We start from the raw sequence: 121,896 nt of genomic DNA, 5'->3' as shown, positions 1-121,896 counted from the left end.
AACGTGGCTCTACTGTGACAGCACCATGTTCAGTGAGGGGCAAGGTGGCCTCCGTCCCGATGCACTTCCACTTCCTCCCCAGGAGCCATCCTACCAAACGCTGCAGCCAACCAGGAATCCCCCACAGGAGCTCCTTTCCCGCTTGGTCCTGGGGCCAGCAAACTTGGCCTTTCATCTGTTCTTTATAAATGAAGTGCCCCCAGGTTTGGCCTCCCCTCACTGCAGTCTGTGGCTGTGTTCAGGCTCCAGCGCGGAGCTGTGGCTCACGACTAGCAGCCCACAGAGCACAAAGCGTATCGTGCATTCAACCGCACAGAGGCTCCCAACCAGAAACCCACCCTCCTAGCACCCCAACTACCACCCGGGCCGCAACGCGAGGTGAGGAGAGGACCCGGGGAAGGCCTTGCTCAAGGAGCAATGGTTCTAGCCCAGCCTGTTCTCACTGCAGCCGCTCAGCTCCGGCCCGGGTCACCCCTGCAGCCGTTTCTCCTTGGCGCCGCTATGCACCAAAGCCACACCAGCCAGCACGGCAGACTCGGTTTTAAAGCGTATTTGTTAGGCACGGCTACTTGCAGACACGACTGGAGACACGTGCCTCACTTCCAACGCATTGGACTTGACGCTCTTAGGGAAAGCCAGCAATCATTTCGAAGGTGGCCCCACGCTGGACGGGCAGACACTGCAGGTGCTCTGGGAACTGCTGTTAAACGGACGGCGGTGGCAGGCCCTGTCCTCACCTCGTGTGCTTTTAACATGAGCCTCTTCCGGCACACTGCTTGGTGTGCACGCGGTGGGCGCTTTCCTCTCACTGTGGGTGCCAGGGACCCAGCGTTCTAGGACTTGGTTCACCATCATGAGACAGCGACATCTTAGAGGGAGAGAGGATGGGCCGCCCTCGGGGGTCAGAGTCAGCTATCTGAAACGCAGTGTATCTCCATCCATGTCCCCGAAACTCAGTTTTATGAGCTCAGAAGACTCTTGATGCCATAAACTGGGAGTAGAGGGCAAAGGAAACACCCACATTGCAAAGTGTTTTTTTGTAAAAAGATTCATTTACTGACTTCGGTGAGAATTCTGTGACCTAAGACTATATAACCTACCTTAGCCAGAACCCCAAACAAACAAAAAAAAATCAACATGTTCTTTGGATGAAGGAGGGGCGATGCGATCCACACCCCGGCCCGGGGCAGCACTGGGTGTGAAAGCACACGTCCCAGCGCAGTCCGGAGAGGGACCACGGGGCACAGGCCACCGGGGGACCAGGATCAGTGCGCTGAGGCGGGCCGTGGCTGCTCTCATGCCGGCGGCCGGTTCCACCATCCCTATAATATTTCCATTCATCTTATTTGTACATGGTGCTCACCTGGAAAACCCTATTATTCCTTAAACTTAAATTAGTAAAAGGCAAAAAAAAGAAAAAGAAAAAAGAAGGCAGAACTATACAACAGCAATACTGAAATTTGGGGGTTGGGCAGTGGGGTGAGGGGGACGAGAGAGCTCTGTAAAACCTTATTATAAACGAAAAGGTTTTCCAAGCCCCTTTCTGGGGAGGCCAGAAAGCTTCCTCTACTTCCACATCACTCACTGGATTATTTTTATAGAAAATTTTATTCAACATACAACATTTTCCAGCAAAAAGGCAATATACAGGAAGAGTTGGTGTACACCGCTGCTACAGAAACAAACAAAAATACTGGAAAAGAATGGGGGGGAAAAGAAGTGTGATTGCTGATTCTATTTTACTGCACTCAAAACTAGACACGCAGCTGGCATTTAGCTCCAAAATAAAAGGTCGGGACTGAAATAAACTACACACAATGAATATCAACATCAGTGAGTCACCTGCAGATCCACCCAACAAAAAAGTCACCTCCTCCCAGCAGTAAATTGTACACGTTCATTCATTAAATATACAATTTCATTTTTCCTGTTTTGTTTTTTTTCTTTTAACTTTTATACAAAGTCAACAGCTTACTACCACTAGTGAGCATGCCCTCTTTGCTAAAAGGCTCTCTGTTCATCTGTTGTGTTTTAAGGAAATTCTATATAATTTTTCACCTGCTCATATGAACGCGAGATCACTGTCTGCCGACGGGCAGCGTAATACACCTTAATTGTACTTAACAGTGCTTTCCATCGAATAAAAGACCCCGGGACGGCTGTCGGACTGTGCTCCGTGCCCCCACTTTGCAATGGGCTGCAGAACAGTAGCGGCTGCCGGAAGTAGACAGTTTATTAAAAGACCCAGGCGGCTGGGGGAGGACTGAGGAAGGGGCGACAGGACACGCAGTGAAGGAAAGAGTGCTATTTATTAGCTTGTGAGTTTCTCTGTTTTGCCTTTACAGATGCACAAAAGGCCATTGAAATATAACTGAAGGAATACGTCAGACGAGCCTAACACAGGACTGCCTGGCTGCAGGTGGAGGCGGGACCCCAGCAGGCAGCCAGGCAGCCCCTGCCAACTAGACAGACTAAGACCTCTCGCCAGCGCCACGCATCCCACTAACCTCTTCTCCCCACAGGCTGACAGTTGCCTTGCATGTGGTTACAATAAAATAATTCTCATTGGCATCCAAGCTTTATAAAAACACCTTCATTTTGCTCAAAAAGGGCAGTCAATAGATACAGAGAAGCCAAACCGAACAGCCTCAACAAAATAAAATGAACACCAGCAGCAAATCCTCCTCGGAAGACTCGCTCGAGTGCACGTGTGCCAGAGTCCTCGCTGTTAAAGGGGCACACCCACACGCGGTCCTCGCCTTGCACGCACGGGTGAGGAAGTCAGTTATGGATTTTAATGGCCTTTTCAAGGTAAGTGTAGCGACTTCTCTTTGGGGCTTTGTTGAAGTGGTCGAGCCCTAGCCACGGCCGTGGGTGAGACATGTTACCTGGTGGGGAAAGAGGGGCGATGAGACCACAGAACAAGTACCAGGGCCCGTCCACCTGTGGTGGCCACACAAGCAGGTGTGGGTTCAGTGAGGCTGGGGCTGGAGCCAAAAAGGCGCCCACACTCTGCTGCCTGCCTCAGCGGCTTCCACGGGCAGCTCTGCTAGAGCCTGCCGACCACATGGAGCCTTCACACCTCGGCCTTGGAGCTTAGTTCTCTTAGCCACCACGTGACGCAAGACAGCTTTTAATCCTTAAGAGACTCGATGGGGTCAGGCTACTGTTCCTCCTATCACAGAGGAGGTCAGCAAGCCCAAGCCTCCCCGCGGTGGAAATGGACGGTGGACTCGACCCCGAGCTCTCCGCCTCCAGCTACTTACCGCTGGCCGGCTGGACCTCACCCACACAGAAGGAGAGCAGTGGGAGGGCTCTTACCAGGCTGAGGTTCAAAGTCTTTCAAGTTTACTTCGTACTCATCTTCATTAATGTATTGGTGCCGGCCCATCATCACAATGGCAAATTTAAACTACAAGACAAAAATGAACACTCCTCCATGAACTGGGCCGCCTCCGCGGAGTCTGGGCCGCTCTCCCAGGACGCCTCCAGCATGCCGCTCGCCGGGTACTCGTCCAGCACGCGCGTACCTTCTCAAACTCCTTCTCCTGGATGTCTAGCAGGCTCTGGATCCGCTTCATGACTTCTCTGAAATGCTCGCCCTGTGGACAGGAGAGGACACTGACCATGTGCCTATGTGCACCGTGACAGGGCTCACGGCCCACGGGGACGCCACCAAAGCCATGGTCTGCCCACCAAGGCAGGAAGCCAGAGTCACAACACTAATCCAAAAGGGGGGGTGGGGGCGAGGCTTCGCGTCTTGATGTGCAATGCTCAGCCTGTCAGCTGTAAAAGCTCACCTGGTGTATCCTCAGCAAAAAAGGGATTCCAAACGTCCCGAACACCTCCTTGTGGAAATGTGCCACTGTGATCAGCATCTCATTTTCCTTATCTATGTCTACCTGGTCCAAAGGTATTTCCTGGGGACACAGTTAAACACAGGGAGCAGAGTAAAGCACCTGGTGCAGATAACACACTTTAATTCTGACCTGCTCCTGCGATGAGGTAGTTAGGTCACTATTTTTGCCAAAATGCCATGTTTGGGGCTTGCTAGAATGGTAAGAATTCAGAATCAGAAAACACCCAAGTTTTTTAAGGAAAATTATGGGTTTTTCCAATTACTGTGGGAATTGAGCAACCCTAGAAACCAACAGGGACCCAGATTTGGAACAGATTTGTCTGGTGGCCCATATTTAAAATTAATGTGTATGTACAAAAACTATATATGATTCTACTTATATGAGGCACCTAGGGTAGTCAAATTCAGAGAGTGGGATGGTGGTTGCCAGGGACTGGCAGAGGGAGATGTAAGTGGGTATGGAGTTTTACTGAGGGAAGATGGGGATTGTGGCAATGGATGGTGGTGACGAATGCTCAACAGTGTGGATGGACTTAATGCCATTGAAATGTACATTTTAAATGGTACAGAGTACGTTATGGAGGTTTTACCACAGTAAGACAATCGGACAAGCGGCTGATAGCTGTCCCACCCACCAAGGACCCAGAACTCTCCCTGGTGCCAGGAACAGGGCAGTTACCTCTATTCGAAACGTTCTACTCGTTGCAGGAGATAAACATTCTAATAGCTCGTCTTCTTGGTGCACACCAATAATTTTGTAGCTTACAATTTCTAGCAGCCTGTACAAACAGGATGGGGGGAAAGATATAAATTCATGGTAAACACAGACAAATTGTTTTCTTATTATAAAGCTATCAAGATTTGCTTGTCTTCTTTCATTTTAAAAGGTTGGAGCTGTCGAAAGCAGCACCCATGGGAGAGGGGACAACACTGGCCAGGTGGCCTCTGGAGTGTGTGATTCAAGGGGAGTGACCTCAGGCCTCGGTGAGGCTGAGTCCCTGGAGCTAATGCATCTCCCTCTAAACCCACTCGAGGCAGGACTGGAGACGCTGTGCTCACCGAGCCTTTGGAGGACAAGGGGCTCCAAATACTAATATTAGAGAAAAACAAGCTGGGAGCCAATAGCCACAAGGGCAGTTTTGTGCTGACTGTGAGGTGACATAAGAAGAGCGCCCAGCCCTGTCCAGTTTGGCTCAGTGGTAGGCACTCGGATCAAAGGACGCATGCAGGAGACAACCAATTGATTCGTCTCTCCCAAATTAATGTTGCCCAATTTCACAAATGCAAGCCCAGCAGCTTTTCCAGTTTCAGTTATCGTTCTATTGTCATCGCATCCTTCCTCTGCTTGGCTTTCCCATCTGAAGCACACATTTTTACTCTAGGTAGTTAATGTCAGGAGACTGGAAGGAGAGGAGGGGGAAATGGCTTAACTGTGAATATTTAAAAACTGCTGTGAAAACCGGCTGAGAAGTGAGTCTGGCAACAGGCCAGGGCTCTGGCTGACTGTGTCCCCAGCACACTGCAGGTCTGGGACTGCTCCAGAAATACTTGCCTAAGTTTCCCTGATGCCTTCTCCCCGAGATCCACAGCCTTTTTACATTCTTCTAGCAGGTCCCGGACACACCCGTGCTTGTCTGGATATAGTGTTATTTCCTAAGAAATGACAAGATGAAATACACGCTTTAAAGAAAACATAAAGGATCTGCTACAGCAAACCAATTTTGCTTGAAGAAAGAAAACACAGCAACAGATGCCCCCAGCTGTCGCTAGCTCCCCAGGACTCTCTCTTACATTCCCACCATGAGGGCCCCTGGTATGAGACCTCACCCAGACCATCTGCCTAAACCTGGGCCCACCAAGTACTGCGGGGACTTTAAGAAGTGTCACTTTTGCCCTGTGATAGAGCATTGGTCCATGGACTGAAGGGTCCTGGGTTTGCTTCCCATCGAGGGCATTATGTAAGATACGGGCTTCATCCGCGGCCTTGGTCCAGGCATACGCAGGAAGCAACCAATCAATGTATCTCTCACATCAACATTTCTCTTTCTCTCTCTCTCTACATAACCCTCAACTCTCTCTAAAAATCAATAGAAAAATATCCACAAGTGAAGGTTAACAACAAAAATGCTACTTTCTGGTTATCTGAAAACTATATACTTAAAAACATATATATTGATTTCAGAGAGGAAGGAAGAGAGAGAAACATCAATGTGAGTCATTGATTGGCTGCCTCCTGCACAACTCCACTGGGGATGGAGCCCATAACCCGGGCATGTGCCCTTGACTGAAATTGAACCTTGGACCTTTCAGTCCTCAGGCTGACGCTTTATCCACTGAGCCAAAACAAGTAGGGCTGAAAACTATATACTTTTATTAACCAATGTTACCCCAATGAGTCCAATTAAAAAACAAAACAAAAATGCCACTATGAAGTGAAAAGTTTGCCATTTCCAGGGCAGCTTCTCAGGAAACGACCCCTGAAAGATCACCTACAAGCCTTTCGGATTCCAGCACAGTGAGAAAGAAGCTGATTAACCCAGGCCATGACCAGCAGGAGGCTTTCAAGTTAAGCTTGACTGATCAACTGCATATACTGCATATGTGAATGTCTGTGGCATGTAGCTCAGCTCAACTCTTTCCTCAAAACTGGCCAAGAAAGGTAAAAAAATTCTCGGAGCCCCCGCAGTCGAACTTCCTAAACCACCTAAAGTGTGGCTGGACATGCCTTCTGTATGCAACAAGCACACGCCACTGGAGCAGCCCACAGTCAGTGTCAGCTCACTTGCAGGCCGGCTCCCCACACTGTTGCCCAATTTCACAAATGAATTTCATGACGGGGTTCAAGGAAAATACTGCTCTGGCCAAGCAGCAGCGCATCAATTTAAGACGTCCAAATCGGTAAGAAAAGCAGTCCTGGAGGGTCGGGCGGATGACATTGCTATTCATCCCCCAGGGCTCAGAGGTGGTGGCAGGAGGACACAACCGGGTTCTCTACCTCTGGACCCAGGGGCCGCTAAAACACTATCACTCCTCTTGCTTTCTTTTGTTTGAGTTCTCAAGGTCTAGAGAGGCAGAAACCATAGACAAGCTCCAATAAAATTAAAGATTCATCCCATAAAAAAACTTACCTCTTCCCTAAATTGGCTGTTTAACCATATACACTTAAAACTTCGCCTGTTTTCAAAGTCTGTGATTTTCATCTTCAGCTATGAAGGAAAGAGAGAGACCCTTTAGATGTGCTTCCACAAAAACCCAAGGCTTCTCCTTATGACCCGCGGGCACATTAATTTGGACTCATACCTGCTGATAGTAAAGTTTCTTAGGTTGTCTAGGCTTGAAGAATTGTAGAAGATCTCTTAAAGTACCTTCATAATTATGTCTAAGAGGATTACCTGGGCCATCCCTATAACTACACAAGAAAACAGCATATAAATAAATGACTTGTTTATTCGCCTAAAACAAGCATCTATGACTGAGCAGAAAAGCAAACCACTAGCTTTGCACCTAGACTTGCAATTGGGACCTGGCACAGGGTTCCACTGCGTGTTCCTACATCCCGAGCCCTCTGCCCCGCTGGCCGCCACCCCCAAGTGCTCCCTGAGGTGGTGGCACACACAGCACACAGAGGTCTGGCTGGGACGGACCCAGCTGGATACATTTTGGGGGGGTGGAAAGGGGGTGTTTATTGATGATGGATCTAACTTGACTTGAGGTGAGGCTGCCAATTACTTTGACATCTTGGAGTAGTGTGGTCAAGATATGAGGGGTGACAATTCTATATCTGAAACTAAGCAGGAAATGGCATGTCAGGTGATGTGCCCAGCTACTTATTAAAATTAGTTCCAATATGTCTGGATGAACTATGGAAAGCATGCAGCAAGGACCAAACACGTGTGTGCACATGTAGCTCACCCTTGAGATTTGAAGAACTGGAGCAGCATTGGGTCGGTGTTGAGCCTCTGTGCAACTGTCTTTGCAACCTGGGGAGGGAAGAAGCCAGACATCAGAAGGCCCAAGGTGCACACTGCGGCAATGAACTAAATTTGCTCATAAGCTTCAATTTTACGTTAATGAGGCGCCTCGGGACCTTCAACCAATGTGGGATGAGCAACCCTGTCAGTGCCCTAGGAATTTACTACCTAACAGGAATAAGGCACAGTACAGTGAGCGTAACATAGCTGATGAAGATAAAACTTTTGGAGACTTTTTCACTTTTAAGGTGAAGACTATAGATTTTTAAATTTCCTGATGGCTTCCCACTTGGCATGTTCTAGCTGAAGCAATGGACCACCATCACCTCCAAAAGCACACTGAGCCAGGTAGAGAGGGTTTCGAGGGAGCAGAGTGCAGATGGACGTGGTAGCTGATGAGGAGGAGGCTGAGCTAAGAATGGCTCTGGCCCCATGGCCATCTTGGCACCAACTACTTTAGTTAGGCACTTCCTCGGACCAGCAGGACTAACCCCTCCTCCTGAACCAAGTCCTGCAACTTCATCAGCAAGCGTTTTTTTGTTTTGTTTTAAGAACAGGTCTTTCTGGTGCAAAATGTGAAGGAAGAAGAGCCTTTATCAAATACCTGAAAATAATTCATTCTATTTGATAACGTGACCACAAATCCAGGATCATTAGGGATTGTCTTATCACAGAAAATGACATCAACACGGTGATAGAGGTCTCTGAAATATTCTTTTGCGGTGGGTAATTCACTGTTATCATTCTCAGGGTCATCCCTGGGAGGAGAAAAAACACACAAACATTTGTAGACTGAATCAAAGCCCAGGCCAGAGGCCATCATCTCTCACACACAGTGACAGCAGGCATGGACAGAAGCTCAGGGTCCTATTTAGGGTGCTGGGGGGGGGGGGGGGGGGGGGTCTGCCAGTGGCCTTTCTAAGCAGGGACAGTGGGGAAAGACCACCACGTACAGAAGGTGTGCCTGAGCTAGCACAGTGCTGCTTTCCGTCCTGATCGCAATACAAACACCAGAGCCTTTTCTCCAGGGACAAGGGGAAGGGCTGCCTGCTCGCTGACCAGTAGCTGGCAGGAGGCACTTTCAAGCCAAGGCAGCAGGACACAATCAAAGTGGCCTGCCCACAACCTATGCCAGGGCCACCTCACCAGACTCTTTAACAGCAAGAAGAAGGCAACACCGGGCTGCTTTCAGACTAACACCTCAGACCTGCTGGTTTTACATGCAGGTTTAAATCAATGACCTACGTAGCCACATTCTAAGAAATGCCCTGTTTAAGGGAAGAAATACAATCTTGCTATTTCACAGACTTTTGCAGCTGTGCTAACAGTGCTCATGCTCACTGTAGACATTCTTAGGAAATCAGAGCATCGATGAAAACGCTCACCACCTAATTCCAAGACCCAGACACAGCCAGCACCTGTCAGCATTGTGAGGCGTTTCAAACAGCACCTGACTCGGGGTCTCAACACAATCTTGTCAGTGTTACAGGACTTGGGGAAAAAGGTCCTGCTACCAGCACAAAGTGATCAAATCCTTCAAAAAGTACCTACTTCTGAAACACTATAATATCACCATCCATTAGCTCATCCAGGGCTTTATCAAGAGACACGTCATAGTCCTGAATTCTCTCTGTTAAATTCGGTTTAACTTCCTAGAGTAAAAGAAATGAAATAGTTACCATGTAACGTTTGTCTAATGTTTTATATGGCCATACACTGTATTTTCTCTACACCCGTTCTATCAGCTATGTATTTTTAGTATGTTAAAAAGCTAACAGGAAATATTAATATCCATAAAGATATAATAATCACAGATAGATCCTCAATTGGTAAGAAAAATCACAAATCTACAAATATGATTCCAAACTCAAGGTCACCTCAACAGTAAACATTACCCATAATAAATACAGGGATAATAAACAAGCAAAAAAAATCCCTCTCCTATCTGCTAGCAATACACTGATTATAGAGAAATAAACTATCCAAACCTCATAGAGGATAAGGCTAGTATCTTGGATAAATCCTGCTCTCTCACACATAACCGGGAGTAAGTCACCTAGGAGAGAGAGAGAAAAGAACGCAAAGCTGTAATACACCACAACTGCAGCAGAATCAAGGCAGAGGTGAGCGCATCAGCACTTACGTATTTTACAGGATATTGGCGTGTAGATGTGCCCACAGTAGTTCAAGCTCCGTGTTTTGGGATCATACATCTTCAAAAATAACATCACATCATCTACAAGGTTCATAACAAGTTTTGTTAGGGTCTCACACTCAGTACACTGACCAGTAGCTGGCAATATTTGTTTGGTGGGCACAGTGATGGTGAACTTGGTGAGGCACTGAAATGACAGCTTACTGCACCCGAAATCATGTCAGACCAGGCCTGTGGCTGCTCCCTCCCTCAGAGCATCAAACCCCAGGGGAACATGCCATGTGACGCAGTGAAGATGGAATTGGGGCAGTGAGCTTAGAAATCCTAGTTTCAAGATCTGGTACTAACTAGATGGTTGGGTGCTATCATGGGTAGGGTTGTATGACTTAGCTACACTAGAGAGGTGACCACTTATAGCAATAAAAACAATCTTACAGCAAAATCTGATCCACCTGCTTTGTATGTAAAGTAGTGCTGCCACACAGCTAGACTGTCCATTTATACATCCTCTGTGGCCACATTCCTGCTATAATGCCAGGCAGAAACCATGTGGCCCACAAGGCAAGAAACACAGTTGACCCTTAACAACCTGGGAGTTAGGGAAACCCCCCAAGCACTTATAAATCCATACGTAATTTCTGACTTTCCAAAAACATAACTATTAATAGCCTCCTGTTGACTGGAAGTCTGACAGATGACATAAACTGCTGATTAGCACATATTTTATGTGTGCATTAGGAGCCCAGTGCACAAAATCATGTGGCCCAGCCACCCACTTGCCGGCCTGTCCACACAGAGCTCCAGTGCGTCTGGCCCAGCCCACAAACCCCCTGGCCTTCTCTGGCCGCTTCAAGCACCACCCTCAGTCCCTCAAGTTGCCTCGGGCTGGTCCCGCCTTCTCTGGGCGCCTCCCCGCTTCCACCCTGTCTCCAGAGCAACGTGGCGGCTCTGCCCCATCATGGCACCAAAGGAGAGCATAGAAGCCTTCTGCCTGCTGCGCTGTGCTCCTTCCCCTGGCAGGTGGGCCGCGGGCCACTCAGAGTGCCAGCAGTGGGTGGCAAAGTGGGCTCTCACCCCTTTCCTCCCTGGCATGGGATGGTCCCGCCTCCTCCAGGCACCTCCAGCTTCTGTCATCTCTGGAGCAATGCCCCAGCTAATATGCTAATGGTCTGGTCGTTACCCACTACAGTGTCCCGACCATTAGCAAATTAGCTCTTTATTAGTGTAAATTACATGCTGTATTCTCCCAATAAAGCAAGCTCGAGAAAGATTATTAAGGAAATCACGAGGAAAATACATACTGTACTTAAAGAAAAGAAATCCACATTATAAGCAGGCCGATGCAGCTCAAGCCCATGCTATGTCTGGCCCTTGAGAGAGGCTGCAATGCCTGCTGTGTGTGCTCTGCCGGTATATGAAGACCAATGTGATCAGCAAACATGGGGCCACGACTAAGGAACCTGATGCCTCAACACTGGGACCCCTCCTGTGCTCCCGGACACTACAGCCCATGGCCAGTCTTACTTGACTTCATCAGAAAGCCTTGACCAACGGGTTCAATGAGCATTTTTGGAATTACTAAGATTTTTTTGCAAGGGAGTAACAAGGCAATATTTGTTTGGCGGGCACTTACGATCTTTATCAAACTTGGGTAACGTTGTTCCAGTAGCGGCCAGCTCGGGATCAACTGTTTCCAGGAATATTGTCCAAGGGTTTTCATTATCACTGAGTTCAATCATCTATTTCCAAAAGAGATGACAATTTTAGAAAACTGTAATGCAGAGTGAGAGTGAAAAACTATACTCATGTACTGAAAACACATATCCAACTGGACCACAAGGAGGCATGCTGCAGCCCCAGCAGTGGAGCATGCTGAGGCGTGCAGCTGTCAACAACACTCACTGTTTTATTGCCATCGGCCTCATTATCTAACATCGCTGGTCGTTTGGTTCCATTGCTCCTCGCTTGCATGGGCCATAATCGAATTTGATCTTGTGGAAATCCCTGGAAAAAATTTAAAAGAAAACAAAGTTAATTCATTTCTGTATCACTGTAATCATTCTATGACTATAAGAAAAATAATCACAGATCTCCCTGCTTTCAGATCACTAGTATTCCAAGACTCAAGTGCCCATTTTACAAAAGGAAAAACAAATAAACAAACAAAAAAACACAGGAAGGGGTACAAAAGAGAAGATTCGAGTTCACATTCAGCTTTCCTTTAGCGCTGATTCAGTTGAGAGATTAGGTCACAGGGCAGACACAGGTACCACTCAGAAGGAAATGAGTACAGGTCAGTTACCTCTCTTCTCAGGCAGCCTAGACACAGCACCTACCCCAAAAGGTACTGTCTTGTCCAGGTATAAATAAGGAGGGTGGAGTGTGGAAGTCAAAATAAACCATCAGCAGAGCAGCCAGCACTCACCATGGTCTGCGAGAGGTTCTGGACAAACTCAGCAAGTGAAGAGTTTTTCAATACTTTGAACACAGTGTACTTGACTTTTTCTTCATCATACATATCATTTCCTTGGTGGCCACAAAACTGGTCCTCTGCAACTATCTGAAAATATGCACAAACATACAGAACAACTGACATACAAAATACAGTGAGACCATGCTGATCAAGAACAAGTTCAAATAGTCTTGGTGGGATGGCTCAGCTGGTTGGAGCATTGTCCTAGGCACCATGGGTTCGAGTCCTAGTCAGGGCATGTACCTAGGTTTCAAGTTCCATCCCAGTTGGGGTGCATAGGAGAGGCAACCCACTGATGTTCCTCTCTCTCTCTCTTCCTCACTCTAAAAGTCAATAAACACATCCTAGGATGAGGATTTAAAAAAAAAAAAAAAACAAACAGTAAGTTCAAATAGTAAATTGCTGAATACAACTAGTCTTGCTTCTTAAGACCCAAGGAGAAAAGTTTCAAAATGACTATGACTAAGAATGAAATCAAGGTATGTATTTTTTAGAAAAGACAAAAGCCTACATTTTCATGCCGCCATTCTTAACTCATCTGAAAGCATTAGCTAGAAATCAATCTATATGGTTATCACCAAGTAATATAAGGATATGCTATGCCCAGCAGGTGCCTCTCGGTTGAGTGTCATCCTATGCACCAAAAGGTTGCCAGTTGGATTCCTGGTCAAGGTACATGTCGAGTTGTGGGCTTAATCCCCAGTAGGAGGCATGGGGCAGGCAGTCAATTGAGGTTTCTCTCTCATCGATATTTCTCTCTCTCTCTCTCCCTCTTCCTTCTTCTCTAAAAAATCAATAACAACCTGTTACCCAAAAAAAAAAAAGAGGGTGAAACACCACAGCAATGACTCATGGAGCGACTACAAAACTCCCCACAGTGCAGAGTATGAAAGGCCACTCTACTCACTCAGCTTGGACTCCCTGATATAAACCAACATGTACGCGTTCGTGCAGTGCCGGACGGAGAGGTCGTCGTCGTGGCTCCCATGCACCTTTCCCAGGTAGGTAATTACAACTGAGTCACGAACCAGGACCACCTGGAACTCACCTCCCTGCTGGCCCTCTCCATATGTGTGAGGCTTTCCATGGCCTGGTATGCCACTGACCCACACCCCATCTGGGCTGTACTCATCTCCCGAATGGAGCCCTCCCTTCTCACACCTCCTTCCATCGAGGCCTTCTCCCCTCTAACCCCTTTCTACCCGTTTTATAAATACTCTAAGGTACTGGTGATCTGCGGTGGCCCAAGTATTTCTCATATCTATGTCTATACCCTGAACTGAATTGTATATTCCAGATGGTCAGGAAACTGGCCTACACAGTCACTCAGCCAATAACATTCAAGGGCTGCCCGGAGCAAACCCTGATCTGTCAGCAATAAGCCCAGGTCCATGCAGCCCTCGGAGCAGTGTGGCTCTCAGCAGCCTCCTCCCCATCGGGGCCCCAGAGGCTGAGGCTGACCTGCACTTGCATGTAGAGATGGGCTTCCTGACGCTCCTTCCTCTTCTGGGCTTCGATCCTTTTCTCTTCTTGTAATCGTTCCACCAGCTGCTGAGGAATGTCATTGTCGGTGACAGCTTGCAACACCTCACCTGCAGGACAAATGCATCTCATTCACCTCTGCCAGGTTCTCCTTTCCCCTTCTTAGAAGGTCCCGTTTTACATCATCACTGCTATAGCAATCTAGTAAAGGGAAACGACTAGGTGCCACGAGTCCACATCACAGCCCACAAGCCCAACTTGCCTGCCTCTAGATGTTGTAAACAAGGCAGACTAATAAGAGCATGGGTTTGCACAGGAGACACAGCTAAGGTCCCTGTAACGCGGCCTGAAACACCACAGCAATGACTCATGGAGCGACTACAAAACTCCCCACAGTGCAGAGTATGAAAGGCCACTCTACTCACTCAGCTTGGACTCCCTGATATAAACCAACATGTACGCGTTCGTGCAGTGCCGGACGGAGAGGTCGTCGTCGTGGCCCCCATAATTGTGCTCGATTGCTTCTTCTTTCGTACACCTCGACACCACATCATCGTCAAATTTACACCACTGGACAGGAGAGCAACAAGACATCAGCAGAGAGATAGTGCTCCGAGCACACAAGCTCTCACGTGGGGTTTTCCTATAACAGATAATCTATACGACATACTAGAGGCCCAGCACACAAATTCGTGCACAGATGGGGCCCCTCAGCCTGGCTGGCTGTGGGAGCACACTGACCACCAGCAGGGGCAGCTCCTGTGTTGAGTATCTGCTCCCTGGTGGGCAGTGCACATCATAGCAACAGTTCATTTGGTCAACCCATCGTAACGGTCACTTGGGCATTTATATATAGACTATAGGCCTGATACACAAAATTTGTGCAGGGGGCTCGGCCCTCACAGCCCTCACTTTGTCTGGAAGATCATCTGGAAGGATGTTTGGCTGTCTGGTCTAATTAGCATATTATACTCTTATTATTATAGATAATCATAGCAAGGGCCTGACTTTAAAAAAAAAAAAAAAAGCAATTTACGAAGCTATATCCCAGTCTCTTCATGATGGATTAAGTAATTTTAAATGGTACTCAGCCTCACGGTTAAAGATGCTATGAGGGTTCTCTCAGCATGGGCCAGGCAGGCTCCATCTTTGCCATCCTCCTAGGCCCTATGCTGCAGGACACAGACCCTGAGGGAATGCACCCCTTGGGGAAGATTATGTATGAGATCCATATGAACCGGGAAAGACAGAGCATTGCACAGTGTGGACAATGGGGCATGTGGAATACCATGCAATCAATGCTGCCTCCCCCGCCCGGATAGCAGAGAACTATTCTGTTATTCCTGCGTGGAAAATAAGTGCCTCTTTTTAGTTGTAAAGGAATTCTGTGAGTTCCAACATTCAATACTAACATAGATACAAACGTAAAGTATGATCACTAATTTACTATTGAGCTTTAGAGTACCAGCAATTAATACATATCAGAACATACAGATCAATCAGAGGCCAAGAAGGCTAGCAAGCGATCAGGAGGAATAGGAAAAGGCTGGGCTCAGGAGGAATAGGAAAAGGCTGGGCTGGCGTCAGAGTTAAGTCCCCTATAGGCAATCACACCCAACTCCACCCTCCTCCACAAACCCACCCTGCCCAGCCCAGCACTTACTTTCCCATCCCCTTTGGGGTTTAGATAAACCACGTAATGTCCACCATGATTATCTCCACTGTGAACCAGGACTGCATGAAGAATATAATTTGCAGGGTCCTTAGGATCTGTTTTTTGCAAAAATTCATCAAGTGGTAACTGTTCAGGGAATTCAAACCTATTAAAAAAACATTTTTAAAGAAATCCAGGTTTCATTTACATGTAAAACATTTCTCCCTTAGGCTTTACTTATTGCTAGACCTTCTAATTTATTTGGAAAGGGAAGTAAGAATATGACTAGGGAGGACCTATGACCTGCTTCTGAGGCAGCTCCTACTCATCAGAACAAAGTAATTGCTTATATGTCAACACAATATCTGAAGCTAGAGATGAGAAAAATGGCTACCTGACAGATGGATACCTGACAGAATGTTAAATGAAAGGGTACAACACAACAGTGAGTCCTGTGATAAATGTACACAGTGACTTTTCTAGGATGGAAATAATTCTGTGTTTGTGTTAATGAGTGATTCTGACAGTGCAAGACTGGGACCACTAAGGCTGAGAAATGTGGGTAAATCAAAGATGGAGGAGGTCATGTAAAAAAGAATCCCACCCCATGACTTTTAAAAACACCCTGGACTCTACTTATTTTCAAATTATTGGCTCCATAAGCTTTTATTTATTTATTTATTTAAAAATATATTTTATTGATTTTGTACAGAGAGGAAGGGAGAGAGATAGAGAGAAACATCGATGAGAGTCATCGATCAGCTGCCTCTTGCACACCCCCCACTGGGGATATGCCCGCAACCAAGGTACATGCCCTTGACCGGAATCGAACCCGGGACCCTTCAGTCCCCAAGCCGACACTCTATCCATTGAGCCAAACCGGTTTCGGCAATAAGCTTTTAAATTAAATGGTAATTGGGAGTGCTGTCAGAGGCAGGAAGGAAGTGAGCTGGGCAGCTGGGGCCCGAGGCAGAGCATGCATACTGACCCTAACAGGGCAGTGTCTGAGCCACGGGAATTCTGACTCAGTGTCACCAAATATTTTGAATTCCTAAAAGATGACAGAAATATGGACTTTTATATGAAGTCATATGAGTTCCAATAAAAATAGGAACAGAACCAAGGTAAGGACTCAACAAAACACACCAGCAGGTTGGATTTAGTCTGCAGACTGACTGCCAGTCTGTGGAGTCTGGTGGAGACAATTTCTTATATTCTCCACAGAAAAGAACAAGGGATAAGCAGGAGAGCAAAGACCCAGCTGGTGGCAAGCAATCTGACTGTTACATACATTTCCCTCTCGAGTCTGAAGGTTGGCTGACCAACCTGGAATGAGGCACACACACACCTAACATCAGGATTCCTGAAATTTGTACCACATTCTACAAATGGCCGAAACCAGTTTGGCTCAGTGGTACAGCGTCGGTCTCTGGACTGAAGGGTCCTGGGTTCGATTCCGGTCAAGGGCATGTACCTTGGTTGTGGGCACATTCCCGGTGGGGGGTGTGCAGGAGGCAGCTGGTCGATGTTTCTCTCTCATCGACGTTTCTAGCTCTCTCTCTCTCTCTCTCTCTCTCTCCCTTCCTCTTTGTAAAAAATCAATAAAATATATTTTAAAAATGTGTATTTTTTAAAAAAACAAAAAAACAAATGAACACCAACTGAGATATTACAATGTATCGGGGATTCCGGTTTAAACAAACCAACACTGCATTTGGTACTGCAGAGTCTGAGGAGTTGCGAGCACCCTCCTCACAGACGCCAACCTGCCATGTTGCAGAGTGGCTAGGGTTCCTTAAGCAGGAGATACAAAAGAGCAGCTCCAATTATAAGCAAAAGTATTCCTTTAAAATGATTGCTGGGCACCTAGGTAGAAGGGAAACCTAGATACAGAGATGAGACCAAAATACATATACAGACTTAAAAAAAAAAAAAAAAAAAAAAAAGCACTGAGATTACCACCACCCCCCCACCCCCCCCCCCAATATCCAGTGACAATTAACTCACAACTCCACATCCCACTTAGATTACCTATCATTGATCTTGATGTTTTGGTCCGTCTGAGGGTCATACATAAATCTCATCAGTTGTAGGTGTAACACTGGTGGCAATGTTAGAAACTTCACACCTTTCTCTGCTTCCTGAACATTGAAAAAGAAATGCAAATTTAGTTCAAAACTACTTGTTTCTCGAAGCTATGAAAACAGGAGTATCTCAGCAAGACTGGAACTTGCTGGGGGACTTGTGATAGGGAGCAGCGATGTGTAGGTATCCATCTAGGGTGCCATTAAAATATTTAGACCCAGCTCTGGCCGGTGTTCTCAGTGGTTAGAGTGTCGGCCTATGCACCAAAGGGTCATGATTTTGATTCCCAGTCAAGGACAGATACATGGGTTGCAGGCCCAATCCCTAACATCAGTCAGGGTTAAGTGCAAAGAGGCAACCAATGGGAGTGCCTTTCTCACCACCATATTTCTCAGTCTTCCTCCTCCCTTCCACTCTCTCTCTAAAAAAAATCTTGGGAAAAGTATCCTCAGGTGATGATTAACAAAAGCAAACAAAAAATATTTAAATCTATATTTATTGCGTGTGAGAGTTCCCTAAGGGTGATATTCTATCTTGATATCCAGCAATAAGGGAATAGCTGAGTAAATTAAGATCTGGTCACTTTCTGACATATTTTATGGTCATTAAACGATTAGGTGGAAAAGCCTAAGAGCAACAGCAATACCGCAAGCAAAGGAATGCTGGAAGACCTGGACAGAGCAGCACAGGCAGCGGTTATGGCGGGGGCTCTGTGAGCAGCGTCCTTGCCCCGGACGCTCATCTTACTGTGGAGCACACGCACAGCGCTTACTGCTCAACCTACCTCTGAAGAACATTCCGAGTCAGTGCCAGCAACACGGCCTCTCCCTGCTGCTGCCTGCGCTAGCCACCCCCAGCTCCCAGACTCGGCTCCTCCAGGGCCTGTGCCTGCACGGCTCTCTCGCCTCTCCCATCTCTGCTCCACTTCAGCCAATGTTTTTTCCTTCACAAAAGTAAGCCTTTGCCAACTCAACCACTTCCAGGCCACACCTGTGACCCTCCCTCATCAGGTTGACTTCCAACCCAGACTTTCCCTTGGCACTTGAAAGTCCACCCAAAGGACCGGGAGCTGTGACAGGCAGGCTACTTGGCAATGCTCTGTGATGTGCATCAGTGTATTTAAGGGGACAGGGCATCTGGAAGGAGAAACAAATCCCAGGAACCTACTTGCACACAAAGGAATGGCATGGTTTCAATACGCTCTGTAATAATAGGATCCCCGGAAACTGTTACCACCAGTAATGGGAGAAAAGGAATAACAAACGGGTGAACTGGAAGTCTTCAAACAAGGCACAGAGCCTCGGGTGTGCTGGGTGACAGCCCTATCTCTGGTAACAAACTGCTCCCTCTGACAGCCCTGCTGCCACCTTCGCTACCCCTTCCTGTTCAATCCCACCAGCCGCACAGTCGGAGCTCACTAATATGTACTGTCCAGGCTAAGAAATGAAATCCTTTGTGTTCTAAATACCAGCAGCATATGGAAAGTTACGAGGAAATTGTTAGTTCACAATTAGGAGAAAGGGAGAAGCTGCACAGACACTGTACAAACGTCCATGTTACCTGCAGGCCGTGCTCCCCGGCATCGTACTTGTTGTCGCCGTCTAGTTGTTCTACGGCCACATAATCCACAAAGGATTCAAATACTTAAAGAGAGAAAGGAGACAGTCAGCCGACATGATCAGTGAAGATTTGTTACAACAAAGCCAACGCCATACATTGAGGAACGCCAGGGAAGGGAACGTAACTGTGAGCAGCACCTCTCCGCCCCAAACAGCAGTTAGACCTGCCATGGTGCCTTCACTGACCCAGCAAAGGCATGGATGCTAAGGACATGGTTTCCTAAGTTCTTACCAAAATAACATGGAGTCAGTGTTCTAAGATTTTAACAAAAGCAAGTAACAAATTGAGACCTATACACTTACTATAAAGCTACAATCATTAAGAGCATGTAGAAAGTGAGGAGGAATGGAGGGGGGACGGGGGGTGAGTGGGGAGAGGGTAGTGAAGGGCACACACTTTCAGATATAACAAGAGTAAGGTCTGAGGATCTAGGGTAAAACACAGTGCCTATAGTTGTTAAAACCATATTGTACCATTGAAATGTGCTGAGAGTAGAACTTGTGTTCTCTGCAAAAGAAATACAAGAATGAAACATGTGAGGTGACAAATGTGTTCACTAATCAGATACAAGTAATCCCTACAAGGCATATCCATGTCAAATACGATGTGCACTTTAAATATCGTATAAGTGTCCGTTAAACTACATTGCAGAGCAATGAGGAGAACATGATGGGACCATTTGACAACCATGTGGAGGGGGTGCGGGGTGGCGATCAACCTTAATATGAAAAAAGAACTATTTTAGGTGGGTTGTAGGTAAACAGAAAAGATAGAACAATAACAGTTAGAGAAGATCTTAGGACTTCGGGCAGATGTTCTTAGGACACAAAAAGCAAAGACTGATAGACTGGCGCTCACTTAAGTTATAAAATTCTGTTACTCAAAAAGAGTGAAAAGGTGAGCCCCACTCTGGGGGTGACCCCACCCAGAACTGGCATGCAGCCGGGAAGACTTCCTGCGCTACTGGTGACTGTACCAGGAGCCAGGCCTCCTCTCCTGCTGCACCAGTAAAACCCTGGGCTGCGTGGAAAACACACCGCCCACACCCTGGACGGCAGCGATGCGGAGTGGTGACCTCTGAGAGAGCCCGCAAGTATCCCAACTGCACGTCCTTTCCAGGGGAGAGCAACTCAAACAGGCCTGAGGGGCCAGGGCCACTTGGACATGTAGGACAGGGAGCCCCAGAAAAGACACCGTGGAGGAAGAGCGTGCCAGTGCCGCACACGGGGTCCTGGGGCCTTCCGTAAGTGCAGGTCACGGCAGAGGGAGATTTTCTGGGGCCGGGACAAACCACTGCACCGACAGGGGCACAGGCCCCAGAGCTCACACCAGCCTGAGACTGGTCTGTGTTCCCTCCTGCCACAGAAGAAAGCTTCTACGACTTCAGGCTGAAACCCAGAAAGGTGTTGCCTCGGTTTTAAGGACAAATTAGCCTTGAACTAAAAACTAGTATGCTCCCACCTGACAAAGTTTAAAAGCAAAACTTGAAAAAAACAAAAACACAACTTAATTGTGCCCCAGAACAAAGGATAAGCATATGCAACACCCATCAAAATCACCATGGCTGGGATCCAATGAAAGATTACAAGGCATACCACAAAACACAGCCATGAAGATGACAAAGGTGATTCAAAAGAAATCACACAGGTGATAATAACTTAATGTCCTTGGCTGCAAGTTTTATTAACTGTACCCCATTGTGTTCAGAAAGATAGCCATATTACTAATAGGTACTGGAAAAGTACCTCATGATCATTAATGTGACCTAAAAACCCAGAGCACCATTCTCCAACCGAAACATTCACTCTGGTAAGTGACAGCTCCCACACATTGCTAGGGTGGGGGTGAAATGGATAAACTCTTTTGGGAAACTTGCTGGCTTCATCTATTAAGTGAACATATGTGTACCCTCTGAGTCAGCAATCCCACTCAACATAAATGTGAATATATACATGCCCCGGAGACAGAAATAAGCATGATTAAGGAGCTTATGTCTAACAGCTTCACATTGAAAACAGCCCAGACACCTATCAAGAAAAGATGGTTTCAAAACGCTTGTAATACATTTCCAAAGTGGAATGCTGTAAGCTAATGAAAATGACCAAATTATTGCTACTCACAACAGAGGTGAATTGCACAGAAATAATGCTGAGCAAAGTGAGAAAGGCATTACATCCTACATAAATATTTACCACATGCAAATACAACTTATAACAGGATTTTAGGAACTCAAGTAATAGTTTCCCCTTAGGAGGAGGCAGTGATGGGAAGGGCCGGGCAGGGCTGCATGTGCGTGTTCATGGGGTGAGCTGTGCACTCAGCGTTCGTGCACGTGGCGGTCTGTGCTACAGTTCAATGACAAGCACCTCTGTAAGGAAGCACTAAACCACAACAGAAATTACCAGACAGGCAGCGGGCCACTGCATGCATACAACTTACTGTTTTTCTTTCCTTTTATGCTCAGCTGGATGTCATAATAATCTTCTCTCCTATCAGATCGATAGTCCACCTCTTTACACTGGATATAGGACTACAAAGGAAGGGGACATGGCATTATTAATCAGAACACTGATAGCATTTTAAAGTATTTTAAAATTATTCTTGAAGAGAGAGAGCCACATACCACCATTTTGCCTCTGAATAATTTAGGTATGGTGCCTTCTACACACGTGCCTTTCATCTTATTTTCCACGTTATCAAGCAACTGGAAGAGAAAGTTTGGGCTTTAGGAAAATGTTACGTTTAATAAATATTCACTAATTTTGACTAGGAAATGTCAATGGTCAAAGAAATTCTAGACTATAAATATTATGATCTTTGGCATGCAATTATCAAAAACATACAAAATCTTCTTTCGTGGTTGGATATTTACAAAAATATCTACATGCAATAGTTGAGATTAACTCTCTATACAGCCTTTGGAATGAATTAGTAATCTGTAGTGCCTTTAGAAGCATTTTTTATATTCATTTTACCTCTGGGGAAAAGCATGTAATTGAGCACTAAACTTAACTCGTATTGGTCCACACCAAGAGATTAATGAGGTTGAGCCTGTCAACAGGATTGACTGGTTTGTCCATGGATATTTAATGACTGGATTCAACCCAGCTAGTGCTGCAAAAAAGAAAACACACCTTGCCCAGCCAATCACCTTGAATAGCCATGTCATGTTGTATGTTTGTGTGTCTTTCATCACAACTGGAAGAATGGGATTTGCTAGTGGCTAGAGCTGGTTTGGGGGAGAATCACCCACACAGAGCTCTGCCTCAGCCAGAACGTCTGTGCAAAGGAGGGGCTGGACGCTCAGGGCAGTAACAGAGTCACCCTTCTGAAGAGCAGCAGGGCAGTCAGGGCGGTCACATAGCCAACCTGTGATTTCTCTTCTAACAACTCATGTAGATACTCCAGGCTAACACATTAAACATATGCTACCTACTATTTAATTTAAATTTCCCCTCATACTTCCCTTTCAAATAACTTATTTTCATCCTTTTTGGATTTTTAACTAGATAGATACTGCTATTTCCTTCTGGTCTAATGTTGGTCCTGAACAAAGATGGGTATATCTGAATTATAGTGACATGAGGCAGGTCTGTCTGAGGTTCTACTTGAAAACAGCTGCAGACACAGTAGTATACAATGATAGCTTAATACTTACCACTCGACATAGCTCTTGAACATCATGTTGCATGAAGCTATCTAAAGTTTCCCACCTTGGAAAGAGAAAACGAACTTTTATATTGAAACTTTGAAATTTCAAATAAGAATAAATTAACAAGCAGCTTGGGTTTTAAAAACTACACAGTAAAATAATTGGCCACTATTCTCAAATTCATTTTCTGAGAAGATTATTTGGGGGGGAGGGGGGTGTTACAATTAAAAGATAAACTAAATTTTATCGGGACACCCAAATGTTCACAACTTTATCTTGTCCTAAACAACTTACTACAAGGAGAGGTCAAGTTTGCAAGTAAGTACACGTTCGCTTAAAAACTATACATTTCCTTTTCCTGACAGGTAAAGCTTTAGGTCGTGACTTATTCCTCAAGTCCCATTTTCTAAAGCCAAGCCCCTATTTTCCAAAGAAGTCAAATACTAAAATGCAATGATTAAAACACTCTGACATAATTAAATGCCAACACTCTGCTCCCTTTCTTCTAGCAACTCACTCATCCATAAGACAAGCCACAAAATGGAAAGGCCGATTTGAATACCTACCCAAATGACTTTGTTAGCTTTTTGGTTCCTACGGGCTTATCGCTGTGTTGCAGTTCGTAGAACACCCGCTGCAATGCTAAAGGGACACTTTTGGAGGAATCATCACCCTCTGTTGGCATCATGTACACGGCCTAAAACAAGTCATAAAAGTGAAATTTGATGTGAAAGTATACTTACTTTCTGATATCACAATGGCTACGGTAGTTTAATAAAGGCTTTTAATTATCCCCTAAACAGGCCAGAAAGTGTGTTTTTTAAATCACAAAAGTCTTTAAAAACAAACTAGAAAAAAAACAAGACAAAAAAATTTTAATTACCTATAGCTCACCATCCAAAAGAGAACCATACTTATGTCATACTTCTTGGAGCAACATTTTAAAACTTATTACTTGTAAACAAAGGATTTGATGAAAGAAATGCTACTGAAATTACCCATAGTCAGCTATCCCCAGGATAAAACCCTTCCGTGGTAATGAACTAGAAGAACAGTGCGAACATGAGAGAGAGCCAGCACGCCAGCCGTGGTGCCCCCCAACCAGGAGTCCATGTTGCCTGCACAGCTCCATGCTGCTCACGACACTCCTACGTTAGATTCAAAGGAGATTTGTTCTGGCTTAACTATCCTTACAAAAATAAGTTTTACCTATAATAGATGAAAATTGTATGTCACAGCCAGTAGTTTTCTAACTGAAGAATTTTTATAAAGAACTTTTCAAATGATGTTCATGGCTTTCCAATTTAAAACAAACCCGTATTACTTCTAGCTCAAAGTCAGGATTATTAGCTGTAGAGAACTTCTGATCACCCCAGTTAGCTTTGAAAGTGTCCAAACACCGAGGAATAAAAATATGCACAAGCATCACACAGGGGCTCTTTCTGGAGACAGCACTGTAGTACGGGAAGAGGTAAGACAAAGGCCGGCAAAAGAATTTCGATGTGCTTTAACACTTGAGAGAAAAGGGTGGGTGGAGGTTGGGGAGAGAAATACCATCCATTTACCTTTCGTAGTTGATTTGTGAAAAATAAAGTCTGCAGCAGGCTGTTCATGTAACAAGTCGCTCCCTGATTCTTTAAACCGACATAGCCCGTGTGCTTCTTTGAATCCCACCTACAAGATCAGTTTGAGGTTGAGGGAAAACTGCACAGGACACCCCCTTGCTTCTGCAATGTGTGTGGAGCGATTCGACTAGATGTCAACATGGTGGCCAACATTTCACTTCCCACCATTCTGACACAGGAATGAAGGCCAAGCATCCCTCCAAGGTACTAACTCATCAAGTAGGCTCGTGACACGGAGGACACCAAGGCCACGAGTTCTTATCACAGGGTTCCCTTCAATGGTCACTGACTGTCCGCCCAAGTGTGTGTGGACCTGAGCTAATTCAATCTCAGTGTTCAAGAAGCAGCTTAAAACACTGTCTGCTGATAGTAGCATTGCCATCATTTACCAAGATCAGCACTCACAGACACAGCTTAAATTCTACATACTTCTATCAAACTGACCCCACTGTGGCTCTATTACATTCACATTAGGTCATGTGTAGTCAGCAAGAGGTGGAAATAACTGAGACCCCACCCCTCTTTTCTGTAATCATATACACAAGAAAGATAAGCATGTATACTGGCAAGTTCTGATGCAGACTTTTAAACATCTATAGTTTTTTCTTTTAGTCTTTTCTTTTGGTGGTTGGTTAGAAGATAGATTTTTTTCTCTCTCAGAGTTAATAGTCCACCCCACCCCACCCCCGCCAAAGCAGGAAGCTGAAGAGGATACCACCTGAAAGCAGAACGGTCCCCCACCTCCATCTCCACCTTCCTGTGTGTGTGTGTGTGTGTGTTTGTACAGTACAAAGACATAAATGTGATCACCACTAAGTGTGACCAATCCTAGAGGAGATATTTATTATGGGGTCAAATGTCAATAGTACTTTTGAATTCCAGGGGTTAGTTCATGGCCTTGCAAACACACTCAGGTGTATCAAAATGGCCCAGTTAAAATTTGCACGTGTGTAAAAGTAATTTTTAATGTAAGAATCACAAATATAGACTGTTATTTTAAGAACTATAACCATAAAGGTGATAATGGTTGAATAAGTTTTGACAAGTGTGGCTAAGCCAATTAATGTTTTGATTAGTATGGCTGAAAACACCAATCTACTTTTTTTTTTAAAACAAGAGACATAGGGATAAGTGTTTTTAAATGAAGGGGGTGGGAAGGAGATGAAAAAAATTAATTAGCAACACCTTGTTTCAGCCCCCTCTTGGTATCAGAATACAGCATGTGTGTTTTGAAAAGGCTACTCAAAAAAAGCCTAATTCCTCCGGTACCAGTCCAATTAACATAAAACTAATTAATGTCATTTGCTTTTTAAAAAACTCCCAGTGCCACCCCCAGGCCACATTAGCCAGGACCTGGACTAAGGAACAGCTCCTTCAGGGCCACTCCACTGTTCTCTGTCCCATTCCATGGGGTCAACCAATGGTGCACTCTTGCCAAGAGGAGGGCCATATGGAAACAAAATATCACAAGCAAGACACGGGAATCTGTCTGTCATTAACTTCTTCCTGGACAAAGTATTATTATTTTGCTTTGTGCCTTAAAAAGTATGTTGGGCCCAGTTGATGTGGCTCAGTGGTTGAGTGTCGACCTAAGAACCAGGAGGTCACAATTCGATTCCTGATCAGGGTTGAGGGCTCAATACCAATCCCCAGTGAAGGGCAGGTAGGAAGCAGCTAATCAATGATTCTCTCATCATTGAAACATCATGAATGTTTCTCTCTCTCTCTCTCTTTCTCTCTCTCCCCCCTCCCTCTTCCTTCCTCTCTGAAATATATTTTTATTTTAAAAGTGTTTGTCTTCTATAACATGATCCCAATTTATCATCTCAGCCTTCAGTTCTACTCTTCACACTTTCCTGATAACTCTGCCCAATTCCAAACTTTCCTGCCGGTGTCTTCACTCACGTCATTCTCCCCACTACCAAATTCCACTGTCCCTCCTCATCACCCCGTCACCCAATCCACTCTTTAAGGCCAACACTTTCTCTTGGACACACACCTTCCTGGATGAGTGACAGAAGCATCTCCTAGCAGGCTCTCCTCTAAGCTCTGTGGCACCCTATTAACTACTTCACTGCTCAGTGGGCCGTGCCGTGCCCCCTTCAGCACATGCTGATGCTCCCAAAGCTGTACATCCCTGACCTCTTCAAAATAAAACAGAGCCGCTCCTGCTGTAGTTATTTACACACTGGTCTTACTCCTTAACCAGACCCAGCATGTACATTCTCTGAGGACAGAAACCCAAGGCGGTCTTGTTGACCCTAAATTGTATTCTTAGACATAAGGAAACTGCTCTATAAATCTACCAAACAAAGCAGGGAATGTGAAGCTGCATACATGTCTGTGTTCCATGAGTGCGGATGGGGCAGCACAGAGAGGGTGCTTATCTGTGGAATACATGCATCTCCGAAAGTATGCGAATGTTGCCCTCACTACAGCACAAAACATTTCTTAATAGCACCCAATTAAAGAAAAACTTACGCAACTCCATGGGGAGCATCCGCTTGTACAAAGACTTCAAAAGTCACTTTGTCATCATCTATAAATCCTTTCTCAGGATCAGTCACTTCCTATAAAAAGGAATTTTAAAAATAAGATCACACAAATGCTCCCTTCATTCCAGCAAAGAAATTATCCCAGTGTCCTGTGCTTAATAAATTAAAGTGCTACTTTTTCAAGCATCCCAATTACGCTTCCTGTAGTTCTTGGTTTATTTTAGACAGTGTTCTTTGATCAAGAGGAGGAATCCCACAGGCAATGGAGGTGCGATGCCAGAGCGCAAAGGATCATCCTCTGCTCATCAAAGCAGGGATGGAGGTTCCAGAGAAACCATGATAGGAGAGTATTTCCACGTCTGCAAAAAGCACCCACCATGAACTGACTTAAGAATTTAGGAAGCTACCTACAACACCCTGCACCATGTCTAACTCAGGAAAGGACCCAAACTGGTATTATTTCTTTTAAAGCAAATGTACCTATCAGAAAAGCTATTAACTAACTTATCAATTTTGACCAAATGTTGAGATTTGAGTCCTGCTAGCTGCTAAAAGCTTAGCTAAGAAACAAAACCACGTATAGATACCTGGCCAACTTACTCTAAAATAAATAGGAGGCCTTGAAAAATAGAGGATTTAGGGTAGCACGGAATGATGCTTAGGTTATTCAGGCAAAACACACTGTTACTTACACTCCAGGCCATAAAATTGGAAAATCCCCAATCATTTTCTTTATGGAAGAACAAATGACTAATACGACGACTGAATGACTTCTCGTCATCTCTGTAATTTATTATCTTCAGCACCGCTTGAGCGTGACAAGACCACGACCTGTTTAAAAAAAAAAAAATTATCTAAGACTTAGGTAACGTATTTCATTGATGTTTACATTTTTAAAAACACAGCACACAAAAATTCCCATACTTATTTTCTCTTTTGGAGCGGTTGGGAAGGACAAAAAAAGATTTACCTTTAACGGAGAAAAAAGCTCAAAGGGTTTGGGGTGCTTCTATGTACTGATAGGTTTTATTATTTTATTAATTTTTCAAAAGTTTACTTCCAGTTTCTTATAGGAATATTTATAAAATACAGGTTTAGATTTTCTAAGAGACTACAGCTTTGGGGTCAGATTACAGTTCTATTGATATTCTTTGAAAAGAACAGGAAAAGCCCTAGCTAGTTTGGCTCAGTGAATAGTGTTGGCCTGCGGACTGAAGGGTTCCAGGTTTGATTCCGTTCAGGGCACATGCCCAGATTGTGGACTCAATCCCCAGTAGGGGGCATGCAGGAGGCAGCCAATCAAGGATTCTCTCTCATCATTAATGTTCCTATCTCTCTCTCTCTCTCCCTTCCTCTCTGAAATCCATAAAAATGCATTTAAAAGAAAAGAATAGGAACAAAATGGTTCTACTAATAAAGGTGTCATCACTTCTACGCATCATTCCTGCCCCTGGTGGCTCAAAGGTGCTGTGGCTGTCAAGTTCTCAAGAGTACCTTCCACAGGGCTGCACCAGGGGCTCCAGAGAAACTCTAAGCATGGGTACACCAAATCACAACCAAGAAACATGACAACAGATGCTGTCAGTCACATTTTGGGCAGAACACAAAGGGCTTCTGGATCCATGCTTAAAAAGAAAAAAGATACCAGCAGGTATGACTCAGTGGTTGAACAAGGACCCATAAGCCAAGAGGTCTCTGGTTCAATTCCCAGTCAGGGCACATGCACAGGTTGGGGACTCCATCCCCAGTAGGGAGAGTGTGGGAGGCAGTAGATTGATGTTTCTATCTCTTCATCTCTCCCCCTTCTTCTCTCTGAAGAAATTCAATAAAAACGTTTTAAAAAACAAAAAGATATGCCACTTTACAAGTCCACCATAAGGTTTACAATGCAAGTAGAGCTTATAAAGGAACGTTATGAATGGACTCTGAACGGACTGCCAACTCACTGAAATACCTAGCACAGCGGGCTGTCCCCTCGGCACTTCCACTTGCTCTGATTCTTATGCTGGATGTGGATGGCTCACTGTGCTTCCCAACTGTTCAGGCTAAAGCTGTGAGACCAGAATCTAGCCCAATACTCATTAGATCTGATCACAATGTGAACATAGGGGGGGAAATCTTTCATCTGAATACAGCCCTGGCTGCACCATAAAATGGGCATGGCGCTTCCTAAAAATTCAAGTAAAATAAAAAATAAAATGAGCTGTGTTCCCTGGAGCTTCGGCAGAACTAGAACCAGTGCCCTATGGGGAACAACCTTCCCCAGGGGGGCACCAAAGAGCCACAATCAGGAGGTGACAGGGAGTCTATGCAGAAGTGGTCCAGGAAGCAGCTTGGTGACAAAGTGATTTGGAAACCCTTCAAACAGTGTCACAACTAGGGGAACTGATAAATGCTGAACAGTGACAGTTTTTATTAAAGGAAAGAAGAGTAAAAAAACTTTTTGGAAGTAGGCAGAAAATGTGAAACCTCTACTTTTTGGCTTCACCTAAATAGAGGGACCACCAAGGCACTTCTTATTTCTAAGGACATTTTATAGTATACCTCTTTTTAGAAATTACATGAATAATTTATACTCTAAAATAAGCCAATAGGCTCATGTTGTAGAACCCTCCAATGTTTTCATTTGAATTTTTTGAATGATCCATATGAACTGATTAACACAAAATGAGAAAGATGTCAGCCTAAATAATTTTTCTTAACCAAATTTTCCACTTGGAGACTTACTGCTGAAAAGAAATTAAACCTGGTAACCAGTATTCAGCTAATCCACTGGGCCTTGATTCCATGTTCATACAAACTTTAGTTTTGTAAATGCTAGAAAAATACCTATCTTTTTAGTTTGGATATAATACCTACCGGTGAGTTTTAAAGAAGGAAATGCATTTAATCTAATTTAAAATCAAAGGACTGTAAAGGCAGTAAGGAAATTAAAAAAATAAAAGAGGCCAATCAAATTTGACTTCCAATGTATTATAACTATCTGTGGATTTGTAATTGCATCATTTAAACTGTCTTACGTGGAGTCAGATTCAGCATTGCACTGGAGAAAGAATCCTACGCTTTTTTGGTGTGGTCTGTCTGGATAAAAGCGTGGCATCACCATAATCTTCCATGGCAGATTTCGCACAAAACACGGAGGGCTAAGGACCGACTCACTCAGTCTGCTGAAGCGCTCGACAGTGAACTGAAAGGTTGCCTCGGAGCGCCAACTCGTGTCTGCAAGAAAACATGTGACTGTCAATCAGAGCCCGTAAAACAGCCCTGAACGCACCAACAAACCGAAATAAACTATTCTACACAACATCAACTAGCTGCTAAAACCTAGCTCTCTGGAAAAATAACATCAGCCCAATTTACTAATAACCTAAAACAGCACAGTGATATGCAGCTTCTGTGTGAATGAAACCCCAAATTCAGGAGGCTAACAGCACACACCTGCCTTCCCTCCTAGATTTAAGAGTCCAGTGTGGTAAGAACAGCTATTCTACTTCTTCTCACATGATTCTTAGTGCATGGAGGAGCTTTGGAGAGAAGGGATGAAACATGTGACATCTGTCAAGGTCAGGGGTTGCAGAGGAAAAGAAAGAGCCTTGAGACGTGAGCTGAGCTGAAGAGGAACGAAGGGGGTGCTGAACTTGCAAACACAGGTGGCCTTTCGGGTAGAGGGCTATTCCCAAGGAAGCGCGGCACTGCTTAAAGACAAAATGATTGCTGAAAAGTTAGCCTACAAATAAAGGTTAAGTAACTTTATTAGTTCACAATTTTTGTGCAACATCAGTCTGGACTCCCTAGCAAAAAAAGAAAAAAAGGGGGGGGGGAGGGGGGTAATTCTTTATTACTCAATGAGACTAAAGGGCAATTTAAGGAATTAGGATTTTTTCCAATAAAAAGCAATGTGTTGTTGTAGTGCCTGATAGTAGACATTCAACTAATGTCACAAACTTTAAAATTCCAGCTTTTTACTGACGGTGGCTGGTCATTTACAATCGACACAAGCGCCAGATTAGCTCTGACAAACCCAGCAGTGTCCATATTGACACTTCTCAGACTCCCAAGGCCACCCGCCCATCTATCACTGCCAGCACTTCTTAATAGAGCATCGGAAAACTGCCACAGCAAGGTGCATGCTTCTCCATGCTTCCTCTCACTTTCTGTGCCATCCCCCTTGCAGACTGGGAACAGTTCACAGACGGGCAGGGGGCCACACCGTGAGGAGCCACAATTAGTTTACAGAATGAAGAGGCATGGAAGGTTTTTTAAGAATCGGGTGCTATTTTGACATCCTGCCCGATTGGCTCCTGAGGTACCCAATGAGACTGGAGGCTCAGGGGAAGAAGAGCGGGTTAAGAGAACACTTCCTCCCTTCATCCTTCAGTCTCCAAACTGCACCGAGAGAGCTCAGGACGCAGACTTCTCAGTGTACACAAACTGCCTGATTTGTGACTAACTGAATTTGTTCTTAGGAAAACATGTCCATCAGCCCTCATGAGAGGTTAATATTCTTCACCAAAGAAAGAAAAACCAAATGTACGTGTGACAGCATTTTTACCTTAAACTTTCTTCACCCCTAGTAATTTTTCCTACACATGACACTGCTCAGCAGTTTACAGTGAGTCCTTTAAAAGGAGAGTAGTTGAGCAAGGGTTAGTCACATCTAAGAGGTGACTGCATTCTGAATCCAGCCTCTCCTAGTGGCAGGCAACCCTAATCCTCTTAATGGATAATCAAGTCCACCGAAAAGGCAAGAAACTTGCTCAACAGAACGGTGTCAAGAATGGCTCAGGAGAAAAGCAGGCCACTTTTTCATAGACACATAGATCACATTTGAGTGGTATTTAAATTCTGCAAGGTGAGCAAGGACAGCTAGGACTTAATTCCCACTTTATAGACAGGGAAACTGAGGCTTCCCGAGGTTCACTGGCTCATCTTATCTAAGGCGTTTTACAAAGTGACCACGGGAGTTTAATTCTCAAGATCTGTCAACGCTGAGCACAATGACCCTGCTTCTGATTTGTAGGATGCCATTCCAACACTCCACCAAACACAGACCCCAATAAAGCTGACCTGCTGTATACGGATTGAAGAACTGAACAGAACCAAATGAAAGCACCCCAGGACACTCACTCCCAGGGCCTAAAGATTTCGAGGCTGTAAGATCTCACCTCTCTTCTAATTATGATTTTGTTTTCAGATACAATTCAGCTATTAGTGGGATTAAATTTGTTTTTTAAAACATATATATATATTATTGATTTTGTACAGAGAGGCAGGGAGAGAAACAGAGAGCTAGAAACATCAATGAGAGAGAAACATCTATCAGCTGCTTCCTGCACACCCCCTACTGGGGATGTGCCCGCAACCAAGGTACATGCTCTTGACTGGAATCAAACCCGGGACCCTTAAGTTCGCAGGCCAACACTCTATCCACTGAGCCAAACCGGTTAGGGCGAGGATTAGATTCTTATAATAGATTAAAAACTGACACATATCAGTGTTTGTCTGTTCTTCAGAATTTAAGTCAATTTCTAAACTCACCTTTAAATATTATTAAATAGGACCCAACAATAGTGAAGTCAGCGTGGCACTGAGTCCATGCGATGGCAGGCCTGGCCCGACAAAGGCTCAGTGCCCTGAGCCTGGTGCCAACCCGGCTCATGGTACTCAGTTCACTCATTGAATATACACTAGATCTGAGATTCTGCCTCACAATAAAGGCACATCCTTAGAACTTATCTTCCTAAACAGGAAATTTAACGTAAGATTTCAAGTAAATAGAAATCTTACTCTATCACTAAAAATTATTTATACTAATTTGATAATTCAAAATTATTTTGAATACAAAAAGATCAAAATAAGAAAAGCTTACTTGAAACCCATCTTTGACAGATAAGGCTGGCCTGATATAGCCCTTTAAGGAATTACAACAGGCTAATATAAGTGTTTGCCCAAGAAAATGGATGAAAGGTCCTTGAGATTCTGTGTACAATTTTTGCAACTTCCTGTGTGTATAACTACTTCAAAACTAAGAATGTTTTAAGAAAGCAATAAACCTGGAATTATGAAGGATACCCCACATCTTGCAGTATTAGTATTCCATCGAAACAAAGACTCTAAACGGCCAGGATGCCACAGAACTCCTATCACTCCAAGAATCTTTCTATTGTAAATAATAGAACAATGAGCTGTGTTAACTGCTGCCATCAGACATCCTCAATCAGAAAACTTGATAAAGGCCACTTTCCCATCCTGTCTCCGAAGACAGCAGCAGCAGCAGCAGCTCCCATCTAGTCCCCAGCTACCATTTTGCTTATTCTTACAACAATCTTATCTTTGCAGGTCAAAGGCCAGCGTACTGGCCTGGGGTTTAGTTTTGTGAAAAAGTAGAGGAGGATAAAATACTTGGGTTTTCTGAATCAGAAAGGTTAGAGTGAAGTTTTCCCAAATGGCACTCTTGCAGTTAATTGTATCAAGCCTCGAATACAAGTCTTCACAAAGCCCTAGTGAATTCCCAGAAGTTACTTGTTTCATGGGTACCAACAATCTCAATCTAGATCCCTCTAGATCTGCAGAGGCTGCACTTGCTCTAAAGCTTCTCATGATCATCTCAGGAAAGACAGTGACACTAACATCCAAGTACAGTACGTGTGCACAACTAGGAAATGATTGGATACTTGTCCACAACGCTGTTAACAGGATTTATGCTCTCTACCTCACAAACATTTTTCCAAACTGTGTATTAGCTACTTAACTTTTATATAGAAAATGTGCCTTATTAAGGCCTCTCTGCACAGTTATGGCATTGATCATTGAAATCCAGTGTTTTCCAGATTGAGGTGTTAAAGGAAATTCAGGGAAAAGGGGTTCTAAAGTCCAGAGTTTTTGGGGAATCATTAACAAAAACAGTCTTTCAGAGAAAGATGTTCAGATACTGAATGACTCAGAGACCTGTACTACAGAAACTTGTTTAACCTAGCACTCCTCAAACTTCCTAGATTCACAACACACTTATGTCCTGCAGAAGAGTGTTTTGAAATACACATGATGGCTGTCCGTAAGTAAGGAAAATGCTGCCCTTAAGTAAGGCTTCTGCGCCTAGAACAAGAACCACCTCCCTCCTGCTCCCTTTCCCATCAAATAGAAATTATGTGGGGGGTTTTTTTTTGTTTGTTTGTTTTTTCATTCTCTTACTCTTGGGTCTTTCAAAAAGCACTTAAAATCCAAACCAGGAAGACCATTATACTTTCTCCTATAATATGCTTCTTCCATGTGGTAATTCACAGCAGGAGTGTTTCCATTTTTAGGTTCTATGGCTCAGTATCATTACTTAGTACTAATAATTTAGTAAAATTGCCTTGAGAAAAAAGGGATTTTACATACATATGATCGCATATAAGTGATTCACAAATGAGGCCATTCCGGCTCTAAAGAGACAACTGGCAGTATCTAGACATTTGGTTGTCACAACTAAGGGGATGAGAGTGGTATAACACTAGTGCCCTTTAATGCACAGGACAGCCGCCTACAACAAAGAATCGCCCACCCAAAAAGGCAACAGAGTTGAGGCTGAGACACATGCCTTTTTTATCTACATCTGTGTCTCTCCCAAGCCCTCTGCCCATAAAAACACCAGTGGAAATATCAGATTGAAATTGCTCTGTGGAAACTGGACTGAGAGTGCTGTGACTGGGCTGGACCAGCTATTGCTCCACAAGTGGTTAGAATTGGTCCTTCACTCACACCTGCCACATCAGACCTGGCTGTGCCTTCCCACTACACTCTCTGAATTACTTTTGGCATCTCCGATGTCTAAAATAAAACCAAGAGCCCAGCAACCAGAGACCACACCCACACCGTTGCCCTTGATCTAGAGTGGAAAGCGCACTCCACAGGTAACAAAGCAGCGGGGTTTAGACCACTCTTCTTTACCTTCCTCAGATATTGCCTCAGCCAGCTGCCAGGGGGTAAACCGCACTGTCAGAGAAATCTCAACTACGGCTGCAGTTTCTCATGGAGGCTGAACTTTTGGCAGGAGGTCTGAACAGCAGTCCTTCTGGTGGTGCAGCCCGTGGCTGATGAAGTTTCTTTCAACTGCCCCGTTACACCCCTGGGAAGGACACAACCCTCATGAGGATTGATGGACATGCTTTTGACAGAACATGGTTTCATATTACACTGCAAGATTCCAGGGGCTGCATAGAGTGATGACTGGCTGCTACCTGCTCACGATTTTTGACCTTGCCAAAGTACAGATCACCTAATCTAATAAATTATATTTAAAAAAAAAAAAAAAAAAAGGAACTGCCTCAAAAGAAAACGATTCCCTAGGCATAAAATGTCCATGCATGTATATATGCATATGTTTTCTGCATAGAACATATAGACCTAAAGTTAGTGTGGGAGAATGAAGGCCAAAGCTTGGTCTGATTTCACACCTAACAGGAGTGGGATACAGACACTGATAGACATGCTGCACTAAGAATGCAATGGAAAGCCAAGTTCCAATGTCTGGAAGTATCTTGCTGCCAACAAGGAGGAAAGGAGAGTGACATGTAGTTAATCTGAATACTAACAGTGGCAGGAAAATTGCAGGCCTGTGTACGCGTTATAAAATCATAAACTTCTGCATTTAAACCTTCTCACCTAGGCTGGGGAGAATCAACTTACCTTGAAATTTGTAAGTAATCTTGATCTCAACACCAATTCAACGCCCGATTTTTCTTCAGGCACAAGCTCCTAAAAACTAGCTACTTTTAAGAAACTCAGAAGAACTTGAGGAAGAAATAGGCACCACATCTAGATACTTGTGTTTCTGACAGAGTTTCTGTCTGGTGCAAGTAAGCAAACCACAGGTACTTACCATCCTCCATGTCTTCTTCTGTGTTGTTGTGCCCATCACTCATGGCTACATTCCCGTTGATAACAGGGTTTTGAGTAATTCTTGGTGGGTCATCTGTATCTCCAGCTTTAAAGAAAACAAAGAAATTCCATGGTTTTTACCTTTTTGGCTTAAATAAAAATACATTGGTACTTTTGATTATTTCTAGGCACTAATAAGTTCCAACTGTGTAAAAATAAATGCACTCTAACCCAAAAGGCATCTACTAGTATGTTTACTAAATATGAACTTGGGTTGATTTCCAAAATGCTAAATGTACTTTAACATACACTATACCACATAGTAATCTGCTCCATCTGTAAAGATATCTACTTTGAAGTAGGTTTCCTATCCATTAAAACCAATAGATCCTAGAGAAAATGTTGAGGATTTTAAAAAACATTCCTTTTACCGTTGCTTAACTTGCTCAAACTCTGAAACATGTGTGCTTTTTGGGGGGCACAGGGAATTGGGAAGGAGGCTCCTGGGAGAATTGGCATGTATAGAGTCTAGAACAGACCAAGAAACTAATAAAATGATTTTGTCATTCTGAATGCTTGCTGAAAATATGTCTTGGAAAACATTTACATAGAATCAGAAGTATGGGTTCAAAACTTTTAAGCAATGGCTTGGAAACATAAGGTATCGATTCTAACTGTAACATTCTCATTACTATTTTTACCAATTAATTTAAAAACCATCTTCTTACACTGACATAGGTCCATGATGTAAAAGAAGAAGGGAGTGGAAAAAATGATGGAAAGCCGGCACTGAAATAGTATCTACTCGCCAAAAAGGCCATATTTCACATTCTTAGATCCTTGCCATCTTCCACATATCAGAATAGCTCACTGCAACTAATGCTGGTCCCATGTTGCCTGTGCACTGAGCTCTCCCTGGGGCATCAGGCACTTCTATAGAAATTAGACAGTCTCAGCTACAAACAAGATATTTGGTTGTGTGTGTGTGTGTGTGTGTGTGTGTGTGTGTGTGTGTTTAAAAATATATTTTATTTATTTATTTATTTTTATTTTTTTTACAGAGAGGAAGAGAGAGGGACAGAGAGTTAGAAACATCGATGAGAGAGAGTGTCATCGATCAGCCGCCTCTTGCACCACCACCCCCTCCGGGGACGTGCCCGCAACCAAGGTACATGCCCTTGACCGGAATCGAACCTGAGATCTTTCAGTCCGCAGGTGGATGCTCTATCCACTGAGACAAACCGGTCTTGGCCAAAATATTTGCTTTTAAAAATATGTACATAGGTGTGTCCTCAGCCCCCAATGTTTTAGTCTTTCCAGCATTTAGACCAGCACAGTTCAGTTCAGCACCACGGATAGCACCATCCCTTTCCCTCTCTAGACACTCCAAAACCCCAAATTATCAGGTTACATCTCTCAACCATATAAACTGTACTTTTACCCTTCTTAAGCATCACACACACATTAGAAATCACTGGAAGCCAAGAGACCAGCATTACCACCACATTTTGACAGACCAGTTCTGATCTTAACACTCTTAATTAAGTTGTTCTATTAAATTTCAATATATACATTTAAATTAACAAGTTAAAAACTATTGTTAAAAATAAACCTTTTTCTAAACTGGTCCCTTGACCACTACACCCTGACAGAAAAAAAATTGGTGGAGGGAAAATATGGCAAAGAGAAATTCCTTTTACCGATGCTTAACTAGCTCAAACTCTGAAACGTGCTTAAAAAGCAATAAAAAAATCAAGTACTGTGGCCAAAATGTCTTTCACCCACATTTATCCTAAAACATTAACTACATGAAAACACCACAGAAATATTGTATGAGGAAAAAGTAAGAAGTCCTGAGGAGGCTTATGAAATTAATAATACACAATCCACCGATAGAATATTGCACAGCTGGGTACCTATATGGAAAATTCAAGTTAAAATTCAAGTAAAGTTAAAAAAAAAAAAAGAACTAAGTAATAAATGCAGTAACTATTAAGAGGTTCTATAGAAGCTGAAGAGTATTTTTCACCATATGCACACACCCCCATCATGTGAATGTACTATAATTTTAAAGTAGTTTGTTTGACACATATCCTAATACTTTTAATTTAGTTCCTTGGTTTAAACCTCTGCGACTGCAACTGCTTTCAAGTATGGTTTCTAATGAGCAAATGCAAATATGACAAATAATTCTCTGTGCACAAAACAAAGCATTGCTCCTAAAAACAGGGTGTCATATAAAGGTAAGCAATATAAACTATGCAAGTGATAACTTGCCTGACCCATGATTCTGAGATCCAAGTGAATTCAGATTATTGTTGAAAGTATTTTTAAAGATTTGCTTTGGTGGCCTGAGATAGAGCACTTTTTCACCAGAAGTTACGATACTAATAAAAGATCGATTAAAGAGAACTTATGGATCACCATCCACAACACCTTAATGTGGGGTGGGAATGAATAAATTGGACCAGTTTTTCAGCAGCAGATTAACTGCAATGTGGCGAATGAAGAGAGCCTAATATTTTATGAAATGAGAGCTCCTGTTCTATTGTTAATGATATAGGATTTCTCTGAGTTGACCACAGAAGGCAGGTAGAATAAACAGTTGAATGGAGTTCTCCTGGGCAATACTCCATCTTTTACACACCAAGGTACACATTTCAGCAAGGCTGACCAACTTGCTCTTTCCCACCCTTCATAAGCATAAAGATGGGGGTCGGTGGATGTGAAATGGAACAAAGTTCTAATTGGTCCACCATGTACATGAGAATCCAGGACAACAGGCCCCATGAAGCTCCCAACCAACTGCCATGGGACCTTTGTAGAAAGTTGGTAACTCAAGTCTAGCTCTTGAGGGACTGAATATCCAGCTTTTAAAAGCACCTCATAAACGAGTTAGTTCAGCAAGAGGATTAAAAATTTAATTAAGACACAGTAAATCCCTGGACCAGAATTAAATGAAAGTCCCCGATAACCAAAAAGTCTGTGCGAGGCTTCCAGAAATATCCTAAATAATAAACTGCCTTCCTTATCATCAAAAGGGTGCAAGATTTGTGTATACATATATTTATTGCTATATATAGTGATCCTGCTCCTGAATTTTATGTACCGCACAGCTGGAATTTTCCCAGATTTGTCGATGCTTATTTAGCCCATATGAACAACACTAATTTTTTGATACACAACAATCTCAAATAATAAGGCTGGAGACATGTTTGGCAAACACTAATGAAATATGGAATGCCTCAAATAAACAGATTTACGTAAAAAAAAAAAAAAGTCAAATGTCTGCAGGGTGAAAGAAGCCAATTATTGATGCAAAATATACACTGACACTCAGCAAAACAACAGAAACCACTTCTGTTACTCATGGGTAAGCCTTGTGACAACAAATCCTGTGATAAGTATCAAAGGCATAATTTTAATGTATATGTAAAAAGACACCAAATACTTTTTTTAAAGAGTGAGTTTAGAAACACACAAAAGACTACCTTAGCTAGTTACAAATCCTCTATATCCTCCTCTTTTACTGAGGATGCCTATGGTTATGTAAGCTTTCCTTCCTGATGATTTTCATTTGTGATGTCATAACAGACCTACTAACCCAGAGAACATGGCCAATTGCTATGGAAATGATGCACCACTAATATGGCATCTGAATCTCCCAAATGAGCTAATAAATGAAATATAAAATTCCAATGTATTGGCTTTGACATTTTCTATCACTTCAAACCTCTACCAAAAAGGCTGGGTTTGGTGAAACCAAACACCACAATAAAACTTCCCAGCCTTTCATCTAAGATAGTTTCAAGACCACAAAGATCCTGGGGTACACAAAGAGCCAGGCATTCCTCAGATTCAGTCTCCACACGGTCCCCCAGAGTCCTCCTTGGATTTCCCACCTAGTGACACAACCCAGTGGGCAAAACCAGGTTAAAATAGATTACGATTAACAACTTAGTCCCTCAGCAAGCCTTTAACTGCACATCTTAATCCCAACTCTACCAGATCACCCTGAGTTCCAAGTCAAACCAACCTCCGTCCCAGCCATTCTGTTTGGTCTTCCTCCTCACATCTCTCCCAGCATTGAACCCATTTTAAAGAATATTACATAAAACAGAGGTTATCAAGATAAATTAAAACACTGATATCTTTCTGCATACTGATTTCTTAATTGTCAATCCCAAATACATTTCAGAAGGACAGCTCAGATACATCAGTACTCGTTCTGGAAACCTATCAAGCAGCATCAAGATTCCAATCTGAACTCCCGAGTCACCTTCTTGTCCAAGTCTGTGGTTTCCAGCCATGTCTGCATGGCTCTGCAGCAGAATCTACTGGGTTGGGGGAGGGGAGGGTTCTCTCACCCACATCAGAGTGACTGCATAGAATCTCTATGCCTCAACATTCTTTTTTCTTTCTTTCTTTTTTTTTTTTTTTAATTTCCCACAAAATAAGGACCAGAAACAGATTCAAGCAACTTCAACAATTTAAATAATCACCTTCAAAAGGCAAAATATCTGTCTCTATAGGGTGGCTTTTATGACACAATACTACCATGTTGGGTTCTCTATATGTATAGATAACCATGCCTATGTAAAATGTGTGTATGGTTGTGTGCATATATTCTTACTATGAACCCGTACATTGCAAAGAAGTAGTTTAGCAATCTGTAAAACACTAAAGCACAACCACAAAAGAAAATGGTGTGCAGTTATTAAACTTGATGTAGCTTAATTGTAACATGTAATTTATCAACCATTCTATTTTCTATGGCAAAGAGTTTGACACTAGAAAAACTGAAGCAATACTTGATATGTTTTTTAAACATTTAGGATAGTTAATAAATGACTGTCCAATATGATAACAGTACAAAAGAGGGTGTGTGTGTGGGGGGGGAGGGGGGCCATAATGGCCCAGAAATAGAATGAGGACGTTAACGGGGTTAAGTGGAGGGAGGGAGGGTGTGATCTGGTTGTGAGCATTTGAGATCTTGCTCCCCTGTACATGTTGTCAGCTTGATTCAAATAAACTCTTACAAAATTTTAAAAAATAAATTGGTTACTAGTTTCTTTGTTGTTGATTTAAGTTACTAACGACTAGAAACCGGGTGAGGAGTACATGGGGACACAGCAAATCTTCTTTTAAAAAGAAAACACAGCAAGCCTTCAAGCCTGAGAAGCAAGGAATATTAACATTAAATTTATATATGAAAAATTTTAGCATGAAGCATCCGCATAAACATATGTGAAATTCTCACATAATTAAAAGGAGAAAAAGTGGAAAGAGACTTGACTTTGGGTGGTGAATTCACAATGCACTATGCAGATGGCATTAAATAATGGCATATTGAAAACCTGTTTGATTTTTTTTAAGTGGGTAGCTTTATTATTTTTTAATATATGTTTGATTTTTTTATTTATTTTATTTATTTATTTTTACAGAGAAAAGGGGAGAGGGAGAGGGATAAAGAGTTAGAAACACTGAGAGAGAAACATCGATCAGCTGCCTCTTGAACACCCCGTACTGGGGATGTGCCCACAACCAAGGTACATGCCTTTGACTGGAATCAAACCCAGGACCCTTCAGTCTGCAGGCCAATGCTCTATGTACTGAGCCAAACAAGTTTCAGCAACTTGTTTGATTTTATTACCAATGTCACCCCAATAAATCTATATAATAATAGAGGAATATGCAAATCGTCCAGGATGCCATCATAGTAACAGTAACGATCGAACAGCAGGGGTTGAGGGATGACCAAACGACTGAACAGCAGGCTACGTGGGGAGATCAAGCTGGCGGGGGGGGGGGGGGGGGGGGGGAGTTGGGGGTGACCAGGTCGGCAGGAGGGGGCAGTAAGGGGTTACCAGGCCAGTGGGGGAGGGCAGTTAAGAGCAACCAGGCTGGCTGGGGGGCAGTTAGGGGCAATTAGGTCGGCAGGCAGAGGCAGTTCGGGGTGATCAGGCCAGCAGGCAGAGGCAGTTAGGGACCATCAGGGCAGGCAGGCAGATGAGCAGTTAGGAGCCAGTGGTTCCAGATTTTGAGAGGGATTTCCAACTATCGGTTTAGGCCCAATCCCCAGGATTAAGCCTAAACTAGCAGTCGGACATTCCCAGAGGGGTCCAGGATTTAGAGGGAGCAGGCTGGACAGAGTGGTGTCCCTTCCCCCCCGCCTGCACGAATTTCGTGCACCAGGCCTCTAGTTAAATAATAAATGAATGGATGAAGAAAAAGGGCAGCCTGGGAGCTGAGGCAAGAAAAGCTTCCATACAGATGCCTGGGTAGGCATACCGAACAAAGATCTTCAAGAAGATTGCTGGGAGGAGAGCTGTGGAGGAGAGCCTATGTCTGTTGTCCTGAGGCAATGCGAGCCCCACCTCAAGTTTGCTTGAAGTAGTTCATGAACCAGTAGCTCCCATTTACTGGCTCCCTACTGGGTTCTCAGGCAGTGATCACAGCCTCTGGGTGAGGCAAAGTGGGATGACAGAGAACATGTTACCAGAATGGGTCACACCCAGGCACTCTGAGGGCATTGCCACAGGACGAGTCCAGGTCTATAAAGCCATGGCAGCCCTTGCTCTTTCTCTACCTTCCTCCCTAATATACTATGTGCCATGTGGCCCTTTCCTCAAAGAGGCATGCTCACTCCTTAGATACAAGTTTGATGGAGCAGCCATAAAATCCAGAGGCCCTAGGCAGGAAGAAAATAAAGATGAAAGAAAGTTCTAAGCATAGAGACACAATGCTGTGAGATTCTTAACTCTATGAATATAGACTTATTACAACACCCACTCTTAACATAACCTGTAGTCCTGCACAACTTCTATATTCCTCAATTGCATGTTTCTATGAAACTCATTGTGATATCACGGGTTCACAATTACTATAGAAATAACAGAGATCCCTTTTTGCAAAGTATCATCACAACCAAGATACTGATGTTGACACAAGACACTAATCCAATTCCTATTCACTTGTACTTATTTTATGACATATATCTGTTTATGTGTTCACCAGTCATGATACTGAACAATCCCAACACAAGGACCCTCAAAGTGTACTTTTACAGCCATACCCACATCCCTTATGTGTGCCACACCCCCCCAAAAAAATAAACCCTGGCAATGACTAATCTCCACGTGTAATTTACCATTTCGTTGATGTTACAGAAATGGACATAGGTATGTAACCTTTTGGAAGGCCTTTCAACATTCAGTGTGACTCCCCTGAAACATACGTTGCCAAGTAGGGTTCCATGGCAAGGATACACCATTATCTGACCACTCACACCTGCTAACATCTGGGTTGTTTCCAGTTTTGGGGATAGTATGAATAAAGCTACTATAAATATTTTTGTACAGGTCCCGCTTTAGTATTTATTTTTACTTTTGGTTTACAAGAATGAAATGATCACTGCTCACAATGGCAAGACAAGGGCTGCAGAGATGCATTCCGGTAAACAATGACCTTCTCCCCTGTGAGTCAAATGGGAAGGAATCTGCTGTTGATATGTCACCTTCCAGGCTTTCTCAGTGTTCACATTCAGACATATGTGCATGAACATTTGTCTGGGAAAGGAAACAGTACACTAATCATAATACATGGATCAATTACAGCTATCCTGAGTCAATATACATGCACATATGCGTAAATATGCACATGGATACATGGATTTAATTTTGAACAGCACCATAGCATTATGTCATGATTACTCAAGTATTCCCTAATAGATGATTGTTTCCAGTTTGAGGGCTTTCCCTCCCTCACCCCACTTTCATGATGTACCGCAAGCAATTCTAAACTATGATTTTCACCCTGCTGCAAGTTTTGTTGCCAGTTCTTTCTCAAACAGATCTGGTCCCTAAGTAGCTCTTCACATCAAAGAACCAGAACTCTACAAAAATGGCTCCAAACAACTAAATCACAAGACCCACCTTCAGCACAAAGTTCACATACTGTGTTCAGGAGAACTCCTCCAGCTCTCAGAAACAGCTCTGTTACTATTTTTTGGAGGAATCCAAATACAATCAATTTCTTGATGGTCTGGCCCAGAACAATCTTCAATTTATGGAACCTAGTTCCAAGCTCACAAAGAGTGAAAAGCAGCTGACAAACAAGAGACACAGAAGGTGTACTGAACAGGACTAAGATGCAGGATGCTGAAACCAACCAATTATAAAGGGAAGATGTCCAGAAGCCAGGGCAGCACTGACCAGTCAGGGGGACACAGCAACCCAAAGGACGGTGGGCAGTCACGAGAGACACCCAGGCTGGGAGTTACCACACTCCCTAAGAAACCAGAGCCTCCTGAGAGCTGGGAAACAACTTCCTGCCACTTGGAGAGAACATGTGGTTCTGTGAGAAAACTCAGTAACTGAAGTCAACTCCACTTCCATCTGTGCAAGCCGTCTAAGGCAGTGGTCGCCAATCGGTGGTCCATGGATTGCTGGTGGTCCACGAGGTCCAAAAGGTTGGCAACTGCTGGTTTAAGGAAACCTTTGGAGCAGCGGTCGCCAACCAGTGATCCGTGGATTGCTGATGGCCTGTGAGGTCCGAAAGGTTGGCGACCGCTGGTCTAAGACAACATTATGCCTCTGATGAGACTATGGAATACAGCCAGTTCTTGGACAGAACCTGAGGTAACCAGGGACTGAAGTTCTCACCTCAAGTCAGTTATTTTCTCCCTTCCTTGAGTCAGTAGCTTCCAAAGTTTACCACCCTCATGGCCACTGGGTAGTGAGAAGCAGGTGCCAACAAGGCAACAAGGCCCCTGCTTGTCCAGTCACAGACAAAAACAACACTGCCCCCTGGCTCCAAGGAAACAACAACACTTTCCGGCCCTCACTCCCTCTGCCTGACTAGGGAAGTGAAGCCTCCCAGAAGTAGTCAATTTCTGAATGTGGTCCTATGTGGAAAACTTCAACTATGCTTCAAAAAGATCACTTCTAATCCATCACCATGCCATCACCATGCCATTACCAAGGACTTCAAGCATGCCCTATTTGCCTGTAATCACAGTAACAACGAAGAAGACATTCTAATTATTTCTAACACATCTTACCCAGACAGGAAGAACCTGGGAGGTGAAGGCAAGCATTTCTGCCCGGGACTGGGTAGAGCCCACACTCTTCTCTCAGAAATTAGTCAACCAACCACTTATCAATCGTCTTGTGTGTGCTGAGAGCTGGGAGAGGCTCTGGGGCTCAGGACGGAGCAGGCAGATAAGCTATGGGAGGAGACAAGAGGGGACAACTGCAATGCAGGGGAAAACAGTATTAACAGAGCCACGGGGCTTGGACATGCATCATCAGTCACAAAGAAAAGGGCATAGGTCGAAAACACGAATGTAAACGAGCCAGTTTGGCAGAGAACCTAGAGCACATGTGTCAAACACAAGGCCCGCGGGCCAAATCCAGCCCGCCAGGCCTTGCAATGTGGCCCACACCGCACTGTCATCACTGCACTCCGCTGTCAGTTTATGACATTGTCAGTTTATGACTGTTCAGTAAACCATTCGGCCCGCGATTTAGGCTGGATTTTAGATTTTGGCCCCTTCTCTGATTGAGTTCGACACCCCTAACCTAGAGAAACACATTCTAGATAGAGTGGCAATGCAGAAGAGGGGAGATGTAGTTCAGATACAGGTGGGCAGGGCCAAGGCTGTGAAGGCCCATGAAGGCCATGATAAGGACTCTGCATTTCGTTTCCAAATGTTCCCTCTGGGATAAGCTCCCACTGGGGAGAGGTGGTAAAGGGGTGATAAGATGGTAACAAAAGGAGAATTGACTTTGGATGATGAACATAATACAATATACAGATGATGTAGTATAGAATTATGCATCTGAAAGCTACATAATTAATAACCAATGTCACACCAATAAATTCAATAAAATTTTAATTTAAAAAGAAAAAAGAAAGAAAAGAAAGCCACCATGGCCTTGAAAGCACTACTCAAAGAAGAGCTTTCTGGTCCATTGGAACTAAGATGGTTCCAGTATTTGGAAATTAGCGGCCAACCCCATATACCCATGTAGTCAAGCCTGCCAGATAAGATGCCTCCCTTGGTGTGCTACAGAGGATGTGGTTGCCCCTCGCGGCTAGTCTGCCAGGCTAGCAGGGCAACCTCCAGAAGCTCTCAGAATTCCTTTGGTCATATTATTAAAAAAGAAATTATAGCTTAATACCACAACTCTAAGGTGTTCTGGTTTTAATTATTTTATGACTTTTACATGATTTGGCTATATGCACCTCCCATTTAAATGGCTTGCTAGCCTGACCAGCATGGCTCAGTAGTTTAGCATCGACCTATGAACCAGAAGGTCACGGTTCAATTCCTGGTTAGGGCACATGCCCACATTGTGGGCTCAATCCCCAGTGGGGGGCATGGAGGAGGCAGCCAATCAATGATTCTTTCTCATCACTAACGTTTCTATCTCCCTTTCCCTTCCTCTCTGAAATCAATAAAATATGTTTTTAAAATGGCTGGGAGTCCTGTCCTACGAAGCCAGGACTTCTTTGGCCTTCTGCCATTGGTGTGCCACCACAGGGCCTGATGCCGATGCCTGCCCAGCTACTAAGTAGTAGAGCCTGAAGGTTCAAAGGGGACCCACTCTATTGAAATCTGACAGTTCTATAACTCTGAAGTAATCCCAATTTAAATTAGTTAAATGAAAATAAGCCACAAAGAAGGCCACATACAAATTTGTGTTCCTTAAATAAAACTATTTGTTTAGGGCTTTCTGTTTGACTTGACTAGGTAAAAACCATCTGCTCCCTGGGGATCATCCTAACTGCCAATCATGTCTGTCCCACAAACCCTGACTGACGACTGAATGCTGGCTGGGCACTGAGACGGATGATCCACTGCTTATTTACACATCTGATCCTGTTCCACAGAAAAAGAGAACCAGCATTATCTGCTAAGTTGTGTAGCACAGGTCACCTGTGGAAAAGAAAGTCCCAGCATACCTAGCAGAAACACAGGTTCATGGAAGCTACATGATGAAGGTAGAAAATGTTTTCAATGCACAAGAACCAAAGGACTGACACTCAGAATGTAGAGTTTCTAAAAATTAGGAAGAAACTACCCAACTACAACAAAGGAGAAATTAATAAGAAACAGAAGACTGACAAATATGCTCAACTTCCCTAATTAACGCAATACCATTTTTCATCTACCATACTAACAATGGAAAATACTGGAAATGCCCACTGATACAGAGGGTCTCGCAAAATGTGTAGCATCAAATGGCTAGCTGGTGTGCATATTTACAGTCAAATCATTCTCCCCATAGGCAGTATTTAATAAAATCAGAAATCAAATATTTTCAAACAAAATGAATTCATTCCAAAGAAAACTAGAATATATACCCAAAGATGCACACAAGCAAATTTCTTACATTGAAATACCATTTCTTACAGAGAAAAATTAACACCTAAGTGCCCATTAACATCAAAGGCCATGTATTATATACTATAGCTCCATTTATATGAAGTGCTTTCGAGACAGAATGCCTCGGTTGAGGGAGAGTGGGTAGGTAAGGAATGAGGAGATTGGAAAGGTGATGGATAGGGGATACAGGGGCTTCTTTTGGTGAAATAAAAATCTTCCAAAATTGACTGGAGTTACGATTGCACTACTCTGAAACTATACTAAAAGCCACTGAACTGTACACTGCCGATAAGTGAATTGCAAGGTATGTTAATTATCCTATACTAGAGCAAATGGTTTTTACATAGTCAAGTCAAACAGAAAGCCCCCCAAAAAACTAGAATTTCGTGCACGGGAGGGGAGGTGTCCCTCAGCCCAGCCTGCACCCTCTCCAATCTGGGGACCCTCGAGGGATGTCCAATGGCCTTCTCACAATCCAGGACTGCTGGCTCCCAACTGCTCCCCTGCCTGCCTTCCTAATTGCCCCTAACCACTTCTGTCTGCCAACCTGATTCCCACTAACCACTCACCTGCTAGCCTGCTGTCTCCCCCCCCCCCCCCGCCCCCCAACTGCCCTCCCTTGCAGGCCTGGTCCCTCCCAACTGCCCTCCCCTGCAAGCCTGGTCCCTTCAACTGCCCTCTCCTGCTGGACATCTTATGGCAGCTGTCTTGTGTCCACATGGGGGCAGGATCTTTGACCACATAGGTGCAGCCATCTTTGTGTTGGAATGATGGTCAATTTGTATATTACTTTTTTATTAGATAGGATAGAGGCCTAGTGCACGTGTTGGGGTCAGCTGGTTTGCCCTGAAGGGTGTCCCAGATCAGGGTGGGGGTTACCTTGGGACATGGGCAACCTGGGCAAGGGGCCTGTGGTGGTTTGCAGGCTGGCCACGCCCTCTGGCAACCCAAGTGGAGGATTTGTTTATCTTCTATAATTGGAGCTTTATAGCCTTGAGTGGAGGCCAGGACAGGCCAGGAAGTTTGCCTTCCCCCATTGCTGGGGAAACCCAAGCCTCCTGCTCGCTCCCTGGCTGCAGCCATTTTTGTTGGGATTTATTTATCTTCTATAATTGAAAGTTTGTACCCTTGACTGGAGGCCAGGGCTGGCCAGAGCAGGTGGAAAGCTTGGATTCCTCCAGTGCTGGGAAAACCCAAGCCTCCTGCTCATTCCATAGTGGAAGCCATCTTAGTTGAGTTAATTTGCATACTGGCTCCTAACTGTCTGGTGGACGTGGTTTGTGGGTGTAGCAGAGTGGTGGTTAATTAGCATGTTTCTCTTTTATTAGTGTAGATAATAAAAGGCTAATATACAAATCAATCAAATGGTGGAATGACCGGTCGCTATGAAGTGCACCAACCACCAGGGGTAGGTGCTCAATGCAGGAGTTGCCCCCTGGTGGTCAGTGCACTCCTACAGGGAGAATGCCACTGAGCTAGAGTCCTGAGCAAAGGATGGCGAGCACAGTGGCAGGAGCATCTCCTGTTTCCGAGGCAGTTGGACATCCCCTGAGGGTTCATGGACTTAGAGAGGGCAGAGGCCAGGCTGAGGGGATCCCCCCCCGAGTGCATGCATTTCGTGCACTGGGCCTCAAGTATCTAAATAAAGCACTATTAAAAGGCGGGAGGCACAACAACTTAATAGAAACGGGCCATTTCACCTAGAGATAAGTAGTTCAACAAATCACACATTTCTGAGAGCTCTGCATAGTAAATGATGTGGATACTGAGCAACTGAGTCATGTATAAGTAATCCACTTTCAGCAGTATTTCTCTAAAAATAATATTAAAGTTTGGTGTTTAAAAATTCAATTATCTCAAAGTTTACTTATGTAATTTTACTCTACATTCATGTAGGTTTTTTTTTTAAAATATATTTTATTGATTTTCTAGAGAGAGAAAGAGAGAGGAATAGAGAGTAAGAAACATCAATGAGAGAGAATCATCGATCAGCTGCCTCTTGCACATCCCCTACTGGGGATATGCCCTTGACCAGAATCGAACCCGGGACCTTTCAGTCTGCAGGCCTACGCTCTATCCACTGAGCCAAACAGGTTTTGGCTACATTCATGTAGTTTTAAATAAAGTTTAAGAGGCATGTCCACCAATAGAGGAATCATTGAATAAATTATAAATTACAAGGACTTTTAATTAAGAAGGAGTGAACTTGCATATATGGACCTGTAACAAAGTCCAAATACATTAGGAATATAAATTAACTCTTGAGCAATGGAGACTTTCTTTCTAGCTTCTATGTTGTTTGAATGTTTTAGTGAATAAGTATTACCTTTACAATAAAAGTTAACACACACACACACAAACGCACAAAGGAAAGCAAATTGTGGTGTAAAAAGGCATAACCCAAATACTGCCCAAGCATGACACCACCCCAACAGCCATCAGGAGTTGTACCAGAGGAGGGTAAAGAGAGGCAGAAGGAAGTAGGCATTCGGAATAGAACCTAAAATAAAGGTATTAATTATCTAAACAATTTGTGGCCTAGAAGATCAGTTTCCATATTGGCAATTAAACACGTAGATTTTCCTTAAAAACTATTTTAAAAGACAGGGTACTTTAGGGGCTGTGGATGAGGTCAGAGATAGAGTTTTAAACAAGCTAGTTAAAACTAGTCAAACACAACCAATTTCAACTGAATTCCTTTATTTGAATAAAACCACAAACAGAATAATTCTAGAACAGAAGACTAAAATGTTTCTGGGTTGGTTTTGTGTGTGTGTGTGTGTGTGTGTGTGTGTGTGTGTGTTTAATGTGTTGGTGCAGGCAGAAAACCACTCAGGTTTTATCGTCCTTTTGAGAAGACCTTCCCTAGGTTTTAAAGGAACACCCCATTTATAAAATAAAAAAATAAAACACACACACACACACACACACACACACACACACACAAAAAAAAAAAAACTAGTGGCCAAAGAAATGGTTTAAAAGTTCCTGGAAGACAGAAGAGTTTCCCAGGAGTAGGAAATAAAATACAGTCTCTCCCTCCCCACCCCCCAAGAGGGGGAGGGGACCGTATAGTTCACAAACCAGGAGACCTGGAACATTGTTGATACATTAGCAATGTCCCCTGTGAAAACTGGACACCCAAGAAGTAACATCATTGGCACAGAAGATGTACTGCGTTCACAAACTGGGAATCTCACAGTAAAGACATCAGTTCTCTTCAAATTAAACTATATGTCTAAATACAGTTCCAAGCAAACCCCAGCAGGATTTTTTTCTACCTATAGACAAGCTGATTCTAAAATTTACAAGGAAAAATAAAGGAAATGAAGTAAAACAACCTGGAAAACTAAGGACATAGTTTGATGAATTAAACTACCTGATTTTATAATTTACCATAAAGCTTTAGTATCAAGACAGAATTGTACTAGCAAAGAGAGTTACACAGACCAATGAAACAGAAGAGTCAAAAACAGACCCACATAAGCACAATATTTGATTTTTTACAAAGGTATAAGCAATTCAGTGGAAAAGGAACAACTGCACACCCACAGGCCAAAACAAAGACCCTCAACCTCATACCTTAAGTATACATTAACTCAAAAAACTGAAAATGGAACTCCCATTCGACCCAGTAATCCCACTCCAAGGAATATATCCTAAGAAACCAGAAACACCAATCAGAAAGGAAATATGCACCCCTATGTTCATATCAGCACAATTTACAATAGCTAGGATTTGGAAACAGCCTAGATGCCCATCAGCAGATGAATGGATCCAAAAACTAAGGTGCATCTACACAATGGAATACTATGCTGCCATAAAAAACAAGGAATTCTCATCATTTGCAGCAACCTGGATGGAATTGGAGAACATCATGCTGAGTGAAATAAGCCAGTCAATGAAAGAGAAACACCACATGACCTCACTCATTTATAGATAATAAAGAACATTATAAACTGATGAACAAAAAGATAGATACAGAGACAGTAAAGCAACAAACAGACTGTCAAATTACAGTGGGGAGGATAGGGAGATATGGGGGAGATAAGAGATCAACAGAAGGACTTATATACATGCATATAAGCAAAACCAATGGACAAAAAACTCTGGGGGGAGAGGGCAATGGAAAGATATGTACACATATAATACATTAATAAAAAAATGTAAAGATAATGCCATTCCTCATTAAATTTTGGTTTGAAAAAGAATTATTTCCTATAAGTGTGTTCTTTGTGTTTTTCATGTATTGGTGTATATAATCTTTAAATAAAATGGCTGATCTTAGTTTGAACTTTTAATATGGCAAGTAATTATATAACCCACCTATCCAAAATCTCTCTGGGGTTTCTGTAACAGAATCCTGATAACAAAAAATTTTGTAGTGCAAAGATCAGACTGACTAGTGGATTTGTAGTGTGTCCCTTTAGTAAACTGGAATTACAAGCCTCTCCCTGCAGAGTTCCCACTTAGAGACAACCTGCTAGTAATTTGAGGATTAAGAGTGAAGAAACCCCACATTCTTTTATGCCTGGGGTTTCTCTGCCCTGTGGGCTCTTAGCTTTGTGAGATCTATGGGTACCAAGTTCTTCCCTTGCAGACTGCATGCCTTATAAACTTCAGCTCCAGCACCAGACCCAGACCCAGATTCAATGGCAGCTCCCACAACTATGCAAGGTAAAAATCTAGTAAGTTCCTTTATCCATCTCTGCTGCTACTCTGCTGCTCTGATTGGACTCTCAATGGACACTGATACCCTTATCTTACACCATCCATGTAATTTAGTGGTAAAGCACACTCATAACCACAAACAAAAAAATTAAAAAGTCCTTTTAAAAAATACTGAATAAGGTCTATTTTCTGATCCAATATGGTGAGGTTCCACAGATGAAATACTACCCTATCCTATCTAATAAAAAAGTAATATGAAATTAACCATCACTCTGCTACACCCACAAGCCACGTCCACCAGCCAATCAGGTGCGAGCAGGAGGCTTGGATTTCCCCAGCAATAGAGGAAGCCAAGCTTTCCACACACCCTGGGCAGGCCCAGGCCTCCACTCAAAGCTATAAAGTTTCGATTATAGAAGGTAAATAAATCCTAACAAAAATGGCAGCAGCCACAGAGCAGGAGAGAGCAGGAGGCTTGCCCCCGGTAATGGAGGTGGCCAAACTTCTGAAGCCCTGGCCTGCGCTGGCCACTACTCAAGGCTACAAAGTTTCAATTATAGAAGATAAATATATCTCAACAAAAATGGCTATGGCAGTAGGTGAACTCAAGGGTGGCTTTCTCTCAGAGGTGCTTGCAGCAATTACCACAGATTACTGAGACACAGGGGCCTATTAGGGCAGGGCTGATGGGAAAACAATGCTGTCTGCTCTGCTCTACCACGAGATTCCGCCCCATCCAAGCTGAGCACAGAGGCTTTTGCAAGTCTTGTCTCATAAGGGTGTCTCCAGCACAAAAGTTCTCTCAGCATAGACAGCTGATCCTCACAGCCAACTGGCCTGGAGGTCAATTCCTCCCAGTGATACCAACAACAATCAAAGCTTATCTACAACAAGACTGTGCACACAGCCCACAAAGGGGTTCACCAAGTGTGTCCACCTCAGGTAACTGGGAAGGCTGAGCCACTGGGCCCTATAGGACACCTAGCACACAAAGCCACTCTATCAATTCAGGGAAGCAGCCAAAATGCAGAGACAAAGAAACATGTCACAAATGAAAGAAATGGATGAAAGCAAATGACTGGATATAGAGTTCAAAACCACAGTTATAAGGTTTTTCAAGAATTTTCTAGAAAAGGCTGATAAATCTAGCGAGAACCTCAAGGCTATGAAAAAGGACCAACTAGAAATTAAGCATACATTGAAATAAAAAATATTATACAGAGATCTAACAGCAGAGTAGAGGATAGCAAGAATCAAGTCAAAGATTTGAAATACAAAAAAGCAAAAAACACTCAACCGGAAAAGAAAAAAGAATCCAAAAATACAGTTTAAGGAGGCTCCAGGACAACTTCAAGAGTACCAACATCAGCCAAGACCGGTTTGGCTCAATGGATAGAGCGTCGGCTTGGGGACTGAAGGGTCCCGGGTTTGATTCCGGTCAAGGGCATGTACCTTGGTTGCGGGCATATCCCCAGTAGGGGGTGTGCAAGAGGCAGCTGATCGATGACTCTCTCTCATCGATGTTTCTAACTCTCTATCTCTCTCCCTTCCTCTCTATACAAAATCAATAAAATATATTTAAAAAAAAAAAAAAAAAAAAAGAGTACCAACATCAGAATTATGGGGCTGCCAGAAGAAGAGAGAGAGCAAGATACTGAAAACCTATTTGAAGAAATAATGTCAGAAAACTTCCCCCACCTGGTGAAAGAAATAGACTTACAAATCCAGGAAGCGCACAGAACCCTAAACAAAAGGAATCCAAAGAGAACCACACCAAGACATATTGTAATTAAAATACCAAGAGCAAAAAACAAAGAGAAAATATTAAAAGCAGCAAGAGAAAAACAGTTAATTACCTACAAGGGAGCACCCATATGATTGTCAGCTGATTTTTCAACAGAAACTATGCAGGCCATATAGGAATAGCCCTGGGATCTAGAATTTATCTTTTATAATTGAAACTTTGTAGCCTTGAGTGGAGCCAAGCTTCCTGCTCGCTCAGTGGCCCCAGCCATTTTTTATTGTTTTTTAAAAATTTAATAAATCTTTATTGTTCATATTATTACAATTGTTCCTCTTTTTCCTCCCATAGCTACCCTCCACCCAATGTGTCAATTACAACATAATATATATGCCCAGGAAACACAAAAGAAGATACCTCTATTTTCATCTACCCAGAAGTCTTGCCTCTGGCAGTCTTACCTCAAATTCCCCTGAACTCAAATCCTAACCATCCCTTACAATCCATAGCAAGTACCATTTCATCAAACCTTCCAGCTTCCCCACAGCCTATCATGATCTCTCTTCTCAACTTCCAAAGTCCTACCTCTTCACCCCTCTTCACATTTATCCCTTTCTCTCCTGCATTAATTATGTATGCACATGACCCATCTATATATAACCTGACTTCCTTTAAGTAAAGACATCTCTTATCATTTCTACATCTTTGAATCACACCCACGCCTGAGCCTGAGCCTGAAGAGTGATTCAGTGATTGCCAAATTGCCAGCAAGAATGCTGAGCCCGTTTGGGGAACCTCTTCCTAGCTTATTACAGAAAGAAATGCTCAGTTTTCCATGATTCTAACCAAGGCAAAAGCCTGCCTAAAAGCAAAGCTAAACCAAGTTCACAGGCTGGGTCTAAGCAGCACTGGCAGCACAACTCTCTCTGACCACGTAGATGCTCTACAGCTGTGCTGTCCTATCTAGAAGCCTCAAGTCACGTGTGGCTACTAAGCCCCTGAAGTATGGCTAGTGAGGCTGAGGAACTGCTCATTTTACTTAATGTTCATTAAAATAAACCTAATCATCCAGGTCCAGAAATCACTTCATCCTTCAGAGCACATGTGTCAAACACAAGGCCGAGGGCCAAATCCAGCCCGCCAGGCCTTGCAATGTGGCCCGCACCGCGCTGTCATCACTGCACTCCTCTGTCAGTTTATGACATTGTCAGTTTATGACTGTTCAGTAAACCATTCGGCCCGCGATTTAGGCTGGATTTTAGATTTTGGCCCCTTCTCTGATTGAGTTCGACACCCCTACTTCAGAGCCTGGGTTTCTTCACCTGTAGAGTTGGAGGCATAATAGACACTTTCTACCCTAAAACAAAATCATACAACAAGTGCCCTCTGATATCGACAGACCAAAAATGAAAACAGTATTTTCTGAAACATATAGGGCTTCTTAAAAAAAAAAAAAAAAAAAAAAAATGACAGGACTGAACTCTGTCAAAAGAGAAATTAGGTGTTAATACTGACCTTAACAGAAAGCATTTAGATTTGCAGTAATTAATTCTCCCTCTCCTCATATTGTCCATTCCCAAGGTAATCCATCAGTAACAAACTTTAGAATAATCCTCAAGACATAAATCCGCGGGGACCACAATCCTGGTGAGCTGCGAGTGCTGAAGGCGGCTACAACCACCTGTCGCTAACTTGCATTGCTAAGACACAGAAGTTGTGCAGCTGGCTGCCATGTGTCTTGAAGCTGAACTAGTCACCTCAAAAACCATATGCAATTCTGTTCCCGAGGATGAGGTCCAAGGATTGCCTTACTTATTTGCATCCTCTCCAAACATCCCCAAAATCAATTTCTTTGAAGGTCTCAACTTTGCCAACCCACTGCTCAACACATTGGCAATTATGTGGTGCTGTCACTCATTCTGCAGACATATTCACTTCTGGCCCAGTTCCTTGAGGCTATCTTCGTTATCTTTTTTTCTGCAGAAACTCACACACATAATTGATAACCAATAAATATCCTAAATCTATCTGCACAACTGAAATCCCCCATCTGATGCAATGTCCAGTCTAAAAAGTGTATGCTTTCAGAAAAAATCACAGAAACTTAAGATCCCACTACTGATATACACTTCAAGAGATGGGTCCTACACTGCATTCTGAGAACAGAAGGGACATTTAGAAAAACTAAGAGCAAAAGGCCACATTTATTTAAGCTTTCTTCAATCAGAGACTTAACAGCTAAAGGCTGACATCAAACCAAGTGAAGCTTTCTGTATATTTAAAACTGTTTTTCTAGAGTTTTTGACTACTGCAATCACTTCACAAACTAAACATGCTTCCCAAAGTTACCTATGAAGATGGATATCCTGTTTTAAAATTCCATCAGGAAAAACCCCAAAGGAAAACATTCAAACTATGCCACAAAAGCAATTCCACGCAGTTAGCTGGAGGTTAGTGAGGCAAGCCTCTGAAGTCACCTCATTCCTTTCAACCACGACCCAGGTAAGGCAGCCCAGAACTGTGCCTCTGACCCACTGTCCTTTCCACCTTCTGAAAGCCGCCGTCCTAAGGGAGAAACTAGGGGATTTAAGAGGGAGAAGGGAAGCGCAGCTGGTCAGGGTTTCGAAACAGACGGTGGCCGGGGAGAGGGGAGAGCAGCCAGGTTCGTGCCATCTGTGTGGGCCTGCTCATCTGTAACGCTGCTCTGGGGACAGGACCTCAGTAGAGGTCTGCATCTTGGATTAAGGTGCCTCACCAGCTAACCCTGTAAGAATTGGGTACTCTGAAATGTAGCATACCTGTGACCTGAGCAGCAGCTGACAAGACTTGGGCCTTGTCCATATACCCAGAGCCCCGGCTGGTTTGCTTTAGGGATGATTCACTTCAACTCAGGATCATGTTACTGAATACCTGATTCAGTTACTGCAATTCTCAAAGGAGGGGAGGAGTCATCTACCTTTAAAACCTCACACTATTTTCTTCTGCCACCCTATTCCACTTGAACTGTAGGGGTGTGTAGGGGTGGCCCCAGCCAATTTTGGCAGTAGCTACTTTATTTTTTTTTCCTCTCTAAAAATATATCTTTATTGATATCAAAGAGGAAGGAAAAGATAGAAACATGAATGATAAGAGAGAATCACTGATTAGCTGCCTCCTATTGGGGATCAAGCTAGCAACCCAGACAGTACCCTGACCAGGAATTGAACCTTGACCTCCCTGGTTCATAGGTTAACACTCAACCACTTAGCCACACCAGCCAGGCATGAGCTACTTTCTATATTCAAAACATGTGGTGAACCACAAAAAAAACGTTCAGAGTAGGAAGCCCAACTACAATATACCAGTACGGGGTGGTGAGGGAAGAAACATAGGAGAAGGCAGCAATTGACTGTCCTGGCTAATGTCATCCTGTGTGCATGGAGTGCAGACACCTGTGTGCAAAGGGTCGCAGGTTCGATTCTGGGTTGGGGCACATAGCCAGGTTGTGGATTCCATCCCATCAGGACGCACACATACAAGAGGCAACCGATGGGTGTTTCGTACAGAGATGTTTCTCTCCCCTCTCCTTCCCTCCCTCTTTATAATCAATAAAACGCAAATGTGTGAAGCCAAACTGTGTGGGTTCTCATCCCATCACTGCCCCTGAGAAAAGTAACTTGATCAATGCCTTGTTGTCTGCTACAAAACAGGGATGCTGCTGCACCTATTTCAGTGTTGTAGTAAGGAGCAAAGGAGTTAGTTCAGGTACAATCACATGTCCTGGCAGAGGGAAGGTTAGTTTCCTAGTACTCACCAAGCCTTTCTGCAGTCTCTACAGTTCAAGGCCAGCTACATTTATTGGAAACCCACCTGCTTCTTTCCCACCTCCTTAGCTCCTGTATCAATTTCCAATTGCTGCTGAACAAATTACCACAACTTTGTAGCTTAAATAACACACACTATTCTTATATAGTTCTAGAGGTCAGAAGTCTGGAAATGAGGCTCCCTGGGCTAAATTTGAGGGGTCAGAAAGGCACGTCCTTTTGGAGGCTCAGGGGAAAATCTGTTTCCTTGCCTTTTCCAGCTTCTGGAGACATCTACATTCTGTGGCTCCCCTTCCATCTTCAACCAGCAATGGCCTTCTCCTACCACACCGCTCTGCCACGCCTCCCTCCCTCCTTCAGGTGTAAGGACTTCTGATTATAGTGGGCCCACCTGGGTAATGCTGAATCATCTCCCCTTAACTTAATCACACCTCTAATCAGAGCAGCAACCTTTCGGACCACCAGCTGGCGACCGCTGAATCAGAGACTTGAAGATCCCTGTCCCATCCTGTTACTCTGTACCTCCAGCCTCTGACCAATCCAGCCCCTCCCTCTTTGCAAACTCAGCTGTGAATCCTTCACTCACCCATTCCTTCCCCAAAGTAGGCCAGCCCTATGGCACAGCCACCTCCTCTGCACCATTCCACAAAAGCCCTTCCCTGAGGTCTCCCCTGCACTCCATGCTACCAAGGCCGGGCCAGGCAAGAGGGCTCCCACAAGTGTGTTTGATAAACAAAAGCCCGCAACAGGCTCTGAGCACCACAGCAAAGTCAGCTCTGCTGCCACTAGGGTGCAAAGAGTCAGGAGCAGGCCATGACCCCTGGTCCACATGAAAACCAAAAAGCAAAAGGGGTAGGGCTAAAAACAAGATGCTGTGGGTGCCCCTCTGTGGGCCTGTCAAAAAGAACAAGCATGACATTTTTTAGCAATCTTTCCTGCAATATCCAAGTATGGGCCCATTGGGGTTAGTTGGGGTGTTGTCGAACATATGTGGCACCTGTCTCATAGGAACACCTTACAGCTTGACAGACTTTAGGGTTCGTTAAACTGCAACCCGAAAGTAGATACAACCCAGAATCCATTTATTTCAATGGAAAATAATTTAACTTTTTATTGGGGGGAGAGGGAGGAAGAGGGATAGAAAAATAGAAACATCATTGGCTGCCTCCTGCATGCCCCCTACCTGGATGGAGATTGAGCCAGCATTTGCCCTGACCAGTAATGGAACCAGTGACCGTTCAACCACTGGACCACACCAGCTAACTTTAAGTTGGTAAGCTATAGTTGAAGCTGTCTACAGATAAACTTTGGAGAATCTCTTTAAAGATCTTTCCCATTCTCATTGCTACCTCTATAGCACTGAGTACATACGATTCACCCAACTATCAGTAAAACAAGGCAGCGGTCGGAACAAATACCATCTTCTCTGAGAAGCAAGGATGCTGTCCATCCAAGCAGGAAGCAAGATTGTTACTTCAACAACTATTTGTGTAACCCGCATTCTTCGAAGTGCGCATTGTAGGCTTCTAATATAGGGAATTGTGATAGTGTTTCTTTATATTAAGGGCCTATACAAATACTTTCAACAAACGTACAGTTTATGCAATACTTTCCTTTCTTCCTGTTTGTTCTAAGTATAACTGTCGAAATGAAACTTTGCCTTTGTTGAATTTTAATAAATTGCGGCTTGTATTCTGTATATTTTATTTTTCTTAAGTAATTTGTTTGCACTGAATTTCTACAAAACACAACTTAGAAATTGTCCACAATGAACTGGCAGTTAAAGGAAAAAACCTGGTTCTGTATCATAAGTAACTGGAGAAGCCACGCTCTAAATAACAGGTTTGCCCAAGAACTACTTATCCATAAGTTTCCACTGCTTTTACTCATTTTAACGTTACTTTTCCAGGACACACTGTAACACTTTCTATCATTCAGCATCACACTAATGCCACCAGAACACCTTCAAGCCGAGGAGCCAACCACACCGGTGCTGGCCATGACATAGTTTCACTGAGGGACAGGTTCATTTGCACTGTCCACCAAGGTGGACACGTAAAATGCAATTAATCACTTGAGGAATGAGATTTTAAATTTAAAATCACTTCCATGTGGCTGGTGGCTACCACACTACAGAGTATAATAAACCCTTAAGAGTTTTCTCATATATGTATCTCCTCATGCCCCTATATGAAAACAAGTGGCTTTCTGGACAAAGATTGGTCTAAAGTAGGAACACAACCTCAAAAATAGAAACATCATTGGCTGCCTCCTGCATGCTCCAGGAGACATGGAGTGCTTCAGAGAAAGGAGGACTTCTTCGGGCTAGGGTAGACACAACACACACCAACCAGGAGCAGCAGCCATAGCCACCACTGCTCCCAGGCTTGACAGGGAGGGAGAGCCCAGAGGCTGCAGCTCACAAAGAGCCACAGCAACCCTCACTCCACCAGCTACTTCTGAGGGCATCCTGCAGTCAGACACTCCAGCCCATTTCTGTTCACTCTCTAAGTCCTCACAAGCTCAAGACATAAGACGAAAAGGCTGAGATTCTTGGGGAGAATTCCAACAAATATAGTTATAAAACAACTAGAGGCCCGGGGCACGAAACTCTGAGGGGGTTCCTCGGCCTGGCCTGTGCCCTCTCCCAGTCCTGGAGCCCTGGGGGGATGTCCAACTGACGGCTTAGTGGGCCTAAGCTGTCAGTCAGACATCCTTAGCATTGCCAGGGAGGCAGGAGAGGCTCCCACCACTGCCGCTGTGCTCCCCAGCCGTGAGCCCTGCTTGTAGCTGAGTGGAGCTCCCCCTGTGGGAGCACACTGACCACCAGGGGGCAGCTCCTGCATTGAGTGTCTGCCCCCTGGTGGTCAATACACATCATAGTGACCAGTCATTCCATCGTTTGGTCATTTGCATATTAGCCTTTTATTATATAGGATTTATTATATGGGATATGCTATAGATGAGACCTCCTAGAACCATAATAAATGAAAAAATTCACTGTTAACTCATTCTCCAATTGCCCCACTTAAAATCAAATTGCGACCGATGAGGATATGAAAAGAGATCAACTAGAAACAAAGAATACATTGTCTGAAATAAAAAATATTATACAGAGTCCTAAAAACAGAATGGAAGATCACAAGAATCAAGTCAAAGATTTGGAACACAAAGAGCCGGAGGACACTCCTCCGCAGAAGCAAGAAGACAAGAGAATCCAGAAAGTTGAAGATAATGTAAGAAACCTCTGGGACAACTTCAAGCGAACCAACATCAGAATTATGGGGGTCCCAGTAGATGAGAGAGAGCAAGATACCAAAAACATATGGAAAGAAATAGTGACAGAAAACTTCCCCCACCTGGGGAAAGAAATAGACTTACAAGTCCAGGAAGCACACAGAACCCCAAACAAAAGGAACCTAAAGAGGACCACACCAAGACACATCATAATTAAAATTCCAAGAGCAAAAGACAAAGAGAGAATATTAAAAGCAGCAAGAGAAAAGCAGGTTGTTACCTATAAAGGAGCATCCATAAGATTGTCAGCTGATTTCTCAACAGAAACCATGCAGGCCAGACGGGAATGGCAAGAAATATTCAAGGCGATGAATAGCAAGAACCTACGCCAAAAATACTCTACCCAGCAAAGCTATCACTCAGAATCGAAGGCCAGATAAAGAGCTTCACAAATAAAAAAAAGCTAAAGGAGTTCATCACTGCCAAAACAGAATTATATGAATTGTTGAAGGGTGTCCTTTAGGGAGAGGAAGAAAATAAAGATAAAAATTATGAACAACAAATGTGTAACTATCAACAAGACAATCTAAAAACCAAGGGAATTTAAAAAACCTGATGAACAATATTAACTATTGAATTTAATAGAATCAGAGGTATAGAAGGAGAGTGGACTGACGATTCTTGGGGGGAAAGGAGTGGGGGAGCAGGAAAAGAATCTTAACATAAACTGTGCACCTATGGATGAGGACAATGGGGGTGGGGAAAGGGCAGAAGGTGGGGTGGGAACCTGGTGGAGGGGGTAAAAAATGAGGAACTTTTGTAATAATATGAGCAATAAAGATTTATTTTAAAAAATAAAATAATAAAATAAAATTGCACCCCCTGTGGGGCATGTGCTGCACGTTGGGAACCACTGGGCTTGACACTGTTCCTCTCTGAGCTTCGTTTCTGAATACACACACATATACCATGGGGACTGTACTCTCTTCTCCGCCTACCTCACTGGGTTGTCATGAGGAGGTTCTGAGCTAATAAACCTAGAAATGTTTCATTAGTAAGTGATGTCTAAACGGGAAGGGGTTGTTATTTTTAAGCTCACGGGTACCCTCCCAGGTAGCAGGTGCTGATGAGGGGAGAAGGGCATGATTGTTTCCTGGGACTGAAGCTATGGAAGCTTTGCAGAGGGTTCTGCAGGCCTCAGATGGGCAGGCTCTGGCCAGCAGCCTGGCAGGATGCTAGGCATTAGGAGGGAAGCAATAGGAGGGAGGCAATAGGGGGGCGGCAAGGCCGAAGGGGTAGTAACTGTTAAACCTGCCCCCTGGGCGCCATTCTTTAAGTTATACATGGCTTTTCTCAGCTGTACCTGCTCCAATCTCCTGCAACCAGTGGGGACCAGGCCAGGGGAGAGCCAGGTGGGCTACCCTGTTTCCCGGAAAATAAGACAGTGTCTTATATTAATTTTTTTTCTCCCAAAGTTGCACTAGGTCTTATTTTCAGGGGATGTCTTATCTTTCCATGCGCTAGGTCTTATTTTTTGAGGATGTCTTATTTTCGGGGAAACACAGTAGGTGGGCAGGTTTAACAGCACCCCCAGTGAGGTTCAGCGTGCTTCCACTGCGGAGATGGCACTGCTGCTGTCAGGGGGAATGGTCTGACCCTGAGGGACCGCTCAGGCCTGCCTCCACCCAGGTCTGGAGTTGTAGGGAGGAGAGGTGTGCCTGGCTCCAGTGGAGGGGCCCCGGCAGCAGTGGGTCCCAGGGCTCTGGGTGGGTGGCTCCGGGGCGCTGACTGATGGTCGCCAGCATGCTATTGTTGCGGGCACCCCTGCCTGGGGTGGCGGGGCAAGAGATCGGGAGTCAGAGGTGCAGATTGCAGCTACCCCCGAGGCTGGGTCTTCTCCCCGTCCGGTCAGCCTCCTCATTCCTCCGGAGTCCGGGATAGGGTGTCCGTGCAAGGGGATTGGAAGAGCTCCCCGTGGCCACTTCCTCTTCCTTCTTTGCAGTCCGGGCTCCTGTCATGCACTCTCCTCAGACCCCCAGGAACTTGGCTCCAGTCACCCACCCCCTGCTGCTCGCACAGCCTCCTGCTGGTCTGCCAATATGTAAATTGGTCTTACTGGGACACCATAACAGACAATTAGCATATTACCTCTTTATATGTATAAATGATCTGGGCTATGGGATGTTTCTAATGACTTCACATTTTATTTGAATGAATACTTTCTCCTCCAAGCTTATATAAACTACTAACTGTAAGAAGCAAGCACTTCAAAATTACCTACCCTACATTTTAAAAGGAGCTGAACTATGTAAACATGTTAAAGAGTTAACATGTGCTTGCTGTTTTTTTAATTGATTTCTTTTTGGGAGGGGGGAGAGAAAGAGAGAGAAACATCAACTTGCTGTTCCACTCACCCATGCACTCACTCACTGGTTGATTCCTGTTTGTGTCCAGACTGAGCATCAATCCTACAACCCTGGCGATCGGGATGATGCTTAACAAACTGCGCTACCGGGCCAGGACAGCACATGCTTCCAGCAAATGCAGGAAACATCTGAGATCTTGCTTCCTGGCACTGTCATCAGTTTGGTTCAAATAAACTTATAAAAATTAAAGAAAAATAAAACAGCAAGTGCACAAGGTCAATTAAGAGCCCTGAAATAATTCATTCTCTGAAGTCATATTGATTAAATGTATTTGCAACTCTAGGTAAATGGCCCATAGGCCTTTTTACAAGGAGCTTTTTTATAAGGGGCCACAGAGTGGCAAGGGTCTGCTCAAGCTGCCACATTAGAGCAATGCTACATTTTTTCCTTTGGAAATACTCTCAACTTTCTGAAAGTCCCAAGAGTACGATGGCAAGCGGGACAGCCAGGAGAAGCGAGATTACCACCCAGACTCCTGTGGCTACACCCTGGGTGTGAGAGCTCACTCTGCAATACAGGTCATCCTAACAAACGCATACTACAACCCGTTTCCAAACCAGAGACCAGTTGAACAACTTATTGCGATACCTAGACCTTCCCCTGGTCGATATTCTGGAGACTGGTACATAACACAGGACACTGCCTTCCCAGCATTAGGATGTCAAAAAACTAATTTAATCACTGGCGCGAAATCAAAACCGAGGGAGGACCTGGGTTTCGAATATTCTATGGCAGGCAGGAAAATCCAGTACAACCGTTGTGGTCACACAGGAGGTCTCCTTCTCCAGAACTTTTAGCGTCTCAGTGACCCAAAAAGATTACCACCTAGAGACTCAGACAATATTCACTCATATTTAAAACAGTAAGATAAGGCTCCTGTCCATCAGTAACTTGGGCTCCTTGAAAGGATATGTGGGCATCTCTGTGAATATTAACAGCTGTGACCTCACAACAGTGGTCCCCACACCCCAACGGTTGACCAAGAGCTAAACTTGCTACAATGTGGCATTTGCATAGCCCAGTGAGGGCGCAGCCAGCAGGCCATCCATCATTATAACCCCAGTGTGGCCTTCTACTCCCAGCTCCTGTCCACCCAACAACACAGTCAGTGACGCTATATCTCAGGGTGTGTTCTCCCAGAGGCCCCTCTTTCTTGCTGGTCCCACGTTCAACGAGTCATCAAGTTCTGGAAGCACTTGGCTCTTGCCCAGGTTGGTATATTTCCCTGCTTGGGAAACATTCTAATTACCTCCATTCCCAACTTCCAAACTTAAATCACCAACCCTCAGAAGCAAGCCTGCTTCTCTTTAAGAAAATTTCAACACACCTGACTTATTAGCCAAGGCATGTGTTAACCTACTAGGAAAATGGCATAACTAACTTCTGAACTATACATGGCACTAAAATCCTGCTTCCTCCAACTTTCTGAAGTTCAAATTAGTTCAGAACAAGAAGCTTATGAAGCAGGTGACACTTAACATTGAACTCTGTCACAATACATGTCAAGAAATACCTTGTTACAACTCTTGGTCTCGATTAAAATTGCATTGCTTTGGAAATTTGAGAACCAAGCTACCTATTGCTCATCCAAAAACCAGAAACAGCAATAAAAACAAATTTGAAAATATTCTAAAGAAACTTTCAGTAATTTATGAAGATCTCTATCAACGTTCTTATCTGGAAAACAAGCTTTCTTTCCAGAACCATAAAAAATGTCATTTGAAGCAAGTTCCGTTAAGTGACAAAACTGAATTTGCAGCTAATACAACAATATTGGTTTATGGCTTCAGCCAGTCAGGCAGCCAGCCATCTCCTGTACTACTTACTACCTATAGCCTTAGAATTGCTGTTTTCTGAAGAAATGTCTTCTACAGTACATTTACAAAAAAGGAAATAAGATGGTCACTTCAGCACAGATAGTCCAACAGTGAGAAAGATGAGTACACAAGTGGCAACCTCACAGGTAGCACATGGGGCAAAAGGTGGCAAAGAAAGTGGCTGAGGAGACCAGAAAGCTTTAGGAAAAAGGTGGCATCTGAATGGGTTTTGAACCTCCTTCCTGGAGTATCTGCCCTGTGCATTCCAGAAAGAGACACTGTCACATCACCATCTACACTACTGTGGGGTCCAGAACCTGGAGTTTACTCCATGCAACACAATGTGTGCCTGCTGGGAGCCTGAAGCACAGAGCAGGCCGAGGCCATCCTGAGGACTCTGATGGCCTAGCCTGTGTTGTGTGACTTACCCTCTACAGAAAAGGCAGCACGCTGTATCTTTTTAAAAACAGGACAGTGAAAGAATGAATGAATGAATGAATGAATGACATAAAAGCAGGACCATGACAGGGCGAGGCAGTCCTGTGGGCAGTTCATTTTCATAGATGTGTGGGAATCAGGAAGCCAAGACCAGTAAGAAGGCTATTGCAAAGTCCCGGCATGAAGCAACAGGGACCTTGCTTTAGGGTGGCAGTGCAGCTGGAAAACCAAAAGAGCTTGGTAACAGGACATGGGTATCCAGAGAGTTCAAGGCCAACTCCCAAAATCTGGAGACTTGGTGACCTGGCTTCCCTGCTACAACCTGAGTCTCAAGCTCCCATTAGATGATCTAACTAACACAAGTGCAAGAACAAGAACGTCCTTATCAGAGAAGGCTATGGAGCTGACCAAACTGCAGTACCAGTGTCACAACAAACATCCACTCATCTTCTCTATTATCCAGTTAATTTTTTAAACATATTTTTATTGATTTCAGAGAGGAAGGAAGAGGGAGAAGGAGAGGGAGAGGGAGAGGGGTCAATGATAACAGAGAATTATTGATCAGCTGACTCCTGAAGGTCCCACTCTGGGGATCGAGCCCGAAACCTGGGCATGTGCCCCGACTGGCAATCAAACTGTGACCTCCTGGATCATAGGTTAATGCTCAACCACTGAGCCATGCTGGCTGGGCTACCCATTTAATCTTTCTTAAAATATCTATACCAAGGACCTTAAGTACCTATTCAGGTACATCAAGTCCCAAATTTCATAAACAGTGTTGCTTAGATTGAGGCTGGTTATCTTTTCTTCCTGATCCACATTAGGATGTAATTACCCTAGGTCAGTGGTCGGCAAACTGCGGCTCTGTTGACTGAGTTTGCTGACCACTGTCATATATTACCCTTTACCTCTTTGCACACAGTATGCCACTACTGCCTAATTCTCACAGCTTCCAACTGTCTAGTCTAGCAGTGGTCGGCAAACTCAGTCAACAGAGTGGTGACTCTAGAGCCGCAGTTTGCCAACCACTGCCCTAGGACATTTCTGCATACCTCCAAAAACCAACTCATGCTGCCTGGATTTGGCAAACTTTATCCCTCGTCAGGTGCAAAGGTTCAACCAGAACAGCATTACCTCTGCCTACACATCACTTGCACTCCGAACGCTGTGCCTGGCACCTGACCTGTGCTTTGTGTTTTCTCCCTCACAATCTTGCAAAACAGAATTGACCTCTTTTTCAAGGACAAAGAAACTGAGGCACCAAGAGCTTTAGCAATGTATATGAGGCCCAAGAACAGTGAAACGGCAAAGTCTACATTCAAACTCAGGCTCAGCCCTATACCCGTACTCTCAAGTCACCCCACAGCCCCACTGTGAGTTTTCAGTGGCTTCTTCCCACAACACCAATTCAAAAAATAAATAAATGGAGGAGGAAAGTATAGCCTTTCTTCCCATATTTGCTGTATCAATTTTTTTGTTTACAGATAATCGGAATCAGCACCTTGAAAGAACAAGGCTGATGCCTCTGACAGTAACTTCCAATATGTTCAAAAATGGACAGGCTCACATCAGATGTTTCTGGTTTCGGCCTAATTTCATTTCTTCTATATATCTTTTGAGTTCTCCGAAATGATGTTCACTTTGTAGCTTTGCGTAGTTCTTTTTACCATACCAAGCTAAGTGAGGAGGAAAACAATATTCTTATTATTTGATTTGTCTTGTTACAATGCTATTTGAAAAGGATACCTTTTAGATATAAATAAAATGCACTAATTTGGTTTATCTGGGTGCATGTGTTCAACAGAATTCACTTCCTACTCCCAAACTCCATCTACCCACACAAGTTTGAAAGAAAAAACCCACCGCTGTTGTGCCCACCCCGCAAACAAAAAGAAGCATGGAAGGCAGTAGTCGATTCTTTTCAGAAACTGCAGGTGACTGACTCGTTGATTTGCTTGAAGCTTGGTGTCCCTGACAGCAGTGGTCTGAGTCAAACCAAACTGTCCCCTCAGAGATTACACTCTGAAACAGACTGCTCACAGCACAGGAGAAACACACAGGGAACAAACATAAGGATATTTACATTTTTGTGCTAGCCAGTCTGTGCGGCAGAAGCAAGGCCTTGGGAAAACTTCCTGTTGACAGGGCATAACCCAGAGCAGATTATCACCCTCCCAAAGTACTCACAGGACAGAAGCCTGTGCAAGTCATTCTCCCAGCCTCTCAGCCTGCGTTGCCTCTGAGTGAGCGTAAACTGCCAAGAACATTCAATCCTGGCCAGACCTAACAACACAACAGCACCACCTCCACAGCTCTATAATGACCCCAACTTCAAACGTGAGATTGGTTGATCCCGGAAGCCTGTGGTCCCAACCCCAATGAAATCCCATGTCCTCCACCTCTCCCCACTCTGCCTTCAGCCTTAACTTTCCTAACTGCTCAAAGCAAGGCTTTTTTTTTTTTTTTTTTATCATAACTAATCCAGGGCACTGTTATTCTCCAGCAGATGTGCAAGGACTGTGCAGAGTTCAGTCAGGAGCAAATTCAACCCCAAGAGAGTGGAGCAGGGGGACAGACAGCAAACTTAACTCTGACCTCGTTATAGGAAAAAAAACAACCCACCAATCTAGTCTCCCCGGCTAATTTGAAACCACCATGCCCAGGAGGGGCAGGCAGGATGCTCACTAACAAAGCTTCAAGCTGATCAGATCCCTGAGATTCCAGCTGTTAATTCTATTGGCATTAAGGCAAACAGGTGCAAGTCACTACCACAGCCTGACATATGGAGCCAACCAGACCTGATAGGAACCAAATCCCACCCTGCTGGCTTTTTAATAGGATTCTTTCACTCTGCCCAATCCTAAACTAGAACATAAACCTAGCACCACATTTTAAGAAGGGGAAGGCTAAGAAAAGCAGAAATAGACTGCTTAATACATAGGCAGCTTTTTTAACCACACACCTGTGGGTGCTCCAAGGTGTCAATCACAAGCCTGACAAAGAGGTACCTTCTGGGTGATGAATCTGGGACAGAGGCCCACTCAAGAGAAACAAGTTTCTTACACTTCCCCCCAAAGAGCACAGTTCTGTGCCAGAAACAGACTTCATTGATATCCATGTTTATTAATTATCACCAGCATTCCATAACACTTGACAACAGGTGAGGCAATGTAGGTGGAAAATCTATGCACTGAGCCCTGATTTGGTCCTGACGGGGTAATATCCGAAAAACAAAATGAAAAGCGCCCTTTTTTTGCTAGGTAGCATCAAAGGAACAGACAAAATTCTCTCAGCAATGTATTCCTTCACTAGCCGCTTGACTCACACTCTGCAAAGTGACTGCTTGCTGGGGCCCAGTGAAATAAGCCAGTCCTTGAGGAGACTCCACTCTCCAGGCCCCCATGCCTGCTACTGGGAAATGCTTTCTGCAGGCATCTCCACCGCTGGGCCTTCTGGAATCTGGCAGGCTAGTTTTTCAGTCAACACCCAATATACTGGCAGCAAGTTATTCACAGGGGAAGAACAGGCATGGTGAAGTACTTCCACCAACCAGTGCACAGCAGCCCACACGTGCAGCCAATGCCTATGCCAAATGCCTCCTCTCCCAGCTTCCTGAGGGTCTCCATTCATTTATGCAACTCAACATCTCTTGCTAGAAGCAAAGGAGAACCATTCGATGCCCGGCTCCTGCCAGGCTGACTCCTCCAGGTGTATGGGAAACTATCTTTGGATGAAGACAACTTTGACTTTGCCCTCTTAAGAGTTTGGATGTATCCAGGTAGCATATGAGAGATGAAAGATGCCTTCCAAGGACCAGCTTTGCTTGACTCGGTAAACCCAAGAGCTTTCCCTCGGTAAACCCAGCGGCTTTTACAAACCTAACCGAGAGCTCGCACCGCCAAGTACAGTGAGTTTACCCTGGAAAACTGCTGCCACATGGGCAGGAAATGCAATTACCTTCGGGGTCAGGTTGGATGCGGATGTAGGGTAGCCGAATGCGGCGGGGCATTCGCGGGGTTTCAAACACACACCTGGCCGGATGCTGGCCGCGCGGTACACAGTCGGGGGGCCCACACTTTCCCCCCGAAAAAAGCAGGAAACTTAAGAAACCCAGAGCACCTGGCTCACCGCTCTGAGCCAGTCCAAAGGCTGACAACATCTGCGTTCCTGGCAGGTGTTTCCAAAGGAAGCCCGACGCTGGCAAGTGCTGAGGATACACTGCGATCTGGGGGGGACGGACCGTCGCTGAGCCCGCGGGCTCCCCGGGGGAGCGCGCGGGAGGGAGGAGCAGGTGCCGGCACAGTCCCGCGTCCACGGAGACGAGGTCCCGAGCTATCGGCCCGAACCGGGCCAGCCCAGCGGGCCCCGGAGACACCCGACCAGGGGAGGGGGGCCGCCGGTCCCGGGAGCCCCGTTCCCCTCCGGGCCAGGCGGGAGGCCGCCCGGCAGCAGCGAAGAGAACGCCCCGCGTCCCCGCGCGGCCCAAGCGCCCCCATGTACACCCCGGGGCGCTTTATGCCCCGAGGGCGGGCGGCCGGCCGGGCCGGGACCATGAGCGGCGGCCGCATGACGGTGCAGCCGGGCCGGGCCGGCCGCCGCGGGCCTGCTTTAAAGATGGCGAGCCCCCCGCGTGGCTCCCGCGGCTCCCCCCCCCCCCCCCCCCGGCCACAATGGAAGGCGCCCGGCGCCGCCGCCGCCCGCGGGCCTCACCTTCCATCTCCATGTCCTCGGGCTCGCTCAGCTGCTGCTCGCCCGCTTTCTGCTGCTGCTGCTGCTGTTGCTGCTGGTGGTTCATGTCGGCCGCGGCCTGGGCCTCGCCTGCGGCCGGGGGCCCAGGCTGCGGGCCCGGCGGGCGGGGGGCGGCGAGCCGGGGCGGCGGCGGCGGCGGCGGCGGCGGCGGGACGGCCTCCTCCTCCTCCTCCCGCGCGTCGTCGGCGGCGGCCCCGGGGAGGCCGGCGGCGGGCGGCGGCGGCGGCGGCGGCAGGGAGACGCGCACGTACTTGCTCGCGATTCGCCCAATCTCGGCGCCGAGGCGGGCGGGCGGCCGGCGGGCCGGGCCGGGCGGCCTCGTCGCTCGCAGCAGAGGCCGCCGCCGCCGCCGCCGCTGCTGCTGCTGCTGCTGCGGCCGCCGCGGGGCCCGCCTCCCGCCGCCGCCCGGGCCGGGGCTGCGGGGCTGCGGGCCGGCCGGGGGCGGAGGGCGGCCGGGCGGGGGCCGCGGACTCAGCCCCGCCTCGGACCGGGCGCGGCGGGCGGGCGGCCTGGCCTGCGCGGCGGGCCTGCAGGGCCTGGGCCCGGCGGGAGCGGCGACGGCGGCGGCGGCGCGGGCGGGCGACGGGCCGGCCGCGCTCGGCGCGCTGCGGCCTCGGCCTCCTCGGCGGCGGCGGCGGCGGCGGCGGGGCTGCGGAGCGGACGCGGCGCCCGGCGGCTAGGCTCGGCTCGGCTGGCTCTCAAAATGGCGGCGGCCAGAAATGTCACATCCGCATGGGGGCCCGAGAGCGAGCGAGCGAGAAGGCGAGCGAGGAAAGCCAGCGGGCGGGCGGGCGACGCCGGTCCGGAGGGCGGAGCGGGAGGCGGAGCGGAGAGGCGGGGCCCGGCCGCAGCCACCGCCTCCCGGCCGCGGCGCCGCGCCCCCTCGCAGCCCGGCCCCCGCCGCCCGCCCGGCCCCCGCCTCCCGCCCGGCCCCCGCCTCCAAGCCCCGAGGTCCGCTCGGGCCCCGGACGCTCCAAGGCGGACGGCCTCGCTCCCCACCCTAAGGGGTGCCTCCCCCGGAATCGGCCCGGTCCCGGGATGTGGACACTCAGGAAGGCCCGGCGGCGGCTCGGGGCAGGGGCCTGCGGCCTGGGGCCGGGCCGGCCGGGCAGGGCGCTGGGTCCACGCCGGCGAGCAGCTGCTGGTCGTTATCTAGCGCCCTTCGCCCACCTGCCAGCGATCGGCTCACCCAATACCTCACTCACGTGAGAACTCACTTTCTCTAGTCCGAACGAGAAAAGGCAGCCCCTCAAAACCCGCCCGAAGAGCTTTCCGTTTGGCGTTGGTCTGCCCCCTTCCTGTCAGCCCAGCCTGGCTGCATTCCCTCCGATCGGCCCTCATTCCTGGAGGCACTCTCCGTGTGTCTGCCCCCGTCCCGGAGGCGGGCGATCAGGGCTTCAACTTTTCCACCGGGACCACGGCAGTGTAAGGGAGTGCGGACACACCTAAGCGGCCGTCTCCACTGAGGATGTCATTTTTCACTAAACACGACCAGGATAATTGCCCTGGCCAGTACCTCTCCCACACACACACACACACACCCTCCCCAAGCAAGATTGTGATTGTGAATTCTATCTCTCTCCCCCCCCCTCCGCCCCCCAGGCCGCATGCAAGATTCAACCAATGAATGTATAAAGAAGTGGAGCAACAAAAGGATATGAGGGATAAAAAGGATACCTTGCATGATGGATAATTACATGTTGTATACCCATAAAGGAAATGCTATTTGGCAATAGAAAACGAGGCTTTTCCCCGGGTCGTGTAGCTCAGTGGCTGAGCGTGGACCTATGAACCAGGAGATCACAGTTCAATTTCTGGTCAGTCTTGATTCCCAGAATCAAGTCAGGGTGTTCCGGAAGCAACTGATCAGTGATTCTCTCATCATTGATGTCTCTCTCTCTCTCTCTCTCTCTCTCTCTCTCTCCCTCCCTCCCTCCCTCTACCTCTACCTCTACCTCTACCTCTACCTCTACCTCTCCCTCGCCTCTGAAATCAATGAAAATATATTTTTTAAAAATGAGGTTCTGACAGTGGCTACAAGTGGATTAGCCTTGAAAACACTGTGCTGAGTGAAAGAAGCCAGAAACCAAATACCACGTAGTCTAGGATTCCAATTACATAAAATGCCCAGAATCGATTCAGAGAGAGAGAGAGAGAGAGAGAGAGAGAGAGAGAGAGAGAGAGAGAGAGAGAGAGAGAGAAGATTGGGGACTGGGGAGTTGGCATAGGATTTCTTTGGGGGCTGATGAAATTTTCCTGAAATTTGATTCTGGTGATAGTTGCACAGTTCTGTGAATATATCCAGAATTATTGAACACTTTAAGTGGGTGACTTTTACAGTACATGAATCATATTGCAATAAAATTAATTTTGTAAAAGGGTATCTTGCAAAGAAAAGAATGAGTGAGGAAGAACAGAGTCTAGACAAGAGATGGAGGCAGATTGGCCCAGGATGGTGGAGATGGAAAAAAAAAAAACGAGGACAGGTTTGGGTAAATTGACGGGTAGAATTTGCTGGACTTGCACATAGACTTGGAGTTGGGTAGGAGGGAAGGAGAAGAATCAAGCATTGCTCTCCTATTGTTTTGGCTTGGGCACAGAGTTCATTTCTAGGCCACAAGAGTCACTAGAAAAGCAAAAACTGGCACCCTTTGAGGCCTACTACGAAGGCCCAGGCTGGATTATTCCAGATATAATCTAGCCTATTTTCTTGTGGAATCAGGTCTGCATTAGCCATGAGGCCCATTTACCCACAGAAGGGGTGTGTGTTGAAGAACTCCACAGAAGATGTGAATTGGCTGAGCAATGCCGGCTTCATGAGAGGCGTTAAGCCAAGATGCCACCAGGGTCCTGGAGAGTTCCAAAGAGCGGGAGGACTGAGGACGCCATTTCTGACCATTGCCAGTTTTTAATAATTTTACACCCCCTTCCCTGGTTGAGAATCCAGGGATAAGGGAAACCTAAAAACCGGGAAGACAGGAACTGCTGGAGCAGCTGACTTGTCATTAAGTCCAGTCAGTCAAGTGTAGGGAGGGGCTACCCTATCATTACTCTCACAGCAAAACATATTTTGCTCCTCCCAGGGCCCGTGCCATGACTTGGCATAAACGGGGGGCTGGTTTTTCTTCTTGAGGACTAAATATTTACCTGGAAGTTATGTCGGTCGGGGTCTGAAACAATTTCATGGAAATGTCAGAGAAGGAATGAGCGTTAGTAAGTGTTTTCCCCACCACCACCCCGTTCTTTAAATTCTTAGATAATCCATACCTGGATGGAAGACCTAAAACCCCAACCACAAGTTTAGAGAAGGGTTTGGGTTTGAGATCAGGCATTTGCCAAGGCCATGCAGCTGGAAGCAGTTTTGAGACGACACGGGATTCAGAACCAGATGATATAGCTGGGAGTCCTGCAAATGTGCACTTGGGAGTTGATTTAACCTCTTACCAGACTTAACTTTCCCATCAGGGGAGTGGGGACAAAAGTTTCTACCTAAAGGGACTATTGTGGAAATCATATGAAATGCTAAAAACTTTATGGAAATACTTCACAATCCAGAGGTTGTGAAATCGTTATTGTAAGAGCAAGGGCAGAATGAGATGAGATCTCAGCCCCCAGTTTCTGACCCACCAGCGTTTCACTCAAAATTGCTCATAGGTGGCCCAGCTGGCATGGCTCAATGGTTGATCTTTGACCTATGAACCAGGAGGTCACAGTTCGATTCTTGGTCAGGGCACATGCCTGGATTGTCGGGGATGCAGGAAGTAGCCGATCAATGATTCTCTCATCATTGATGTGCCTCTCTCTCTCTCTCTCTCTCCCCCTCTCCCCCTCTCTCCCTCTCTCCCTCTCCCTCTCTCCCTCTCCCTCTCCCTCTCCCTTCCTTTCTGAAATCAATATATATCATATATTTTTTAAAAACTGTTTGTAGATAGAGTACCTATGTGCCAAGGACTGAGCTGCCCAATGTTAGATGAATGACAAAAATAGGCATTGAGTGATTAAACAAATTGGGTGATCACCAACATTTTCCCAGCTAATGCAAGTACTTTGCTACAATGATTGCTTATGGCTGGCCAGGTATGAGTACAGATGCTAGGTCTTGTGGGGTTTTTGTTTGTTTGTTTGTTTGTTTTTTTGTTTGTTTTTTCTTAAAGCTCACAAAAGATACTTTGGTAGTGTGACTCAATTGACTTAAATTTTTTTTAAAAAGATGCAGTAATGAGAGGTGTTGAGAACATGAGCAGCCAAGGGTGTCTTCTTTTCCTCTTTTTTTTTTTTTTAATAATTTATTTATCTCAGACAGAAAGGAATTGGGTGGAGAGAGAGAGAGAGGGAAATTTTTGTTCCACTTTATTCATTTATCAGTTGATTTTTGTGTGCCTGGACCCTAGGTCAGTAGTCGGCAAACTCATTAGTCAACAGAGCCAAATATCAACAGTACAATGATTGAAATTTCTTTTGAGAGCCAAATTTTTTAAACTTAAACTATTTAGATAGGTACATTGTTATTAACTTAATTAGGGTACTTGTAAGCTGTTCATTTGCACACGTGGTATTTTGTGGAAGAGCCACACTCAAGGTGCCAAAGAGCTGCATGTGGCTCACGAGCCACAGTTTGCTGACAACTGCCCTAGGTTGAATCCACAACCTTATCATATTGTGATGACACTAACTGAGCTGCCTGGCCAGACTTAATGAGACCATTTTAAAAGGGTAAGACTAGCCGAAACAGGTTTGGCTCAGTGGATAGAGCATCAGCCTTCGGACTGAAAACTCCCAGGTTCTATTCCGGTCAAGGGCATGTACCTTGGTTGCGGGCACATCCCTAGTAGGGGGTGTGCAAGAGGCAGCTGATGGATGATTCTCTCTCATCGATGTTTCTTGCTCTCTATCCCTCTCTCTTCCTCTCTGTAAAAAATCAATAAAATATATTTTAAAAAATAAAAATAAAAGGGTAAGACTATGGAACAGTGGGATCTTTTCAACTATATGGTTTTAGAAACACACACACACACACCAACTGCATTGTTCAGTTAAACAGAGATGGTAATGACCCAGGGGCTTTTTTAATTTTAATTTTTATTTTTTTAAGGATAAACCTTTTTTTTTTTTTTTTTTTTTTTTTAATGTACATGTCCTGGGACCCTTCAGTCTGCAGGCCGATGCTCTATCCACTGAACCAAAGTGGTTAGGGCTAGCCAGGGGTTTTTTAAAGCACTTTGCATACTAACTCATTTAATTCTCACCAACAACCCTATGAGGCAGGTGCTATTATCCCCATTTTATGGATGGGGTCACTGAGGCACAGTCTCCAGCCTAAATAACTAGCTCAAGATCACATAAGCTTGTAAAAAAGAGGCCCAGATTTTAACCCATGCAGTCTGGGTCCATACATTGCGATAGAATATTAATGAGACTTTATGCCCACTGTAAACCCCAAGTGGTAAATGCCCCTCCCCCATTAAGAGCATGAATCAGGAATCCCTTAATTTCACAACTGTCTCACACTATTTTCTATCTACATCAGCTGGATATAGGCCATCTTTCAGCAGTATTGCTCTGGAATCACACAAAACCTTCTTTAGGAACTACCCTTTGCTTAAAGACATCCATTCTGTATTTTTAATTGGCCAACATTAGCCTGGAAGTTTACCACATCACATACATTCTTGACAGAATTCTCTCAGCAAGAATTGTAAACCAAATAATAAGTAACTACTCGCAGAGCCAGGTAGCATGCTCTCTGTAGGTGTTGCTCTTAATCCTCACAACCAGCGAGAGCAGTAACTGCTAGTGCTTCCTTGTACTAGGCACGTTCCAAAGGCTTAACATTAACTCACTTAATCCTCCCAACAGCCCTGTGAAATAAACTGTCGTGAGCCTTCTTTACAGGTGAGGTAACTAAGGCACAGAGAAGAAAGGTGCTCAGGTTTCAGAGGTAAAAGTAGCAAGGGACCAAAAGAATTGAAAACAGGGTCTCAGACAAAAACCTGTACACAAATGTTCACAGCAGCACCATTCTCAATCGCAAAACAACCAATGGACAGATGAATGGACAAAAAATGCAGGCGACCTGGACAGCCTGGAATATTATTCAGCCCAGCTGGCATGGCTCAGTGGTTGAGTGTGGACCTATGAACCAGGAGGTCATGGTTCGACTCCCAGTCAGGGACTCAGGCCAGTGTGGGGTGTACAGAAGGCAGCCAATCAATGATTCTCTCTCATCGTTATGTTTCTATTTCTCTTTCCCTCTCCCTTCCTCTTTGAAATCAATAAAAATACACTTTTTAAAAATATTTTTTATTATTTTTTTTGACAGAAAGGGATAGAGAGAAACGTCAATCAGCCGCCTCCTGCACACCCCCACTGGGTGAATGCTCCTGACTGGAATGGAACTTGGGACCTTTCAGTCTGTAGGCTGACGTTCTATCTACTGAGCCAAACCAGTTAGGGCAATAAAAATACACTTTTTTTAGCCGAAACCGGTTTGGCTCAGTGGATAGAGCGTCAGCCTGCAGACTGAAAGGTCCCAGGTTCGATTCCAGTCAAGGGCATATACCTTGATTGCGGGCACATCCCCAGTAGGGGGTGTGCAAGAGGCAGCTGATCGATTATCCTCTCTCATCGATGTTTCTAACTCACTATCCCTCTCCCTTCTCTGTAAAAAATCAATAAAATATATTTTTAAAAAATACACTTTTTAAAAAAAGTTCTGACACATGCTATCAGGTGGATAAACTTAGAAAACATTCTGGTAAATGAAAGAAGTCTGACACAAAAGGCCACATATTGTATGATTCCATTTATATGAAACTAGAGACCCGGTGCACAAAATTCGTGCACAGGGGTGTGTGTCCCTCAGCCTATCCTGTACCTTTCCCAATCTGGGACCCCTAGAGGGATGTCCAACTGCCTGTTTAGGCCCAATCCTACCGACCTAAATGAGCAGTCAGACATCCCTCTCACAATCCAGGACTGCTGGCTCCCAACTGCTCACCTGCTTGCCCCTAACCATTTCTGCCTGCCAGCCTGATTAATGCCTAACAACTCCCCTGCCAGCCTGTTTGCCCCTAACTGCCCTCCCCTGCAGACCTGGTCACCCCTAACTTCCCTCCCTTGCAGGCCTGGTTCCCCCCGCCAAATGCCTTTCCCTGCTAGCCTGGTCACCCCCAACTGCCCTCCCCTGCTGGTCATCTTGTGGCAGCCATCTTGTGTCCACATGGGAGCAGCCATCTTTGAGCACATGGGGCAGCAATCTTGTGTGTTGGAGTGATGGTCAATTTGCATATCACTCTTTTATTAGAACTAGAGGCCGATGCATAAAGATTCATGCAAGAACGGACCTTCCTTCCCCTGACTGCTGGCACTACCTTCTCTCTGGCCCAGAGCCACCTTTCTGCCTTCCCACTCTGCCCAGAGGCCTGGAGTGGCTGGGGCGGTGTGGACTGCCTGCATCGTTGCCATGGTGACATCGCAAGGACCCACCCCGCCCCCAGCTGCTCCACACCTGTGTATGCAAATTAACCTGCAGTATTTGTTGGGTTAATTTGCATACGCACTCCTGATTGGCTGGTGGGCATCACAAAGGTACATATTTTATTTATTTATTTTTTGATTTTTAAAAAAACGTTTTTATTGATTTCCGAGAGGAAGGGAGAGGGAGAGATAGAAACATCAATGATTAGAGAAAATCATTAATTGGCTGCTTCCTGCATGCCCCCCACTGGGGATTGAGCCCACAACGTGGGCAGATGCCCTGTCCAGGAATCAAACCAGTGACCTCTTGGTTCCTGGGTCAAAGCTCAACTGCTGAGCTACACCCAGCTGGGCAGTAAAAATATATATTTTTAAATAAATAAAAAGAACAATTTAGAGTTTAGAAACTTTTAAGTTTTGTAAAGCTATTGACAATTTGGATTTGAATAACTTTTGGTCGCCCTGGGACTATTTGCTCTCTTGTTTTTCTCCTGTGCATTTGTGTTTAATGGAACAGGACACAACCAGACCACCTGAGCTCTGTGCCCTCACTTCTCTGAACGTATTGAAAATGAAAAATGGTTGACCATTGTCACCCCAATAAATGTTATAAACATTTTTTAAATGGAAAACTATGCCTCCCTGTCCACCTCACTGCACCATAGTTAAGTTCAAATGGGATAAAGCAGGGCTTGACAAACTACAGCCCCTGGGCCATGTCTGGTCTGTTTTTTGTTTTGTATAGCCTAAGGGCTAAAATGGTTTTTTATATCTTTTTAATGATTGAAAAAAATCAGAAGGATAATATTTCATGACATGTGAAAATTATGTAAACTTCACATCGCAGTGTCCATGAATAAGGTTTTATTGTAACACTAGAGGCCTGGTGCATAAAATTCGTGCATTTGGCGGAGGGAGGATGTTCCTCAGCCCAGCCTGCACATTCTCCAATCTGGGACCCCTGTGGGATCGGGCCTAAACCAGCAGTTGGACATCCCTCTCACAATCTGGGACTGCTGGCTTCCAACCACTTGCCTGACTGCCAGCCTGATCACCCCCTAACCACTCCCCTGCCAGCCTGATCAATGCCTAACTGCTCCCCTGCTGGCCCAATTGCCCCCAACGGCCCTCCCCTGCCAGCCTAGTCCCCCCCAACTGCCCTCCTCTGCTGACCATCTGTGGTGGCCATCTTGTGCAAGGGCATGAGGGTCAATTTGCATATTACCTATTTATTATACAGGATGGCCACTCCCGTTCATTTACATATTGTCTATGGCTGTTACAGTGGCAGAGAGAAGTAGTTAAGAGACTCTATGGCCGGCAGCAGGCAGCAAAGTCCCAACTATTTCCTAATTAGGCCTTTATAAAAAAAACTTCTGGCCCCTGAATAAAGGATGCTTTCAATAAAGTATCACAAGCCATAGAAATATCAACTATTATATCTATTCTTCCTTATTATCAATGTCCCTAATATGCACACCAAACTTTCTTTAACCTATATTTTTGAACTATTAAATTCATTTGTGACCATGCATTTTCTTCTATAAGATATTTCAAGCCAAAACCGGTTTGGCTCAGTGGATAGAGCGTCGGTCTGCGGACTGAAAGGTCCCAGGTTCAATTCCGGTCAAGGGCATGTACCTTGGTTGCAGGCACATCCCCCGTAGGAGATGTGCAGGAGGCAGCTGATCAATGTCTCTCTCTCATCGATGTTTCTAACTTTCTATCCCTCTTCCTTCCTCTCTGTAAAAAAATCAATAATATATTTTAAAAATAAGATATTTCAAAACATTAACCCACAAAATGAGATATAAGAAAAAATACTCAAGACATTGTCAAAGCCAGAGATTCTTGATATAAAAGGAATACTTTTAGATAAAGAAAAGCTAAGCTTATAATCATTAATGTGGCCATAAAATTAAATAACAGTGAACAAACAAAAGATGTTCAACCTAGTTAGTAATAAAGAAACCCAATTAATTACAAGATGTTTTCACCCAGTTGATTGGCCATGGTTAGAAATACAAAGGTGTACACTCAGTGATGGAGAAGATGCAGGACCATGGATATACATTGCACATGGAATGTTCTCCTGAGTAGTACTTTTAACTTTCAGGTTTAACTTAAAATGGCTTTAAATTTACACACCCACACACACATTTGGAACAAAATAACAAAATATTTTCCATTATTTGTTCACAAATATTGCATGAGTGTCAAATAAATGCCAGACTATGGGAAAGAATTTACATTTGATATCATTGCAATGGGAAGCCATTGAAGGGTTTTAAGCAGGGAATGGCACCATCAGATTTACACTTTTAAAAATATCTCTTTGGCTGCTGGCTGGAGATTTAGCCCTGGAGCAGAGACCAGTTAACAGGCTTTGGCACTGAAAGATGAAAGTACGTGATGTGAAATATGAAAGTTACCAAAGGGTACCACGCATTGCCCCACACTGCCTTCTCTCTTCCCATCACAACCTCTAGTGTATTTTTCCAATTTTTCACCATGATACTTGGGCCCAAAGTAGATTTCTGGACTGGCTGTCCAATACAAGTATAATATGAGGCACATATGCAATTTTAAATTTTCTAGGAGTCACATTTTAGCAGGTAAAATCCAGTTTATCAAGAAGTAGGGTTACTATGTGATCCAACAATTCTACTGCTAAATATATATCCAAGAGAAGTGAAAATTTGTCCACATGAAAACTTGTATATGAATATTCACAGCCACTTTATTTATAATATAGCCAAAACGTGATGTAACCCAAATGTCCAACAACTCTGGAATGGATAACAAATGTGACATATAACTACAAATAAAAAAACAAAAAACAAAAAAACTACAAAAAAACAACCATAAGAAAGAATAAAGTACAGATACATGCTATAACATTTTAAGTTAAAGAAGCCAGTTACTGCCCTAGCCGGTTTAGCTCAGTGAATAGAGCGACCGCCTGCTGACTAAAAGGTCCCAGGTTTGATTCCAGCCAAGGGCCTGGGCTTTTGATCCCCAGTAGAGGGCATGTAAGAGGCAGCTGCTCAATGATTCTTATCATTGATATTTCTATCTCTCTCTCCCTCTCCTTTCCTCTCTGAAATTAATAAAGAAATATATATATTTTTAAAAAGAAGCCAGTTACAAAGAACATATTGTATACTTCCATTGATATAAAATGTTCAGAAAAAGCAAATCCAAAGACAAAGTAGATTACTGGTTGCCATTGATGGGAGAGGGGCAATGGAAAGCAAATGCTAAAGAATATGGATTTCTTTAGGGAGTGATGAAAAATTCTGGCATTATAATTGTGACAATGATTGTACAACTTTGTGAATATAGTAAAACTCACCAAATTGTACAGGTTAAAGGGTGAATATTTGACTCATGAATTATATTTCATTTAAAAATATACATAAAAGGAAGCTGGTGATATTAATTTTAATTCAATTGTATCCAAAATATAATTTCATCAGGTAATTAACATAAAAATTATTTTACATTATTTTTTCTAACAACAGTCTTCAAAACCTGGTATATAAGCCAAAACCGGTTTGGCTCACTGGATAGAGCCTCTGCCTGCGGACTGAAAGGTCCAGGGTTCAATTCCAGTCATGGGCATGTACCTTGGTTGTGGGCACATCCCCAGTAGGGGGTGTGCAAGAGGCAGCTGATCGATGATTCTCTCTCATCGATGTTGCTAACTCTCTATCCCTCTCTCTTCCTCTCTGTAAAAAATCAATATAAAAAAAAAGTTATAGATAAAATCTGGTCTATATTTCACACAGATTATTTCAACTTTAGATGTTAAAATTTCATTGGAAATACTAGCTCTGCATTTAGGTTTCATAAAACTCACCTTTAAAAAAGTGGAGTCAAAATGTTATTAGGAGCTGCTTCAATGGCATTTTAAAGTACTTTTCAAAATTCCTTTGACAATAATATATTAGTTTTTAAAAAGTAGGACAATATACCAAAGTTGTTTCAAACACACTTAAAAGTTTTCCAACAAACAGAAGCAACCATCCATTTTTAAACTTAATTAAATTACAACTTCAGCTCCTCCGCCCCACGATTTATATTTCAAAGGGTCAGTCGCCACATGGGGCTGGTGGTTCCCATTCTGGGCAGCCCACATATAGAATATTTCCATCATCGCAGCAAGTTCAGTTGGCAGGACTGTCTTTGAGGGTTATTGTGAGGATTAACAGAGCTGATGGATGTAAGTGCTTAGCATAGTGCTGAGTGACTGTCCAGTTGTCAATACAGTACTAGACTCCATGTAGTTATTTCATTGCTACATCCTCCAGGTGGGCCAGTTTTCCTGGCAGGGCAAGGCCCAAGCCTGTCCAGCATGCCTTTCCCTCTCTCTTCCCACTTGTAACTCAGTTCTGCTTCCTAACCATTTTTTTAAATAAATATTTTTATTGATTTCCAAAAAAAAAAAATGAAATATAGGAAAGGAAGGGAGAAGGAAAGATAGAAACATCGATTAGGAGAGAGAATCATTGATTGGCTGCCCCCTGCATACCTGCAACCCAGGCATGTGCTCCCACTGGGAATCGAACCATGACCTCTTGGTTCATAGGTCGACACGACACTCAAGCACTGAGCCACACTGTCAGGGCCTAAAAACTTTTTTTAAATATATTTTAAAAATTGATTTCAGAGAGGAAGGGTGAGGGAAATAGAAGCATCAATGATGAAGACAGAATCATTGGGGGTTGAGCTCGCAACCTGGGCATGTGCCCTTCACAGGAATTGAATCTGGGACCCTTCAGTCCATAGGCCGATGCTCTATCCACTGAGCGGAACCAGCTAGGGCCTAACAACTCTTAAAGGAGTTCTCCATTTCCAACCCCACATCCACCTCTGCCAGCCCAAGTTCTGGCCACATTCCTTATTACCTCCAGTCCTTCCTCCCTCTGCCCTCCCTGGGCCAAAGCAAGTTTTTCCTAAGGGCATCCCCACCCATTCTCCACCTCATTTCTTCCTCAGGACAACTGGCGTCATCCTCACTAAACGAAATTGAATGGATTAACTTCCTTTCTTACACCCAGATCAGCTCTAGCTAGATAGAAACTTACCCTCCTGCCTTTCCACTAATAACTGTTTCTAGCCTTAGGCCCTTTCTCTAGATGCCTGACTCTACCTTCCAACAACCTTTTCCCTACATTGACTCCAGTCACTTTCTTAGAGTCCCCTTTCCTCATCACGGTACCTTTACTTCTTCATAGCACTTGCCTTTGGCAGCAATTTGCTTGTGACCGATTAAAAGCTTTAACAGTGTTATTCCTACTAGATGAGATATTCTTGAATGAGGTAGGGCCCTGCCTGCCTCATTGATCCCTATTCCCAGGGCCAGGCACACTCGAGTGCAGGTATGTGAGTTTTCTTTTTGTTTGTTTGTTTTCTCATAGAGGAAGAAAAATAGAAACTTCAATGATGAGACAGAATCATTGTTTGGCTGTCTCTTCCACACCTCACACAGAGGATTGAGCCTGCAACCCAGGCATGTTCCCTGACCGGAAATCAAATCATGACCTCCTGGTTTATAGGTCAACACTCAACCATTGAGCCAGGCTGACTGGGCTTTCATATTTTTAGGTAGATTTTTTTAAATGTATTATTTTTTAAATCCTCACCTGAGGATATTTATTCCATTGATTTCTCAGAGAGTGAAAGGGAGAGGTAGAGAAAGAGAGAAACATCGATGTGAGAGAGGCACATCAATTGTTGCTTCCCACATGCACCCAGACAGGGGCCAGAAGCCTGCAATGGAGGTACAGGCTCTTGACCAGAATCGAACGCGGGACCCTTCACTTTGGAGGCCAATGCTCTATCCACTGAGCCAAACCAGCTAGGGCTAAATTTTTATTTTTTTAAATCTTCACCCTCACCAGGTAGCTCAGATGGTTAGATCATCATCCCTATATGCTAAGGCTGAGGGTTTGATGCCCAGTCAGGGCACATATAAGAAGCAACCAAGAAATGCATAAATAAGCAGAACAAAAAATCTCTCTCTCAAGTCAATGTATTTAAAAAGTCTGTCTTCATTGGAATGTAGCCTCCACAAGGTAAGGAGGCTTGCCCTTATCTGGAGAGAAGACTTAAATATTGCCTGAGGGAACAGACAGATTCATTTGTAGGTTCCAGAGTGCCAAGATGTCTGAGGAAATGCAGAAAGTAGCCTTGGTTGCTGCCCCACATGGCACCTTTCCTCAATGCTCCCACTCCAACCCCTCACACTCACACAACCTTCTCCCCATCTGTGGCTTTGGGGAGGATAGACTCTCCAAGTAGGCAACGAAATAAAGGGCATCCTCTGCACGATAAAACAAGAATAAGTACAGGAGGGTCCCAGCTGGTTTGGCTCAGTGAATAGAGCATCGGCCTGCAGACTGAAGGGTACTGGGTTCAATTCGGGGGAAGGGCACATGCCCAGGTTTTTGAGCTCGATTCCCAGTAGGAGGTGTGCAGGAGGCAGATGATCAATGGTTCTCTTTCCTCATTGGTATTTCTATCTTTCTCTCTCTCTCCCTTCCTCTCTGAAGTCAATAAAAATATATATATTTAAAAAGAATAAAATAGAATAAATCACTTAAAAAGAAAAGGGTAATTACAGGAGGAACCTGAAGATGGTGTTTGAATGTCCCCTAGTATCAATTACAAAGGCATGAGAATAAGGGCTGTGAGAGTCAAAGGACACCGTGGGAGGGGAAGCACCTGGTGAGTTTATGGAGCATTCAGTCATTTCATGCTAACTTACATGACTGCTGTGATGAGCAGATCTGAAGATTTTGTTTGACAGAGGAAGGGGAATATAACATTTCTAAATTCAGGTGATCTGTTCCTATCTTGGAAAGAGTGGATTTAAAAAGATTACAAAGGTGACTGAAAGGGTTTTCAAAGGGAATTACTTGTACCAAATCCAGCATTTTACCGATCTAGAAGCTCTTAAGCCATTATTCTGATTAGACCTGATAACAACTCACCCTTCTTTGCTTTCCACCCTGCGTATAGCTTTTTTCCACAGCCATCCTTTTACTACTTGCTCAAGAAAACCAACTCCATTTGGATCAATCCAACCAAGTTACAAAGGAACAAGGCCAAAAGCAAGAGAACAAAACAGGCTCAACTGCAAAAGATGAGGTCAAATGCGTAGGTGCAAATCACGACTGTACACCGAAAACCCTCCAGAGGAGAAACCAAACCAGGGACACGAGGTTGCTATAAGGTGGCCAACAGCAAGATCTGCGCTAGACCCTGAAATCAACATTTTTCTTATGAACCCGCAAATAAAGTTGGAAAATGCGATTCTAAAAAACATACATTGAGGGCTGGAGCAGGGTGGAGAGAGCCAATCAGTAATACTTTCAACTATATAAACTTAAAAAAAAAAATACCTTGTTTTTTGCTGCTGCAGTTCCAGGAAAAGTCAGACAGTAGCAGTCTGCTCATGAAGCTGGTGCTGGGGACTTCAGGGAGAGGAGGCTGCTTCCGACGTTTCGGACGAGACCACAGGGCTTTGCGCATGCGCTTCCTTTTCCCAGGCATCCGTGTCCCAGAGGCCTTGACTGCTCAGGTGAGTCCAGTGAAGTTCTCTGGGCCTCTCAGCCCGCCCTTTACCAATGCAAAAGATGTAGCAAAGGAGAGAAAGGGATCTGGTCCCCGCCTTCACAACCCTCAGCCTTTTATAGCCCCTCCCAGAGGGTCCAAAGGCGGAGTCTAGGATCTGCACAGCTTAAAGGTTTACTTAAGGTGTGGCTCCAGAACAACAACAACACAACAAACAACGGTACTATAAAGAAAGTTTGAAGCCTCTACCTTTTTGTTTGTTTGTTTGTTTAAATATGGTGCAAAAGACCTTTCATTCGAAACTTTCATTCCAAATATTCACTATGGCATTTTGTTAAAAGATACATAGATGACAGATAGATAAATTTAGCAGTGATCAAAATAAGTGTCTGCTATTTAAACATGTGCATTTCATCTTATCCATTCCTTCCCTGAAGACTTAGCTCTTAGTTGGGTCTTGGTGTGGCTTTTGTCTTGGATCTTGGTGGCTACTGAATCAAGCTCACTTTGGGTAATATCCTTATAATTTTTATTTTTAAATATATTGTATTTTATTGATTATTTATTTATTTACAGAGAGGAAGGGAGAGGGATAGAGAGTTAGAAACATCGATGAGAGAGAAACATTGATTAGCTGCCTCCTGCACACTCTCTACTGGGGATGTGCCTGCAACCAAGGCATATGCCCTTGACCGGAATCAAACATGGGATCCTTCAGTCCACAGGCCGACACGCTATCCTCTGAGCCAAATCTGTCAGGGCATCCTTATAATTTTTTTTTCTTTTCACTTTGATTTTAGAGAGGAAGGGAGAGGGAGAGAAAGATAGAAACATCAATGATGAGAGAGAATCATTGATTGGCTGCCTCCTGCATGCCCCCCACTGGGGAACGAGCCCACAACCCAGGCATGTGCCCTTGGTGGGAATTGAACCTGGGACCCTTCAGTCTGAAGGCTGATGCTCTATCCATTGAACCAAACCAGCCAGGGCAATCCTTATAATTTTTAACATATTATTTAATTGTTCAATTACATGACAGTACAGGTTTTTTTTGCATGTTTAAAGAAAACATAATTTAACATAACATAATTGTATGCCATACAATGAGAGGAAGGAAGGAAGGAAAGGAAAGAAGGGAGGAGGAAAAGAAGGAGGGAAGGAAGGAGGGGAGAAAATGAGGACAATGTGGACATGATTTAGCAGTGAAAGTTTCACTAATTCATTCATTTTTTCAACAAGTATTTACTGAACCTCGTATATGTGCCTGACATTGTGCTGGGCCTTGGGAATAGTGTTAGCCAAACAAGTCTAGCAACCAGTTCCAGAAACAGGAGAGCTCCTGGAACTGATAAGAGTTTAAAGGGCTAATCAAAGTCAATGGAACTCATTTCTTTCTAAATACAATTATTTTCGGCTGTGTGCATAATGCCACCAGCAAGGATGATTCATCTGGAAGCGTTTCTTTGGCCTTATGTTCTCATGGGAGAGACAGACAAGAAGTGAGTCTATCGCTTACGTGCCAGGAAGAGAAGTAAGGCAGGCTAAGGGAAGAGAGAGGCAGAGGGGCCCTTTCAGAGATGGTGGTCCAGGAGCACCTCCTAAGGAGGAGCCATAGAAAGTAAGAGCCAGCCTAGCCCGTGTGGCTCAGTGGTTGAGCTTTGACCTATGAACCAGGAGGTCACATTTTAATTCTGGTCAGGGTACATGCCAGGGTTGCAGGCTTGATCTCCTGTAGGGGGCAGCCCATCAATAATTCTCTCTTATCATTGATGTTTCTCTTTCTACCTCTCCCTTCTTCTCTGAAATCAATAAAAATATATTTTTAAAAAAGAAAGTAACAGTCAGATGGTTCCGGTGTCACTGACCACCAGGGAAGTCCTCTCAGTGCCTCAGCCTTTGGATTCTGGGAAATGGAGACACTGACGATATCCCCTGGGGTTGCTCAGATGGAAGGAAGCCACGCACAGAGAACCTGAGCTTTGGCTCTCACTGTCATGAGTACTGACTGGACAGGAAACCCTGTGTTTCTAGGACCCCCTCTTTCAGATTTTGACATTGTGCCACAAGCTGAGAAAGGTCAACTCGCTTCTATTCAGAATGCACAAGATAATAATAATAATAATTGTTATTATTATTATTTTAAATATATATTTTATTGATTTTTTACAGAGAGGAAGAGAGAGGGATAGAGAGTTAGAAACATCGATGACAGAGAAACATCGATTAGCTGCCTCTTGCACACCTCCTACTAGGAATGTGCCCACAACCAAGATACATGCCCTTGACCGGAATCGAACCTGGGACCTTTCAGTCCGCAGGCCAAGGCTCTATCCACTGAGCCAAACCGGTTTTGGCATAATTGTTATTATTATTATTATTTGTTCAGATGTTTAGTTAATCTCCTGACTCATCTGTCAGGCCCACAAAGCTGGGAGAGCTTTCTCTGCCTCATTACCACCTCTCCAGGGACTGCACAATTTGGGGCACGAATGAATCCATCTAAAGACAAGATGTGAGAAAATGCCCCATGTTGTGTTTTTACCTTAGAAGCCACTTGGAGTAGAACAAGAGCAGGCAGGGCCTGGGACAGGAATGGGAGGCGGAGTGCACATCTCTTCCACCTTCTTTGTCTCCCTATCCCAGCATACAATAGGGGTTCAATGAGTGTGTGTAGAATGAGTGAGTGGACATCCTGCCTGGTCCCCTCTGTCCTTGGAGGGCAGGAGCCTGTCCCATTTCATTTCCAAGATAGAAGCACACTTGCATGACCCATGCATAATGTTTACTCATGCCTTGTCTTCAGATTTTTTTTTTTTTTTAATCCTTGTCAGAGGATGTGTTTATTGATTTTAGAGAGAAGAAGGGGGTGGGGAGAGAGAAAAAAAATCAATCAGTTGCCTCTCAAGCATGCCCCAAAGGGGATCAAACCCACAACCTAGGTATGTGCGTTGACCAGAACCAGGCCCATTGTTGTAGGCAGCAGAACTGCACCACGTGTTTGACCCATGAAGTCCGACTGGATCTGGGTTCAGCAACCTTGGTACTTGAGTTCTGGCCAGGAAAGAATTCAGAGCCAAGACCCAAACTATAAAATAACATTTATTGGATAAATCACAGAGGTACAAAAAGTATTTCCTAGAAGAAATGGGCTTAGGAAACAAGTTATAGAGATAAAGGAAGGGGATGTGAAGCTTGAGAGTGAGGAAGCTAATGACTGAGGAGACAGGGAGAGGGTAAAAAAAAGGCTCCGGAGGGCTCCCAGAAGGGAAAGTGCACTGGGTCCTTCACCCCAAGTGTCTTAAGGGTGGAGAGGCCAAGGGAAGATCTCAATGGTTGGCAAACTCATTAGTCAACAGAGCCAAATATCAACAGTACAACGATTGAAATTTCTTTTGAGAGGCAAATTTTAAAATATATATATTTTATTGATTTTCCACAGAGAGGAAGGGAGAGGAATAGAGAGTAAGAAACATCGATGAGAGAGAAACATCAATCAGCTACCACCTGCACACTCTCTACTGGGTATGTGCCCACAACCAAGGTACATGCTCTTGACTATAATAGAATCGAACCTGGGACCCTTGAGTCCTCAGGCCAACACTCTATCCACTGAGCCAAACCGGTTAGGGCGAGAGCCAAATTTTTTAAACTTAAACTTTTTCTAATGTCTCTTCTTCAAAATAGACTCGCCCAGGCCATGGTATTTTGTGGAGGAGCCACACTCAAGGGGCCAAAGAGCCGTATGTGGCTCATGAGCCGCAGTTTGCCGATCACGGCAATAGACTATCCAGCAGTTTTTCAGGTGTGTCCTTTCAGGGTGTGGTCTCCACTGATTGATTTGTCTGCATTAGGGCAGGGGTCAGTATTAATGCAGCTGGTTCTTAAGACAGTTGTTGCTCTTCTGGGTCTGAAGTTAAAATGCAACGGAGGCCTAGATGTTATCTCTAAGGAGGATAGTTCAGGGGGTCCAAACTCCATGACCAGCATTATTCACATGAGCCAGGAGGTTATGGTTCAATTCCCAGTTGGGACACATGGCTCAATCCCCAGTAGGGGGCATGCAGGAGGGAGCCCATCAATGATTCTCTCTCATCATTGATGTTTCAATCATTCCCTCTCTCTTCCTCTCTGAAATCAATTAAAAAAAAAAAAAATATATATATATATATATATATATATATATATATATATATATATATTGTATATATATATTTTTTAAGTGGCCTAGATAAGACTTTTTGACCAGTTATTTTATATTTCAAAGGTCCTAAGACTTTGGTTTCATAAAGCCAATCCTACCTAATAAAAGAGAAACATGCAAATTGACAGCACCTTCGCTAAGCCCACAAGCCCCACTCACCAGCCAATCAGGGTGAGTATGCAAATAAACCCAACCAAGATGGCGGTCAATTTGCATACCCAGGCCAGAAGGAAGACTAAAGACGCATAGAAAGAAGCCAAGCATTGCAAAGAAGCAAGCAAGTGGGGCAGGGGAGAAGGAAGGGAAGCAGGTGGAGCAGGGGGAAAAGGGAGGGGAGCAGGCGGGCTGAGGGAGTAAGGAGGGAGAAGGGAGGGAAGCAGGCGAGGCAATGATTGAAGCAGGTAGCCCTATTGCAAGAATCTTCTTGCAAGGGGCACCTAGTTATCTATAAGGATTTTGAGCTGAACAAAGGAGGTTTCAGGGAAGGTAAAAGGATTTAGGGGGCTTTGACATTCTGGAGTCACATGTCTGGGCCTCTAAAGACTATTTATAAAACAAAGGCAATAGTGTTGTTGGTGGGGGTTTTGTGTTTTTGTTTTTGTATCTTTGGTGGGTTTTTTTTGGGAGGTGGGAGGTCATTTTTTGTGATATCTTAAGGATTAGCAAATGTTGACAAAGGACTAACAAACTTACTCATCCATTTTTGGATTGTTCGTTTCCACTTGGGTATATTTTTCTTTCAGGCTCTGTAGCAATTATAGAGATCTAGTTTACAGGTAGTGTATAGCTGAGGTCATTGCTGAGAGCCATAACGGCTTGCATATATGAAAAAGACACATTGATTTAAAAAGGCCTCCTTCTCCATTCACTTCCCTTGGAGCGGCAAAACAGGTCTAATGCAGGATAATATTAAACTTAACAGTGCCATTAACTGGCCAAACCTCCCCATTGCCCACAGTATAGTGGGGCCAAGCTATGTTGCAAAAAGAAGTTTACGGGACCCAAAGGGCTATTTGAGACACTGTAGACTGGTCCCCCATCTACAGAGACAAATTCTGAGCCAAGAGTTACCGGTGTCCCTGCTAGTCTCTGGGCTGTCGTCCTGTGGTTGAGAACCACAATGGGGCAGGTTCCCTTTCGCCAGGGAAATAGCTGGGGTGCTCTGAGGACAGACTTACCAAGCATCCCCGAGATGGCCAGTCACCGGGAGGATGGACTCACTCCATTCAGACAGGTGGACTCCACTCCACAGGGATGTCCTACCACGTGGGTGCCTCCGGGGTGTAGAGTTTTACCCTGTGTCCTGTGGACAGACTTACTAATGGTCACAGGAGTAGCTGGTCACGGTACCAATGGACTCGCTCAACTCAGACAGGTGGACTCCACTCTACACAAAGCCAATCCTAAGGGAGGCGTCCCTGCTTGTCTGCCTCCGGACTTAGCCAGCCTCACCGGAGGTCCCCCCATCATATCTGTTCGTACAAGGGCACCTAGAAAACTTGTGCCACAGCTCCTGTCTATAGTAGTAGAGCTAGTCACCTGTTGCCCTGCCTTTTATGTTCCCAAAAGCACTGGTCCTATTAAGAGGCCTAGGAGAGCAATGGGCCCTTGAAGGGAAGGGAGTTCCTGTTAAGTTATCCCTGAGGCTCTCAAAGAAGTTGGTTACAGGGACCAGAGAAGACTCCTGGTGACCTCTGTATGTTATTGGGGCCAGCCAGACAGAGATAGCACCTTGGGCCCTGGGGGAAAGTCCTGTCGGCCTTCTCTAGGAAGCTGAGAACAGCCGGTATCCCTTACTTCCGGAGCAGAATGAGTTCAGGCTCTCATTTATCCAGTAAAAGGTCCTGTTCAGGCCCTCAAAAGCAATTTCAATTAAAAAGTCAAAGTTAAGAAGCAGCCACCCAGGCCCTGGCTGGGTAGCTTAGTTGGTTAGAGCATTGTCCCAATATGCCAAGGTTTTGGATTTGACTCCAGTCAAGACACATATGAGAATTAACCACTGAGTGCATAAATAAGTGGAACAATAAATAATATGGGGTTTTTTTTTTTCTCTCTCTCTCTCTCAAAATGAATAAATAAAATTTAAAAAAGCAGCCATCTTTTCTTCTTCAGAGGGTTCTTTAGTTATCTAGATTCTTATCTTTTGGCCTAGGGTCTTTCAACCCTTAACCCTTAGCTCCATTTTGAAGATTTCAAAAAAAAAGCTCAAAGAAAGTCAGCCTGAATGCAACTCCAGACACAAAGAAAGAAAGAGAAAGGGAAGAAAGGAACATCCTTCCAGTCAAAGGGCAAGGATCTTTCTCTCCATTGGAACTCATAACCTGACATGGAAAAGCTGCTGGGAAGGGCTTGGTGTCATCCTGCCATGGGAGTCTTCTATGAGAGAGAGAGAGAGAGAGAGAGAGAGAGAGAGAGAGAGAGAGAGAGAGAGAGAGAGAGATATGACTGGAGGAAAGATGCAGGAAGGAAAAAAGTTAGTTTATGTCCTTCAAGCCACGGAGGCGCAGACGACTGGCTTACCAGTGAGGAAACAATCCAAATCTTGGCACCATTCTGTTGTAGGCGGAGGAACAGCACCAGGTGGGGTCAGACTGGACCTGGGTTCAGCAACCTCAGTCGTTGAGTTCTGGCTAAGAAAGAATTCAGAGCCAAGACCCAAACTATAAGAGAACATTTGTTGGGTAAATCACAGAGATACAAAAAGTAACTCTTAGAAGAAATGGGCTTAGGAAACAAGTTATAGAGGTAAAGGGAGGGCCCATGGGAGTGAGGAAGCTAACGGTAATGTGGCTGGGGAAGGTCTTAAGGATGGATATTTTAGGGAAGATCTCAATAGAATATTCAGCAGTTTTCCAGGTGTGTCCTTTCAGGGTTGTGGTCTCCACTGATTGATTGGTCTGCATCAGGGCAGAGGTCAGTATTAATGCAGCTGGTACTGAGGTCAGCCTTGGCTGGTTTTGTTGCTCTTCTGGTTTGAAGTTGAAATACAACTTTCTTCTAGGGAGGATGGGTCAGGGGGTCCAAGCTGCACGACCAGCATTATGCTAGGGGAGGAAAGGTCGGTCACCTGGGGGCAAGGTCCCACCTACATTTTGTCCTTTGCTAGGTCCTGATGACCTTCTGACCTGGTCTATAGTCCTTGCTCTGCTCATGTCTGTCTAACTGCCTACCACGCCACGACATTTGATGTATGGAATGATACTCAACCAACTGAATGGCACTGGCCAGAGCTTGTCTTCAGATTCTTCCCTTCATTCAACAGGGGCCTGAGGGACCAGCTGAGACTTTGACGGGCTAAGTAGCTCGAGTAGAAACCACGAAGCACCCACTTAACCCGGTGTGGGCAGGACAGGAGCTGATTCAGACCCAGCGCTCAGCTTCCTCTGGGCGCATCTGCCAGCATAGGGATGCCAGGCAGCAGTGTCTGGATGGCCTGCCCCGACCCCCTGACCTTATGCCGAGACATCCCAAACATGGACTGTAATTTTCTTCTCCCTGCTGAGGTTCTCTGCAAAGAGAGGGCAGTTTTCAAATTTAGTAAGCACAAGAATCCCTGAGGAATGTTAACAATGCAGATTCCTCAGTCCCACCTTGGGTCAGGCTGGGCGGGGATTTGGACATCTACACTTTCCAACAGCCTTCCTCAGACACCTTTCTCCCGGCCCCCTCCTCCAACTCCCGCCCTCCCCCCTCCCCCCCCCCCCCCCCCCCCCCCGGCCACACACACACTCAAAGTAACTCTGACAGAGCTGGGTTTTATTTTTTTTTTTTTTAATATTTTTTATTGATTTCAGAGAGGAAGGGAGAGGAGAGAGAGAAACATCAATGATGTGAGAGAAGCATCAGTTGGTTGCCTCCTGCAGACCCCCTACTGGGGATCGAGCCCTCAACTCAGGCACGTGCCCTGACCAGGAATTGAACTGTGACCTCCTTGTTCATAGGTCGAAGCTCAACCACTGAGCCATGCCAGCCAGGCCATAGCTGGTTTTTAGATCACTCTTCGGGAAACCCTAGGCGGGGATACAAAATGCTATATTTATTTCGAATAGGAATGAACTGGGTGTAAATTTCTTCTCTCTCTTTATTCATGTTCAAATGGAATCAACCGGGTCTAGAAAATGTCTGAGCTCTTTATGTCCTGTCATTCCTCTTGAGGTAATAGTAAAAGCCAGAGGAAACATTCAGAACCCACTAGGCAAATTTGCATGACATTGCACCACATTTGCATTTTTATCCCCACAACACATCCAGGGACAATACTATAAGTATCATCTTTATTTTTCAGAGGAGGAAACAAATGACCTGTCCAAAGTCACCTATCTAATAAGAAGGCAGAGCTAGTATTTGAACTCAAGACTGAGTGCTTACTGCCATGCCATGCTGCCTACCTACACCAGAGACCTAAACAGGTGGCAGGTAACACACAAGAGGAACAGTAAGTGCAGGCACCCCTGGGGAGATGTTTCCCAGAGGATAGATTTGGCATTGAGAGCTCATTTGTCTTTTCCTCTAGCCATCATAGAGACCTCTATCAGACACCCATTCAACTCCTAGGATGCTGTTGACCATAGGTGGAGGTCAAAATGGTTAGGTATTTGATGCATGGGACTGGGGTAGTCAGGACCAAAGTTTGATCCCCAAAGCATTAGGTTTGTTTTCAGCATGGCACCACTTAGAAGAGGGTAGATTTTACTGCTATAAATATTCAGACATATAGACCTGGTTTGCCTGAGTGGGAAGATAAGATGAGAAGCAGCGGTCCCCTCTCTCCTCTGCAAAGGTCAGAGATGTCTCAGGGAGATCATACCTATTTCTGTCTCCTGTAATTTGTGATGGCCCCATGCATTCTGTATGGCAGGGTGGCTTATGAAAGTCAATACAACCTGTCCTCTCTCTGAAGCAGACAGAAATGAGATGTGAGGTATGGTTGCTTCTGTTACTGCCTTAAGATGGGCCCTGTGCTGGATAGGATCATGACTCCTCAAAAGAGCCCATACCCCAATCCCTGGAACCTGTAAATATGCTATCCTATATATAAAAAAAGCATAATATGCAAATTGTTCCGTAGACTGGGAGTTGTCCGGGAGCTCGAACAGGAGGCAGGGCCACCTGGGAGAAAGGAGGGAGGCCCCGGCAGTGGCCAGGGGAAGGGAGGGATTACCCGGCCAGCAGCTGGCAGCTGCTAGGGACCCTACTAGTACATGAATTTTGTACACTGGGCCTCTAGTTTTACATTACAAGGGGTGAATTTAGGTTGCTAATCAGCTGACCTTAAATGAGGGGTTAGTATCCTAGATTATCCAGGTGACACCAAAGTAACCACAAAGCTTCTTAAAAGAAGCAGAAGAACCAAAATCAGGGATATGGAATGGTGAGTAATATTTGGGCATCCATGGCTGGCTTTTAAGATGGAAGGGGGCTATGAGCCAAGGAATGTGTGCAGCCTCTTAGAGAAGCTGGAAAAAGCGTGAAAACAGATTCTCCTCTAGAGCCTCAAGAAAGACACAAAACCCTGATGACAATTCCTATTAGCTTGCTGACACAACCCCCCATCAGAATTCTGACCACTAGCATTTGTGTTGTTGAGGCCACTAAGTTTTTGGTAACTTGTTATAGCAGCCACAGGAAACTAATACTGGCGAAGAGTACTGACACTGGGCATAATGCTCAGGGGCCCTGCTTAACCATCCATGGCCACCCTCTATCATCTACCACACCACAGGAGAGAGAGTGAGAGAAACACGCTGTGGCCAGAATTGAGCTCTAGAGCTGCACAGTCCTTGGCATAGTCCAGGAGCAAAAGAAATCGGGCTGGAGAGAGAAAGAATGAATCCAACCTGAGGAGAGAAACAGAGCCAAGGGGCTCTTGAAATGCAAATCAAGTATGCATTTCTGATGACTTTCCAAATCTGGACCATCCTGAGGTCCTACCAGCAGCTCCCTATCTTTATAGCAAGCTGTCCGCTTTGCTTAAGTGAGCTGTGTTCCTGTTCCAGCAGACTCCTACCAACCCAGGGAGCACTTGGATACAGCCATCGATCTCTTGGGTTGACTTTTGCTAAAAATCCAGGGGGGTTAAGATTCAGATTATACCCAGTGCATGGTGCCAGGGTCCTTGGAGGTTGTGATGAAAATGATGTTTGATTCTCTTTGATTGGTGGATGAGATAAGTTCTCATAGCTATTCTAGGAAAGCAGCTCTGTCAACAAGCATGTCAAACTCAAAGGCTAACACAGGCCAAATAAATGAAGCATGCAGTGAGTTTGACATGCTTGTTCTACAAGAAGCCTAGGTGGTATAGTAAATGAAATTCCTTTGCCCAGAGGAGAATCCAAGATGGCTGCTCGGGTAGGCAACTAGCCGCAGCCGCACACAACAACTTTAATAAAATACAACTAAAATATAAAATGGACATTACCCAGAACTACAGGAAAGTCGATTGACTGGAAATCCTACAACAAGAAGCAAGGAGAAAACCAGAAGGAAGCACGGAGAAGCTGTAAAAGCCTAAGGTACGGAGACACGCGGCGCGCGCGGAGAGGACGGAGCCGGAGAGGAGGGAGGCCGAGTGCCTGGCGGGCGTTCCCTAGCAGAAAGGAGATAAAACTCCGACTGTGCTGGGCCCCTGACTGCTCTGAACCCCCGTTCTGGGCCAGACCCCGGGGACTCAGGCTCAGCCATAGGGAGCTGGGCTGTAAGTCGGAACCCCGGGGTAGCGGAGAAAGGAGGTCCCGGAGGCGCGCACACTGCCCCCAGAGAAGGGACGGTCGGCTGTGCAGCGGGATTGCCCTGACGGGAAGGAGACTGGGGCTCCAGACTGCTGTGAACGCCACCTCCAACTCCACTCCCAACTGAACTGAACCCCAATACCGGGCTCATTGTGGGAGAGCATAGACTGTTTGGCAGCAGGCGAAAATCGAGGGCACCTTTCTCTCAGAGGCGCCGGCAGCGAGCACTGAAGGACCCGCATAGGGCGGGGCTGACGGAAGCCAAAGCTGCAGGCTCCACCCTGAAACCCCGCCCCATCTGTAACTGCGAAATGCGACAACAAAATAGATCACAAACGAAAGAAATGGAGGACAAAAAGCGTCTGGATATAGAGTTCAAATCTACGCTTATAAGGTTTTTCAAGAATTTCCTAGAAAAGATGGATAAGGCCTATGAGGATATGAAAAGAGACCATCAAGAAATGATAAGGGAACAACAAGAAATAAAGAATACATTGTCTGAAATAAAAAATATTCTACAGAGTCCTAAAAACAGAAGGGAAGATCGCAAGAATCAAGTCAAAGATTTGGAACATAAAGAGCCAGAAGACACTCCTCCACAGAAGCTAGAAGGCAAGAGAATCCAGAAAATTGAAGATAATGTAAGAAACCTCTGGGACAACTTCAAGCGAACCAACATCAGAATTATGGGGGTTCCAGAAGATGAGAGAGAGCAAGATATCGAAAACATACTGAAAGAAATAGTGAAAGAAAACTTCCCCCACCTGGTGAAAGAATTTGACTTACAAGTCCAGGAAGTGCACAGAACTCCAAACAAAAGGAATCCAAAGAGGACCACACCGAGACACATCATTATTAAAATTCCAAGAGCAAAAGATAAAGAGAGAATATTAAAAGAAGCAAGAGCAAAGAAGGTAGTAACTTATAAAGGAGCACCTATACGATTGTCAGCTGACTTCTCAACAGAAACCATGCAGGCCAGAAGGGAATGGCAAGAAATATACAAGGTGATGAATAGCAAGAACCTACAGCCAAAAATAAGCTACCCAGCGAAGCTATCACTCAGAATCGAAGGCCAGATAAAGAGCTTCACTAATAAAAAAAAGCTAAAGGAGTTCATCACCACCAAACCAGAATTATATGAATTGCTGAAGGGGGTTCTTTCAGAAGAGAAAGTAAACAAAGATAAAAATTATGAACAACAAATACGTAATTACCAACAAGTGAATCTAAAAAACCAAGGAAATTAAAAAAATCTGATGAACAATATTAACTGTTGAATATAATAGAATCAGAGGTATGGAAGGGGAGTGAACTGACGATTCTTGGGGAAAAGGGGAGAGGGGAGCGTGGGAAGAGACTGAACATAAACTGTGCACCTATGGATGAGGACAATGGGGAGAGGGGAAAGGGCAGAGGGTGGGGTGGGAACCTGGTGGAGGAGAGCAATGGTGGAGGGGGGGGGGAAGGAACATTTGTAATAATATGAAAAATAAAAACTTATTAAAAAAAAAAAAAAGAAATTCCTTTGCCCAGCCAGTGTTGCTCAGTGGTTGAGCATCATGGTTTGATTCCCCATCAGGGCATATGCCCAGTTGGGGGCTCTATCCCCAGTGTGGGGTGTGCAGGAAGCAACCAATCAAAGATTCTCTCTCATCATTGATGTTTCTATCTCTCCCTTTCCCTCCCTTCCTCTCTGATATCAATAAAAAAATATATTTTTAAAAAAGAATTTTCTGTGACGAGCCTTAGAAGAGTCAACTAGACAATTTGACTCCAGGCCTTTCCTGTTTTTCTAGGTCACAAGGCCCAGGATGATGAATTCATAGCCAGCATCATGGCAAACATGGCGCTTTCTCCCTTCCCTGTGAAACACCCCAGCATGTACAGTAGGATCATTTCATATTAGGTCTGTGATTTCATAAGTCTGGTTGAGCTACTATGCAAATACAGGGTAACCTTGTGTAAATGGAAATTTCCCCTCTCTGGGTCACAGTGCCCTCAGTGATAACATGGTGGGGATGGAGTAAAGGTTTGTAGTCCTTGTGTAACATATATATGATTAACTATTGTATATTTCCACCTCTCTCCAAGTTCCTCTGGGAGAACATCATGTGATCCTAGGCTACCCCTTCCTTTCTTTGCATGTGGCTTAGGTTGGTCAGAGTACTTCATCCCCCCAGACCACTGGATTGGCTCAAGACATAGGCATGCAGTCCACACTGAGCCAATCAGAATCTGGGAGGCAAAAGTTTTTCTAATGGGGCTGCTTAACTGGAGGAAGGGGGGTGTTAAAGCAACAAAGGTCATTGTTTCTGCTACTTGGACAGACTATCCTTGCAAATAAAGCCAGGTAGCAACTCACAGAACAGAGAGAAAGGAAGAGAGCAGGAAAAAGAGACAGGAAACTCTTACCTTTGAAGTTCTCATGACTCACCCATCAACTAGCTATTAGCTAAACTCTTTGGGTTTGCACTTAAATGAGAAAATCTCGCCCTGGCTGGTTTGTTCAGTGGTTAGAGCGTCCATCTGTGGACCGAAGGGTCCCAGATTAGATTTCGGTCAAGGGCACGTATCTCTGTTGTAGGTTCCATCTCCCTGTGCGTATGGGAGACAACCAATCAATGTGTCTCTTTCACATCCGTATTTCTCTTTCTCTGTCTCTCCCCCTCCCTTCCACTCTCTCTAAAATTCGATGGAAAAAAATATCCTCAGGTGAGGATTAACAAAAAAATAAAAATAAAAAATAAAAATAAAAATAAGTAGAAGAAGAAGAAGAAGAATATAAGAAAGTCGCATTTTATAGGGCCTCCAGTTTATGTGATTTGGAGTGGCCCTTCTCGACTAAAAAAAAGTTTAATTACAGTGATAAAATTAGTAGGAAACAAACAGTTGGCCAGATTTGCCCAAAAGATATAGTTTGCTGACTCCTGATCTAATGCATCGGCGGAGGACATACGACTTATAAATACACCTAAAACAAAAAAATTATTAGGTTCCCTCCCAGGGCTTAAGAAAGAATAAGATAAGGCCCCCCAACTCAGGCTGCATGACCCTCACCTTTAAGGCACCTCTATTTGCACCCAGTTAGGATGAGTGGTTTTATTTGTTTGCATCTATTACTTTTTTCTCTGGATATTATATCAGATTAAGATCACACTGCCTTATGACTATATTGATCTCTGAGTCTGTCTATGGGGCACTTGATAGCTGGCAAATTATTAAGAATATTTATACTCTTTCTTCTTTTGCCATACTCCCTCCCCCCCAAAAAAAATCAAAACAAAACAGAAAAATAAAGCCCCAGATTCTACCAGTACTCTCTGTTCTCGCCTTTGGAAACCAATTAAGCAGCTCTGTGCACTCAATTCAGCTCCCACTAACAACATAAATAAGCTTAATAACAGGTGTGAGGCACTGTGCTAAACATTTTAAAGACATTTTCTTTTTAAGAAAATATATTTTATTAATTTTTTATAGAGAGAAAGGGGAAGGGATAGAGATTTAGAAACATTCTTGTAAATAGCTACTATTATCCCCATTTAGCAGATGAGGAAACTGAGGCACAGAGGGTTTAAGCAACCTGTCCAAGGTCACATAGCTAACAAGGTTCTAACTATAAATGCTCTTACTCACTATGCTAAATAGAGAAAAGCACTTTAGTACATACTTCCATTGGCCAAATTCTCACCTTAGATTTTCTATTTTTTAAAGTATGTTTTTATTGATTTTTAGAGTGAATGGAAGAGAGAGGGAGGGTTTGATAGAAACATCAATGATGAGCCTGGCTGGTGTGGCTCAACCATTGAGCGTTAATCCAGGAATCAAGAGGTCGCTGGTTCAATTCCCACTCAAGGCACATGCCCGGGTTGTGGGCTCAATTCCTGGTGGGGGCAGTGCAGGAGGCAGCCAATCGATTACTTCCTCTCTCATCAATGTTTCTTTTCTATTCTAAAGGAAGGAAGGAAGGTTGGTTAATAATGAGAGAGAATTATTGATTGGCTGTCTCCTGCAAGTCCCCCACTGGGGATCAAGCCTGCAACTTGGGCATGTGCCCTGACCGGGAATTGAACCGTGACCTCCTGGTTCATAGGTAGATGATCAAGCACTGAGCCACCCCAAGTGGGCACATCCTTTAAACTTAAGTTGTGAGAGGATGAAGACTTGACAGTCTTTTTAATTCTGTATCCTACTACCTGATATACTTCCTGGCACAGACAAGGTACCCAGTAAATGTTTGTTGAATTGGTCAGTATTTGTTAAAGCCAAATCATTTCTAGCAGATACATCATTTAGGTAATGAATGAGGTTTATCTCATTTTGCCCAACACAAATTCAGGGTATTAAAATAAAAATAAAAAAGAGTTATCCAATGTCGAAACCAGTTTGGCTCAGTGGTAAAGCGTCCGTCTGCGAACTGAAAGGTCCCAGGTTCGATTCCGGTCAAGGGCATGTACATTGGTTGCGGGCACATCCCCTGTAGGGGGTGTGCAAGAGGCAGCTGGTGGATGTTTCTCTCTCATCTACATTTCTAGCTCTCTATCTCTCTCCCTTCATCTTTGTAAAAAATCAATAAAATATATTTAAAAAAATAAAAAAGAGTTATCCAAATGATTGCTGGGTGGGTGGGTGGTCTGGCAGCACCTCTAACTTCCCTTTAATACTAAGCCACGGTGTGCCTCAGGAGACAGTCTCCAGAAAGAATGAATCCTACCTTTGCATGGCTAGGGCCCTTTACCAGTCTTAGAAAGCTCTTGGGATGTTCCTAGAATTATTATGGCAACCCACTGAGACTCCAAGCACTACTGCCAAATTCATCGCCCTAAATGCCATGTAGCTCCTTTCCAAAAACCTCCCAGTGTTGTCATCTTATGATAAGATCCAACTCCCATGACTGTCATTGGAGGATTTCACTCTGTTCTGACTAGCATCACCTCTCTTGGCATATAGAGCATATGGCCATGGCATTCTAGACTCAAATCCTGCCTCCTCTCTCACTAGTTCTGTGATCCTGGGAAAAATCACTAAACTCCCGGTGGCTTCCATTTCTCTATCTGTAGAATGGAGTTAATAATATCCATTTCTTTTCTTTCTTTTTAAAATAATTCTTTATTGTTGAAACTACTACATATAATAATACCCATTTCATGAGGATGTTGAGAGGATAAGACAATGATTGTCTTTTTAATTATTTGTAACCCTCCCCTGAGGATATTTTTCCCTTGATTTTTAGAGTGGAAGGGAGGGAAGAGGGAATGGTGCGGGGAGAAACATTGATGTGAGAGAGACACATTAATTGGTTGCCTCCTACATGTGGCCCCAGCCAGGGATCGAACCAGCAACCAAGGTACATGCCCTTCACTGGGAATCAAATCTTCTACCCTTCGGTCTGCAGGCCGACACTCTAACCACTGAGCCAAACCAGCCAGGATGAGACAATAATTGTCTAGCACAAAGCAGGGTGTGTACACTCACCACTGTTGGTCCATGTTATGACGTGGACTGTATTTATCCTTTCATCTAGTTAGGCTGGTCTGATGACCACACCCTGAGGAGGAGTGGCCCATTCTTGCCAATATGAGCAACAATGAGGAGGAGGATAAACAACTCACATTTATTGAGGCTTATTCTGTACCAGGCACCATATAGGGCCATGCTCTCTTTCATGGGCCCTTCCTAAAAATAAAAATAAAAAAATAAAAAATAAAAAAAATTATATGTTATGACTGTATTAGTACAAAGACAATTCCATTTTTTCTTCTGATAATAAAACAAATTAAAATATTTGCGGGGCCCCTAAAAGTACCAGGGCACCTAGGCCCTTTGCCTGTTGTGTCTAATGGAGAATTTGACCCTGGGATTTAATTGTCCTAAACATAGTCTCATTTCATTGTCCCATGGAGCAGGGACAGAATGGAGCACCTTTTATGTCTAGGATTCATTTCTAAAGATTTGCCACCAAGCTGGACCCAAGTTGGCAAATGTTTCCATTTCCCAAAGATTTACATGTAAGAGGAGCCATCAAATCATATTCAATATCCTGAGCCTTGCATTCCTCAGACCCTAGTAACTTTGGAAATTTAATGATTTCTGATGCATTTACATTTCAGAGGGGAGGCATTTCAAATTATTTTAAATTGGGTGCACTGAGCAAGTTTCACTGGTATTTGGTCTATCGTGCTATTTCAAATTCACAATATTCAAACAGTACTGTGTTGTTATATCCAGTTAGAGTTGGAGCTGTAGAGATTACCCAAGATTGTCTGATTCCAGAGCTCAAGATCTCAGCCACAACATATCACCTTTGTACCCATCTTCTCCCTACCCTGGCAAGCTCTCTTTATTTTTTTTTAAATTAAAATAAAACATTTTTTTGCAAGCTCTTTTTAATCCTCTCCACTCCTTCCTTGAGGCCTTCCTGGAATATCACCTCCTCCAAGCTGCCCCGCCCTGATCACACAGCCCACACTTCCTCGACTCTGTCCCTATCCCAGTTGCTGGAAGCTAATTCCAGCACGTCAGCAGGGCTGAATCATCTGGAATGCCTGAAGGAATTTCCCCAAACCTGAAAAGGATGCATAAATGATTGCTTGCTGCCAGACAGCTGAGGGCATTTCAATCTACATCAGTGTTTCCCAAACTTCTCTCATGATGAGAATCACCTGGTGGAGTTGTTAAAACACAGATTTCTGAATCCCAACTAAGAAGTGCTAAACTAGAATTTTTGAGAACATATAGGTAAAATTGCATACCTAACTTAGTGCCCAATACTTCTAACATCTGTCTTAGAGCACTAGTTAAGTATACAATTTTACCTATATGTTCCCAAAAATTCTAGTTTAGCACTTCTTAGTTGGGATTCAGGAATCTGTGTTTTAACAACTCCACCAGGTGATTCTCATCATGAGAGAAGTTTGGGAAACACTGATCTACATGGTATTGCCTCCTGCTGGCCGAACACCTGAACCGCTGAAGTCAGTTCCACAATCTGACAATGGATTCTTGCCAAAAACAGCTGTGAAGGCAATTCCCCCAATCTGACAATGGATTCTGTATAGTAAACCTTGCCTTTCATGTATATCTACTTTGCCTTAGGACAATTTGTGTCAATAAAAAAGCAAAGGGTCCAGAGATTCAGAAGAACTTGATTTTTTTTAGCTAAGTCTTCTCTGGCTCCCCAAAATGCCTTCCAAAATTATGTTTCATCTCTGGACTCTTTTTTTTTTTTTTTTTTTTAATATATTTTATTGATTTTTTACAGAGAGGAAGGGAGAGAGATAGAGAGCCAGAAATGTCGATGAGAGAGAAACATCGACCAGCCGCCTCCTGCACAACCCCCACTGGGGATGTGCCCGCAACCAACGTACATGCCCTTGACCAGAATCGAACCCGGGACCTATCAGTCTGCAGGCCGACGCTCTACCACTGAGCCAAACCGGTTTCAGCCATCTCTGGACTCTTGATTAATTTACATTCAGTGCCTTTTCCAGATTCCTGAACCCTTCTCAATGCTGGATACAGACCCCCGGCACCTAGTGTCGATCAATGGTCGATGGTCAATTGGTCATTGGCTCCAATTCAGTGCGAACAGGAAGCTCCAATTTAGAGTGCAGTGAAGAAACTTTATTCAGTACAAATAGAATGTAAGGCCACACGGCTGTGAAAAGCAACACAGTATGAGGCAGCACTTCTCCGGACAGACAGCTCTGCTCTGGACTGATCCTTGCTGGTCTGTACTGCTGTGCATTGCTCTGCTCCATGCTGGTCTGCTTTGCACTGCGCTGGTCTGTTCCACTCTGCTCCTGCGAAATATTTGGTGTTTCAGCTCAGTCAGGGAAACACAGTCTTTGGTCTTGGGTAGAAAGGGAAAGTGCCCAATACTTATTACGGATGACAGGATAAAACATGGCTCTGATGGAAAAAAATAATAATATTAGCCCTGGTCAGTGTTTCTCAGTGGTTAGAGTGTCAGACCATGGACTGAAGGGTCATAGGTTCAATTCCCTGTCAAGGGCATGTACCTGGGTTGCAAGTTCTATCCCCAGCCCCTGTCATGGTGGGTGTGGAAGGCAACCGATTGATGTGTCTCTCTCACTTCGATATTCCAACCCCTTCTCCCATTCCCTCCTTTCCATTCTCTCTAAAAATTAATGGAAAAATAAGAAGAAGAAGAAGAAGAGAAGTGCGCTCTCAGAGCCAGAGGGGAGCTGGCTTATATGGACAGAAGTTCTCCCTCCTGGTCTCTGATTGGTCCATCCTCTACTTTTTGTTTTTGTTTTTAATTTGAGCCCAGTTAGCTACCAGGAACCCTTCTCAGGGTTCTCTTCTTTCTCAGGTCCATATTTCCCCCTTCTGGTCAGAACCCGTGGACAGAGTGTTGGTGATCCATCAGGTCAGTTTGTCCCATGTCAGTGCCAGAGTGGCTTGGCTACTTGCTCTGGTTCCATCTAGTTCCTTGGTGGGGACTCCTGGGGCAGGGAAGTAACCAATGGAGTAACTAGAGCCATTTGCTTACAAGAGGTCTCGCAGGCACCTGCCAAACTCAAAATTCACAAGCTCTTATAAAAGTAGCCCAAACAAGTTAAAACAACAAAGGTACTGAGTTCGTAAGAGAAATCATGGACAACTGACAAAAGGTATTTGGCATCAGAAATAAAGGTTCCAACCATCATGAATTACACACATGGAGGGGATACAGTGGAGTGATGAATTATTTCTTCTTCTTTTTTTATTCCATTTTTTAAAATTAATCCTCACCCGAGGATATTTTTCCATTGATTTTTTTTTAATATATATTTTATTGATTTTACACAGAGAGGAATTGAGAGGGACAGAGAGTTAGAAACGCCAATGAGAGAGAAACATCAACCAGCTGCCTTCTGCACATCCCCCACCGGGGATGTGCCCGCAACCAAGGTACATGCCCTTGACCAGAATCGAACCCGGGACTCTTCAGTCCGCAGGCCGACGCTCTACCACTGAGCCAAACCGGTCCCGGCTCCATTGATTTTTAGAGAGTGGGAGGAAAGGGGAGAGACAGAGAGAGAGAAACATAGATGTGAGAGAGATACATTGATCTGCTGCCTCTCGCATGTGCCTGATGGGGACTGGGGATCGAGCCTGCACATGAGGTACCTGCCATTCCCTTCAGTTTGCAGGCCAATGGTCTGTCCACTGAGCCATATCAGCTGGGGCCTGATGTATTATTTCTATCCTTTATGCAATGATTACTCAAATTTTTGTAGGAGGCTTTAAACATTTGGTTATACAGAACACCACAAGCTTGACAATAAAATATGTTAAAACAAATTATAATAACAATTTGCAACCCAGATCTTAAAATAGCTCTGAGCCCAGTTGGGATCCAACTGAAAATGTCAGAAAATTTAAGTCCTAACCAGCCATAGACCCTAGAAACAAAACGGGGATGCCCCGTAAGGGCTCTGGCAAGGTTAAGGAGTTCGGTTGTTTCAAACTCTACCTGGGAAGAAGCATTTTCCCCAAGTACAGCAGGAGGTATTGGCTGTGGCTCAAACTCCTCCTTGGGCTACAAGCACATAATCAAGAGTGACTGTTGTTGAGGACTATTTGTACTCAGAAGTCTAAAGATATTTGCTGGGTTCAAATCGCTGAAAACAAAAAACAAGCAATTTGATTGATGGTTCTAGTTAGGTTTCACAGTATATTTAATTAAGCAGTTCCAAGGCCATCCCATGAACATACAATTCTGAGAAAGCAATTACTCCCACCTCCTGAAAAACCTGCCAGCAAGCCACATCCCACAGAAAGGCCATGAGAGCTATCTTAAAAAAATAATATATATATATATATATATATATATATATATATATATATATATATACATATACACTTGATTTTACAGAGAGGAAGAGAGAGAGAGCGTTAGAAACATCTATCAACTGCCTCCTGCACGCTCCCTACTGGAGACTGAGCCCGAAACCATGGTACATGCCCTTGACCAGAATTGTACTCAGGACCCTTCAATCCAAGGGCCAATGCTCTATCTACTTAGCCAAACCGGTTAGGGCTTTTTAAATAACTTTTTTTTTTTTTTTTTTATTGATTTCAAAGAGGAAGGGAGAGGAAGAAAGAGATAGAAGCACCAGTGATGAGAGAGAATTATTGATGGGTGGCCTCCTGAACGTCCCCTACTGGAGATCGAGCCCCCAACCTGGGCATGTGCCCTGACTGGAAATTGAACTGTAACTTTGTGGTTCATAGGTTGATGCTCAACCACTGAGCCACACCGGCTGGGCAAGCGCTGTCTTCATAAACAGAGGGATCCACACATCAGGGGCCTAATATCCTCTGATCAGGCCTTCTTTTTCCTCCGATGAGAACTCTGAGGGGTGGCTATTATCGTCCTGAGGACAGTAAAACAAAACATCCAGTGTCCCAGTCAGCCTCCAGCTATCTAGAGTCTAGACCCATGGTCGGCTAACTGCGGCTCTCGAGCCACATGCGGCTCTTTGGCCCCTTGAAAGTGGCTCTTCCACAAAATACCACGGCCTGGGCAAGTCTATTTTGAAGAAGTGATGTTAGAAGAAGTTTAAGTTTAAAAAATTTGGCTCTCAAAAGAAATTTCAATCGTTGTACTGTTGATATTTGGCTCTGTTGACTAATGAGTTTGCCGACCACAGGTCTAGACAATCAAGTGTTCAAGGTGGTTTATGTACACGGAGACAAAATATAACCCATGGAGGCACAGAGGTGCCTGGTAGAGTTCGTTCTAACAGGAAGGGAGTGAGAACATTTTCCAGGCGGGGCTCAGTGTGGTTTGAACATCCCTCCGGAAGTCCTTGCAGTAAGTTAGGTTTCACAGTATATTTAATTAAGCAGTTCCAAGAACATAATGGGGTGAACATTCAGGTTCATGACGGTGTGGCCTGTTTCCACTCACAGCGGCCTTACAAAGGGCCGTTCCAAAGCAGTCAGGGTTGATGGACACAACCACATTTAAGGCATTTAAGCCACAGGTGGTCATGTGATAAAGGGTGGCTAGTGTCTAATTCCATTATTTTAGTCATGCATTTAATCATTCAGTTAAAAAAAAAACAACAACAACATTTCACAAGCAATTATAGAAAATTAAATGGTGAGAAGTAAAATTTAGCTCTTTAAATATTAAAGTTTGATTTACCTAAGCAATCAAAGATCCAATGATGCAGGGTATATCTTTACTTTCCCTTTATGATTTCCTTGTAAGGGGAGACCAGTAATATGGAAAAAACACTTTTGTTCCTTTAATAGAGAGAGAAACCCAAATCCCAATTCTGTATCGGCATACTTTGTTGATGTTTAAAAAAAACTTTTTTTTATTGATTTCAGAGAGAAGGAAGAGGGAGAAAGAGATAGAAATATCAATTGATCAGCTGCCTTCTGCATCCTTCACTGGGGATTGAGTCTGAAACCCAGGCATGTGCCCTGACCAAAAATTCAACCAGCGACCTTTTGGTTCCTGGGTTGATGCTCAAACTGAGCCACACCTGATAGGCTACAAGTCAATTTTTGGCAATAGCGTCTAGCAGTAGAAACATACTTTATTTATAACATGCATACATAGACACACATAAACACACCAGCAGCACAACAATACAAAATTCAAAAAAAAATTATGGATTCAAAAGTAAAGAGAATAGCCTCTTAATGCCTTAAAAGGGACAGATTTTTCTGGAGGAAGACTGATAAATGGCTTCAGAAGTAAGGCCTGAGCATCAGATGGCTGCTGTGCATCTGGAGACAAAGATGGGGGAGGGGGAAAAAGTAGAGGGTAGGCAGGGGTAGGCAAGGGTGTGGGGCTAGAAAGTGAAGGATTTCCAGGGTGTGTGTTAGTAAACCTAGTTTTCGAGTTGCTTACACAAGGGTAGGACGAGTTTTCTAATTATCTCTCTTTTGTTCCAGTTCCACAAGCACTGGTTTCCTTTTTAATACATTAAGAATTTACCTAATTTGGAATTATTTTTCCTAAGGGAGGCAATAGAGCCTCTTGATTTCTTTCAGAGCTATCAAGGTACCAGGTGTTGTTTTGTTGTCGTTGTTGTTGTTGTTGTTTTTAAAGCTCCCCATTGTCTCTGGGAGGAACAGTATTTCTTTGTTTTCACTGAGCGCGCAAATAAACAAGCATTTGGTTTGCAGAGGAATTCCATCTTGGCCAACAAAGCTTGAGATCACCTCATAATACTTTAGTCCAGAGGCCTAGGCAATTGCAATTCTCTGGACCACAATTTTGGTGCATGCAATCAGCCAAAGCCTAAATGGTGGCTAATTAGCATGTGGAACTTAGAGAATAATTATCCACTATGCACTTCTCCTTATGGGGAGTCTCCATGTGCACTCCCTCACCCCCAGTTTCTCTCTCTCTCTCTTTCTCTCTCTCTCTCTCAAAATCAATAAATAAAAAAATAATTAAAAAAAAAAAAAAAAGAAGAAGAAAGAGAAATGATTTCAGGGGCTGGGGAGCCACAGCTGTGAACTTCTTTTTTTTTTTTTTTTTTTTTTTTTTTCCAGAAATGGGTGTCCTTTCCACAAGTATTTACTAAAAGCATATTGGGAACAAAGTGAAGGACTAGTTATTAACCACTTTATTTTACCCAGATTTAGATATTTTAATTTGTACAGAATGAGGGATGTTGGGTGTAGGGTATAAGAGACCAACTTTTGATTTCACTGTTTTTGGAACAGACATTTGACAGAAAAATATGATCCTATTAGACAGTTACTTTTTTTTTTTAATTACATACATCTTATTTTCAGAACTTGAATGTCAAGAGCAAAACTCTGGCTATTAAGTAATAACAACAGTGCCAATGCAAAACAACAAAATGAGAAATCAGAATTATGGACATATTAATATTTTTAGCTACTAAATGAGTCTCTTTTGTTGCTGGTGTAGATTTACTCAGAGTCCTTGGACTTGCTGCACAAGACTTTGCAGAAGACTGGAAGCTAACAGATGCTAGCATGAGCAGGAACATGATTAAAGAAGTAGCTTCCACTTCAGTCTTTAATTTCTTCAGATGACTCCATGTTGGCACCTCAGTCCCTTACGTAGCTTTCAGTTTTCTTCTCCCACTTTGCTGTCGTCTGGGCAACTCTCAGTCCTTTTGGGTGAAGGGACACAGGAGCTTCTCTGAGTCCATTGTGATGATGGACATAACACTCTGGCACCTGAATTGGCTGCATTGCTCCTTCTTTCCTTTCATTTTGAATCCAGGGTTTGACCCCACAACACTCTGAGCCTGGCTGCTCCAGGCCTGGATGCTGCTCCGGGCCTGGCTGCTGCTGCTCCGGGCCTGGCTGCTCCGGGTCTGGCCACAGTTGTGAACTTCTTGAAGGCAGGATGGATTTTGTGCATCTGTATTGTACAGTCTCTAGCACAGTGACTTGCAAGTTAGGCAATATTTGTTGAATGCAAACAAAATCCAAAGGGAGTGTTTATGTAAGAGCATGAGGAATATTTTTCCTGAAGCATTATTCATGGTAAGTCTAATCTCTAAAAATGTTTTCAGAAGATAGGCAATAAAGTGTCTTCTTCCTATCTGTGGAATAATGTCCCTCAAAGATGTCCATGTCCTAATGTCTAGAACCTGTGAGGACATTGTGTTACATGGTGAGTGGGAATTAAGGGTGCAGTTGAAATTAGGGTTGCTAATCACGTGACCTCAAGATGGGAAGATTATGCTGGATTATCCAGGTAGAGCCAATGTTATCACAAGGGTCCTTATAAGAGGAAGTAGGAGCATCATATAAGAAAAAGGAGATTCGCCTGCTGGCTGCAGGGATTGGAGGTCAGAGTGAGTTTTTTGGGCACCACTGAAGGAAGATGGCAATACCCAGGAGGAAATTAAGAGGGATCCGGAGAAGCCAATCGACCTGTGGCTGCTGCACATCTTTACCAACAACAACAGGTGCCATCACCGCATGGGCGAATTCTCCCACAGAACATGACGACCAGCGAGCTGCAGATCTACATTTGGATGGGTGCAACCTTGAAAGAACTAACTAGTTCAGTAAAAGAAGTCTACCCAGAAGCTAGAAAGAAGGGCACACACTCCCAACTTTGCAATTGTTTTTATGGGTATTAAAAGACGTGGTTATCCGGTGAAGGAGATTGGCAGCACCATGACCAGGAGAAAGGGGACTGATGATTCCATGACCCTGCAGTTGCAGAAGTTTCAGACAGGAGAGATTATCTGGACATAGTGGTCGCCCCTCTGAATTCAGAGCGCATGAGTCCATATTAAATTTTATTGATACTAGAGGCCCGATGCACTAAATTCATACAAGAGTAGGCCTTTCTCCTCCCCAGCAGATGGCACTGGCTTCCCTCTGCCCTCCAGCAGGTACCTGGGACCTGGTCTTCTCTAGCAACCCTGGCTTCATCTGGAAGGTTGTCTGGAAGGACGTCTGTCTAACTAGCAGATTACACTTTTATTATTATAGATTTTTGAGTTTATTTTTCATTCGGTTATATAACATAAATTTAGGCTTTTCCCTCCCCTTTTTATTGCCATTAAGCCTTTAAACTAAACACATTGTAGTGCATTTATTTAGGAGTTAGGCTTGGCTGTGCTATGGTATGAACGTTAGTAGAACGTCCATGTTTCAAGTCCTGTAAAATATGAAGTGCATTTAGCATTTTATGTAAAAGTGTTATTAAATATACATGTGCAATCAAATGAAAAAAATGAAAAAAGACAAAGAAGCTGCTAAGCCCTGGCTGGTCATCCCAATATCACACCACAGTTGTGGGTTTGCTTTCTGGTCAGGACACATACAAGAAGCAACCAATGAAAGCATCACCAAGTGGAACAACAAAATCAATGTTTCTCTCTCTCTCTCTCTCTCTCTCTCTCTCTCTCTCTCAAGTCAAGAAAATTATGAAAACAGAAAAAAGGGCAGTGATGATGAGAACAGAGGTTGAAGTAATGTGCTTTGGAGATGGAGAGGAGCCACAACTCGGGGACTGTGGGTGGTCTCTAGAAGCTGGAAAAGGCAAGAAAAAACGACCCTTTCCTCCGGAAAAGAAAGCAACCCTGACGTCAGCCCTCTGAGACCTGTTTTGGACTTCTCTCCTCCAAGACAATAAATGTGTGTTGCTTTCGGACATTAAGTTTGTAGCAATTTACTGCAGCAGCATTCGGACACTGAAACACCATTCTGGTGTCTAGTCCCTAGCAGTGGTCCTCTGTGAGCCACATCTGGAGTATTCGCTCTCTGGGGTATGTCCCTCCCACTCTAGTCAGTGCTGCCTGGGACTTACCAAGGCATGATAACAGAGGAGATGTGGTGTCAGCTCCAGACCCAAGCATCAAGAGGACTGAGCCATGAACAACAGATACATATCTATCAACAAGTGAATCTCAAAGTCAAATGAATCAAAAATCTGAGGAACAGAATAAACTGGTGAATATAATAGAATCAGGGGCATAGAATGGGAGGGGATTGATAATTCTCAGGAAGAAAAGGGATACGGGAAGAGACTGGACAAAAATCATATACCTATGGATGAGGAAGGGGGGGCGGGAAAGGGGGGAGGAGGTAAGGGCAGAGGGTGGAGTGGGGACCAGGTAGAGGGGAGTTATGGGGGTGGGGGGCAAAGGAGAAACAATTGTAATAATCTGAACAATAAAGATTTATTAAAAAAAAAAAAAAAAAAAAGAGGACTGGGCAGCTCCACTTTTGTGCTTTGGGGAGTCCTCAGATGTGGTATGAAAAGCAGTCCTGCTGACGTGGCCCGTGTGGAGAGGAGAGACTCCGAGACAGCTTGGAGTGGAGAGGGGCCCGGGCTTCCCAGCATTCCACTTTAGCCTTTCCCCACCCCCATGACCTCAGTTCATCAGACTGCAACAGCATGAGGGACCCCAAGCAAGGTCAGCTATGGGCCCAGTCTGTCCACGGGAGAGATAACGGCATGGTTGTTTCAAGCCACTGTCCAATTTTAGCTACCATGAGTGAAGCCCTACTGTGGTGGGTGCTAGGGAGCCATGGGTTCATATTACTGTCCTGAATATCATTCCCACTTTCCAGATGAAGAAACTGAGGTTCTGGAAGAAGACATCTAGACCTGCTGGTAGATGGGAGAACTGGATTTCAACCTGTCTGTCCAACTCTGGAGCCCCAGGCCCTTTGCGCTTCAATGCAACCTCTCCTCAAAGCTCTTAGATAAAATTCAAAGGCCTAAGTTAGTGGTCGGCAAACTCATTAGTCAACAGAGTCAAATATCAACAGTACAACGATTAAAATTTCTTTTGAGAGCCACATTTTTTTTTAAACTTCTAACGCCACTTCTTCAAAATAGACTCGCCCAAACCATGGTATTTTGTGGAAGAGCCACACTCAAGGGGCCAAAGAGCCTCATGTGGCTTAGCGAGCTGCAGTTTGCCCACCACGGGCTAGGTTGGTCCCCGTCGCTGCTTTGGCACCATTGGCTACCACCATGCTGGTTTCAGCAAACTCTTAGCTCCATTCAGTCCTGTTTCCTCCGCTTGCTCTCCAGTCTCATCAGAGAAAAGGATTACTTACAGTAAATGAAAACCAAGGCTTGTACAGGAAGCACAGGCTGATCCATTACAGGGTTATTCTAGCCTGTAATGTACCTGCGTGCTCTCAGGCACAGCCAGGCTGTCTGGAGAGGGATGGGAGGGTTCAAAGGGCCCTGGGGCTGCTCCTGGGGTCAAGGTTCAGAGATGCAGAACCCGAGGAGCAAGGCCCCCACCCCCACCCCCACCCAGGATGTTCAGATGCTGGGTGTGTATCTGCAGCCCTGGGGGCTTGGGAGAGCCTGGGAGCCAGGAAGGGCTTCTCTGCTGAATCACCAGCCACAGCCCTGACCCCAGGCTGCCTGACCAGCAGCTGCTCGGGGTCCTTGCACCCCCTAGTGGCCATGAGGAGAAAATAGTCACTTCTCGGCTAGTCAGAGGAGACTAGGGAGGTGGGTCCTATGTGGCATTGAAAAGTCAGACTCTTGCGAGGGGGGGGGGGGAGAAAAGTCAGACTCTCCTGTTCCTTCACTACCAAGTAAACAGAAGACTCAACTCAGAAAAATGGATGGCCCCAGATAGACTTCCTTTTTTTTTTTCTTTTTTTTTTTTTTCAAAGAACAATGTACCTGGATACAGAATCCAAGATGGCTGCTCGGGTAGGCAACTAGCCGCAGCCGCACACAACAATTTTAATAAAATACAACTAAAATATAAAATGGACATTACCCAGAACTACAGGAAAGTCGACTGACTGGAAATCCTACAACAAGAAGCAAGGAGAAAACCAGAAGGAAGCACGGAGAAGCTGTAAAAGCCTAAGGTACGGAGACACGCGGCGCACGCGAAGAGGACGGAGCCGGAGAGGAGGGAGGCCGAGTGCCTGGCGGGCGTTCCCTAGCGGAAAGGAGATAAAACTCCGACTGTGCTGGGCCCCTGACTGCTCTGAACCCCCGTTCTGAGCCAGACCCCGGGGACCCAGGCTCAGCCATAGGGAGCTGGGCTGTAAGTCAGAACCCCAGGGTAGCGGAGAAAGGAGGTCCCGGAGGCGCACACTGCCCCCAGAGAAGGGACGGTCGGCTGTGCCGTGGGATTGCCCTGATGGGAAGGAGACTGGGGCTCCAGACTGCTGTGAACGCCACCTCCAACTCCACTTCCAACTGAACTGAACCCCAATACCGGGCTCATTGTGGGAGAGCATAGACTGTTTGGCAGCAGGCGAAAATCGAGGGCACCTTTCTCTCAGAGGCGCCGGCAGCGAGCACTGAAGGACCCGCATAGGGCGGGGCTGACGGAAGCCAAAGCTGCAGGCTCCACCCTGAAACCCCGCCCCATCTGTAACTGCGAAATGCGACAACAAAATAGATCACAAACGAAAGAAATGGAGGACAAAAAGCGTCTGGATATAGAGTTCAAATCTACGCTTATAAGGTTTTTCAAGAATTTCCTAGAAAAGATGGATAAGGCCTATGAGGATATGAAAAGAGATCAACTAGAATTAATAAGGAGTCAACAAGAAATGATAAGGGATCAACAAGAAATAAAGAATACATTGTCTGAAATAAAAAATATTCTACAGAGTCCTAAAAACAGAAGGGAAGATCGCAAGAATCAAGTCAAAGATTTGGAACATAAAGAGCCAGAAGACACTCCTCCACAGAAGCTAGAAGGCAAGAGAATCCAGAAAATTGAAGATAATGCAAGAAACCTCTGGGACAACTTCAAGCGAACCAACATCAGAATTATGGGGGTTCCAGAAGATGAGAGAGAGCAAGATATCGAAAACATACTGAAAGAAATAGTGACAGAAAACTTCCCCCACCTGGTGAAAGAATTTGACTTACAAGTCCAGGAAGCGCACAGAACTCCAAACAAAAGGAATCCAAAGAGGACCACACCGAGACACATCATTATTAAAATTCCAAGAGCAAAAGATAAAGAGAGAATATTAAAAGAAGCAAGAGCAAAGAAGGTAGTAACTTATAAAGGAGCACCTATACGATTGTCAGCTGACTTCTCAACAGAAACCATGCAGGCCAGAAGGGAATGGCAAGAAATATTCAAGGTGATGAATAGCAAGAACCTACAGCCAAAAATAAGCTACCCAGCAAAGCTATCACTCAGAATCGAAGGCCAGATAAAGAGCTTCACTAATAAAAAAAAGCTAAAGGAGTTCATCACCACCAAACCAGAATTATATGAATTGCTGAAGGGGGTTCTTTCAGAAGAGAAAGTAAACAAAGATAAAAATTATGAACAACAAATACGTAATTATCAACAAGTGAATCTAAAAACCAAGGAAATTAAAAAAATCTGATAAACAATATTAACTGTTGAATATAATAGAATCAGAGGTATGGAAGGGGAGTGAACTGATGATTCTTGGGGAAAAGGGGAGAGGGGGCCGTGGGAAGAGACTGAACATAAACTGTGCACCTATGGATGAGGACAATGGGGAGAGGGGAAAGGGCAGAGGGTGGGGTGGGAACCTGGTGGAGGAGAGCAATTGTGGGGGGGGGGGGGAGGAACATTTGTAATAATATGAAAAATAAAAACTTATTAAAAAAAATAATAAATAAATAAAAAAATAAATAAATAAAAATAAAAAAAAATAAATACTTGGTTAAAAATAAAAAATAAAAAATAAAAAAAAAATAAAGTCATACAAAAAAAAAAAAAAAAAAAAAAGAACAATGTACCTGGCCGCGTAGTTGAACCAGGAGATTGTGGCTCGATTCCTGATCAGGACACAAGCCCAGGTTGCAGGCTCAGTCCCCAACAGGGGGTTGTGCAGGAGGCAGCTGATCAATGATTCTCTCTCATCATTGATGTTTCTATCTCTTTCCCTTTCCCTTCCTCTCTGAAATCAATAAAAAAAAAATCTTTTTAAAAAAGAGAAAGAGTTGCCCTGGCCAGTTTGGCTCAGTGGATAGAGCGACGACCTGCGGACTAAAGGGTCCCAGGTTCGATTCTGGCCAAGGGCACATGCCCGGGTTGTGGGCACATCCCCAGTAGGAGGTGTGCAGGAGGCAGCTGATCGATGTTTCTCTCTCATGGATGTTTCTAATTCTGTATCCCCCCTCCCTTCCTCTCTGTAAAAAATCAATAAAAATATATATATTTTAAAAAAAAAGGAAAAGGAAAAGAGAGGACACAGGCTTTTCGCTAAGTTCAGGAAGAAAATGGTCAAGTTAGAAGCCAAGTCTGGGCAAGCCATCACCTCTCACATGTCAGTTCTGGGGAAATCGCATTCTTTCTGTAAGCTGGAGAGGTTCACTGTGGCTTTGGTTCCAGCAGGGAGGCATCGCCACAGCAAAATGCAATTATGAGATCAAAGGGACAATTTGATGCATCTTTAAGAGCCACTAATTTGATGCAGATGTGACCATCAAACCCTGCCCCCAAGACTGGTGACTTGGAAAAAAAAAGCTTGTTATTTTGTGCCATGCTTTAACTTTGCAAATAAGAACATTCATTCTCACGGCATTAAAACATAAACAGATAACAATGACAGAGACCCAGAGAGCTTCAGGGACTTGTGAGAGGTGATTTCATATAGACTCTCCCCAAATCAGCTAAAACACACACACACAAAAAACCAACCAACCAAACAAACAAACAAAAAAAACCAAGAAAAAAACGTGCCAGTGGGAAGCTTATCTTCGGAGAAATCCAGATTCAGGACCAAAAGGTTCCCTTTCCCCCTTCACTCTCCCCTCCAACCCATCATTCTCCCACAGGTAAAGGTTTCTTCCTTAAGGCTAGTGGTTATGAAGTGAGGAGGAAGGGAGGAGTGGCTCACACACAGACACACAGACACATTTTGGCAAAGTTTAGGTACATTTAGGGTTGTCACAGATGTGTGTGTGTGTGTGTGTGTGTGGTAGTAGCATCCAGTGGGTAGAAAAGGGGGCGGAGAGGTTGAAGGGGAGGAGGGAGAGGAAGGGATAGGCAGGGGAGAAGGAAGAGGGTAGTTAGAGGAAACACAAAATGAGACAAGGAACGAGGAGATGGGAGAGGAAAGGCGCCAAGCCTCCCATAGGTGCTGGATCCAGCCAGACCCCAAATCCACCCCCTTGGATTTTTCAATTAAGTGAATCAATCACTTCTCTTTTTAGCGTATGCCGGTTTCAGGTGGGCTTCGCTGCTTGCAACCAAAAGACTCCTCGCTAACACAGCAGTGACTGCGAACTGCTGAAGGGGGCCTGCCACGTTGAATAGGGCTGCTTTTACCCCCTAACCGCTCTCAAAGCCAGGGGAGCGTGCTGCCCCGCGGTCCTCTTGGGTCTCTGTGCCATGAGGGTGGGCATGAAGCAGAGACACGGGGCCGCTGGGTGACAGAGGGGCGGCAGGCAGGAGCCACCCTCTTCCGAAGAAGCAGGCTGCAGCCTGGTAAACCTTAAATTGGAGGTGGGCATCCCACATCGCCCGAGGCAGACTTGTCTGGGTGTTGACAGAAAAGGTGACTCCAAAGAGAAGTGCCCTTGGGGCCATCTGCGTTCCTTTGGAAGCGGAATCCGCGCACCGGCGCACAGCAGGCTGGAGCGGGTGGGAGGGTTCCTTCCTCCCGCATCCTCTCCTCTCCCGCTCCCCCCACATCCCCCCCTTCCCGCTCCCCGCATCCTCTCCTCTCCCGCTCCCTGCATCCTATTCTCTCCCCCGCTCCGCCCTCCTGCGCCGGTGGCGGGGATTGCCCAGCCAGGAGGTGAGCGGGGCAGGCTCCATCTGCATTGCGCCAGCACCAGCCTGAGGGTGGGTGGGAGCAGGGGCTGAAGCACTGTGTGTGTGTGTGTGTGTGTGTGTGTGTGTGTGTGTGTGTGTGTGTGTGTGTGTGTGTGTGTGTGTGTGTGCAGGCGGCCCCAGTAGCTGCCTGCCTGTCCCCTCCTCTCCCCTTCCTCCATCTCCAACTAAGCCTGACTCCTGTTTCTCACCAGGTGGGAGTCATAGGGGGTAAAGGGGGAGAGGGGCGGGACTCACAAATAAAACAGAGGTAGAATACTCTTAGCTCCTTTTTTTAGCATGTGGAATGCAGAGGCGTGGACACCATCAACCAGGCCTCCTCCTGCTTTGGCACACTGCATGAAGCAGGTGTGGTAAATGGCACCACCTAGACAGCAGGAATGAGGGACATGAGGTCACCAGAATATGCTCTGCGAGAGCGCAGGATGCCCCACCCATAGTTCTCAATCCTGCCTGCATGTGAATTACCTTGGGAGCAAATAAATCAATAAGTAAATAAATACTGGTGCCTGGGTGCCCTTGTCCAGGGAGTCTGGGGCTGTGATAAATGCAGAGAAAAAAGTAAAAAACAAGCAAAAATCCTCCTGATCAAATAGTCACGTCAAGCCTGTAAGCATCCTGTAAACCTGGCTTGGAGTCCTGGTTTGACCCCAACATCACAGAATCAGACTGTGACTCTGGCCAAGGTTCTTAACCTCCCTGGCCTTTAATTACCGGAGGCACAGAAGGTTGGGGAAGCTGCATAGTCGCAAGAAACTTCTCTTCTTGCTCTTAATTCCTCAGCCACCCTGGTCTCCATGTCCCCAGAAGCTGGCATCTCTCCAGTCTCATGCTTCTACCCAGGCTGTCCCCTTTGACTAACTCACTCCTAACCAGGCTTTCATACCCAGCTTTAGTATCATTTGCTCTGAAAGTCTTTGTGTGTACACGCAGCTCCTTCTGCCTGGGACGGTCTTCCATTGCTTGTGGCAGAGGCCAGTAACTTCCCCAGACACCCCTTCACCCCTCATTCTTTGAGTCCTAGCTCCCTGGGGTGTAACTAAGCTCACACAGAGGAAATATACATTTCTCACGTGACTAAATTCTGGCTAATCGGATGTGAGCCATGTGCTGTGTCCAGCTTCTCAGGCGTGGTCTAAAAGGGAAGAAGTGTACACTTTCTTTTTCTTTCCTGCTGGCTAGAATGTTTGTATGATGGCAGGTGCTACACCAGCCATTTTGGACTCCGAGGTAATAATCTGGAGTCTTGACCTTGAGGAGCAGCTGTGGTAGCCCTGGACTTAAATAAAAGAAAGCTCAACTTTTATCTTATTTTACCCCCTGCTGCTTGACCTTTGTTATGTTAACTTATAAATAAAAAGACCTGACCAGCTGGTGTGGCTCAATGGTTGAGCATCAATCTATGAACCAGGCGGTCAGGATTCGATTCCCAGTAAGGGCACACGCTCAGGTTGCAGGCACAATCCTCAGTGTGGGGCATGCAGGAGGTAGCCGATCAATCATTCTCTCTCATCATTGATGTTTCCCTCTCTCTCCCTCTCCTTTCCTCTCTGAAATCAATAAAATTTATTTAAAAATAAATTACAGCCGAAACTGGTTTGGCTCAGTGGATAGAGTGTCGGCCTGCGGCCTGCGGTGATTCCGGTCAAGGGCATATACCTTGGTTGCGGGCACATCCCCAGTGAAGGGTGTGCAAGAGGCAGCTGATCCATGATTTTCTCTCATCAATGTTTCTAACTCTATATCCCTCTCTCTTCCTCTCTGTAAAAAATCAATAAAACACATTTTTTTAAAAAATGGGCAAAGAATCTAAATAGACACTTTGCGAAAGATGACATTCAGAAAGCCACGAGACATGAAAACATGCTCAAAGTTACTAATCTGAGAGATGCAAATCAAAACAACAATGCGGTACCATCTCACACCTGTCAGAGTGGCTATCATCAACAAAGCAACAAACAACAAGTGTTGGAGAGGATGTAGAGAAAAAGAAACCCTTGTGCAATGCTGGTGGGAATGCAGACTGATGCAGCCACTGTGGAAAACAGTATGGCATTTCCTCAAAAAAAATTAAAATGGAATTCCCATTTGACCCAGTGATCCCACTTCTAGGACTATATCCCAAGAAAACAGAAACACCAATCAGAAAGGATATATACACCCCTATGTTCATAGCAGCACAATTCACCATAGCTAAGATTTGGAAACAGCCTAAGTGCCTGCCAGAAGATGAGTGGATTAGAAAACTGTTGTATATCTATACAATGGAATACTACGTTGCAGTAAAAAAGAAGGAATTCTTACTATTTGCAACAGCATGGACGGAACCAGAGAGCATTATGCTAAGTGAAATAAGCCAGTCAGTGAAAGAAAAAAAACTAAATGATCTCACTCATTTACAGAAAATAAAGAACATTATAAACTGATGAACAAAAATAGATACAAGGCAGAGAAGCATCAGACTGTCAAACTATAGCAGGAAGCTGTGGGGGTTGGTAAAAAATCAACCGAAGGACTTGTGTGCCTGCATATAAGCATAACCAATGGATGCAAGACACTGCGGGGTGGTGGTGAGGGCATGTGCTGGGGGGTAGGGAAGGCAGGGGGAAGGTCAATTGGGGGGGGGGGAGGAGACATAGGTACTACTATTTGTAATACTTTAAATAATAAAATAAAATTTAAAAAATATTTTAAAAAATTATTTGAGAATCATTAATTCAGGCAGAAGCTGAAATAGTGTTCCCATTAAAAGGCAATGGGTATTTATGAGAGGGGGAGCAGAACAATTACATCAATAGAAGGAAAGCATTTCTATTGGTGCAGATAAGCTAATAGTGCTGCTAATTCTGAACAATGTTTTTAATTTTTAGTCCAGTAGTCATAATGACTGCTTTCTCGTTGTCTTTGCAAATAGTTCTTTGCAACACAGAGTTACTTTAGGCTCAGTCCAAAGGCTTTTTTGCTCTGCTTTTAACATTCTAAGATTTCAAGTATAAGACATGCAAAGCAGTTCCTCTGGAGTGGCACTCGGCTCCATTTTAAAGTGGCTTCGTTTATACTATTGTTTACAGTTACAGCATCCAGTTCACAGTACAGTATTCCAACTAACACACCACTCATTCTCTACCAACTCACTCTTCAACTCTTAATATAAATACCCTATCTAAAATAGGTCCCTCTTGCCCTAGCCAGGTTGGCTCAGTGGAAAGAGCATCAGCCTGAGAACTGAAAGGACCCAGGTTCAATTCTGATCAAGGGCACATGCCCAGGTTGTGAGCTCGATCCCCAGTGGGGGACTTGCAGGAGGCAGCCAATCCATGATACTCTCTCATTGTGGATGTTTCTATCTCTCTCTCCCTCTTCCATCCTCTCTGAAATCAATTAAAAATATTTTAAAAATAAATAAATAAAAATATAATCCAGCAAAGGAAGCGGTGACAGACATGACAAAGTGAGTTGCCCACCCTGGTCACACAGACACAGTGACAGGTTGGCCTCGGGACCCTTACTTCCTTGGCCATCTCTACAATACTCTATATTTTGGTCAGAAATGGAAATCTACAATATAGATTTAATTTTAGAAAATTAAATGTATGCTTAACCGATATAAAAGAGGATACAGTAAAAACCCTCTCTGCTTCACCGGTCTCTCTCCCCACAATCCCTCACCCCAGGTGTCCACATTGTTACCAACTCCTTTGTCCTTCCAGAGAGGATGTCTGCATATCCTAGCAACTAGGTTTACACATCCTCTCCCTTCCCACGTACACACTGTTTTTACATTTCCTGGAGGAAAATTTCAAACATGTGCCAACAGTAGAAAGGACGGTGTAATGACCCCTCCCCATGCCCGGCACCCAGCTTCAACCCCTGTCTCTGTGCGGCCACCCTCGTGTCATCTCTACTCCACCCACTTTTGCTCCCAATAGATTAACTGGACACTTCTTGATTTCGTTCATAAATATTTCAGAACGAACCTCAAACATATAAGACTCCTTTTGAAGATCATAATCACAAAACCATCATCACATGTAATAATTTTAACAAATTTCTCAGTACAATAAACTATTCAGTCATGTTCAGATTGCTCAGGTTGTTTTACCGTTTGTATCAAGAAACAAATAAGGTTCGTTACAATTGGTTGATATGGCTAAGTCCCTTTTAGTATTAGTGCCCTCCATCGCTTCCTTTTGCTTTGAAGATTTTGCTGATTGCACCCACGGTTATGTCACTTCATACATTCCTCTGTTCCTTATACCTCCATGAAATTGACATTGAAGAGCTCTCGCTGGCTCTGGCACCCTGGGCTGGGGGCTTGGTGTGGGGCTTGCTTCTCATGGGAGGCATCTGCAGCCGAGATAGCCCTTCTGGTTAAAAAAAAAAGGGGGGGGGGGATACATGGGTGTTGAAACAGCCCATTCCACGCCCCACCCCTCCTACCAATATCAAAGTGCTTTCTTCTTT

General features: G+C 44.6%; 1 protein-coding gene across 2 annotated transcripts; it reads right to left on the bottom strand.

Moving 5' to 3' along the window:
• Window positions 1-1,589: 1,589 nt before the first annotated feature.
• On the bottom strand, window positions 1,590-70,815 carry USP7 (ubiquitin specific peptidase 7). Of its 2 annotated transcripts, XM_084881105.1 has the most exons (31): window positions 70,166-70,815; window positions 35,932-36,036; window positions 30,092-30,290; window positions 27,764-27,902; window positions 27,058-27,146; window positions 24,517-24,625; window positions 23,518-23,648; window positions 22,958-23,012; window positions 21,923-22,003; window positions 21,739-21,829; window positions 19,240-19,322; window positions 17,626-17,735; window positions 15,604-15,760; window positions 14,366-14,510; window positions 13,920-14,050; window positions 12,411-12,545; window positions 11,888-11,989; window positions 11,619-11,724; window positions 9,974-10,066; window positions 9,819-9,886; window positions 9,382-9,482; window positions 8,435-8,588; window positions 7,772-7,839; window positions 7,160-7,268; window positions 6,988-7,065; window positions 5,412-5,512; window positions 4,539-4,638; window positions 3,801-3,920; window positions 3,531-3,602; window positions 3,322-3,412; window positions 1,590-2,888 (listed from the first exon to the last, which is right to left on the bottom strand). In XM_084881105.1, exons 1-31 carry the CDS (start codon window positions 70,248-70,250, stop codon window positions 2,782-2,784), a joined length of 3,315 nt encoding a protein of 1,104 aa, XP_084737231.1. In that variant the 5' UTR covers window positions 70,251-70,815; the 3' UTR covers window positions 1,590-2,781. The 2 variants fall into 2 exon arrangements, with proteins under 2 accessions (XP_084737231.1, XP_084737232.1); XM_084881106.1 differs by lacking the exons at window positions 35,932-36,036; window positions 70,166-70,815 and adding an exon at window positions 35,001-35,165.
• Window positions 70,816-121,896: the final 51,081 nt, after the last annotated feature.

Source organism: Pipistrellus hanaki, assembly GCF_964339955.1.
Source record: "Pipistrellus hanaki genome assembly, chromosome: 4".
Lineage (NCBI taxonomy): Eukaryota > Metazoa > Chordata > Mammalia > Chiroptera > Vespertilionidae > Pipistrellus > Pipistrellus hanaki.
This window is presented reverse-complemented; position numbering and strand designations above follow the sequence as displayed.

Coding starts and splice junctions, on each gene's coding strand:
- USP7 (XM_084881105.1), bottom strand. CDS start 70,250: ATGAACCACCAGCAGCAACAGCAGCAGCAGCAGCAGAAAGCGGGCGAG. Junction 24,626..27,057: donor GATGCTCCCCATGGAGTTGC/GTAAGTTTTTCT, acceptor CTGATCTTGTAG/GTGGGATTCAAAGAAGCACA. Junction 3,603..3,800: donor TTTTGCTGAGGATACACCAG/GTGAGCTTTTAC, acceptor TCCTGTCCACAG/GGCGAGCATTTCAGAGAAGT.